This window comes from Hylobates moloch, unplaced genomic scaffold (assembly GCF_009828535.3).
Source record: "Hylobates moloch isolate HMO894 unplaced genomic scaffold, HMol_V3 SCAFFOLD_8, whole genome shotgun sequence".
NCBI classification, from domain to species: Eukaryota; Metazoa; Chordata; class Mammalia; order Primates; family Hylobatidae; genus Hylobates; species Hylobates moloch.
In genome coordinates, this window is record NW_026652283.1 from 90,655,545 (window position 1) to 90,761,747 (window position 106,203).

The 106,203-nt window shown below is 51.0% G+C and overlaps 1 protein-coding gene across 1 annotated transcript; it reads left to right on the plus strand.

The window, feature by feature from the left end:
* The first annotated feature begins 5,482 nt into the window (after positions 1-5,482).
* On the plus strand, positions 5,483-105,859 carry SCN5A (sodium voltage-gated channel alpha subunit 5). The gene is made up of 28 exons (XM_058442855.1): positions 5,483-5,638; positions 21,819-22,143; positions 24,703-24,821; positions 32,670-32,759; positions 34,168-34,296; positions 41,318-41,409; positions 45,161-45,391; positions 46,932-46,995; positions 48,323-48,464; positions 48,987-49,184; positions 50,189-50,368; positions 51,014-51,385; positions 56,039-56,171; positions 57,117-57,355; positions 67,496-67,669; positions 69,019-69,369; positions 73,699-74,139; positions 75,569-75,730; positions 78,296-78,416; positions 79,611-79,765; positions 88,495-88,668; positions 92,529-92,651; positions 94,592-94,873; positions 97,736-97,789; positions 98,443-98,584; positions 99,264-99,364; positions 100,426-100,696; positions 103,414-105,859. Exons 2-28 carry the CDS (start codon positions 21,871-21,873, stop codon positions 104,649-104,651), a joined length of 6,051 nt encoding a protein of 2,016 aa, XP_058298838.1. The 5' UTR covers positions 5,483-5,638; positions 21,819-21,870; the 3' UTR covers positions 104,652-105,859.
* The last annotated feature ends 344 nt before the right edge of the window (positions 105,860-106,203 follow it).

The following is a 106,203-nucleotide window of genomic DNA, read 5'->3' on the forward strand; positions in this document are numbered from 1 at the left end:
GCCAACAGTGAAATAATTGTAAAAGGACAAAATGTACGGAAGAGGGGCCAACAGCGGATATGATGACAACTTCCTGGAAGTTTGAGCCATAACTGCCAGAGCAGAGTGTGCCTGCAGAGGGAAAGCTGGCAAAAGAAAGCAAGGGGTAGCCACTCTCTTCAAAACCCTGGAAAGTTCTCAGGACTCCAGGCATTGGGTACCTTCAAAAATGGGGAGGAAGAGAGAGGTTAAAAACACCAGAGCTAGTAAACAGTTTGTATTCGGAGCAACTGAGCTACCAGGCCCCTCCTCACCCAACACAATCTGACTGTGGATGGCAGAGAATCCTGTCTTGTTTGTTTAAACAAAGAGTGAAAGAGAAGGCCAGGCGCGGTGGCTCACGCCTGTAGTCCCAGCACTTTGGGAGCCTGAGGCAGGTGGATCACGAGGTCGGGAATTAGAGACCAGCCTGGCCAACATGGTAAAACCCTGTCTTTACTAAAAATCCAAAAATTAGCTGGGCACGGTGGCACATGCCCGTAATCCCAGCTACTCAGGAGGCTGAGGCAGGAGAATTGCTTGAACCCGGGAGGCAGAGGTTGCAGTGAGCGGAGATCGCGCCACTGCACTCCAGCCTGGGTGACAGTGCAAGACTCCATCTTAAAAAAAAAAAAAAAAAAGGCGTGAAAGAGAAGTACAAAGGTATTAGTTCTATGGTTCACTGCCATCAAGGCCAATGTTTCTGCAACTCTCCCAGCCTTACCTTCAAGGCTGAGAGAGATTTTGTCAGCTCCAAGCATCATGTCCTCATTCAAGGCAGGGAGAATCAAGAAGAGGAAGACAGTAGAGCCAGCAGCTCTTGTCCTCTTTTACCAGGAAACAAATGCTCTCTCAGAAACTGCCCTTCCCTAGCAGAAGTTTGCTTCTGATCCTTGGCCCTCATCAAGTTACGCGGCCGCCACTGGGTATAGGAAAAACTGGAAAGGCAAATACTGTTTGCCTCTTACAGCCTTCATGGAAGAGGCAGGCAAGGAGAAAGAGGGGTGGGGATGAATGTGGAGCAGGCAGAGTTTCTTGACAAGTGGGCAGTATAGATGGTAATGTCAGTGCCCAGTATCAGAGATGTTTTCTCTTGGGCTGGTCAGTGTCTCAATGTGAAATTCCCCAGCCCCCTGCCTAGTGGGAAGTGCACATAAGAGTCAGAGTTCCAGTGCCCAGCAGAAGGAGGAAACCAGGGTTCTCACTAGACCTCCTTACTTTCAGTAAGGCTCCTCAAGCCTGCCTCCACTGTGACAGATGCCCTCCATCTAGAGCTCAGAGATAGCCATCTGCATGAGGCAGGACCAGCCTCTGGTGGGGAGGGCTGGGCAAGGCATTTCTGGGTCTGCTGGCCTTTGTGTGGCCTTTCCCCCAGGCCTCCTGTTCTCAGCCCCAACCTGCACCTCCACCATCTAAGATGCCTCCTGGTCCTGACTGTTTATGGATCTGAGACCCCACTTGCTTCTTTGTCCACCTCCACCCCTGGAATTAGCAGAGTGAAGAAAACAGGAACACAAGACAGTTACTACTCTTCCATCCACTTACCTTCTTCAATCTCTCACCTCAAGGGGAATGGATTAATAAACTGCTGTGGATGCAGAACACAGAACATTCTGCAGTTATCAGAAGCAAAGAACCAGCTGCCTACACCACAACACAGATACAGCTCAAAAGCAGGGTGTTGAGGGAGAAACATAAGGAAAAGAAGGAAATCTAGAACAATACCCATTTATATAAATGAAAAGCACATACACACCGACAGCCATTAATCATAAAAAATGTGCTCAATTTCATTAGTCATCAGGGAAATGCCAATTAAAACCAGAATATGAAACCTCTGCACACCCACTGAAGGAGATAAAATGAAAATGACAAAAGTATTAAGTGTTAAAGGATGCATACATTCACTGCTGGTGGAGTGAATACTGGTGGAACCACTGTGGAAAACTGTCTGGCAACATCTGCTAAAAGTGAACACACACTATCCTATGACTCAGCAATTCCACTCCCAGATATGTACCTGGCAGAAATGGGTACATATGTTCATCAAAATTTATGTACTAGAATGTTCATAGGTGTGCTACTCATGAACCCCAAACTAGAAACTACCCAGACACCCATCAGCAGTAGAATGGGTAAAGTCTGGTATATGCACACAATAGGATGCTGTACAGCAACAAGAATGAATGAACTACAACAACAAGCAGCAACATGTGACTCTCATGAGCGTAAATCTGATCAAAAGAAGCCCGACACAAAAGAGCTCCTATTATACAATTCCACTTTAAATAAATATCAAAACCAGGTAAAACTAGCAAGGGGAATTCTATGTGACTGTAGTAGTTAACTCTGGGTGGGTGTAGCGGTGGTGACAGAAAGAGGGCACAAAGAGGTCTTCGGTGGTACTGATAACATTTGGCTTCTGTGTTGTGCTGCTCACACGGATGTGTTCAACAACAGAAAACCCTTTCAAGTGAACACTTAGGATTTGTGCATTTTTCCATTATGTAGTTTCAATAGAAGTAAAACATAAAAAGAAAAGCTTTGGGCTGGTAGAAGAGAAAATGCATATGCACAAACAACAATACTACCTGTTTTACAAGGATGTGCACATAAAGACCTACTTTAGCACTTAGAGAGGTGCCTGTGTGGAGAAGGAGATGGCAGTGGAGTGATGATGGGGAAAGAAATAAAACAAAAACACAAGAGAGGAGTAATGATATGGTTAACCCAGCTTTGAACCTGAGGCAAAGTAAAGGCAAACCTTGGGCGAAACTGAGGGGCGAATAAAGGAAATACTAGTTTTTAAAAACATTTATCTCTGACAGCCAACAACATGTTCCTCTTATTGCTTTAATTAAATAGGGCTGCCCAGGTGTGGTGGCTCACGCCTGTAATCCCAGCACTTTGGGAGGCCGAGGTGGGTGAATCACGAGGTCAGGAGTTCGAGACCAGCCTGGCCAACATGGTGAAACCCTGTCTCTACTAAAAATACAAAAAATTAGCTGGGCATGGTGACGAGCGCCTGCAATCCCAGAGACTCAGGAGGTCGAGGCAGGAGAATTGCTTGAACTGGGGAGGCAGAGGTTACAGTGAGCCGAGATCACGTCACTGCACTTCAGCCCTGGAGACAATGCAAGACTCCGTCTCAAACAAAACAAAACAAAACAAAAAATTTAAATAGGGCCTGGCAAGGAGAAGGGAGTAGCCAAGATCTTGGCAAGGGCTCTTTGTAGGAAGTGCCTGTCTCCAGACACTTGTTGCCTTTCTCTGCACTCTGAGGCCTCTCTTGGACCACAAGGTGTGCTTTTATGGATGAACTTCTACAGGGTCAGAGCTCTGGTTCCCCATCCCCTGGGCTTCTGTCCCCCTGTTTAAATTCAGGGTGCATGTAGACTTACCAGGCTCAGCCCACCTTTCCTGCTGGCAACATCCAGTTGCCCGATACTAAACAGGAGAGTGAAAACCCCACTTCTGCTACATATGGAAGGAAGGGAGGCAGGTATCCACCCCTACCTCCAGCAGCTTGTATCCTAGCCTTGTCTCCTGCTTGACCCAATGTCAGTTTGCAAGTAGAAGCTTCACTCTGAGGCCGAGAAGCCCGTGATGGAAGTTCTTAGGGGAAGTAGGACCTTCCTGCTACTGTACTCTCCTGCCTGGTAGGTGTGACTCTGGGAAGGCGGTACCGCACGGGGGCTGAAACGTTGACACTGCCTGCACTTCCCCTTCTGGCCGATAGTGGGAGCTGCTAGCCAACGTGAGGCTCGTCAGGCGCTAAAGGCTGGCAGCCGACCTGTGTGTGGTCCATCCGTCTGTACCCCAGACACCCCACTCAACTCGGGGCCGGAGAGGTCCATGTCCTGAACTTTCCTGCAGACTGACTTTCTTACTGATCCCCTCCTGCAAGCAGAGCAGCCCCTCCGTATGTACCTAAGGCGTCCAACGAAGCCCCACACCCAGGTCGCAAACGGACGCTGTCCCCCACCCCCCTCTTTGCCCTACCACCGCTCCAAGATCCCCATCATGGAGGAGCAGGTCCCAGCCTCTGGGCTCCCAAACCCAGCACCGCTGTGCCCTCTGAGACCCTGGCACCCATTTGGCTCTCTAAGAGTGGTTCTTGCTTCTGGGAGCCCTGAAAATGTGGCAGAAAAGTGTACCATCCCTTCCAATGACTGTACTTTTCTCGTGGGCAAAAGCTGATGGCCTGTTTTTTTTTTTTTTTGGTCGTTGTTTTTGTTTTGTTTTTCTGTTTTTATTTTTGTTTTTTAGAAGCAGCAAGATTTATTGTGAAGAGGGAAAGAACAAAGCTTCCACAGCGTGGAAGGGGACCCAAGCAGGTTGCCCTGATGGCCTGTTTTGTTTGAACAAGAAGTGTGTCCCCATAGGCCCTGGGCATGGGCATGGGAGCAACTGTTTGTCAGCGTATGTCTCCGTGTGTGTGTGCCTGTGACCATGTCTCTGAGTGAGAAACAGTGGGTGTGTAGGTATGTGACTCCAGGCTCTGCGTATGTCAAGGTGAAGGTTGTATGTGGCTCAAAAGGGTGGAGGTATATATATAAAGAGGTATATATATGTATATATATGTATGTGTGTGTGTGTGTGCGCGCACGTGTGGGTGTCTCTGTGTTGGTTGCCTGCTTGCTTCTGGGTCTGGGTGTGTGTTTGGTTCTGTCAGCATGTGCGTCAGTGTGTTCAGGTAGATGTGTACCATTGTGCAGATTTCTGTGGCATCACTAAGTGTGTCTCCAGGAAAGTGTGGTTCGAGTGAGTGTGTGTGTGTCTCTGTGTCAGTGTGTCAGTGGATGTGTGTCTAAGTCATGTGGGTGTCTAAGTTTGTCAGAGTGTCTTCCTCAGTGTCAGTGTGTGTCAATGATGTGTCTGTCTGCGTCTGTGTCTGTGTGGGTGTGTGGAGGTGTGTATCTGTCTCAGGGTGCATGTGTGTGTCTGTGTCAGTGCAGGTATGCCTATGGAAGCATGTGTCTGTCTCGGCATGAGTGTCAGTGTATGCCCGTGTCCACTTGGGTGGGTGGGTGTCTGGTAGCCTTCCCAAGTCAGCAAGGTTGCGTGTGTGTGTATATACTCCGGCGTGTGCTGGTGTGTATGCCAGTGTTTGTTAATGTGTGCCTGTCCGCGTCTGCGTGGGTGGCCATCTGTGGCGAAGCGTCCCCGGGTTGCCGTGTGTGTACCCCTGCCTGTGTCTGTCTGTCCGCGGCCGCGTGGGCGGCTGTCTGTGGCTGTGAGCCCCCGGGTCAGTGTGGGAGTGTGCGCCCCGGCGGGCGCCGGTGTGTCCCCCTCCGAGCGGGCGGAGCGCCACGTGCGGAGCCGCGGGCGCGTCGCTCTGGGGCGGAGCCAGCCCGGGGCCCCAAGCCCCAGGCCTAGCCCAGGCGGGGCCCGCCCCGACCCCGCCCCCGACCCCGCCCCCAGCCCGAGCCCGCGCCGCCTGCCCAGCCCGGGAGCCCGAACGGAGCCGCGGAGCCGAGACGGCGGCGGCGCCCGTAGGATGCAGGGATCGCTCCCCCGGGGCCGCTGAGCCTGCTCTCAGTGCCCCGAGCCCCGCGCCGAGCCGAGTCCGCGCCGAGCAGCAGCCGCCCACCCCGGGGCCGGGCCGGGGGACCAGCAGGTGAGCGAGCGCCCCCGCGCCCGGCAGCCCTGGCCCGGCCAGAGCCCCCTCCGCCTGCCGCCGCCCAACTTTCCTCCTCGAGGGCCGAAGCCTCCAGCCCCTGCGTGCTCCTCCCCTGCCCCGAGTCCGCCCAGCCGCTCCCTCCCCGATCAGTGCCCCAGAGAGCCGGAGGGGGAGAAGGGGCGCAGATCCGCCCGGCTGGAGGGTATCCCCGGGGGAGACGTCTGTAATCACCGTGCGCCCCCCTTCCCTTCCCTTTCCTTCCGGGTTTCCCGGTGCGCTGTCGAGGGCCGGGGGAGGGGGAGCTGCGGCCCCAGCTTCCCGGCCATCCCTGGCGCAGGCTCGGGGAGGGTCTGGGATTGGGACCCGGATACCGGAGGCCGCAGACCCCAAGGTCAGAGCGGCGACTAGGCGCGCAGTGAATGTGGTTCCAGAGAGCGGGGGTTGCGGGGGCTGACTGAGCAAGGCTGGACATGGGGGAGGAAGCCACGCACCCCCTTTCTCTGGGCCTAGGGGGAACCGTCCTCTGGGGCTGTCCTCTCTGTGGGACGAGATCTCTGCGCGTTTAGACCATGTAGAGATCTCGGTGCCCTTTGACGCCCTAAAGGGGCCGCATCTCCTCTATCTGATCTCTGTGCTTCTCGAAGGGGTGGAGATCTCTGTGCGCTGAGATTGGAGAGAGTTCTCTGCCCTCCTCTCTCTGAGCCAGACAGATCCATGCACGCTGATGGGAGGTGGCTCTCGACCTCTGTGTTATTTGATCGTCTTTGGTGGTGCTCTGGAAGAAAGTGGAGGTGCCAAGCTTTGTCCGAGAGGCCAAGGGCTGGTGGGGGCCAGATGTGTGGGGACTGTTAGTGGTGGTGATGAGGATGGGGGGAAATGATGTTGGGGACAAGTCCCTGGCTGTAGGCCTGCCTTGCAAACACCTGTTGGAGAGCAGCGCACAGCCAGATCAGGACGCCGTGGCTAAGATAGTGCAAGACTCACTCTTGTGCTCCTCAGTGCCTTCAGCCCAGCCCCGGGCCATGGGATCTATCTCGTCTTAAGGTCCTGGGTCTATGTTCCATTCCCAGGCATCTGCTCACCTCCTGCTGAGACCCCAGGTGTGTCTCCCAGTAAGCCTAGGCAGTATCATCCAGACAGGCAAACCAAATGACCCCCACCATGCCATGGCATCCCAAGCCCTCTCCCAGGTTCCCACCATCCTTCAGGATCTAGTGGGACCCTGAGCAGCAGAGGTCCCAGCTACTGGGGGCCCAGGCCCTTGCCGCTGCCCTCAACTCCATCTCTTTGACCTCATCTCCACTCAGTTAGAATTGGGCAGGTGCATACGAATCGGTGGTAATGAGTGAGAGGTGGAATGAGGGTGGTCAGGCTGCTGTCGCAGGAGCATGGAGAGGATGAGATCAGGTGACAGCCAGGGTGTGGAACACAGATTCTATGTTACAGTGTCCAGCTCTGTGCTGAAAAGAGCCTCATTAAACTTTTAATCATGTCATCACCACCATATTGTACAAGCGGGGAAACTGAGGCCCAGAGGAGCTCAAGGACTTATTCAATGTCATCTAGAGAATCAGTGGATTGGGGGCACCACTCAGTGTGAAGACACCTTGAGATCTACTTTCTGTGGGGCAAATAAGCCTAGAACTGAGCCAGGAGGATCTGAGCAGAAGGGGAACCAGCCCTGGGGTGCCGAGAGCCAGCATTCAGCCCAACGTGGCATGGGCAGCTGCTGTGCTCCAAGGTGCTCGGCCCCCTCTCTGTGTGTTGATCAAAGCTCCTCTGGAAAAATTCTAGGATTGACTTACTCAGCATGAAGATTGGGCTTGGAGGACTGGTGGGAAGCACCAGAGACAGCTGGGGATGGGGGAACAGCGGAGGCTGGTGCCCAGGCAATCCAAAGAGAAGGGAGTCCTGAGGGCAGCCAGGGACAGTGGCAAATTGCAGTTTGTGTTCTGTTCAGAGGAGGCTGGCTTATGCTCACTCTTGGGAAGGTTATTGGAAGGGTGTGCAGTGATAGAAGTGTGTCCCCAGAGCCCACTCACAGGAGAGGTGGTTACCTTTGGCCGGAATAGTCAAGAATCTTATTCTAACAAAAATAACCTTCCACACTGGGTTTTGACGGGTGAATAGGAGTTTTCCAGGCAAGGACAGTCCACTCTAGCTGTCAGGACCAGTATGTACAAAAGCACAGAAAAGTGAAACAGCACAATTATTAGTTGAGTGATTCATTGGGTCCCATGGTGTGAGGAAGAGAAGAGCGGAGTTAAAGCCAAGGTCACAGTCACGGGGGCCCTTGTGAGCTCTGCTCAGGAATTGGGAATTTATCCTCAGTAATGTTACTAAAAATAGCTAACATTCACTGAGTGTTTTCTGCAGGCCAGGCATGGCACTAAGCGCTTTATACGGTTAATCTCACTGAATCCTTGCATCAACCCTAGAGGTAGGGACCATCATAATGGCCATTTTGCAGATGGTGAAACTGGTGGTCTAGAAAAGTTAAATAGTTGCACACCATCACATTTTCTAACTAGCAGAACTTGGGTTTGAGCCCAAGTGTCAATATCTGCTGTGTACTATACCACCTCCCCAGCTCAGACCACAGGTGCCATCCAAAGTCTTTCCATTGAAGGAGAGGTGACTGGCAGCTTACCACAGGTAATAGAACTTATGGTGTCCCATCTTCCTTCTCTGTCAAGTGACATGCTGCTCTCCCATTCCCCACCTCCAATGTCTCACTAAGTGAGGTGTGCTGCCCCCTGGCGCACCATGAGAAGAAGAATGGGCAAGTTAAATTTGGGTTGGCAAGCTTGATGAAGAGCAAAGGAAAAGTGACAGATGTTTCATGGTTCTGATTTGAACCTGTTGTACTTCCAGGGACAGATGCTGACATCCAGAAGGTAGTTGGAGGGAAGGGCCCAGGAAGGAAGTATGTTCAGGATGGAGTTCTGGGCTGGAAATGGAAACTTGGAGTCTTCAGCAGAGGTTGGTCATTGGAGATGCGGCACTGAGTTAGATTGCCCAGCGAGAGTGCAGACCTGAGGTTCTCAATCCTGGTGACATTAGCATCACTTGGAAAGCTTTAAGTAAAAATACTTATGCTCAGGCTCCAGCCCTAGACATGCTAATTCATTTGACCCTGGGATGGGGCCTGGGCATCAGGAGTTTTGAAAGCACCCAGGTGATTCTAACGTAGTGTAGAGGGTAAGAAGGAAGGGGATTGAGTCAGGAGCCCAGAAACACTCCAACCATCAAAGCAGAAGTCTGCAGAGAAGGCTGAGAAGGAGCAGCCAGAGAGGTAGGAGGAAAGCCAGGAGTAGGAGGCACTGCAGAAGGCAAGGAGAGTGCCCCGCTCAGGGGGGAGGGTAAGTGCCCTGTTTCTTTCTGCTGAGAGACTTAAGGTACATTCTCAGAAGTTCATGGATAGATAGAAAAAGAATGAATAATTTAAAAAGAAGTGTCCATTAGATCGAGCCATGGTGAGGGTGCTGGTGACCTTGGTAGGAGAAACTCCACTCAGCGCCCGCAGAATGTAGTGCCCAGCACAGACAGGTTCTTGTTGAATGAATGAATGAGTGACTTGGTGGGAATGGAAGCCAGTTTGGAGTGGGTTGAGAAGCGAGCTGGAGGTGAGGACGTGGAGACAGTATGTGTAGACAGCTCTTTCAAAGAGTTTGATGGTTGAAGAGGGAGGAGAGAGATAGAAGGGAGCTGGCGAGGGGTGGGGTCAGGGAGGGCTGTCGGGAGAGCCTGGAGTGGACACTGTGGGCATGCGTGTCCGTGCAGCACATCGCCGTGCAGGAGTCTGGGGGAAAGCCTTTCCCTCAGTGAGGGCTGCAGGTCTGTGAGTTAAGATCGTACCAGTGAAGTGTGTAGTGGTTACTATTTGTTCAGGGGGCAGTCGGGAAGGCCTGGGTAGAGGGAATAACTCTTTCTGTGAATCTCTGGGAGGGAGATTTTGATGGCAGGAAATGTGATTCCTGCTGAGGGTGGCAGGCAGAAAGGGAAGAAAGCCCTTGCTCTGCAGAGAGAAGGGTGTTCCAGAAAGCCATATTTAGGGACAAGATGAAGTTGTCTAGGGCAGGTATCCAGGGTGATAGGATTGGGAGAAGGGAGCTGGAGTAAAAGCCCTGTGGCTAAATACATGAAGAAGGCAGAGAGAGGAAAAAGCAGGGCCAGTGGGTAGCCTGTGGACAGAGGCTGGGCCCCGTGGGGAGCAGACCCACTACAGGGCTGGCCAGGGCTGCAGGGGAAGCCTGGGACGGGAGAGCCCCACAGCCTGCTGCCAGCCTAGGCTGCCCTGATGCAAGGGTCTGAGGCAGAGTTCATGCCTTTGGGCCATGGAAGGTTCTAGAAGGTGTACAAGCTATAACAATTGTTCTTATGAAGTTTACGTAAAAGTAGGGAGATACCGTTAAACCAATCCATACAGAAGATAATTTGAGATAGGGGCTAGTGCTATGAAGGAAATACAACAGGACAATGTGATGGAGAGACATGGGGGTGACTCTAGACTGGCTGGGCAGGGAAAGCCCCTTGAAGGAGGAGACTGAACTGAGACCTGAATAACATGAAAGAACCAAGCCCGAGGAGATCTAGGGAAAGAATGTTACAGAGGGAACTGCAAGTGCAAAGGCCCTGAGGCAGGGGCAAACTCTGTGGGTTGGAGCAGAGGGAATGGAGTGGGGATGGAGAGGTTCTGTGCCTCTGTTTCTGACCCACCCCTTCAGACTGCCCATTCGGCTATGCACAGCTTACACCACTCGCCTCAGGCTGGCAGCGGTTCCTGGGGATGAGACTATTTTTAGACACAACTCTCCTCTCCGTGGGCCTAGAACATACCGTGTCTTTTTAAGATGATCAATATGGAATGACGCTATTTATAGAGACCCCACGTCAATTCTCGGAGCCTGGGACCCCCAGTGTGGGGAAAGTCCCAGGACCAGGCTTTGTGGAGGTAGGCACCACCCCTGGCACAACACTGGGGCCATCTGACATCAATTCTTTAACACTTATCTTACCTTCTCCACCCCGCCTGCCGTCACTTGTCTTTCCTGAAGAGCCACAGCCATGGGCTGGGGAGCTTGGTACCCACAGCCTCCCCCTGCAACTTCGTTTCCCCAAGGGGTACCTGGTGTGCCCCAAGCCCAACATAAAATTTAGTTGTGATTTGCGAAGCCAGAGTCTGATAGAACAGTTTCTCAACCTCTCTTGTCCATTCCTCACTCTCGTTTACTATTCTGGAGGGGCAGAAAAGGACAGTGAAAATTCTTAGGACCTCCTAGGTTCCCCTCAGAGGGCCAGGGAGAGATCCGCCCAGGACAGGAAGAATGCAAGGTTGAACTTAGGGGCTGAGCTTCCCTGGTGGGAGGTCAGTGTGGCCCAGAGCAGCCAGGGGAGACTGCCTGGAAGAGGTGGGACTGGTACCCCTCCACAGAGGATGCACAGAATTTGGAGAGGTGAGTGCTCAGATCATGTGGCTGGGCCTGTGGTTGGGAGAGAATGTCTATGCGCTGAGGCTTCAGTTCTTTCTCTCCTCTTTAGTTTCTTCTTCTGTTTAAATCTCCTAGGGAGGCAGTGGAAAGTCATGTCCCCACAGAGGTATTAGCAGAGTGGAGGGATGGCGCTGCTCTCACAGCATCTGTGTGCACCCAGGAGGGTCCCTTGTCCACTCAGAAACCCCTGTCATCATCACCAAGGGCTTTCCCTGGCCTCCTAACAGCCCTGGGTGGCCGAGGCTGGTGCTGGCTGCCCCATAGGCTCCAGGTCACACGGGGAAGTGGGCAGAGCTCAGACAGGACTTCACCCTTGCCCTTGCCCAGGGAGCCCCCGTGGTTTCTGGGAATGGATTTTGAACAGGAGAGAGGCTTCTCCTGGCACCAGGAGCATGGTAAATGCCGTTCTGGTGGGTATTGATTCCTCGAAGGCCTGTGCGAGGCAAGAGGCCGCTTTCAAAGAGATGGCAGAGCAGAGAGAGGTAATCTGGCTTCAGGCACCACATCGGTTCTCAGGGTACTCAAGCTACATTAGCCATCCCCCTACACTCAGGCTAGGCTGGGAGGTACCCCAAATGGTCTAAGATGGGGGAAAAAATCAGACCATGGGTGGGACCAGCCCAGCCCAATCAGTGCACCCTGCCTGGCCATCAAAGCCCCAGTCTCACTGACCTGCGCCAAGTGCAGGAAAGTGGCCCAGACAAGCCCCTCAGAGCCAAGGTGCCCGCCCTTGACTGCGCAGCTCTGCTGCCTCTGGGCATGCTCCTAGGAAGAACCCCAGCCCCGCATTCATTCTGTACTGAGCCCAGGGCTCCACTCAAGGGACACCAGCTGATGTGGGGTACAAGGAGGCTAAGGGCCAGAGGCCACCCACCCCAGCCTCTGTTCGTCATGTTCTGCTCATAGACGTGGTCGGAAGAAGACACGGGAGCTCAGTCGGCCATTTGCAGCGACAGCCTCACCACCGTGCTGGGTCAGATGCAGCACAGACTGCCAGTTAAATAAAGCGACAGCTAGTTGCCAACAAAACTGGAAACCCAAGGAAAGCCCCCACTTGTTTGCTGAGCCGAGGTGCCTATTAGATGTCTAATTGCTGAGCTTCTGTTTCAGGAAATCTGAGGGAAGGAGAGAAAAAAAACTCCCTAAGGATCCCTTGGGGCCTGTGGTCCCCAGAGATAGCTAGACTTCAGGTCCCTTCCAGTCCTCGCCTTTTATGATCAAATTAAGGACGTGTCCCCAGATGGGTGACTTGTATTCACAGTGCATTACACAGGGAGCTTAGATCACACTCGCCAACAAATAAAAGGTAAAAATCTCAAACGTCGTGTTGAGCAAAAACAGCCTGACACAAAAGAGCCCATAAGGTAGAATTCCATATGCATGAAGTTCTAGAATAGGCGAAACCAACCTAGGTGATAGAAATCAGAGCAGTTGACTGAAAGGAATAGTGGGACTTTCTGGGGTGAGGGGATGTTTACTGTCTTATTGGAGTGGCATTTGCACAGGTGTATGCATTTATCAAAACTCATCCAACTGTATACCTAAAGCATTTTCTTGTGTTTAAAGAATACCTCAGTATGAAAGAATATTAAGAAAAAAAGGTTGCACATTTGGCTATAATACATCATGGACACTTTTGTGGCATAAATTTAGGCTGGTTGATCGGCTTATTTCCCTCTGGACACTAAGAGACCCTAGAGGTGGGCCTCCCAGGTTTCCATCTCTCTTGGTGCACACAGTAGGTGCCCCATAAATGCCTCAGTTGCCATGGCATCAGTGCACAGTTCCTCTGTGAAGCTTTTTCTCAGCTCAAGTATTGAGAAAAATGAGTTGGAAGGAATTGAGCTAGAAAGAGACTTAGAATGCTGATTGCTGTCTCGGGCACCTGTGTGCCATGAGGGTGTTTCCTGGGCCACATGTGGGCACCTTTCTGGCCTGATTATGTGTACCATGTGGGTTTACACAGAGATGGTCTGGGGCCTGGGGTGGAATGCCCCTGGGTGACCGAGCTGGCTCTCCAACTCTGGGTCTCTGTGGTTTCAGGGTATTAGACCATCCAGGTCCCTGCCCTGGAGACCCATGGCCAGGGGCAGTGCTGCCTTGGCTGACAGCAAAGTGCCACTCAGCATATTCTAGATCCCCTGTGGATGGACCTGGGCATGTGTAAAGGGGCTAACAAGACTTGGGCCTGGGGGAGGGGGGGGTGCCCTGTACCATGTGGAGGGGGTACCTGAACGACCTGAGCCTTTTGCAGTTCCCCTGGCCTGGCACCCAGACACTGATGAACAGTCGATGGGTTGAATAAGCTGCTGCCAAGCCCCCAGCCCCCATCCTTACTGTGGGCAAGGGCTCTGAAGAAAAAAGCAGGGCCACCCGCCTTTCAGGGAAGAGAGTGGCTACCCCCAGGCCAGTTTGTCCTTGGGAGGTGGGCGAAATTCAGGGATCAGGCCAAAGAGCCCACTCTTCCTCAGCTCCCACCTCTGGAGGGGGACCTGGTCTCAGGGACCCCCATTTCATTTCATCCCTGCCTGGGGAATCACTTCAGCAGAGCAGCAGAGCTAAAGCGGGTGGGGTTTTCCTGTCAGCTGAATTAGCCTCGGCTTCAGCCTGGGTGTTGGAATAAATGAGATGCAAATGCATGTAAATGAGGGCATTCCCCAGCTTCAGGGTGGGTGTGTTCTCCTCCACCTCCGAGAGGGATGGGGATGATTCTGCAGGACTTAGCAAGATCGCTGGAGGTGGAGATTAAGAGTAGAGAAGGACAGGCTCCTCAGACTCTCCCATCTCCCCCAGAACTGGGCTCCAGACTGGACAGGGTTAATGCCTATGCAGCCTCAAAGGAGCGGAGCCTGTGGGGAGCTGGTTAGCTGAGGCCCCGTGCAAGGACGGACCAATGTGCCTTTGATCTGGGAGCAAGGACCTGAAAGCACAGGCCACCAGCACCAGCTGGCACCCCCACTGAGCCTTTGTCCAAGCTGTTAGCCCGGGAGAGCCGAGACTGTGCAGACAATTGCCTGGGCGGGAGGGATGGTCTGAAACTTACTGTCGATCCCTCCCACTTACATCCCCCACCATCCCAACCTGTGGCTTAAGCCTCCACAACCACCCACAGCCACTGCCAGAAACCAGGATGGCCACTTTCTGGTCTGTGGGGGACAATGCTCTTTCAATCCTTCCCTGCGGCCCCAGCCCCCAGCCCCACCCCTAAAGCAGATAGAAGTCTTCCCCGCCCCCTGCCCCCGCCCGAGACAGAGTGTCGCTCTGTCACCCAAGCTGGAGTGCAGTGCAGTGGTGCAATCTCCGCTCACTGCAACCTCCGCCTCCCGAGTTCAAGCAATTCTCCTGCCTCAGCCTCCTGGTAGCTGGGATTACAGGTGCCCGCCACCACGCCCAGCTAGTTTTTTGTATTTTTAGTAGAGATGGGGTTTCACCATGTTGGCCAGGCTGGTCTCGAACTCCTGACCTCAGGTGATCCACCTGCCCCGGCCTCCCAAAGTGCTGGGATTACAGGCATGAGCCACTGCTCCCGGCCTCAGGTAGAATTTTTTAAGGGCTTAGGGCCTGGTGGCTGGAACTTGATGTCAGTGCCATCCAACAGAAATATAATATGAGTCACAAACGCAAGTCACATATGCAATTTTAAATTTTCTAGCAGCCATATTTTTTAAACTAAAAAAAGTGAAATTAACTTGAACACATTTTATTTAATCCAGTATAATACTATCAAATATTATATTTAACTTGTAATCAGTATTAAAAGTTATTAACGAAATAGTCAACCTTCCTTATTGTACTAAGCCTGCAAAATGAATGTGACTTTACAATAGCACAACTCAGTCCACAGTAGCCACATTCCAAGCACTTGGTCGCCACATGCGGTGAATGAGTGACCACTCTGTTGTTGGACAGTGCTTGAGCTGGAGAGAAAAACTGCTGGGGAATCGGTTCTGCCAGGAAAACTGCTGACTCTTCGGGCATGGGCAGAAATAGGCTAGGTCTCCCTGGGGGCATCTGGGCTGCATAGAGGGAGAACCAGGCTCAGATGAGGCTGACAGGGCTGACTCTTAGCCTTGAAGTGGGGGTCACAGACACAGTCCAGACAGATGGGCCATAGGCAAGCCATGAGCCTTTATCCCACTCTTTGCACGTAGAGGTAGGAGGCAATGTGGTGCAATGGGTAGGCTCACAGGCCTGGCTTCAGACAGACTGGGGCTCACTTCATCTCTCCTAGAGTCAGATTTCCCGTCTGTAAAGCGAGGCTAATAAGCCCCGTCTTCCTAGGATTGTTGCAAGGATGAAGTAAGGTGATCCACGAACAGCACTAAGTGCAGCGCAGGGCACAGCGTGAGCATGTGATGCTGCTGGGGTGGCCCTTGGTCCAGTGCCTGGGGTTGGAAAAACTGAGGTCTAGAAAAGGGACTAAGTCACAGTGTGAGTGTGTATCCAGGCAATAGGAAGGTTAATCTCACATTCCCTCATTCTTTCATTCCTTCATTCACCAGTCCCTGCTTTGGGAGACCAGGACAAAAATCCAGGGGAGAGGCAGGCGTGCAAGTAAACTAGTCCATCCTGTGCTGAAGTAAGGATGGGAATTCAAGTGTGCCAGGAATACAGAGAGGAGGGAAAGAGCCAGCCCAGGCAAAGAGGGTTGGTGTGGGCAACAAGGAGGCCTTCTGAGCTTGATCTCTCATAAGAATAATAATAACAATAACCACAAGAGCAACTAAATTCATTTGGCACTTTCTGTGTGCCAAGCATGTACAAATATCAATACATTTATGTTTCACAGCAGCCCTGTGAAATAGATATTATTATTAACCCCATTTTACGAATGGGAAAACTGAGGTAGAGAAACATCAATCAATTAATCTGCCCAAAGACACAAGACAAATGCGTGGCCAGGGCCCAGATTCACTCAGGTGAGCTGGCTTCCAAGCACAGCCCTAACCACTTCCTTATCCCTAGGAACAGGAAATCTTCAAGAGCGCGAGGTGGGAGGCCAGAGGGGGAGGCAGAGGTGGATGCAAGGCCTGGTTCTCTGGCTCAGGGCATTTCCTCATTGCCAATGTCAGCAAGTCTGGGTGAATTTCCTTGCCAGCCACCACAGACTCTCTTTACTGATGACTCTTCCTCATCCCCTCATTATCTGTTGTTGATTTGGGATCCATCACTTTGGGAAGAAAAGTATTCTGTGTAGTCATTTTTAGGACCATGTACACAATGGGTGCTGATTAAATGTTCACTGAATCATTCAATTAATAAAATGAGTCTGTGAGGTGTTGATGGGTTGACATGTTCTCAAGGAAAAAATGCAGTTGCCTTACAAGCAGGGCTAGAAGTTCTGATGGGCGACTCCAGGCAAGGAAGCCTGGAGTGAGCGAGGTTCCTAGGTGTCATCTCCACATTTGGGGGCCTGTGGATGACTGGGGTGAAGTTACAGCTTGTCAAGCTACATCTAGTCCCATTCTCCTGTCCGTGGTGTTGCCAGGCCAGGAGCACCCAGACTCGTCTTTGGAGGGAGTCCCGTCAGCCAGGGTAGAGAGCAGGGGCCCTGTGCTCATCTGTGGAGTATGATCAGAGTGTGATCAGGGAGTCCTGACCTCCACCTGTGGGGAGTGAGCTCCTGTTTTGAGGGCACCCACACTCTTTTCCTGAGCCTCTTCTTTAGCACTGAGGGGCAGGCAGAAGGGGAGTGCCCTGTGGCCGGGCAAAGCTGCACTGTGTTCTGAGGTTGGTGAGACTGCAAACCCTAGGTGCTGGGTGCTCCAGCCCGAGGTCACCCCAACTGCAGGGAAGGAGAGAGGAGCACAGAGTGGAGGAAGCCCACAGAGATTTTCTAGGAAGCCTGGGAACCACTTCCACACAATGCTTTGCATAAATTTACATGGCAAAGCATATTCTTTGCATGCGGTGTTCCAGAGGCTCCGATTCCAAGGAGACCAAAATGCCAGACGTGACTCAGGAGGTTGAAGTGTGCCTTCCTTCGCGATCAGGGAGGGGAGTGAGTAGGGAGGGGCTACAAGGAGAGGGGAGGCTCCCCAGGGTGACCTGATTTGTCCAGGACTAGGGGGTATCCCAAGGTGCAAAAATTTTACTGCCAAAATGAGGAAAGTCCCATGTAAACCGGGACGGAGGAGTTCCCCCCACATCCATCTCCCACCTCAGACAGTGCCTACAGTTGCACTCTACCTGCCTGGCTATTGTGTCCTGTCATAGCAGTGTCACCATTGCTGATTGAGCACCAGCTGTGTGCCTTTACGTTCAAAAAACCCTCCTTCAGGAAAGCCAGTTGAGAAAACAGTGCAGGGGGATCTAGTTTCTGGTGTCAACAGTTAGTATTCTCCTTGTGCAACATGTCTACCTTGATGTGAATACACATACTACGGGGCCTGTCAGTAACCAGCAGAGGCCAGGAAGGGGCCAGAGCTGGGTGACGGGGCACAGAGGAAGGAGTCAGTGTGGGTGGGTGGGCAGTCAGAAGAGGTGTCCTGAAGGAGGTAGAGTGGGGAGGAGAGCAGGAGGTGACTCTGGCATCACTCAGGGAACACAGAATGTTGGAGAATGTCTAAATCTAGGAGCAGGGGGCTGCATGTGTGGGATAGAAGGAAAGAGGGAGGCACTGCCATCTTCCAAGCAGGGGCAAGGAGGCCTGTCCCAGGGCAGTGATGTTGGGTGAGGGTTGGGAACTTATGGCCAGTGCCAGAAGAAAGGGTGTCAGGAGGAGCCAGTCTGGAGAGGAAGATTCACAGTCTGCTCCCATCATGAGCTCTCAGGAGCCTTCCGGATGCAGGGAGGGATGCATCCAGTTCCAGAAGCTGATGAACCTGGGGCAGGATGGAGTTGGGGGTGGGGCTCTAGAGTGAAGCCCAAAGGACAGGGAAGCCTGGCCCCAGAAGAGTGCATAGCCGGATGGAGTGGTCCCAGCCTGATAAGCTGCGGTAGGGCTGGTGCAGATGGCCAAGCTGATGCAGATGGAGCAGCTGTCCTGGGGGGGGGTGGAGAATCATGAGGTGCTGGCAGCTAGGGGATGAGCGACTGTGGTCTTACAGTCAAGCCAGGTCCAGCCTCCCCAAACTCTGGGGCTATGTGAGACCAAGACCAGGGGCCCCTGCTTACCTATTTTCCCCTACAACCTTCCACAGCCAGGGGATGGGTTCTGAAATCTGCAGACCTGACATCCTAGGCCTGAGGGGTGTGGCTGAACCTGAGCCCAGAGCATCCTCAGACCACCCCTGAGCCCTCCTCACCCTGGCAGCACCGGAAACCCTGCAGCCGGGACTCAGCCAGGCTTGGCCACAGCAGGGCGTGGGCCCTGAGCTGCTAAAGGAAGGGCAGGGCCAGAGCCAGGTGCAGGTGGTGGGAGAACAAGGGAGAAAGCGGATCCCACCCGCCCACCAGGAGCCGCCTGGGGGCCCCAGAGACAAAGGACACTCTTGGTAGGTTTACTTTGGAACATGAGGCTGCCTAGCTGCTGCAGCAGAGAGCTTCATCTGGAATCTGGTTTCAGCAGCTCCCCTGGGCAGACTATACCCCACCCAGGCCAGGGCCCTGAGCGAAGGGATGCTCTACTGGAGGCCAGCTGGGATAGGATCCTTCTTAGGACCTAGGGCTTCTTCACCAGGCCTTGGATGGAGCAGATTGGAGAGGGTATGGGAGTACTTGGACATAGGACATCTGCCTCTCTGGTCTTTGTCCATCCCACAGGGCCACTGCAAGACTCAAAATGGAATTTCTCAGGTCCAAGGTTGGGGCAGACTGGGGTCCCAGTCCACACCCAGAAATGACACAAAGTCCAGGTAAGTCAGAGCCAGAGGCCAGGGGAGTGGCTGAAACCACTCACAGTAAGAGCATTATAGAATCCCAGAAAGGACTTGGAGGCTCGCCTCATCCTTCTTTACAGATGAGGAGCTGAGGTGCAAAGGAGGGGACCCCAGGGTCAGCACCTGAGCAAGGACCAAGCCAGGGTTTTAACCTTTCTCTACCAGTTGAGCGAAGCCCATCTCAGAAGCACATATTTTGAGACAAAATAAAACACATAGGATTAAAAAGGAAACCAGCTATATTGAAATACAGCTATCGGAACACAAAAACCAATTTTTGATAGAGTAGTATATGTCTTTATTCATGTTTTAAATATTAAGATCTAGCAGCAAATCTAAGTGCTATAATTTTAAAGTCGTGATGAGTATTAATGTTATTTGAGAGGCCAGCAGCAACTGTAACACGACAGGGAAATATCTGCAGTTTCTTTTGGTCACAATTTCTGCTTTGTTGCCTACATTCACAATTGAAGGAACTGCTAAATTTGAATTAGAGGTTAATGAGAAGGAGATGCGATTTCTCCCCTAAATCTCTCCACCACCCCTTCACGGAGTCTGTTAAGAAGGGCCCCTGAACTATTCATACATAGACAGGCAAAACTAATCTATGCCATTAGCAGCGAGGAGAGTGGTTCCCTGGGCAAAGGAGGGTTAAATACTCCTTGTGACTGGAGGGCAGCCTAAGTCTGAGAGACTGGGAGCATTTTATCTCTCTGTCTGGGTGCTCGTTACCAGATGTGTTCCGTTTGTGGAAATTCTTCCATCTGTACACTTATGTGCATGTAACTGTATGAATCCTTTATTTAATACAAATTAAAAACACACCTTTACTAGAACAGACGTATGTGCAGGTGTAAGCTTGCACCCGCACACGCACACTCTGTCTCTCTCTCACACACACAAACCCTTGCCAGTGTGTACCAGTGAGCCTCTGCAGATCCATGGGCGTGCATGTGTCCCCACAACCCTTGCAGGCATATGGACACAGATGGATACAGTGAGACAGAGAACACTATTTTTAGGAAGTAAGTCCAAGCAAAAGAGGTGGCTTCCCAATTTATGGAACTGATTGCTCACAGTGGAGAGGGTTGCCCTGTAAGAAGCTGCTGTCATCCAGACTGTTTTATTTTTTTAATTTTTAAAATAAAAAGACAAATGAGTCTTATTGTTTCTGTAAAAATAATGCAAGCTCATTTTAAAGAATTCAAGCAATGAAGACAAGTATAAAGAAAATAGTTTAAAATTACCCAAATTTCCAAGAGCTAAGAAAAAGAAGTCCTCACTCACATGCATTGATGAGTGTTGCAGATGTCTGTCTGTTCACTCAAAGATGGAAGGGAGACAGAGAAATGCTTTTGTAGAGTGGAAACCTACTCCCTCACCTGCTATTTTTAACAAAGATGTTCCTTTAACTTTACTTGAATGAAACAAGAAAAAGACACAGAGTGGCTCTTAACGTGCGGGTCCTGGGACCTCTGTCCTGCCTCCCTTCACAAATTTCAATCCACGCTTCCCCAGGGACGAGAGGTGCCCTTCTGAGTCCTGAATGTGTTGTGTTTGCTCACTATTTACCTGTGTTTTGGCCAGGTGCCTGCTTCACAGCAATCCAGGGTTCAGGGCTGCGGCCCCAAAGTCCAGGCCGTTTGCCGGCCATGTGCAGGGGTTGGTACGGCAGCAGCTCGTTGGGGTCATCAGTGACATGTTTTGCAGAAGTAAGATCAAGGCAAAGCTGACCCTCGTGAGGGAAAAGGATTCTGTTCTGGCAGAGATGTCCAACAGGTGTCCACCGTGCCCTCTTGAACGGGTGCCCACCATTCCCTGGTTTGATGTGGTCATTAGCGATGCAGCCTCCCGGCTTGGTGTCACAGTCAGGAGCTGCTCCGACCACATCCTGTTTTGGTGGGGCAGTTGGGACTGCATTCTTCTGCCTCGGTGTCATAGGCAGAGTGTGTTCACATCAGGTTCTGGACTGTTTGAGGCCACCAGGGGCCACATTCTCCCGGTTTGGCGTCACATGCCTGTGCTGGCTGGATGTCCTCGCTGATGAGTGGTGGCCGTTTTCCGGTTCTGCTGTCACTTGGGATCAGCATTCATTTGTTCACATTTGGGAGGAGGGGAGCAAGGAGCAGTGTGAGGAGCCAGAGATACTCCATCAGCTCTTCCCATTTTTCTTTTTGCAGTATGATTCAATTTATTGCTAGAATTTTATTTGGTTATTACAAAATCTGTAAGCATGTATGTATTTTTAAAGGGGATGGGGGAGATGGAAGGCAGAGTTATCTTCGGGTTACCTAAAGTGCCAGGCTAATTTTAACCTTTCCAAGGAAGGGAAATAGCTCAGATGGGCAAGGGAGGCATTGCCCATTTTTTGAGCCGCATTGTTTCAGAAGGTTTCTGCACCCTGGGGATTTCCTTGGGAGCCTCTCTGCAGGGGCTCCACCACAGCTGTGTACACTAGGGTGCCGACATCTGGATGACAGCTCCAAGCTGAGAAATGTCTCAAGTGATGACAGTTAAGAAACCAAAAGATGCAAGTGTTTCCTGTTGTGTGGAATGGGGCAAAAAGAAGGTGCTTGGATGACACAGTCACCCTTGCCTGCTTGAATTCAGACATGCTTGTTAGGAGGGGAAAGGGGAGGTGACCCTGCTGCCTGTCTACATGCGTGTCCCGTAGCCTGGGGGGCTTTGGGTTTACCCAGGCCAGTGTTGCCCGGGTGTGCCTGTGGAGTTGTTGGCATTCTGGGGTCTGGAGCCTCTCTGCAAATGGTGTCCCTCCCTCCACCAGCACAGGCACCCCCAGGAGGTCTGCCCACCCTGCCCTCTGTCCCTGGGCATAGCATCAGGCCCATTGTCTGTGTCTTCCAGCTTCCCCACAGGCAACGTGAGGAAAGCCTGTGCCCAGAAGCAGGATGAGAAGATGGCAAACTTCCTATTACCTCGGGGCACCAGCAGCTTCCGCAGGTTCACACGGGAGTCCCTGGCAGCCATCGAGAAGCGCATGGCGGAGAAGCAAGCCCGCGGCTCAACCACCTTGCAGGAGAGCCGAGAGGGGCTGCCCGAGGAAGAGGCTCCCCGGCCCCAGCTGGACCTGCAGGCCTCCAAAAAGCTGCCAGATCTCTATGGCAATCCACCCCGAGAGCTCATCGGAGAGCCCCTGGAGGACCTGGACCCCTTCTATAGCACCCAAAAGGTGACTACCACCCACCTCCAGCCCTGCCTACCCTTCTGTGCAACTCCCTTGTCAATGGAGCAGAGGGGGAAGAGGGCCTGGCCTCCATATGGGGCTCTGTTTAGGGTGGCTCATCAGGCTTTGGGGGAATGAGTCACTGGTGATCGATATTCCAATCACCTTGATTTTGGAATTCTGGAATAAAAACAGGAATTATGCAGCCTGAGATGCTGGTTTGGTGTAATGAAGAAGAGAGGGTAGCCTCAGGGAAAACACGCCTCCTATGACTACCTTCTTTGGGAATTACGTGTGGTTAGATTTTCACCCCTGAAGGACTCCTCCCCGTTGTGTGATGTGTGTGTGAATTGGAGTCAAGCCCTGAGTTCTGGCCTCCGTTTGGGCCCTGCCTGAGTTTGGGCCACAGAGCATAGCATGTGGTCCTTTCTCCTTAATGGGGACAGCACATAGTCCCCACACCCACGAACTATGCATGGCTATGCTGGCTAGCTCAGGCCACGGCCACAGCAGCAGTTCCCTGAGCTTTGAGGGCTGGCAATGGGACCAAGAAGGCCAGTGGAAAGTCTGAGAGGGATGGAGAGGGCAGTGATCACTGGGGGATTTTGGGGGGAGGGTGGCGCGTGATGTTCTGCCATTGTCCCTTCTGATCATAGGGAAGGGAAGTGGCTTTTGTCCACTAGGGCAAGGAGACTCAGGCTTCCTCCTAGCATGGCTCCGACCCAAGAGGTAACTGCCCCTGTCAGAGTCCCCTGTCCTGGCCTCCCTCCTCCGGATCTCAGGCCCATTTGTGCCCCATCCCTGCACCCCACTACACACAGAGCTCTCGCAGGGGCTTGGTCTCCAAGCTACCCACACTTCTGGGCCTTACTTCCACGGGAAGGTGGATTGAATTTGGGGGAGGTCTTTTTCCCAGAAGGCTGAATATGAGGAAGACAGTGGCCAGGCACAGTACTGCAGTCAGCACCAGGCTGAGGAAGCTCATAGGGGTCAGACAGGGCTGGTGTGGCCAATGCAAGAATGTGACTACAAGGGTGTGTGACTGTGGTTTAAGACCAAGAGCCTGGGGATGAGCCTGGGGCGTGTCTTTGGGTGTGCATGCAGGAATTGGATGTGTGAGTGATTGTGCATATGAAGTAAAAGCCTACCCAGTCCACCTAAACAGGTGGGGGAGGAGGCCTTGAACTTGGTCCTACTCCCAAGCCCCCAGCTGAACTTTCCCTTGGTTCAAGTGACTCCAGTGGAGTCCAGGCCATGTTGGGGCCACAGCTGGAGACAGAATGAGGCTGGAAGGTGGGCTTAGTCAAGGTGGGCCGGCCTAGGTCATGGTTGCTCAGAGATGGAAGTAGGAATTGGGGTTGGGGTTAAGGCCACAGCTGGTAGTGAGTCAAGCTTATGGGGAGAGGATGAGTGGCGATTAGGCTGAAGTTAGCTGGGACAGGCAGGCTCCACGGCAGGTGGACCCGACTGAGGTTGAGGTCAAGACTGGACTGGGCTTTTGGGGGTTGGTGGCAGCTGAGCCTGTGAGAGGTCAGGGACACCATCTCTTCTGTCCTTGGGTCTGGGAATGCTTGAACAGCAGCTCCAGGGATGATTCCGGCCTCTCACTTTCCGTTTCCACTTGTTGATCCCTGGCCACGCTGCCTGCAGCCCCACAAGGCAATAGAGGCACCACAACAGAACTTTTGGTCCTAATCTATCCGGTCAGCTTGTCTCCCCAGACCAGATTGGGTAGAACCTTGTCCCACCAGCTCATTCAGCAGACCAGTGGACTCACTGCCTCGCCCATGGGTGGAGGTGAGGGAGGTCTCAGGGGAATGTCAGGTTGTGACACCGGGGCAGGTGGGGAGGCACTGCTGTCCTCATGGGCTGCTTGGGCACCTGATGTGCATGTGTCTCGGCATTCAGCTCTCGTTGTCTGCCCCTGTGCCCCATTGTGCTGTGTAGAAAGGATCTTCCAGAAGCTCAGGGAGGGGTTGCATTGCACCGTTGGTGATCCTCTGGAGGGAGGCTGTGGGCTGTGTCCTGTGGGATGGGGCTGACATTTGTCCTGGACTCCGGGAGACAGGGTCCCAAGAAAAGCTCTCTCGGGATACTGCTTCTGCATTTTCATTTTCCCTTCTCTCTCGTAAGTCCTCCCTGCTTACCCAGCTTCCTTATCGCACCCTCCCTCCCAGTGGGCCTGGCAGGGACCCCATGCCGGGTGAGGAGGGGTCAGCTAAGGGAGAAGGGGAGGGAGGAGGCATTCCCAGGTCTGCTGAGCCTCTGCTGTGACAACAGCTGGAAAAGGACTGTAAAAGCTCCCTTCTTTTTGTGACTATAATTTTGAAACAATCTCAGCCAACCTGACATTCCCCTGAGACCTCCCTCACCTCCACCCATGGGCAAGGCAGTGAGTCCACTGACCTGCCAAATGTGCTGGCAGCCTCCCTTCCCCCTCTCCTCCCTCAGCCCCTCTCCTCCTCTTCCCACCCCACCCCTCAGCCACAGTCCAAGGGCTCTGATCCAAAAGCTGCCCCCAAAAGCCTTTCTACACAAGGGCCTAATGCTACTGTCTGTCCCCAGACTTTCATCGTACTGAATAAAGGCAAGACCATCTTCCGGTTCAGTGCCACCAACGCCTTGTATGTCCTCAGTCCCTTCCACCCCATCCGGAGAGCGGCTGTGAAGATTCTGGTTCACTCATATCCTTTGCAGTTAGTACCTGCTGAGTACCCCCTGGGGGCCCACACTGGGGATGTGCACAGGGTGCTGCCCCCACCCCACCTCCATTCTAGTTTAGGAGTGAGAGTGGTGCTGATTCCCTGCTGGTCCTAAGAAAAACGCATGGTCATGACCTGCAAGCTGGTTGGAAATGAAGAACCTCTGACCCTCCTCCAGACCTGCTAAGTCAGCATCTGCATTTTCATTTGATCCCCAGGGGATTCTTGGGCACATGAAAGTTTGAGAAACTCTCTTCTGATTCTTCAGGAGAACATTCTAGAAGCTAAGCTACTGAGGCTCCTAGAAGAAATGACATCTGTCAGGCTCTGATATTGGCTCCAAATGTCCCTTCCCACCACACCCCCTTGGTCCGTCCTCCTCCCCACCCACTTGCAGGGACCTTCAAGCAGGTCACCAGAACTCAGCCGAGGAAAAACCATTTCCCAATAAAGAAGCCTCCAGTTTATTCACATGTGGGCATCTTTTGAGGGAGGCAGCACTTGCTTTTTGATTAGGCGTTGACAAAATGTTTGCAGTTTCAGAGTATCTCAAAGAACTCTGGTTAGCATTAAATTATATAAACCACAGCTGAAAAAAGCTCCAGCCTGCAGAGGAGAGCCATTGGAGTGATGCAGCGTAATGAGGGATTTATCGGGCTTGGGCCTGAGAGGGGCATCATTTGGGCAGCACACAGCATGGGGCGCCAGCACCTAATCACTCTGTTCTCTGGACTTCAGAGAAGGGGCCCCATAGATGGAGCCTTCCGGGAGGGTGGTGCCAGCTGCAGAGTCAGAGGCATGAGTACTTCACTGCGAGGGCCTGGGAGACCTCCCCTTGGCCAGTGGCAACCAGGGTGAGTGCACACATGCAGGTGGCTCTGCTGTTCATCTAAGCGATGCTGCTAGGCTCAGCAGTGCGACTGATTGTGGGTCTAGTGGGCTGGCCCCACAGAGCTCCCCAAGGTCCCCTTCAGCCCCTTCTCTGAATGGACTTTTTTGAGGCCAAGACAAAGACTTCACTCAATAACCTCTGGCCAAGGCAGGAGGCATCAGGATTACAGATACCGAGTGAGGGACTAAGTAACCAGGACTGAGGCTGGCAGGTCAGGAGCTTTTCCTGTCAGGGCAGGGATGGGGGATGCTCCTCCTATGGCTCCACTTTCTTCCCACCTGTGCCCAGTGCCTGATCCTGACCCCAGGGGTTAACTGGAGGGCCATGCACAGCAAGTGATGTCTGCATGCAGATGTGCAGTAAAATGCATGCTTCCAACCACGTGTCTGCTCTCCTCCAGCCTACCCCTGCCTTTCTGGTGGGGTTCATGAGACACCCCACATGCAAACCATGGATGTGGCATGAGCAAGGTGGGAGGCAGACAGTGTGGAGAGGAACCATATGTAGCGAGCAGACTGCTATTCACAGCTGCATCTTATTTTGTGGGGCAAGTGTGGGTCTAGATTTCATCTTGAGCCATCCTGAGTTCCCTGTAGGTGTCAGGGTCTTTGCTAGGCATGCTGGGGTATCCAGCCGAATAAGACCCCATCTGGGCCCCTTGGGAATTTTATAGTCCCCTAAAAGTGATAAGGCAGCTTCGCAAATAGTTATCCTTTCTGCCAGAGTGTGGTCACAGCCTGGTAAGAAGAACAGAGCAGCAGGAGGAGGAAAAGCCAGCTTTTCTTGCTCTGAGCCCGTCTCCGGCCTCACTCCGGGGGTGTGGCCTCTCTAACAGCATCCTCCAGCTCTCACCTGGGGCTTCTCCTCCAGGTATCTAACCAACCCAGCACTGTTTGGCAGCCACAGAAGCCCTCAGGGATGTAGCAGAAGCTTCAGAGCTCCTGCAAGGTGCTGAGCTGGGTCGTGGGGCAAATGAAAGGTAAGGGAGGCAGGTGGGCAAGGGAGGCAGTGGGGGGCCCTCGAGTGCCCAGCCTGGCCAGAGTGTCCATTGAGCAATGGCTCTGAGGCTGTGAGGTGCTGCTTCCACCTGGAAAAACTGGCCCTGAGGGCTCGAGCCAGCCTCCATCCCCCGGGACAGCTGCCTCAGGGAAGTGTCGAGCATTAGTGAGGACCTGTACTGGGTTCCCAGTGGCTGCCTTGACACTGCAGCTGCCTGGGGGTGGGAGCACATTGCTGGACCTCGACAGCGCCACTTAGTGGGCTCAGTGGGCACTGGGGGGAAGAAGAGACGTAGATTTATGGGGTTTGGGAGCAGCCCCTCTGCAACACTCACTGTTGAGCCTTGACATTGAGTGTGGTGTGTGGACCAGTAGCATCAGCTTTACCAGGATGTTGTAGGAGTGGCCGAATCTTGGGCCTTACCCCAGAACCTGTGTTTTAGCAAGGTCCCGTGTGCATGCCACCCTAGGGCAGTTGCTTCCAAATGCTAGTCTGAGGGCCACCTCAGTCTCACCTAGGAAGTTTGTAAAAATGCAAATTCTTAGCTCTTTCCAGACCAGAATCACCAGTGTGAGGCCTAGAAATCTATAAGTGCTCCATGAATTTTTTTTAACTTGAGGTATACTACTTCACATACCATAAAATTTATCTTTTTTTCTTTCTTTTTTTTTTTTTTTTTTGAGACGGAGTCTCTCTCTGCCGCCCAGGCTGGAGTGCAGTGGCGCGATCTCGGCTCGCTGCAACCTCTGCCTCCTGGGTTCAAGCGATTCCCTGCCTCAGCCTCCCGAGTAGCTGGGATTACAGGCGCCTGCCACCATGCCCGGCTAATTTTTGTATTTTTAGTAAAGATGGGGTTTCACCATCTTCGCCATGCTGGTCATGAACTCCTGACCTCATGATCTACCCGCCTCGGCCTCCCAAAGTGCTGGGATTACAGGCAGGAGCCACCGCACCCAGCCAAAATTTACCATTTTTAAGTGCACAGTTCAGTGGATTTTAGTATATTCATAAGGTTATGCAACCATCACCACTATCTATTTCCAGAACATTTGCATCACCCCAAAAGAAATCCTGTGCCCGTTATCAGTCACTATGCATTGCTAAAGAACATCAGATCTCATGTTTTGAAGGGTGAACTTTTGCTCTGCTTAAATTTTTATACTCATTGAAACATCTAAGTTCCACATGTGCAAAATTCTGTGCTACACCCTTTGGGAATGGTAAGTGGGGCAAAGACAAACTTAAAAGTGGGCAGGAATGCAGCCTGGTTAGAAAACCTGCTCACTCGTGACAATCCAGGAGCTCACAGACCGTAGCAGGTGCGCGGTGATTCCACTTGGCCTTGTTCTTGGCTCCATGCTTGCAGTATATCTCTGGGAAGTTACCAAAAAGTAAATATGGGCATGTGGAATGATTTTTTTATATGTATTTTTTGTTATAATCCTGCAGAATGTGTTCCTGCCGGGATTAAATAAAAGAAAGCAACTGAACTCCATATCCTATCGCAGTCACATTCAGAGAGGCCTCACACACACACACACTGAGAATCATTTTGCCTTCGTGGTTGTACAGGATCTGTGCATAAAATCCTCCCACGTTCCTCTACCAGATTCAAATGGGCAATCAAACCACATGTCTGTGGTGTATGTGTGTGTGCATGTTGATTTAATAGCACAAACACATGGAAATACCCCTCCACAGTTAATTACCTTTTCTTTGGGAGTTTTGTTTTTTTTTAAACTCCCTGGGATCTGAAGACTTAGGCAGCCCAAGTGTCAGGCATTCCCCACAACTCAGGCACTCCTTGCTGGCATTTTAATCACAAGGCTAGGAGTGGGTGTTTAGGGACAATGACATGACAAGATTGAAGGTGTTCAGCTGAGCATAGACCTGGAGAGCTGGCCTTTGCCTCAGCCCACACAAGGGACCAGCTCAATCATCAGCCTGAAATTATGAGGCAGTGCAAACAGGTGTGCCCTGGCCAGGAGTTCAGTTGACTCATTTCTTTGGTGTTGGCTACGTGCTGGGTGCCATGGGGGACCTGGGTATGCTTTAGACAGAGTCATATGGACTGGGGGCTCAGTCTAGGAAGGAAGAGATCTCATACATGCAGAAGAAGGATTGACAATTGTGCAAGCACTGTCCTCAAGGCCATGGGAACCAGGCAAGGATTTTGAGCAGTGAAGTGGCAGAGAGACAAGAGCTTGCTACATGTCACCCTAAGCCATTGCTGTGTCTGGAAAAGATAAAACCCAGATAAATAGCTCCTGTCATTGCCCACCATGGGACCCAGGCCCTGACTGGTGGGATTCAGAGGGCTGTGTGCCCTGGCTCTTCCCTGAGTCTGGGTATTCAAGTCTCACTCATGTCTGTCTGGGTCCAGCCAAGTCGTGTAGTACAAGGCAGCCTGTTCACACTACTGCTCCCTGCAGTGGGGCCTGTTCCCCACTCTAAGGAGAGCTATGAGTGGTCCCCCTAGAGGTGGAAGGGACTTGGCTCCACCGAGAGGAGTCCACCGCCCAGCCTTCAGCCCACGCTGCTTCACCATGACCAGCTGGGCTGACTGGTTGCTGGAGCAACCCCGGCCAGCCTTGGTGCTTATCTAAATGCCTCTTCCAGGAAGCCTTCCTGCCCAGCCCAGCCAGAGGCATGTTTGGTTTTTCATAACATCCCATGTCAGAGCGTTTTGGGGACATGGCTCCATTGCCTCCCTAGCTCCCACTCAGGGCCAGACACACATGCTCAAGTGGGATTTCCTCTTACAAATGACAAATAATTTCCTCCCTCCTGTACGGTAGTCTCCCCACATTCGACGGTGCTCTTTACCTCATTTGGTTTTCACACCGCCCCATGGGTGGCAGAGGCCAGGCGTGGAATAGCTTACCTGCTTGGCATGTGAGAGCCAGAAGCAGCATGACTCATGCAGACCCTCCAGTCTGGAGGCAGGAGAGTGGACCGGGTGGCCTTGAATGTCATCTTGCAGAGGTGGTGCAGCATGGGGCCTCAGAGTGGGGCCCAGATCAGGAGAACCAGGGTGCAGGCTGGCTCAGCCATTGATCAGCTTGGTGCCGGGAGTACTTTCCCAGGAATGCTGTAACAAATTACCATCAATGCAGTGGCTTAAAGCAACGCAGATTATCACCTTACCGCTTTGGAGGTCAGAGGTCCAAAATGGTTCTTGCTGGACTAAACTCGGTGTCAGCAGGGCTGCACTCCTTTTGGAGGCTCTAGGGGAGAATGTGTTTCCGAGGCGTTTCCAGCTTCTGCAGGCTGCACTGGATTCTTAGTCTGTGGTCCCCTTTCATCATCAAGCCAGGAATGGCCAGTTGAATTTCATGTCACAACACTCTGCCTCTCCCTCTTTTGCTTAAAAGGACCCCTGTGATTACACTGAGTCTACCTGGATAATCTAGAATGATCTCCCCACCTCAAGATCCTTAATTTAGGGCCAGGAGCAGTGGCTGATACTTGTAATCTCAGCACTTTGGGTGGCCGAGGTGGGAGGATTGCTTGAGCCCAGGAGTTCAAGACCAGCCTAAGCAACATGGTAAGACGTTGTGTCTACAAAAAAAAATTAAAAATTAGCTGGCTATGGTAGTGTGCATCTGTAGTCCTAGTTACTCAGGAGGCTGAGATGGGAGGATCTCTTGAGCCAAAGAGTTCAAGACTGCGGTAAGCTATGGTAATACCATTGCACTCCAGCCTCAGTGACAGAGCTAGACCCTGTCTCGTGGAGGCCAGGGGAGATCCTTAATTTAATCACATCTGCAGGGTCTCATTTTGTCATACAAATTAGTATATTCACAGTTTCCGGGGATTCCTCCATGGCCACCTTCGGGGTGCTGGAGGGATTATTCTGCCTACCGCAGTGACCTTCAACTTAACCTCTTTGTGCCTCAGTCTTCTTATCACCTAAAATGGAAACAAAGTCTGCATCACATATGGTTGTTGGGAAAACTGAATTCGCTGATGGACACGGAGAGCAAATTCTGGTACCTAGGAAGGGCTCAATAAATATTCACTCTTAGCATCATTGCTTGCATATTTTAGGAGTCACCTGGGCTCCTCAGTAGATGCTTAGCAGTAGATCCGTGGGGATGAATAAAGACTGGTTGGGGGGCTCGTTAACCATCCACCTAGTGAGGAAAGCCTTGGCACATACCCCGCGTGTGGGCAGTGTGTGTGTGTGTGTGTGTGTGTGTGTGTGTGTGTGTGTAAGGGAGAAGGGGTACTGATATTGACATGATTATCTGATCCTGCCTTGAAAGCTGGAGAGGGATATAAGCCTGGCCCTGGAGACCCTCACACAGGCAGAGGGCTGGGCAGATACCAAACTGACGGAGGGACCCCAGGGCCTGAAGTGATGCCTTCTGGTCAGGGAGAAATCAAGGCTTCCTGGAGCCGTGGCATCAGAGCCGAGCAGTCCTGTTGGCTCAGTCCTTGTTTGAATAAGGGAGATTCCCAAAGCCTAATTCCCTCTCGTCCCAGATGAGAAACTAGATAATTATAAACTGGAGGCTGTTTTGAGAAGATGCTGATTTCCTGATTGCCTGACTCCCTAGAAGAGGACTGGTGGCACGGAGGGCATCTACCTGGTTAGATTCCTGAGAGGCATCCCCACTGTCCCCAGCTGGGGCAGTCGGCACCGCAGCCAGGCCTGGTCTGTGCTCTGACTGCTCTGGCCTCCCAGTCAGGCAAGATGGAGCTATGCTAGGGAGGAAAGAGGCAGCCCCTGGAGCTCAATTACCGCAGCTCCTGGGCGGCCTGTGGGAATCACCAGTTTGGCAGCTGTGCATACGGGGCTGAGGCCGGGCATGGTGTTGAGCGCTTGGGGGCAGCCATAGGGAGTGGAAGGCCCAGCCTCTCCTCTGGGGCTGGGTAGGGATTTGTGAGAGAAGCACAGTGTCCCTGCTCTAGGCCAGGCCCCCAGGGGTGCCCCAGCCTACAGGAGGCCCAGAGTCTGCCCCCTTGTTCCTCTGCAGGCCTTGCAGAGGTGGAGGAGGGCGGTCGGAGCTTTGTCTAGCCTGAAGCAGCAGCTAGGAATTGTAGCCAGAGTCGGGCTCAGAGAAGTCCTGGGCAGTTCAGTTCAAGGCCAAGAGCCCATAAGTAGACCTGAAGCACAGCTCTGGCATTTGAAGCGCTGCCTTGTGATGGGAGACAGATGGACATTGCCGTTCAGTGAGCCGCCAGGGCTAAAAGAGGGGTGCCTGAAGCCCGCAGGGCACTGAGGCAGCACCGTGTTACCAGAAAGGCAGGACAGGCTGCTGGGGAGTTGGGTGGGGTCCTGCTGAGGGGCTCCTGCAGGGTGAGAAGGAGATTCTCAGGTGGAGCAGAGGGCTAGCTTGAAGACTAGGTGCACAGGCAGGAAGCAGCCGGAGGAGTGGTCCCCTGCCTCCCCAGGGGTAGCAGGCCCTGGCCAGGTGTGCAGTTGTTTGGCAGCAGAGCATTCTGCAGAGAACTTCTAGATAAAGCCTGGCCTGGGCTGCTCCCCTAAAAGTCGGGGAGGGAACTCAGAGCCCTGCCACTCTGGCCTTGCCCTCCCCTGAGGAGCAATTTATAAATGCCCATTTCTCTCCCATGTGACTGAGGACAGGGCCCCTCGCCTGACTGCGGTTAAAAGCCTTTGAGGTCTGGGGCCCACCTCTCCTGCCGTCCCTCCACACGAGACCCTACCAGCAGTGTGGTTTCAGGTCTCTGGTGCCTATTAAGTGTCATGGAGCAGGGCAGGGGGCCAGCTGCAAGTGCCGGGGAAGGGACAGAGACCAGCCTGGGTGGAGGGGGGTTGGCATGGACTGGTCACAGCCCCAATGTGTCTCCTTGGAGACCCTGCTTATTTTCTGGTAGCACTGGCCTGGCAGTGATGACCCCTAGGGGCAGGACCCCCCAGCGGTGGTGGCGTGGCCAGCCCGCGCTGCTCAGCTTTCCTTGACCCCACGCACGCTCTTCAGCATGCTCATCATGTGTACCATCCTCACCAACTGCGTGTTCATGGCCCAGCACGACCCTCCACCCTGGACCAAGTATGTCGAGTGAGTATCTTCAGGGCCTTTTCTCCACGTGGCCCCCTCCCTTCCTTTCCATTCCATGCCATAGCTCCTGAAGCCGCCCCAGAAGGGGGCTGTGTCCAAGCCCAGGAACTTACCCACGGCGGTGGGGCGGCCCTTGGCTCAGCTTCTACCCTCTTTTGCCTTTCCCAGTCCTGCCAACTTCTGGCATTAATTTGAGTTGTGCCTTCTGGGGAGGAAGCTCTCCAGATTGGCAAAGTAAGACGTTTCTCCCTGTCCCGCCTAAACAGGAATGATGACATTGGAGAAAGCTCTGAAATAATAATAATTTATTGAGCATTTTGTACACACCAGGCACTGTCATAAGAACAATAAGTATCATCTCTTTTAACCCGCATGGCCACCCAGTAGCGTGGGTGCAGCCACCTTCCCCATTCCACAGATGAGACTAAGAATTAGAGAAATAGCTGGCCTGATGTCATGCAGCTAGGAGGTGGGCAGCTAGGAGGTGCCCCAGGGCTATCCTCACTTCAGTAACACTCTGCTGCCTTTTTTTCCCAAGTCCTGCCTCCTATAACCATTTGCACAGTTCCAGAAACTGCTTCTGGTCTTTTCTTCCCAAACAAAAGTACCTTACCTGGAGGTTCTAAGCAGACTTGATAGGCCCTTACTGCATTTGGCTGCAGCTCTCAGGAGACCAGCAGAATGTTGGGGCAGCCTCTCTTCCCAAAGCGGTCTGCCTAGTTGTTCTCCATGTTCACACAGAACCTAGCAGTGCTCTCAGCTGGTACGTGCAGCTGCTCTGAATCCTGGGATGCGGTCCTCTCCCGCTCCAGCCCTGGGGGCCCCAGTCCCAGCATCCAGGCATTTTGGATTCCTCAGGCTCCCCTAGGCAGAGAGAACAGCACCCCGACTCCCATCAGCCCCATGCATTATAACATCAACACCCCTTCAAGCCCAGGGTGGACAGCTGGACCCACTTACCCTGTAAGCAGTTGAGGATTGGCTGGGCCCATTGCTACCTGCTGAGGACCCACAAACAGGGGTGAGGGTCCATGTATACTGTCCTATAGCACAGACCCTGTGGCCACTGTATGCCTGTTGCACACACAGCCCCCCCCAGGGCTGGGGTGAGGAGATTGGGAGGAGGTCTTCCACCAAGACAACTGAGAGGGAATACACAGAGTTCAGATGGACACATGGCAGTTACACGGTAATATGGAATAAACAGATTGGCTGATGGATTCGTTAGCCAGATGTTTAGAGCAAAGTTCCATCCCCAACTCCAGCTCTGCCATGGGGGCATTGCAGAGAGCCCCATTTGATGGCCCCTGTTGAAGGGAGCTGTGTGGGGCTCACACTATGTAGGGAACCTGGAGAACCTGGCCTGCTCAGGCCTCCCTGAGAAACCCCACTGGCCTCTCCTGCCCAGGTACACCTTCACCGCCATTTACACCTTTGAGTCTCTGGTCAAGATTCTGGCTCGAGGCTTCTGCCTGCATGCGTTCACGTTCCTTCGGGACCCATGGAACTGGCTGGACTTCAGTGTGATAATCATGGCGTAAGTATCTCGTTTGCTATGCTGTGCTATGCCTTGCAGGCCAACTGGGGCGGGGTGTGCACCACCCCAGGCCCCAGACCACCCCTCTCTTTCTGGCTTCCTCCCTGCAGTCCACATGCAGGTCTGCACACAGGCTGGAGGAAGGTAGGGTGGAGGCCCTGAGCTCACCCTGGTGGGGAGAGACAGCTCAGGCAGGCCTTGGTGGTCAGGCCTACTGGCTCACCTGGGGCTCCACGGCAGCCCTGGGTTCCAGGGACGTCATTAAGGTTCTGGTCTAGTATCCTCTGCCCTTTCCACCAAGAGAAACCAATATTTCAGTCCCTGGCCCACTGCAAATGGTGACCTGGATTCCAACATGATTAAGGATGAAATTGCAGCCAAGAGAAGGAGCCTGGAGAGGTGACTAAGCATCCCCAGGAACTCACACCAGGCGCACCAGCACATCAGCTTGCTCCATCCAGAGACTCAATGTTTGGCACATTTAAAGCACCCGGCCACTGACACAATACAGTGGATCCTCACACCAGCCAGAGAAGTAGGCTATATGGGGATGGCTTAGCCCATTTTATGGATGAGAACCCTGATGCCAAGGACACACAGGGAGGCTGCCAGAAAGTGAACATGACCCCAGGCCTGCTGCAGCCCAGGCTGAGGCCCCGCCTCTTTGCCTATAGGAGAAACCCTTGCTGAGGGGTCAGTGTTGAGGGTGCACCCCACCCTGGAAGTATCAGGGAACAGATGCTGGGTTCTGATGGGACATCTGCAGAAGTCATGATCAGAGGCTCAACCATCAAAGGCGTTTTGAAGGCTGAGTGCGGTGGCTCACGCCTGTAATTCCAACACTTTGGGAGGCCGAGGTGAGCAGATTGCTTGAGCTCAAGAGTTCAAGACTAGCCTGGGCAACATAGCGAGACCCCATTTATGAAAAACACAAGAATTAGCTGGGCGTGGTGGCACACACCTGCAGTCTCAGCTACTTGGGAGGATCACTTGAACCCCTGAAGTCAAGGCTGCAGTGAGCTATGATCACATCACTGCACTCCAGCCTGGGCAACAGAGCAAGACTGCCTCAAAAAAAAGAAAAAAGAAAAAGGCCTTTCTGAAGCAGAGGACCTAGTGTGTGCAGGGCCGAGCACTGCATCTCAGCAAGGGGCAGAGCTGGTGAGGCTCATACCCCCTGCCCTTGCAAACCCTCAGTTTCCCGACATGTGAAAGAATAGTGTTGGGTGCTGTGGTAACAGAAGCTCAATTCAGCTCTCACTTTCTAGGATGCTTGGAATCCCTGAATCTACCTATTGAAGACAGGCTTTAACCCCAGACATGAGCGGCCCTGAGCTCAGCCATGCTGTCACGGAGAGAGGACAAAGAGGGAAACTATACCCTGGTGAATGGGGCGCTTTCAAACTAGACGGAGAACCTGGTAGTGGGAAAATGCATCAGAATCTCTGTTTCTAGGTACACTATTTGTAAGCCAACTCTAGCCCTCCATTCTACAAGTGGGAAAACAGGCTCCGAGAGACAATACCATGTACTTGCCCCAAACCCAGTATGGATTTAGGCCTGGGTGGAGTTGAGCGAGCAAGGAAAGAGTGGTGGGAGATGAGTTGCAGAGTAGTGGGATGGAGGACAGATCGTGGTAAAAGCCAGGTGTGATGGGAGTCACCGGGGTGTAAGAACAGGCAGAGCTGTGACCCGCTTTACATTCTGTAGAGACTCCCCTGGCTATGGTGTGGACCACAGACTGGAGAAGGTAGAGACAGACGGAGTAGTTAGGAGGCTATATCTTGGCAGCCAGGAGAGAGAAGATAGTGACTGGAACCAAGGACCAAGTGGAGAAGGGGAGCACCTGGTCAGATTCTGGATATACTTTGCAGGTAGGGCTGACGGGAGGCCCCCAAGGTGGTTTTTGGTTTGAGCAGCTGCTGGGTGGATGGTGTTCCCATTGGTTGAAATGGAAAATTGGAGAGAGCGACACTGGCTGAAGTAGGAAGAAAATCAAAAGTCCAGCTTGGGATGTATAACATTGGAAAGCACCCAGGGTGAGATATTGAGTAGGCAACTGGATATTCCAGTCTAGGGTTCAAGAAAGAGGTCCAAGGTGGAAGTATAAGTTTAGAAGCCATGGGGATACAGATGGTATTTAAAGCCAGGAGACCAGATGAGATCACCTAGGCATGAGTGTAGCCTATAGCCTGAATGTACTGTGGGACGCCCCAACATCTCATCTGGAGGCCAAGAGAGAAGGCTGGAGGGCAGAGGCAAATCAGGAGAGAGTAGTGTCCGGGAAGGAATGTGATTCCACTGGAAACCCGCCACCGGGAGGTTGGGGAAGGTGATGACTAACAATGGACTATTGGATTTGACAGAGGGAAGGTCACTGGTGCCCTTGACAAGAGAGGTTTCAGTGGAGGAAAAGGACATGCACCTGGTTAAGGAGGGTTCAAGAGAGAGTGGGAGGAGAGGAGGTGTGGCAAGTAGAGACATCTGTTTTGTGGGGCTTGCTATAAAATGGGACTGAAAATGGTGTGGTGGTCAGTGCGGAATGTGGGTCAATCAAGGGAGGGCTTTTAAAGAAGGGGGGTATCTTTGCAGGCTGGTGGAAATGATCCAGTAGAGAGAGAATGCTAGATGATGTAGATGAGCAAGGGGATTGCAGGAGCAAAGCCCTCGAGCTGGCCCAAGAGGGTGGGAATCCAGTGCCAAGGGGGAGCATCGACCTGAAGAGTGGGGAAGGCAGAATTTCAGGTGGAGATGGAGGTAGATTGATAGAGTTGATGATGAAAGGAAAGGAATTTCTCTTCTGATTGCTTCTATTTTCTCAGTGAAATAAGAAGCTTGATCATAAGCTGAGAACAGAGTGGGGAGGCACTTCTGAGGTTTCAGAGAGAGGGAGAACTTTTCATGTCAGAGCCGAGGAGGTTGCACTGACTTGGGAATGGAGTAGGGTTGCCAGGCTGGGCCCTGGGGTGCCCTGTGGGTGGGAAGCAGTAATCCACGGTGTCCTGAGGCTGGGTGTCACAGGAAGGAAGGTGGCTTCGGGCAGGAGAGGATACGCCGTCTGCCTGAGCCTTTCCTAGCTCCCCAACCTGGAGCCTGGGCAAGACAGTATCACCACAGAGGCAGCCCCAGATCCCAGGAAAAGTCATTGCCCTGGGCCAAGCTTTGGCTCAGGCTGTGTCTCTGGGAGATGCTCTGAGCGACCTCAGACCCTTAACAAGTCCTCCTGCCCTGTCTCCTGGGAGAATCCTGGTTTCATTCCCAAACCGCTTCTTTCACTGGGAGTCACAAAGCGGGTGTGCCTTCCTCACCAAAACCTGCTTGCCTTCGCTGTGTGCCAGGGCCAGGGCTGACAAGGCAGAACTCGGCCTCAGAAGCTCAGACACTCTCCACGTTTCCAAGCATCTCACAGAAATGGCAAATCCACTTCCCGTAGGGCTGTGTGACCTATTAGCACATCAGCTGTGGGCCCTTGGCTGGCCTGGCCTGGCAGCTTTGATTGACGGGAATTCTGGCTTTGAAGTGCATTCTCTTAGAGATGCAATGGTTCAGTAACAAGGGACTCTAGGATGATCTAAGGAGACTTGAGTGAAGGGAAACATTTCATTCAGTGAAATCCTCCATCTGACCTCCATTACACAGATGGAGAAAGTGAGGCTCACAGAGAACCTAGCACTTGCCCAAAATTATAGACTGAATCAGAAGGAATGCTGAGACTAAAACCAAGTCTCCCAACTCCTAACCATGGGATGGATGGGAGAGGCACCCCGAGTCTGATGTTTCTGCTGGGGTGATCCTCCACCCCACTGATTGAGAGGCTGTGGGAGGGTCTGGGGCAGGGTGCTGGGAAGCCTGCCAGGCTCAGCTTGCAGCCCTCCAGCCAGAGCTCTTCCTGTGGCCCCACTCACAGAAGGGCATTACCTGCTAGTTAGCATAGCCTCCCACCTTCTGGGGTTGTTATGGAAACCAAACCTGGAGGGGAAGGGAGGGAGGGCAGAGAGAAGGGTGGAAATTCCTGCAGTCACTAACAGCGTGGGCTTCACCATCTCAAGATAAGGGCGGGGCAGGAAGAAGGCTTCCCTGTGCTGGGGCTGGTGATGGGATAGGATTCTCACCCACCACCCTTTGCTCTTTCTGCCCCTGTCTGCTGTCCAGCTGTCTGCCCCTGGCCAGCAGCTTAGCCATCACTGAAGGAGCAGACTGGCTTGGAGGAGGATTTTGCCAGCCTGAGAGGGGCAAAGCTCTGTCCCCTCATGCGACCCCACACTTGCCACCTCTGCAACTGGCCCTGTGTCATACCAAGCATTCCTCCTGTCCTGCCACACTCAGAGGACCCAAAAGAGGCCTCGGTGGGGACCTGGGTAGAATAAAAGAGACAGTAGCCCACCATGTCACCAACATGGTCCCAGACATTCCACACCCTTACCCTGTAAGTCCTCTTTTAAGACTTCCTCTAACTCATGATTGCTCTCCCAGACAGACACACGGCCACCAGCTGCACTCCTATTTCCAGCCACTCAGCTGGCTTTGCAAGCTTGCCAGGAGCACAGATATGGTCCTCCCTTATTCTGTCACTAAGCTGTCCTTGTCACCTTGGGACACCAGCTGCCTAGAAGGCAGACAATGAATGGAGGCCAAGCACTGTCTGTGCTGGGGACACTGTGCTGGGGGCAGGTTCCACCCTGGGACAGGCAAAGACAGGCAGAATCTAAGCTAGAGATAGGCAGAGTTTTCAATGGAGACACCAGGGGACAGACTGGGTCTGTAAGGGACAGGAGGGAAGCAAGGACGGTTGAAGCAAGGACGGTTGGTTCCCTCTCTGACCTGCACAGTATTCCACTCACTCCCTGTAACTAGAAGAGACAGACTTGAAACCAGTATCCTAGGCAAGGGGAGCTGCTGTCCCCAGCCAAACCCGGTAGAACAGCAGCTGGAAAAGGGGCCCAGAGCCTCCAGCAGGCCAAAGCCATGGTTTCCATGGGATGGCAATGTCAGCAATATCCCAGGCTCAGCCAGAAAGTCCTATGGCAGCACCATGTCTGGAGAGAGACCGAGAGAAGAACGTGGGACAGAGCCCTGAGGGTCTGAGCCGTCGTGGAGACTGGAATAGCTCTCAGAAGTTGAGAGGGACCTTGGATCAAATTAACAGGTGTGTATGGGCCAGAACAAGCATGGTGACCTCTGCTCCCCAGCAGATGATGGGACTGTATCTGACTGCCACACTGGAGAAAGATGTACATGCTGAAGTGAATACAGGAGACGGAATGGAAACCACACCACAGAAAGGGTCTGGTGTTGCCAGAGGAAAGCAAGCTCTGGCAGTGTGTCTGCTGATTGTCCCGTCTGTGTAGGGCTTTGTGAGTAAGGAGAGATCAGCATGGTGCATAGGGCCATGTGAAGATGGAGGGGCTCCTCCAGTGGACATAGAGAAAGCTGGTGTCAGCCCAGTGTCAATTAGAGCTGGACCTGTGGACCCCAGGGCATTAAGTCCCTTGACTCAGCTGGCCAAGTTCTTTCCTGTAGATATTCAAAGCCTGAAGGGGAATTGGGAAGCTGGGAGCAGACTGGAAGGGCCTGGAGGTCCAGACCACCCAGCAGAGTGAGTCTGGCAACAGTGCCAGCCCACCCTTGCACTCACCCAGAGCCACAGGACTGACGTCCTGTGTCTGACATCTCTCAGATACCTGCGTCAGATGCACTTGGTTAAACATCAGACATCCCGAGTCCAATGTCCTTTGTTAAACACCAGACACCTTCGGTTAAATGTCACACACCCTGGATGCAAAGCCTTTGATTAAATGTCACAAGTCACTTGCCACCATCCCGATGGCCTTGGTCACACACTGTCCGTGGTCCTCGTGGTCATGTGGCCCATATACTGCATGTCCTCATGCTCTGCTTGGTCCCTGCTCCCCGGAGACCACCTTCTTACTCCTGTGCCTGTGGAGGCTACGGATGGGCAACTGTCCAAGTTCCAGGAGAGGGCCCACAGCCACTCGCCCTGCTGATCCTCACTCGGACCCAAGCAGGACAGACCCCAGGAAGGGCATCTCGCGTCTGGAGGCCACTGCTCCAGTGGAGATCCAGGGCCATCCCTGGAAGATACCAAGGGTCTGGGGGTGGGACCGGTAGACTTGGGGAGGCGCTCCACTGCCTTGGGGCCCCTCATCCTGCCCTTTTCTCTTCTTGGGTTGTTCCTTGCCTGTGAGTAGTTGAAGAACAGATATTCAGGCAACTTCTCTTCCCACCTTCCAGTGCCTCTGTCTCGGAAACTCTTGTTTTTCTCAATGAGTATTCAGGCCACCTCTACCTCGTGACTTCAAGGACTTCTGAGCCAGGCACAAGCTGATCAACAGACCACAGAAGATGTGAACCAAAACTAGGACCAGAAACGCACTTGCTTCCTGTATCACCTGACCTGAGCCTCCTGGAAAATAGGCTTCCCTCTTCACTCTGATGTGTCCCCAGCCCCACACCCCACATGTGGCTTCATGTCATGGGTCCCAGTGATATGCAGAGAGTGGCAGAGTGGTTGCCTCCTGGCACCAGTTATCCTTGGCACTGTCACCAAGAGAGCCACCGGGAAGCTTGCCATGTGGACCTCCTTACGGCACTCAGGCTGAAGTCCTGTGTTAGGAGGGTTGAAATCCAGAAGAAAACCTGAGGGAGGCCCTGGGCTATCCACAGCACTGCCCCCACCCCCGTGGGAGGGGGCCAAGGGAGAGGGCTGGTCGGGAGGGCAGGCGGAGGTTCTGCTTTGTAATTCCCAATAACTGTGGTTTGATTCTGCAGGTATGTATCAGAAAATATAAAACTAGGCAATTTGTCGGCTCTTCGAACTTTCAGAGTCCTGAGAGCTCTAAAAACTATTTCAGTTATCCCAGGTAAGATGCCCAGGTTTGCCTCTCAGATCTCAGCTACAAGTGACTCTCTCTCTGTCTTCCCCACCCCCTTTCCTCCTCTGACTGTGTGTCTCCTATTGGCGTGTTGTCATTGTCTCGTGTGTGAATTTCCCTTGTTACAGATACACAACTGAATTTGTGGACCTGGGCAATGTCTCAGCCTTACGCACCTTCCGAGTCCTCCGGGCCCTGAAAACTATATCAGTCATTTCAGGTGAAAATCAGGTTAAACGCCAAGGCTGGAGGGATACGCCTGGGCCTTTCCAGCCACGTGGGAGCCAAGGCAACCCTCCAGAAGGCCCTTCGAATGTGCCTGTCACCAGAATACCTTTCCCAGGGCTCAGGTGCCAGGGGCTATTGGCAGTGGACATGCCTGTCCCCCTGGAGCCTCAGAATGGGCTTCAGGCTGCCCACCCCAGCAAAGCCCACTCTCATAGACACGAGGGGGCAGAGAGCACCCCACGGTGGGGCCTACATTGAACCTAAATTTTTCCCAAGATAGTGGACTGCTTTTCCAAACCACACTCAGCTATTTGAATAGCTAAACGTTGTACATGAATTGCTTCAGCCTGAAATGGCAGCTTCTGATGAGGAAACCAAAAGAAGTGTGTTTGCGGGAACACCCACACACACCCGGAATGAAAGAGGAAAACTCCAGCACGGTCTTTCATGACCGAGTGCCTCGGCCCACCTTGTGCCCCATCTGGTGATAGAAGTAGGGCCAGAGCCCCAGCCCCGTTTTGTGAAACAAAGCGTAATCTGTGGACAGGCATCATCGGGCCTTGGTGTCTAACAGCCCTCGCTGCATGGTGCGGTAGAGGTTTAGCAAACCACGCATGGTAGCCTCAGGAAGAAATTCTCCTTGACAGATGTTGGCAATTGCACCTGGGAAATCTCCTAGGCCCAGATAACCTCTCTAGAAACCATTCTATCCATCCATCCAGGAAAACTCTGAAAAGACTTGTGATTTCTGAGCCTGGTTGTGCGATGAGCCAGTGCTGAAGCTGAGTTCCACCCAGGAGACATTCCTATCCTAAGTTTGTATTCCCTCTCCCCAGACTCAAAGCTCCTCCTGTTTGGAGGAATTTGCTCTGGAGGGGCAGTGCCCAGAGGTTCCTTCCAGAAGTCTTTTCCGAAAGCAGCCACACTTAGAACTGGGTAAGGCACCTCTTTTAAAAAGACAGCTCAGCCGGGCACGGTGGCTCGCATCTGTAATCCCAGCACTTTGGGAGGCCGAGGCAGGTGGATCACTTGAGGTCAGGAGTTCAAGACCAGCCTGGCCAACATGGTGAAACCCCATCTCTACTAAAAATGTAAAAATTAGTTGGGCGTGGTGGTGCACGCATGTAATCCCAGCTATTTGGGAGGCTGAGGCAGGAGAATCGCTTCAGCCCGGGAGGTTGAGGTTGCAGTGAGCTGAGATCACGCTGCACTCCAGCGTGGGCAACCGAGTGAGACTCTGTCTCAAAATAAAAAAAAATAAGATGGCTGGAGATAGGTTGCATGCCATCATTCTAGGGAGGTGTGAGAGTTGACGGGAGGATCGGTTGAACCAGATGGCTACATCCACTCCTGATGTGGAACCTGGTGGCTCCCAGGCCTATGGCCTGCATTGAGCTATTGTCGCCCCCAAGGAGTCAGAAGCCCTGCTCTAAGCTCCAATAAGGAATCTGGACTCCCCCTGGTAGGGCTAGTTATCTTGCCAGAGCAGCCCCCAGTTATGCTATGTTCACACTGAGCTTTCTGGCATCTAAACCCACTATAGTGTGTTCATAAGGGCCGCATCTCCCCCAGAGCTCCCACAAGTGGCCCAGACCCCTGCCAAGGGCCAGTAGCAAGGAGGCAGTCTGCTCTCACTCAGTCACATGGAGCCAACTGCATTGAGACAGACATCATGGGCCTTGGCACACATAGACTCCGAAACCACATAATCTGTCCTCTAGGGCCCTGGGGACAGCCTCACAGGCACGCACCCCACCAAAGTAGACAAACACACTAACCACAGGACTTAAGGCATATTCCTGGTGTGTTTTATAAGAAAGATTTACAAAGGGAAATATTTCTCGGTCCTGGGGAAAAGGAGGAAGCCTACCAAACTCAGCCTAGCTCCATGGGACCTCTTCACAGCTGCCAGCAACCTAGTGAGCCAGCAGGCTCTGAAAGCGGCTAACAGAAAAACGCCATGGTCGGCATTATGGAAGGCCCTCGGGAGGAGGTTCCTCTGAGCTGAGTCTGAAATAGCCCTCGCTCTCTAGACTCAGTCGTTTTTCCATAAAATGAGAGTGAAATCAGAATTGGTGGTTTCCAAGGGCTCTTCCACCCAGCCAGGAGGATTTTCCAGTTGATCTCCTGGGGCCAATCCCTTCCTGGGTCTTTTCAGAGAGAATCCTGCAGTTTCATTGCAACCATTCTTGCCAGAAGTGAAATCTATCATCAGTATGAGAAATGTTCAAAGGGGTGAGTTACCCTCGGCCACTATCTCCACAGACCAGGTCAGGGGGTGCTCTGCTGGCCTTGAATGGGATACTTCAGGCCAAAGAGACTTTAGCCTAACAATTGAGGCAGAGACCAGTTTGGGTGTTCGAGCTGCTGTCCATCAGTCTTCACTTTGTTCCCCTTGAGACATGCAGGTCTCCAGCCCAGTAAACCCACCAAAGGGTACAGGCAGCTCTGTTACACATGAGGAGCTCTGGACCATGAAGAGCTTGTGAATCTCACCACCACCACTACTCTGGGCCCAGACCTGTGAGGTCCACCCACTGCCCAGGCAGTTGCCAACATTTGCCAGGACGATTTCCACAAGGAAGGCTGAGTGCCTCTGAGCCCTGGGCGGGCAGCAATGTCAGTGGCACCATGGGGAGGTCATCCTCTCCCCATCTTGTGTTTGCTCACCATAGCCTCCCTGCCTGTGGGTCACAGGCCCAGCAGCAGCAGGCACAGAAGCCACAGGTGCTCGTAACACATTAACCGGCTGGACAGTGGATGGATGGAGCTTAATCTGAGATCTGGCCGCTTGGGACAGGGACATGAGGGGCAGGGCCCTGCTGCTGGCAGAGGAGCCTCCTCATTCCCCATGCTCTGCTTGCACTTGTCCTGGGACAGTTGCTAAGGGCCAGACTGGAGTCTGTACATGCTTTTCTGTCATTCCGCTGTGTGGTGCTGGCTTCTGCAGGGAGCTAGGCTGTGCAACTAACAGAACACAGCCTCTCAGCTATGGGGAATGGGATGGATGGGGGTGTGAGGAGGTCCTAGAGGGACAGGGCAAGTGAGAAGATGCAATGCAGGTTCCTGAACCTTCCCTAAAGGTGGGTCTGAGCCAGCGCAGGCCCTTTAGACATCACCCACCAGGACCCTGCCAGACCCTCACCCACAGCCCCCAGCAAACACCCGACCACAGCCCCCATCCCCTACCCGACCAGACCTTGGGCCCCTAGTTTCCTCCAAACAATCCACACTCCCTGTACATCAAATAGAGCCGGCCCCAGCAGTGGGGCAGGGGGACCCCCAGCAGGAATGGCTCTATTTCTCCCCATCTCAAGATCAAGGCTGAGGCCCCTCCATTGCCTCCATCTCCTTTTCCATGGACTACATTAAAAGGGGTAGGCCTGGCATACCTTCAGAGCAGCCAATGGAGGTCATGGTCTGAGTATGTGTTTTCTCAAGAAAATAGCACTTTCCACACCCATGCCATATATTTGGCTGATGGAGAGCAAAGAGGAGCAGTCTCCCTCTGAAACTACAAAGCCAGCCTAGACTCCTGCCCAGGGATATCAGGACAGAATCTCAGCTGCTGAGGAAAATGGGGCTTGGGTCTCAAAGCCTAGGAGAAGCCTCCCTTATTCTGTCCCCACCTCTGGTTGCCTACTCTGGCCCCACCCCAGCTCAACTCAGGCCCAGCCCCCCACCAGTGGAGCACAGAGCTCAGTGTCCCTGGGTGACCCCGTGCTTGTTCTTGCCTTCCCCAGGGCTGAAGACCATCGTGGGGGCCCTGATCCAGTCTGTGAAGAAGCTGGCTGATGTGATGGTCCTCACGGTCTTCTGCCTCAGCGTCTTTGCCCTCATCGGCCTGCAGCTCTTCATGGGCAACCTAAGGCACAAGTGCGTGCGCAACTTCACGGCACTCAATGGCACCAATGGCTCTGTGGAGGCCGACGGCTTGGTCTGGGAATCCCTGGACCTTTACCTCAGTGATCCAGGTGCGAACTCGCTCTGCAGCTGGGGAAGGCTTTGCGAGACCAGCAGAGCGGGGTCACCTCCCACACAGGTGTCACCAGAGGGCAGGCCTCCAGGGCTGTTCAAGCCCTGCCTGATCCCCCAGAGACCCAGACAGAGGACAGACGGGGAGCAGACTTAGGGCCTGCCTTGTGACTTCCCAGGCTAGATGGGGAGGCAATGCTTGAGGAGTGGGAAGTACGGAGTTAGATGGAGGGCCAGTTAGGGGAACAGCAGCTGCAGCATTTGGAGATGGGACTGACCCTAGGGTGTTGCAATGGCAAGGTGACCAGCCTGCCCACAGAGTGTCAGCTTAGGAAAGGGGTGGACACGGAGCCAGAGTAGTTGATGAAGCTTCAGGGTGAAGCCCCACCTAGCTGGCATGGAGATTTCCCAGTTGACATCAGTGTTCCTTGCCAGGATGCTCATTCCATATACGTGCACCCCAGAACCCTGCAAGAGGGTTGGAACAAGCCCAGTGATTGTGCCAAGTTGTGTGAGCCCCTCCGTTGTTTCACTGCCCCGTGGCTCACACTTCCATTCTCCAGGCTGATGGCCAGCACCACTCTTGATTAGAGCCATTGGTCTGTTTCAGAGGTACATGCCGCTGCAAGGCCAGATTCCAGGCCACAGGACCCTGGGCCAGAATGACTCTGAGGGCCATTCTGAAGTTAGGGCCTCTTACATACACCAGCAGTCCACTTTGGAAAACGAAACATAGACACTCAATGAGTAGTTCAGCAGTGGCCTCATAACAGCGCTTCTAAAACTTCCATGTGCACCCAAGTCACCCAGAAGCCTCTGGAAAACAGACTTCTGGGCCCCACCCCTAGAGTTTCCGAGTCAGTAGGTCTGGGTGGCAGTCGGGAAGTTGCTTTTCTAAGCAGTTTCCACTTGATGCTGATGATGCTGGTTCAAGGACCATGCTTTGACAACTGTCGCCTAAGACAAAGCCAGGTAATGGTGAGTGTTGGGGACTGATGACTGCCACAGAGAGGAGAGGACAAGACGGGTGGTCCTGTCTGGTGCAGCCCCATCCGGACAGACCACAGCATTAGCATGGTGACTATGGCAGGCATCACTTCCACCATTTTATGTGATGGAAGTGAGTACAGAGCTGGGCAGTAGCCGGCCAAGGCCCCACAGTGACTCGGCAGCCAAGCTGTAACTCTGCCTAGACCCTTGCCTCCTGGCCTTGGTGGGCCCCCTGAGTGGTTTTGGGTAGGGTGCAGAAGCTTCCTGTGGAGACAGCTGAGGCCCTGCCCAGGGCTACCCGGGTCTTCTGAGAGCATGGGGGCACTGGCAGCAGGATGTCTGCAGAGGAGCAGGAGGAAGGCCAGAGACGCAGCCAGAGTTGCCCAAAGCCTGGCCAGGCAGTGGGAAGGGGCAGGGAAGGGGCAGAGAGGAAGGAAGACCACTAGTGACACTAGTGATAGTGAGGTCTCCACCTCCCCAGAGCCCTGGATGCAAGGCAGAAACTTTTGGGCCAGAGTGCCCCTCAACAGCATGATGTTTCTCTTACAGAAAATTACCTGCTCAAGAATGGCACCTCCGACGTGTTACTGTGTGGGAACAGTTCTGACGCTGGGTATGTGGCACCCACCACCCCGGGTCTCCTTGTCCTGCCAGGGGAGTCTCCTGGAGTTTTCTCAACTGACTGTATTTTCTATTTATGCCCTGACCCCAGGGACAGCGAGGCCTTCTTTTGTCTCCCATCCCTGCCAGGACCCTTCCCCAGCTTCCCCACCTTGCCCCCAGCACAGAGGAGACAGCTGCTGGAGAAAGGTCAGGGACACAGCTGCAGGGAGAGCTAACGGAGCCGTGAAGGTGGGCTTGGACTGAGGGATAGCTTAGGGTGCCTTCTACAGCCCCCCAACCAGCCCACCCCCAGCTCTATTCCCTTCCAGGAGCTCCCCAGAACTGCTCCCTCCAGCTCCAGTCTTCCCTCCCTCACTGCTGATCTGTCCCTTGGAGTGAATGTGGTTTCCCCAGCAGCCTGGACTTTCCTTGAGATGCCCAGTAGCCACGTGCAGCTTCTAGGGCCCTGCGCACACCAGGGTCTGGATCAGTGTGACAGTGCCATGGAGTGTTAGAGAAGGGGGTCACAGAGGGCCACCTCAAAGGAGAAGTACCAAGTTTGTTGCCTCCTTCCCATCACCAAAGAGATTGTCTGGAGGGTCTTGGGGCATTAGCAAGACACAGAGGTCCCTGGATACATCTATCCACTTGCTAAGTCCCTCAAGTGTGTGTGTGTGTGTGTGTGTCTCACACACATACATGCACAAATGACTCCAGACCAGCATTTCCTCTTTGGAGCGAGGCTATCACCTCCAGCTCTGTGAACGGTGGATCTGCCTCACTGAACCAGTGGCTGTGTGCACAGTTGTGCAAATGGGCTCCTGACATGGCCAAGCCCCAGCCCATCCCCTCCAGAATCATTTCTCTACCCCATGGCCCTGCCTTTGCCCTGGGCTCATCCTGTTCAGCTCAGCCGAGGCTCACTGCTCTCCCCAACCCTGCTCTCTCCCATGCCCATACTGTACTCAACTTCTCCTGGGGTAGACGGGCAGAAGAAGAGACATGAGCCAGGCTTGAGTGCTTCCTCTCTGTGAGGAGAGGCAACTTGATAGTAACTGGGGATGGTGTGTCGTATGGGCAGAAGGGAGCTTGATTTAGCCCTAGCAGAGTACACACAGGTAGAGTAAAGAGGAAGATAGTGTCCCAGTGGGAGGCACAGCACGAACAAAGTCACAGAGGCAGGATCCAGCAGCGTGGCACTAGGTTTGTGAAGCTCAGCTTCACCGAGCAGTGGGGCATAAACTGGGTTGCCCAGGGAGACAAGTCCGGCCCAGCAAGGGTCTCAAGGGCAGCAGACCCCTGACAGCATGGAACAAAGTCTCTGTGTGTGGCTGCAGGACATGTCCCGAGGGCTACCGGTGCCTAAAGGCAGGCGAGAACCCTGACCACGGCTACACCAGCTTCGATTCCTTTGCCTGGGCCTTTCTTGCACTCTTCCGCCTGATGACGCAGGACTGCTGGGAGCGCCTCTATCAGCAGGTGCGTGTGTGCCCACAGAGGGATAGCAAGTGTGGGCTCAGGGTCCAGGCTACACAAGTGACTAGCCAGAAGTGGCCCCAGCAGCCTCCCCACTGGTGAGAGCTTTGGAGGGGACAGGGCACAAGGACCCTTGCTTCTGAGGGAGAAGGGATCAGCAAGCAAAGAAACTTTCTTTTTGCTGGTGATGAAGTACCAGTCCCTTTGTATAGGATGCTCTCTGCCCTGTGAATGGGACACTCTTTCTCCCTGTAGGATGGAATATTCTCCCTCTGTGGGCACAGCATGCCCTGAGTTGGGTGGGACATTTTGCCTCCCTCCTTGGGTGGGACACAGTCCCGCTGTGTGCAGGTCATTTTCCTCTGCAGGTCAGCATATGTCCCTCTCTATAGGTGGGACATCTCTACCCTCCTCCCTAGGCTATGGCTATTTGAACCCCTGGCACAACTAGACTAGATGACTTGGAAATGCCATAACCCAGAAAGGGCCCCAGTGAGGGTGACCTCTGCCCCCTTGCTCCCCCAGACCCTCAGGTCCGCAGGGAAGATCTACATGATCTTCTTCATGCTTGTCATCTTCCTGGGGTCCTTCTACCTGGTGAACCTGATCCTGGCCGTGGTCGCCATGGCCTATGAGGAGCAAAACCAAGCCACCATCGCTGAGACCCAGGAGAAGGAAAAGCGCTTCCAGGAGGCCATGGAAATGCTCAAGAAAGAACACGAGGTGGGTGAGCAGTGCCACCAAGGAGCCTCTAAGCCCTCACCTGACTGTAGGTGCCTATAGGTGGGGTATATGCCGGTTAAAGCTGGTGCCTGTGGGCATGGTGCATGCTGCGTAAAGCTGGTGCCTGTGGGCATGGTGCAGTGCCTGCTGGGTAAAGGTATTTTCTGTGAATGTGGTATCTGCTGAGTAAAAATTTGGAACCTGCTGGGTTAAGACGTGCCTGTTAGTGAGGAGCCTACTAAGTAAAAGTGACATCTGCTGGGTAAGGTGGGTCCTATGAGTGTGGCTTGTGCTGAGTAAACTTGTTCCCTATGGTCATCATGTCTTCCAGGTGAAGGTGGCGCCAGGTGGGTAAAAATGGTGCCTGCTGGGTGGTAGCTCCTGGGTAAAGATGGTCCCTGTGAGCATAGTGCATGCTGGATAAGAGATCCACGTGTACATGCACATAGTTTATTCTGGTCAAGCGATGCCTTCTGGTGGGGTAGTGAAGAAGGTCCAATGTCAGAGAACAGAGCTGTCTCAGAAAATAAGCACTGACAACGCTGCCCTAGCCATCCCCGGTCCCCCACATGGTGGAGCCTGGAGGCTGGCTATAGAGTGAGCTATTAGAAGCCAGGCTGTGGGCATCCACCTGTTCTTCTGACTACCCCATGCCACATCTTCCAGTACACTTTTGGCCAGCTAAACCTTCTAGAAGAGCCTCTGCCCTCTGGTTCTGCCACTTCTCTGTTCATCTGCACCCACCTCCCACCTGTTCCACACACTCCCGTCTTCCAAGGCTGCCCACTTTAGCCACTCCTACCTTCCTTCCTGGATCTTGATCTTTCCCAAAACATTCTGGGTCTGTCTGACTTTATCTCCATCATGTCCTCATTTTGGGGTAGGTGTGCAAGTCCACTTACTAATAGGGAAAACCAAGTCACTGAGAGTTGCCTGGCCTGCCTGAGCCTGAGGCTGCACAAAGTCTCAATGATGGAAATATCCCTTCCTCCACTCTTTTCCAGGCCCTCACCATCAGGGGTGTGGATACCATGTCCCATAGCTCCCTGGAGATGTCCCCTTTGGCCCCAGTAAACAGCCATGAGAGAAGAAGCAAGAGGAGAAAACGGATGTCTTCAGGAACTGAGGAGTATGGGGAAGACAGGCTCCCCAAGTCTGACTCAGAAGATGGTCCCAGAGCAATGGTAATCCCAGCTGTGGTTCTAACTTTTCCAGGGTGGGTCTGGCATGAAAAGCCCATCATGCTAGGCCCCTGTATAGTCACAGCCCCCATGGTTGCTCCTCTCTGCCCTTCCTGTTTCCCATGGCCTTCCTTAGAGTAGGGGAGCTCTGGGCAGAGGGACAGGGTAGTTTTGGGTGTTGTGATATCCCCAACCTGAGGCCAGTATCCCAGCACTGGAGCCGGGGCTGGGGGATGAGGCCCCATGGTATGGGTTGGTAGGAGTTCAAGGACATGCCCATAAGAGTGAGGGGCCATTCTGAGTGCCCCAGGTCCTCCTCAGGCCAGGCCTGTCTGCAACACCAGGAGCCTTCCTGCCTCCTTCTCCCTTGCCCAGCCTGAGCTGTAACTCCAAGCCCAGTTAAGTTTCAGGCTCCCAGCTCCAGAGACATAGATTTGAGGGGAGTAGACATCCCAGAGGATACAGGATTATCTCTAACCCCACATCCCCTCTTCCAAACACCCCCGGCCCAACCCACTCAGTTCCTGTGTGGCCAAAAAAGCCCTCAATGCTCTGAGAAGTTTAGCTGAGGCCAATGGCACAAAAGACAGGCTGGGAGCACATGAAGAGCACGTGTCATGGTCGTGTCCCCTCTCCTCGTGCCCTTAGAATCATCTCAGCCTCACCCACAGCCTCAGCAGGACTTCTATGAAGCCACGTTCCAGCCGTGGGAGCATTTTCACCTTTCGCCGGCGAGACCTGGGTTCCGAAGCAGATTTTGCGGATGATGAAAACAGCACAGCGGGGGAGAGCGAGAGCCACCGCACATCACTGCTGGTGCCCTGGCCCCTGCGCCGGACCAGTGCCCAGGGGCAGCCCAGTCCCGGAACCTCGGCTCCCGGCCACGCCCTCAATGGCAAAAAGAACAGCACTGTGGACTGCAATGGGGTGGTCTCATTACTGGGGGCAGGCAACCCAGAGGCCACATCCCCAGGAAGCCACCTCCTCCGCCCTGTGATGCTAGAGCACCCGCCAGACACGGTGAGCCAGCCCCGAGATGCAGGCACCAGGGCAGGTCTGGTCTCCCAGAACTGATCACCAGTGCCAAGTCCAAAAATACACGCCAAATATTTGTTGAGCACCTACTGTGTGCTGGGCTCTAGGTGCATAAACTTACAAAAAAAACTCTGCCCTCATACAGCATCCATGCTAAAGGGGACAGACAGACAACAGTCAAAAGAAAGCTGGGTGCGATGGCTCATGCCTGTAATCCCAGCACTTTGGGAGGCCGAGGTGGGGAGATCACCTGAGGTCAGGAGTTCAAGTCCAGCCTGGCTAACATGGTGAAACCCCATCTCTACTAAAAATACAAAAATTAGCCGGGCATGGAGGCGTGTGCCTGTAATCCCAGCTACTTGGGAGGCTGAGACAGGAGAATCACTTGAACTCAGGAGGCGGAGGTTGCAGTGAGCTGAGATCACGCCATTGCATTTCAGCCTGGGCAACAGAGTGAGACTCCATCTCAAAAAAAAAAAAAAAAAAAAGAAAAAAGAAAGAAAAAATGTCTATATTGTGTGTAATGGTGATAAAGAGGGATGATAGTTAAATATGTCACAACTAGTAAAGCCGTCATTACCGTCATCTGGGGAAGCCTGTTCCAGGCACAAGGAACAGCAAATGTGAAGGCCCTGAGGCAGAAGTCTGCCTAGCCTGTTGGAGGAGTTGCCATGAGGTCAGTGTGAGCGACAGGGAGAGAAGTTGCAGTGACTGTTACAAAGGTGATAGGAAGGGACTGGCCAGATTGTGAAAGGCCAATCAGAGCTTTGGTCACTTAGTCCTATGACAGACTGATGGCTGCCCAATCAGCCATCAGGTGTTCTTGCTGACCCCGGGCCCCCAACACAGTGACCAGAGCAGCCCACCCAGGAAAAAGCTGAACATCTGGCTCAGCCCCCAAGGCCTGCAGGGCGCACTTGGAGAGGAAGGTAGAACGGATGGGAGGCTTGACCAGGAAGGTGGAGGATGGCCTGAAGATGCAGGGCTCCCAGCCACATGGCTTATTTTGTGCCACTCAGACTCTTGCTCAGTCTGTGGGACTTGGTACAGGTTAATTAATCTCTTTGTGCCTCAATTTCCTCATCTGTAAAGTGAGAATTATATGCCAGCAAGTTGTGGTGACGATTGAAAGAGTGCAACTAGGTCCAGTGTTGAGACCCATACTTGCCTGGTGTTAGAGCCATTGGTATTACCTGTTATTGGTATTAGTGAGCAGGAAGGAGTGAGGTTCCTGGGGTACACTGCAGAATGCCCAGGGCCCCACACTCCTCTGGAGCACAGGGTGAAGGGAGGAAACTGGGCACCCCTGGGGGCAGACCACAGCTTTAGGTAGAGCTGGGGAGGCCCTGGCCCATCTGAAGGGTGGGGTGTCTAGTTTCCAGGAACATTAAACCAGGCAGGTTCAGCCCTGGAGCCTCAGCCTCATGGAATCGGGTCAGCAGCTGGGAGCGCTAATAGAATTTCCTAATCTCATTAAGGAGAAAATCATCTCATTGTACTGCACATGTCGGGAGGAATCCAAGTTCAAGCACTTCATTACCAGGAATTCTGACTTCACCCATTCTCACTTCTGTGGGGCCCATTTGTAACCTTAAAGGGATTAGCAGGCCAAGACAGGGTCATTTGCAAAGTTAAAGGAATTAGCGAACCAAGATGGAGACATTTGAAGAGTCAAAGAGATTAGCAGGCTGCAGGCCCCTGGGAATGCCTTCTGTGCTTCCACTGGGTCCCCAGTGAGACATTTCTGTCCAGTTCTAGTCTGAAAACAAAGCACAGGGTTGGGCACACTGTGGGTGCCTAATCAACAAGGATGGGGAGGAAGGGCCAGCCCAGCAGACAGCTCACGTTCAGTTTATCCAGGTTGGGAGGTAGGGGCTGAAGACTTACTTTGCCCCCTGCTTGTATGAGACTGCCTGGTTCCAAAAGTCCAGATGGAGGTGGGAGAAGCACACTGAATATCCATTCCTTTTCTCCCCCTACATGTTAAATCTTCATCCTCATTTCCTGTGGCCACCTAGCAAGTTAGGAACAGAGCTGGAACTCTAACCCAAGCCTTCTGATTGATTCCCAAGAATTTATCCATTCAAATAATATTTATCTAGTGCCAGCCTGCCATGTGGTGTGCCAGGCAGTGTTGAGACTCCAGGGTTATAGCAGCGAACAAAGAAGGCAAGATCACTGTCTCTTGGAGTTTATGCCGTAGTTAGGAAGACAGTAAACTGATCAATATTTTCAGGTAGCAATAAGTCATGTGATAGAAAGCTGCTAAGGGGAGGGATGAGGATGAGGGCTATTAGAATACTCAGGAAAGGCCTTCCCAAGAAGGTAACATTAAAATTGACAGGCAAATGATTTTAGGGAGCCAGCCCTAAAGATGCAGAGGAATAGCCTTCAGGCAGAGGGAATAGCAAGTGCAAAGCCCCTGAGGAGGAGACATCCAAGGGATGAGAGGGACTAACAGGGCCAGGTGTGGTGAAACATTAAAAAGAGTTTCATGAGTTAGGATTTGGACTGTGCAGGGCCTTCTGGACCATAGATAAGTTTGGATATACTGTGTGAGTAAGATGGGGAGGAGTAGGGTGGGAGGAGTTGTTGAACAGAGGAGTGACATTATCTGATTTACTTTTTAAAGGAATCCCTTTCTACTATGCAGAGAATACAGGGATGAGAAGAAGAAAAGAAGCCAGTTAGGAGGCTGTTGCAGTGGTTTTGGGAAAGAGATGATGACCGCCTGGACTAGGATGGTGTATTAGTCAGCTATTGTAATAATAATGCTGTGTAACAAACTACCCCAGAAGTCAATCTCCAGCAACAAGCCTTTATTCTCATGCTCACTTATCTGCAGGTTGACTACAACGTGGCCCATGTAGGTTAGGCTTAGCTGGGAAGCCCTGCTCCAGACTGCATGCTGGCTGGGCTGGGCTCCATGCTGTGGGTTAGGCTCAGGGCTGCTCTACGTCTTTGTTCTGAGGCTCAGGCTGAAAGGGCGACAGCTACCTGGGGAAGCTCTTTTCATGGAGAATTCCTGGAGCACAAGAGCAAGATAAACAGCATTAGCCCAGTTGAGGTTTCTGTTCACAGCATGTCCACTAACATTCTGTTGTCCAAAGCAAGTCATTCATGCCCAGGGCAGGGAAGTTTAATTCACCCTCGGTGGGAGGGGAAAGAGAGTGCATATGTGCCAAGTGATAACCAAACTATCATAGATGGCAAAGAAGGAGGGGAGAAGTTGGGAAAATGTAAAACTTGCTTGTGAGTTAAGCTGGCCAAATTCATGGTTGCGTTGGACCTAGAGTAGTACCGTTGCACCAGCCACCTCAGCCCTCTCAGGTGCCTCCACTTGAATACTTCCATGACTGGGAGCTCACTACCTCCCTAGGCAACATTTCAGAGCAGTCCTGCCAATGGCCGGGATGTCCTTAACTTGAGCCCAGATCTATTTGGTAACCACCCTATGCCCTGCTTCTTCTACCCTGGGTAATCTAGGCCCATCTTCCCTCTGCCCTACGAAGATTACAGAGTCTTGCTATTGCATGCTGAACAGCTCAGCACCTGGGCCGTGGTCATGCAGGGCCCTGCTGAAGTGAAGGTTTTATTGGCCCTCCTTGGTTCTGCGGGAGGCTCTGGGTAAGCCTAGAGAATGCCTGCCTGCCACCTCCCTTCACCAGGGCTGTTTCCAGGCCTGGGTTTTTTACTGATAAAAATGGTACATGCATGGTGAAAACAAACCCCACAGTGCAGAAGTACATGAAGTGAAAAGGGAACTTCTCCCTCTCTTTCCCCTCCCCCACAATCCCATTCCCCAGATATGTCCACTTTAATTATTTGGTATGCATTTTCCAGATCTCTTTCTTGTTTTTTCATCAAACTGTTTGTCTTGGAGATGTCCCCATGGGAGCATACAAAGAACTGCATCGTTCTCTTTGTTGTCTATCAGAGCCCAGAGTTGGATTGTGTCTATAATTGATTTGAATATGGTTGCTATTGATTGGTTGTTTTGTTCTTATGGTATTAGGAACACTGCTGCAATGAACATCATTTATGTGTATTTTTGATGCACATGTGTAATTATTTATGAAGTTAGATTACTAGACGAGGACTTGAGGGCCAATTTAACATTTTCTTGGTAAATCCAGCCTAAATGCCTCCACAAAAGACACAGCCCCCACCAGCCATGTGTAAGCATTGTACTTTATCCTTCTATTAGCATTATCTTAGAGCATGTGAGATTTTTTCTTTTCAGTTTCTTTATGCTCTTGACGCCAGGAAGCTTGTGGTCAATTAAGACTCCCAGATCATTTTTGCATGTACTAATGTGTATGGCAGCATCAGGCTCAGGGAGGACCTGTGATATGTGTAGCTTCCTGACCACACTCAGGAATCACTGCTGATGAGAGGCAGTGAAGAAGAAAGGAGAATGAAGGAGACAGTGATTGGGAGGAGGGGTGGAGGGAGTTCTTAACTGGGAGGGAGTTGGGAACAGAGAAGCCCAGCATCCGGTGTCCCATCAAGACCTTCATCCTATCCCTGTGGCATCCCCAGCCTGAGTCTGGACTGGCCACCCCAGGTCCAGCAGGACTAGAGCTGGGGGCAGGACCCTTTTCCCCCGGCTGACGCAAATCTCCTGATTGCACTCAGACCACGCCATCGGAGGAGCCAGGCGGGCCCCAGATGGTGACCTCCCAGGCTCCGTGTGTAGACGGCTTCCAGGAGCCAGGAGCACGGCAGCGGGCCCTCAGCGCGGTCAGTGTCCTCACCAGTGCACTGGAAGGTCAGCAGCCCCAGGTCATTTAAGCACCCCCCACTTCTGCTGTAGGCACCCTCACCTTTATCCCAGCCTGACCCAGGCATCCCCCATTTGTCTTGGCCTGCTTTGGATATCCCCACACTGTCCCAGCCTTCTCTGTTCTGTGTAGCCTTGCCTGTCCTTCTGTGTCTTTTCATGTTTCAGCTTGTTCTCTCCTGGGTATCACCATGCCTGTGTTTCTCCCAAACACCCCCACATCTGGCCTGTCCCAGATGCTTGTCAGTCTCATTCCATCGTCTCCCAACCATAACCATGTCTGTCTAGGACCATCCTGTCCTGAGCACACCCATGCCTGTTCTAGCTATTCCCATATCTACTTCAGACTATTCCAGGCATCCCACATCTTTCCCAGCCATTCCTGCCCTAGGCAACTCCACGTCCCTTCCAGTCTGAATTGGGCACCCCCCATCCTGATCTTATTCCCTCCTATCTCGGATGTATTCTCATCTTTTCCAGCCTGTCTTTGGCATCCCCTCTCCCATTTGTCCTGACACATCCCAGATGTCCACATCTGTCTCTGCCCATTCTGTCCCAGGTGTCGTGTCCGAACTTGCATGTCCCCATTACTGTCTCATCATTTTCAGCCTGTCCTCCCCTGAGTGTCCCCAGGTCTATGTGGGACTATTGTCTTAAGCAGTTGTACGTTTGTCCTGATAATCTCTCCTGCCCCCATTTTCCCCGCCTCCATCTTTGTTTCCTGTCCCTATGGCCCTCTTCTCTCATATTTCCAGACTAAGGAGCCAGGACACAAGCCACCCATTCCCTCGGCCTTCCCTGCTCCCACTGTCCCGCTGTCACCTAGCAGCCCTGTCATCTCCCAGAGCAAGTCATAAATCTTTCCTGGAAGGTATTCCAGATACATATGACTCAGTCAACAGAATCAAACTAACTCATTGGCTGTCCCCTCAGAGTTAGAGGAGTCTCGCCGCAAGTGTCCACCATGCTGGAACCGCCTCGCCCAGCGCTACCTGGTCTGGGAGTGCTGCCCACTGTGGACGTCCATCAAGCAGGGAGTGAAGTTGGTGGTCATGGACCCGTTTGCTGACCTCACCATCACTATGTGCATCGTGCTCAACACACTCTTCATGGCACTGGAGCACTACAACATGACAAGTGAATTCGAGGAGATGCTGCAGGTCGGAAACCTGGTAAGGGCTGCCTGCAGCTGGCTCTCAAATGGGCATCGTGGCAGGAGGGGACCTCGGGCAGGTGGCACAGCCTTCATGGGTAAGGAAGAAGGGATCCTGCACACAGAAGGATCTTTTGCGGGTGGGAATCATCATAGAGGACGTCTTGGAGGAAGGAGGGAATCAAAGGGTCGGCTTCTAAGGAGCTGAAAAATGTAGATTTGGAGAGGGAGGGTGGAGTGAAAAGAAGTGTATGCAGATGCCCAGAGTCTAGAAAACAAAAGTGAGCTGGGGGTAAACCTGAAATGTGTGGAGACTTGAGATTTTGTAATTTGTAGGTGGAGGAGAGTGCGTGCAGAAGGAGGTAGTTCTCTTATGGATGGAGCTTGCATCACTGTTGTTGGATGGGGGAAATCGTGGATGGGTGGTTGGATAGAAGGAGGGAAGTATGGAGGGATGGATGGATGGATGGATGGATGGATGGATGGATGGATGGATAGCTGGGTGTAGTAAGTAAATCAGGCAGAGCCAGATTTGAATTCTGACTCAGCTCTTACTAACTAGCTGATCTCAAGCTATTTACTCAGTAATTGGCCCAATAAATATTTGTTGAATTCAATAAATGTGAAATTAGTATGACAATATCAACCTCATAGGAAGGTAATGAGGACTGAATAAGATAATGTGTATAATATGCTTGGCTCATAGATTGATAAACAGTAAGCACTCAAAACAAATGATAGCTGTGCTATTGTTGTTGTTGTTAGACTGCTCCTGGAAGTCAGAATGTCTGGGTTCTAATTCTGATTTTTTTTTCTTGATACCAAATCAAGTTCTTCCTCTTTATTATACAGATAGGGAAACCGAGGCCCAGAGACAGGAGGGATGACATGGCAGGGGCAGAGTTGGGCATCTCTCAACTCCCAGGACAGGGCCATATTGGATCAGTCCAGGTAAACAGAGTCAGCCCGTCTTTAGAGGATCCCAGGGCTGAGTTGCCATGAGCCCACTGGCCTCAAAAAGGAGCTTCTGAGATCGTCATCGAGGTTGGTGTGGGGGTGGTAGGGGGACTTCTGGCCCCATTTGATCTAAGCTTGCTCTTACTGCAGACCCAGCCTGTCTCAGGCCTAGCTGTTCAAGTGACCCCCATAGGCAGGTAGGTCTCTCACACTGTGGGGTATGAGGATTTTCTTTTCTTCTTACTTTCCAAACCCAAGACTCTAGGTAGTTCTCTGCGGGGCCTATTCAGATTTTTTCACCAATTTGAGTCCACTTGCTGTAATTTTACTTTTCTTTCCTTCTATGTGCAAACAGAAGGCAAAGCTACATCTCAGCGGGTAGAAGTCTCATGGCACTGTTGGAAATGTTGGGTGGTCTTCAGATGGTAGTTATGCAGGGTTTCAGTTGAGTGTATTTTTATCAGGTTGTGACCATTGGGTTGGACTGAGCAGCAAGTTAGGTGTGATGAAGAGCACTGGTGGCTTCACTGGGTCAGCAAGTTGTGGCTGAACTGCATTGTATTAAACTTGTCGTTAAAATATTGATAACAGGCAATATAGTTGTGTTATAGCTATATTTTGTTCTGTTTGAATAGCTTTATTACTAATATGTAAGATTTTGATTTTATTGCATTTAATATATTCTAGGTAGTTTAAATATTAAGTGTTAAGAAACAAAACCATAAAAATAAGCATGAGTAAATAATCAGCATGGGAAAAGCCTTTCTAAGCATGTCTCTGAAGACAAATTCCATAAAAGAGAAGACTGATAGATTTAACTAACTTTTTAGCCCATCACACAAATAAAGGTAAAAGGCAAATGAAACTTCTGTTTCCAGCAACATTATGGACAAGAAAATCGGAAAAGTCTCCTATTAATAAACAATTTGAAATACAGGAAGCATCCTTTGAATTACATAGCTAAGTGCATGAGAAAGTACAGTGGTTCCTCTTATCCATAATTTTGCTTTCCATGGTTTCAGTTACCCATGGTCACCCATGATGTGAAAATATTAAATAGAAAATTCCAGAAATAAACAATTCACTAGTTTTAAATGGCACGCCGTTTTGAGTATTATGATGAAATCTCACACTGTCCTGCTCTATTCTGCTCGGGGACATGAATTGTCCCTTTGTTCAGCATATCCATGCTCTATATGCAACCTACCCATTAGTCACTTACTAGCTATCTCTGTTATCAGATAGATTGTTGTGGTATCACAGTGTTTGTGTTCAAGTAACCCTTATTTTACTTAATCATTATTCCCCAAAGCAGAAGAGTAATGATGCTGGCAATACAGATGTGCCAAAGAGAAGCCAAATATATGACAAAGAGAAGTTGTTAATCTCTTATTGTGCCCAATTTATAAATCAAACTTTATCAGAGGTATGTAGATTTAGGAAAAGGCATAGTATATATAGGGTTCAGTAATATCCATGGTTTCACGTACTCACTAGCAGCCTTGTGGGAATGTATTCCCCATAGATAAGAGGGGGCTACTTTAAGAGAAACCCCAAGTGCCAAAAACAAAAAGAAGCTTAAAAACCATAGCAGTAAACATGTGAAATGGCTCTGTAGTTGCCCTGGGTGGGGTGGGGAGGTGTTGATTTGCCTAATCTGGAGGCTTGTATTTTAATGAGCATGTAGAGACAAGACATTCAACCTTGGGACAGTGTGAGTAGGGGTCGAAACTGAGTAGCCCCATAAGAATATGACCATACATTTAGAAAAATGGTGAAGCAGAAAAAACCTACACACAGGCCCTGGGAAATGATAAAGAATCCCTGTCTTAGCCAGGGCTGGAAAGGAAAAAAGTAACCCCTGAAAGGCTTATGACTATGGATTTGGCCTTATACAGATTTGGGGTTCAAATTTACACCTGAGTAGTCCTGGAACCTACATCTAAAAAATTAACATAGAAAGTGATCCTAGAATGATGTCTTGGGGCCCCTAAAAGGGAACAAAACTTCTCTGGAAGGACACACCTTGAGCCCAGGTCAAGCTGGATTTCCCAAATTATAAAACACAGAAGGAAATATTCTACCATGAGGAAGAGTCAGCAGACATACACACGCGCAGACACAATCAGGCTATCCCCTTAAAAATGTCACACAGTAGAACTGCTTGATAGAGATGATTAAAATGTTCATAATTGGCCAGGCGCAGTATCTCACACCTGTAATTCCAGCACTTTGGGAGGCTGAGGCAGGCAGATTGCTTGAACTCAGGAATTCGAGATCAGCCGGGACAACATGGCAAGACCCTGTCTCTATTAAAAATACACAAAAATAGCCAGGTATGGTAGTACGTACCTGTGGTCCTAGCTACTTGGGAGGCTGAGGTGGGAGGATCACTTGGATCCCCAGCAGGACCGAGATTGCAGTGAGCCGAGATCATATCACTGCACTCCAGCCCAGGTGACAGGACCAGACTCTGCTCAAAAAAAAAAAAAAAAAAAAAAAAGTTCATAATAACTAAAGACATAAAATAAGGGATTAAAAACATAAGAAAATAATACAACTTTGAAAAAGAACCAAATAAAATCTCCAGAAATGAAAAATATAGACATTGAGATTAAAATTTCAATGTACACATCAAATAGCATATTAATACAGTTGGGAAGATAATTAAATGATTGTAAATTTAGATCTAATAAAGTTGCCCAGAACGTAATATAGAGAGATGAAGAGAAGACATAGAAGAAAGAAGGAAGAAAAACATATCTGACATTATTTTCCAGATTATGTTGCTGTCTATTTAGATCATTTTAGGAAATCTACAGAGGCTGTTAGAACTAATACGAGAGTTCAACAATATTAGTGGGTACAGCCTCAGTATTCCAAATAGTGTTCCTAGTCACCATCAACAATCAATTGGAGAAAATAAAATTTTAAAGTTATCACTTATGATCACAATAAAAACTATGAGAAATTTAGCTATAAATAGAACAAAAGATATGCAAATTTCATATGAAAAAATTATGAAACTGCCAAGAAACATAAAAGAAGACATAAAAGTGGAGAGATGTACCATTTTCATGAATGAAAGTATGAATATTGTAGAGATACAAATTCTTCCCAAATTAACCTATAAGTTCAATGTAATTCCATCAAAATCTCAATACTTTTTTTTAATGGAACTTGACAAGATAATCCTAAGACTCATATGGAAAAGTAAAGCAGATCAAGATAAATTAAGGACTAAGGTAGAGAATTTACCATAGTATGTTAAGATATCTTATAAAGCTAAAAATATTATAGTATTGGTGCAGGGATGGAAAAACAGATTGTGCTACAGAATTGAGACCACAGAAATAGAACAATCCATATTTGGTGACTTGATAAATAACAGAGATGGCATTATAAATCAGTAGGAAAAGGCTGGATGTGGTGGCTCATGCCTGTAATCTCAGCACTTTGGGAGGCTAGCCAAGGTGGGCAGATCACCTGAGGTCAGGAATTCGAGACCAGCCTGGCTGACATGGTGAAAGCCTGTCTCTACTAAAAATACAAAAATTAGCTGGATTTGGTGGCATGCACCTGTAGTCCCGGCTACTCAGGAGGCTGAAGCAGGAGAATCGCTTGAACTTGGGAGGTGGGGGTTGCAGTGAACCGAGATCGTGCCACTATACTCCAGACTGGGTGATACAGTGAGACCCTGTCTCAAAAAATAAAATAAAATAATCAGTAGGAAAAGGATTGGACTGTTTAATAAATGATGCTGGGAGGATGGTTATCTGCGTGGAAGAAAATCAATTTAGATCCCTACCTCACATCATATTCATAAATTAGATGCAGGGGAATTGGACTTAACACCTAAATGTGATAAAGCAAAACTTTAAAGTTTTTAGAATAAAAACATGCAAAAAAGCTTTAAGATCTTGGGGTTGGGAAGGCCTTCAACCATCCAAAAAGCTTATATCATGAAAGAAAATATTGCTAAATTATAAATTGTTAAAATTTATAATCTCTGTACAACAAGGGATGTTACAAACTAAGTGAACTCACTACCACAAACTGGAAATTGATATTATGATTAGTATTTAACCAGAAATACATGGAATCCAGGCAATATTGAAGATTTACACATCAATAGGAAAAGAGGGATAGTGATAAAATGATAAAAACACAACCACAACAACGGACAAAGGAAATGAGAAGCAAATCACAAGAGGTAATTCAGATGGTTATAAACAAATGAAGAGAAACAGAGGAATGGAAATTAAAGCAACATTGAAATACTATTTTTTACCCTAACAGAATAAAAAATAGACTTCCGTGTGCTGACAGGGTTGTGGAACAGTGGGAACTCACAGCTTGTAAGAGTGTGGATTTGGTACAACCATTTTGGGGAGCAATTGAACAATATCTGGTAAATCACAGATATAAACTGTGTACCCTACAACTCAACAATTCCAGATATATATATATATATATATTCCTAAGAAAGTCTCACACATCTGTACAAGGAAACATGTATAAGAAAGTTCTTTACAGTACTTTTAGTCATAGGGGAAATTGGAATCAACATAAATGTCCATTAATTTTATAAGGTGGATAAATAAATTGTGGTGTACTCATACAATGAAATACTGTACATGATTAGAATGAATACATATAAATGTGTCAATAAATCTCAAACATGATGTTAAGAATAAAAGGAACAAAGAATAAAAAACATGATGTTAAGAATAAAAGAGAATATATACAGCATAGCCTATTTACATAAAGTTAAAAGAATACAAAAATACTATGTGTTGTTGTTATATACATTAAAAATGTAAAAATGTGTAGAAATGATAAACATCAAATTTGGGATAGTGATTACCTTGGAATGAATATAGTACTATAGGTGGCTCCTGGTTTATCTGTGATGGCACATGATGGGTAAGAATTCATAGTAGAAGCCATCATTTGAATTACTGGTTTAACTCCTTTGTATCTCAGTTTCCCTATCTGTAAAATGGGGATAATAAACATTACATATCACTTAGGGTTATTGTGAGGGTTAAATGATTTAATATATGTAAAACACTAGAACAGTGCCTGGCATACATCAAATGCTATTTAAGTATTTGCTATTTTTTTTTTTTTTTGGTAAGGAAAAAGAAAAGAAGATTTGAAACAAATATGGCATAATGTTAATATTCATTGGAGTCTGGTGGTGGGTGCACAGGTAATCATTTTATTATCCTATACTTAAAGTGTATATCCTGAAATATTTTAAAATGTAAACAAATACAATAAAGGTAAATGACAAATCAGGAAAATTGTGACAATACAAATAGTACTAATAGACAAAAGGGTAATATCCTTAATATATAAAGTATGTTTATAAACCATATAAAAAAGCAAACACCTTAATAGAACAATTAAGAGCAAAGGATATGAACAGGAAATTTCACCAAATAAGAAGTACAAAATAAAAAGAAATGTCCAATAAAACAAGAGCGTCCTGTTGGATGAGAAAAGGTCATGGGAATGGAATACCCAGTATTAGCATAGTTAAAGGGAAGCAGTTACTCACATGCAGCTCGTGGAATTGGTTAAAACCTTTCTCCGAGGATCATTTAGCACTATGCGTCAGAATCTAAAAACGTTCATTGACTACACAATTTCATCTCCAGAAATCTTTCCTAAGAAAAGAATTAGACAAATTGTTTTAAAACAAGCACGTAAAAGGATATTTATTGTGGCAATGTTTTTAATAGGGAAAAAGGAATGACTATCACAGGGAAATGGCTAAACCAGTTATAGCACATCTGTACAGTGGAATGTGCCACAAATGTAAAAAAAAAAAAAAAGAAAAAGAAAATGATACTGTAGATTGTGTTTAATTGGCATGGAAGGATGTTCACAAGGTATTATGTTTTAAATACGGGTTTACAGTGCATGGAGTATGGTCCCATTAAAGTCATATGCCAAGGTCAAAGAGAATTTGGGGTTCCCCATAAGTTCCCCCAATTCCTGGAAAGCGGCCATTTGCACTCATTGCTCAGTGAACCTCCTGCCAGGAGTTAGGGGAAGTGGGTCACCATGCTCAGAGCCTCTATCTGCCAGATCTTAGTGAGCCTATAAAACATGCAGAGTTGTTTATATCTGAAGGCAGCCCCTGCCTGGGTCTGGAGCTCTTGGCCACTCTTAGCAATCATAATAAATGCTGCTGACAGTAACAATAATCGCCCTCTCATATGGAGTATCCACTTTACAGCCATTAGCTGTAACTCCTAGAAACCTCCTATGGAGTTATTATTATCCCCATTTTATATATGAGGACACTCAAGGCTCAAAGAGATGAAGAAACTGGCCCAAGATCACACAGAGGCAGCCCCTGCTCTGGAACCCGGGCCTGGCCACCATTCTCTGCATATCTTAAACCATCAAGCTTTGATCACATGGCCTTAGAAAGCCTGGTATGAGCCTGTGGAAGGAAGAGGTCTGTTACCAAAATGTATGAACTTCTCAAGCTTAGCTGCACATTAGAATCACCTGGGAAGTTTTTTTTTTTTTTTTTTAATCCCCATACCTGGGCTCCACTCCAGTCTAATGTAACTAGAAACTCTTGGATGCGACCCAGGCATCCATATTTTTAAAGCTCCCTAGGTGATTACAGAGTGCACCAAGTTTGAGAGCTCATGGTCAAAAACAGCACTTGAACTTCGAATCCCAGGAATCTGGTCAAAATGTAGATTCTAATTCAGCAGGTCTGGGGCCTTGCAAGATTCTGCATTTTCAAAGAGCTTCCAGGTGATGCCGTTGATCCTTGAAAATTCTTTTATCATTTCCCCGAAGGGCATTTCCCAAGAGCCTCTCCTGTCTCTTTTTTCCTGAGTCCTAGCTCCACCTGGTAACTGCCATCTCACCACCAAAACAGCTGGGAGCCTGCACAAAGTGAGGTGCAGGGCCTTTCCTGAGCTCCATTCTCTAGAAATGAGTGTCGGCACTCATGGGTGTCAGACCCACCCTGGTGCACCCCGGCAGTGCTGGGGAAGACCAAAAGTGGGGGTCCAAGGGAGGCGCTACCCGGGCCCCAGCTGTAGGAGCTCTCAGCAAAGTGGTGCAGGCTGTGCTGCTGAGTGAGGGCTCTAAGCACAGCTGTGTGTGTCTGAGGCTGGGTAGGGAAGGCTCCTGGAAGTCAAGCAGAGCAGCACGGAAGAGGCAGGACATGGCGCACGGAAGGCCAAAGGCTCAAACGTTTGTACATCTATTCAACAGATACTAGAGGACCACCTAGGGGCTGGGCACCATTCCAGGTACAGTAGGGAAAGGTCCCTGCCATCACACAACTTATCTTCTAAACAGAAGAGGCTCGATAAACAAATAGCTGTTAGATGGTGGTGTGAAGCAGAGGAAAACGAAGCAAGGATGGGGGATAAGGAATGTGGTGGGAGGGAGGCACATTTAAAGTTACCAGGACGCCCATGGATCAGGTGGCTCTGAAGGGAATGAGTTATGCGACTGGGGAAAGGCATGACCCAGGGAAAGGGAGCAGCAAGTGCAAAGGCGCCGAGGAGGAAACAGCAAGGAACAGGCGTGGCTGGAACAGGAGAGCAACAGGCAATGGGGCTGGGGGTTGGAAAAGTCACGAAAGCAGGTTTGGGTGCTGGGGAGAGAAGCAGGTCTCAAGGCTGTCTCTCTATGTGTGAGGAATGCAAACTGAGGCTGGAGGATTTCAGGGTCCCTCCCTTTCCCAAGACCCGGCTGATGGAGGAGCAGTTCCCTCTGGGCACAAGCACTAAAGGGACCCCTGAAGTCAGGAGGGCTGGGCTGGTGGGTGGTGCCCTGTGTGGCAGTGCTGAGGAGTCCACCCACCTGCCCTCCCGGTGCCTCTCTCTGAGCCAACAGCATCCCACTGCCCTCCAGACCACCTCCACAGGGCCTCTTCTGAGCTGATGGTGACAGGATGGCACTGGGGTGACCAGCAAATGCCTCTCCTTCTAGCACAGAGCCCCGTCAGGGCGGGTGCCCAGACCAGAGTGACCTCCCCACCTGATTGCCAACCCCAGTGAGGTGACTCAGACATGCCCGTCTTTGACCCCCACCTCCTCATAACTGCTGCAGGTCTGACACTGTTCTCAGGGGTACTCTGGCCCTCTGGCTTTAGCCCTCCCCTCCAAAAGACCCTGAGTGCCTCCTCACTGCCCTCAGGACAGCCCCCCAACTCCTCAGCATGGTCAAGAGGCCTTGCATACAGGACCCTGACTTCCTGCCATCCACACCATCACAGAACATTCTCTCCTCTGGGAACCAGGCTCCCATCAATTGGCACACTGCAGGGCAGCTGGCACGGCTCTCTGGTCCACTGCACCATGGGATCCTTGACCACAGGGTTCTGCCAGCCAAGGCTGGGCAACTCAGGACTCGTAAGTCAATGAACCAGGCAGAGCTCAGCCTCTGCCCACTCAGGAATGTTTCCAGAAGAGAAAGGAAGTTTCCCTAAGTTCTGAAGAGCAGCACTAGGTTCCTCTCCTCATTCTCAAACTTAATAGCTACATGACCCCAGACAAGTTACTTAACCTCTCAGTGCCTCAGTTTCCTTACCTATAAAGTGCAGGCAATGATACTTCCTCATGGGGTTGTTGGATGAATCAAAAGAAACAACATGTGCAAAGTGTTGTGACCAGCACTTGGCACGTAGCCCTCGGGAAGCAGTGGCTGCTGATTATCACAGTGGGCAGAGTCCAGCAGGCAGATGAGGAGGAAGGGGCTCCTGAGGAGCTGGAACAGCAAGGACAGAGGCCCTGGGTGAGGGGAGCCATGAGCATCGTGTTGATGCGTGGATTTGGCATGTGACGGGTGAAAGCCTTTCCTGTGGACACACGGATCAGAAGTCTAGTGCTAGGTCATGTCACTGTCCATCGCAGGTGCCCCCTAGAGCTGTGAGTCTCTGTGGAGCCTGCGAAGGGCCCAGGCCATTCCCGAGGGCCAAGCTGGTGTGCCTGGTATGCTTGGTGAGCAGCTGCAAGGGCTGGGAGAGCAGGCTGGAGAAGAGAGCTGTCCCCAAGGGGCTGGGCCATGGCGAAGCAAACCCCTACTGGGAGCCTGGGCCCAATCAGAGCTGGCAGCTCTGGAGGGAGCCCCTACCACAGCAAGAGTCAGGAGGCAGGTGCCCCTGCTGGCCAGGGGTGCTTTCCATCTCAAACAATTCCTGCTCCCTCCTCAGGTCTTCACAGGGATTTTCACAGCAGAGATGACCTTCAAGATCATTGCCCTCGACCCCTACTACTACTTCCAACAGGGCTGGAACATCTTCGACAGCATCATCGTCATCCTTAGCCTCATGGAGCTGGGCCTGTCCCGCATGAGCAACTTGTCGGTGCTGCGCTCCTTCCGCCTGGTACCTGGCTGGACCCACCGCATGGGGGATGGTCGTGGGGGTGGAGGGCTCGGCACAACCCAATCTGAGGTCATCACTTGGTCATCCCTACTTTGATCTGTCATGCCTTCACCCAACAGCCATTTGCTAGGTACCCCTGGATGCCTGGCCCAGTGCTGGTGATGTGGGGGGTACAGAGGCAGGCAAGGCAGGAGACATTCCTCCAGAGGAGCAATTGTGGTGGCCATCCTGATGATTTGCAAAGCCCTTTGTGGTCCACAGTGACCCCTTTAGCCCTCACAGGATCCAGAAGTGGGGCTGGTATTACTACATTTCCATTTCACACATGAGGAGACACAGAGAGATGAGATGAATTTCCCACAGCCACATGGCAGATAACAGAGGGAGCTGGGCTGCTAACTGCTCATCCGAGGTTCTGCCTGCTGGTTTCTGAATCAGCATCTTTAAAATATTAATGCACACACAAATCACCTGGGGATCCCATTAAAATGTAGATGCTGATTCAGTCGGTCTGAGATGATGTCAAAGCTGCTGGTCTGTGGACCACACCTGGAGGTTGAAATGCTTGAGAGGTCCAGACATGGGGCAGGAGGTATAGTCAGGGAAGGCTTCCTGGAGGAGGTCCTGAGCACCGTGGGTTGTTGCACATACAGTGGATGGGAGTGGAGCGGGGGGAGTGTGTAGGAAGGCAGGATGGCGGGGGCAGGAGGGAAAGCCAAGGCTGTGGGTTCTAATCCTGACTCAACTGCTATGAACCAAGGGACTTAGACAAGTTACTCCACCTGTGAGGGTTGGCAGTTTCTTCTGTCAAATGAGGTAATACCGGTGCCAACCTCGTGGTTATTGGGAGTTCTGATTGAGTTCATCCATTCTAAGCCCAAGGCCTGGCACGTAGACATTCAGTGTTAAGCACCTTCCCCCCTTTCTCTGTGATGACTGAGAGGCAGAGGTGACGAGTCAGAGATGGTTTGAGCTGTCCCAAAGGATACCTGATGAGGACAGGTGTGAAAGAGCAAGGACACTCCCTGTTGGGAGAATCTAGTGGGCAGTTCCTGGAAGTGAGGCCAAGGCAGAGAGGAGGCTGGTGTGGGGACAAAGAGAAGGGCTGAGTTGGGGAGGTGAGGCTGGAGCTGTTGACCTGACTCCCAGAGCAGTGCCCAGTGAAGCTGCCCTCAGGCTGTGGAGAGAAACAGTAGTGGGTGCTTTGGGAGAAATGGGGGGAAAATGGGTGTCAGTGCCCTCCAAGGGCTCCCTGGGCTTTCAGGCAGGAGCTAGAGAGAGTGAGGGTGCCCATGTGCAGCAGGAGCCAGAGCCTCTCACAAGGTCCCCTCCTCTTCCTCCTTCCCCAGCTGCGGGTCTTCAAGCTGGCCAAATCGTGGCCCACCCTGAACACACTCATCAAGATCATCGGGAACTCAGTGGGGGCACTGGGGAACCTGACGCTGGTGCTAGCCATCATCGTGTTCATCTTTGCTGTGGTGGGCATGCAGCTCTTTGGCAAGAATTACTCGGAGCTGAGGGACAGCGACTCAGGCCTGCTGCCTCGCTGGCACATGATGGACTTCTTCCATGCCTTCCTCATCATCTTCCGCATCCTCTGTGGAGAGTGGATCGAGACCATGTGGGACTGCATGGAGGTGTCTGGGCAGTCATTATGCCTGCTGGTCTTCTTGCTTGTTATGGTCATTGGCAACCTTGTGGTAAGTTGGCCAAGGGCCTCACACACACACACGCACACACACACACACACACACACACCATCCACTCATCTACCCAGCTACCCACCCATCCAATTATCCATTTACCTACCCTTCTATCAGTCCATCTACCCATCCATCCATCCATCTATTCATTTACCCACATTTCCATCTAACTACTCACTCATTTATTTCATCCACCCCCCCATGCACTCACTTACATCCATCTATGTACTTATCAACAAACCATGTATTCGACGTATGCATTTATTCTTGCACCTATATGCTCATACAGCCATCTATCTATTGATCATCACTTATCAATCACCCACCCACCAATCAACGCACCCATCCATCTGTTCACCACTCCAGCAATCGGAAGGATCAGTAGATCCTTCCCCAGTTACCAAGCCACCCATCCATTTATCCACTCATTCACCTTGTCATTCATCCAACTCCCTTTTACTCATTCACTCATCCATTCATTAATCTGCTTATCAGTCACCTATTCATCAACCTCTATTCACACACTTACGCATCCATATGCCCATTCATCTATGCACCCACCCATTCACTTACACAACCATCCATCCCTCCCTTCATCCGTCACCCATCTGTCCACTCACCCAACCATTCACTCCTCTACTCATTCACCCACCTCCCATCTATCAACTCACCATTCACTCATTCACCAATTCCATCTATCTACTCATCTATCTATCCAGTTGTCTACTTACTCATTGACCTATCCATCCATTCACTCACTCTTCACCGCATTTTTTTTTTTTTTTTTTTTTGAGACTGAGTTTCACTCTTGTCACCCAGGCTGGAGTGCAATGGCGCCATCTCGACCCACTGCAACCTCTGCCTCACAGGTTCAAGTGGTTCTTCTGCCTCAGCCTCCCGAGTAGCTGGGATCACAGGTGTGCACCACGCCTGACTAATTTTTTGTATTTTTAGTAGAGACGGGGTTTCACCATGTTGGCTGGTCTGGTCTCAAACTCCTGACCTCAGGTGATCTGCCCACCTTGGCCTCCCAAAGTGCTGGGATTACAGGTGTGAGCCACTGTGCCTGGCCTCTTCACTGCATTTTGCTCATTCATTCATTTACCCACTTACTTACCTATTTATTCATTATTTCCTCATTTTGTTTTCATTCATTATCTGTTCATCTACCCATTATTTTACTGTCATACACTATCAATGAATTATCACATGGTATTTCAATTTATCTTAAACACTTTCTAAGCCCTTGTTGCATGGAAAACATTGTGCCACATGCTGTTGGGCATACAGAGGCAAATGAGGTCTAGCGCCAGCCCTGACATCACTCACCAGCTTAAGAGATTATTGGGGAGGTGGAGAGTTCAAACAGGCCTGAAATAACTCTCAGACTAGTCAGAGTGATCAGAACCATTAAGGAGGAGACCATGGTACTGTTCCCATTCAGCTAGGAAAATCAAGGAAATCTTCCTGGAAGAGATTTTGGAGCTGACCTGATAAACAGGCAATGCTGAAGAGGGAAGGAGCAGGATGAGCAAAGCACAGGTGCAGACAGGTGGTTGTCCAGGTAAGGTGGGGCCCATAGGAGCTTTATATGTCACCCTGAGTAGCATGGTAGGAGTCTCTGCTGTCCCATCATGAGGGGCCCACACCTTTGCTCCTGTGGGTACCTGTCTGTCCTTGGGCAGGTGCATCTTGTCTTGTGTCTTTACAATGTGGGGAATTCTGGAAGTGAGAAAAGCCAAAATTTAAATACCAGAGAAGGTGCCTTAGGAAGAGGCAAAGTTGGGGTCAGTCAGTGGTTCAGGCAGCAATCCGTGTCCACTGTGGACATGAAGCCACCTTCCTGGGTACACAGTTGGCCCACACATGCTCAAGAAGCCTGCCTGCATTGTCTGGCTCCCACCTGTAGCTGTATGTCCCTGCTGTCATGGGCAGTGCAGTCACATCAGCTCACAGAGAGGTTTTACATTCACTTTTTCAGGCTGCTGTGGGGCAAGTACTATGGGCCATAGATTCCAGAGCCTTTCCCCAAACCTGTCTGCTCTCTTCTCCTATGTGCCTTATCCAGGCCAGGACAGGACAGGCCAATTTGGCAGCAGTCTGCCACCAGCCCATGAGCCCAAAGGCCAGAGGAGTGCAGAGCCCAGAGAGAGAGGAGCCAGGGCATCAGTGCACAGTGCCACTAGAACCCTGCTCCTTGGCTGGCCCCCAACTCCCCCTTATGTCCCCCCAAACTAGCTATCCCTTGGGGTGGAGGGTTGCTCAGCCCATCCCAACCCCAGGGCCTGCCAGACTGTCTGTTCTGGGGAGAATGAGAATTGTCAAGCACTCAGCCCAGGTCCAGGCTGAGCCACCCCTCACACACAGAGCCCTGCGATTTCCCAGCAGATCTGCCTGGGGATGAGAAATTAGAGGCTGCTGGAGGAGGGAGCTAATGCCAGCCCACGCAGCCCCCTCCCCGGCCGCCTAAGGAACTGGGCCGCTGCCGGGCGTGGGAGGAAGCAAGATTGCCATTGAAATGGGAAGTGATGATCAGGCAGGGCTGGGAGCAGCAGCAGCATGATTGATGGGGAAAGCACTGGAAGAAGCTGAACTTCTGAAGCCAGCGACAGGGAGGACCCTAGACTCCTGTGTGGGCGGGCATGGCTGCCCAGGTACCCACACCCCCTGCCCTACTCCCAGCCTAGACCCAGGACTCCTGGAGGTTGGGGGATGCAGGGCCTGGTGTGAGTGAGGCTGTGGGGGAAGGATCCAGTGGACAAAGGCCAGGGGCCAGGCCAGAGGTCGGTGTAGATAGCAGCTCAGAATGGTATCACATGCCCTACCCCCTAGTGATGACAAAGAAAGCTGCCAAGTGTCAAAAGTGATCATCTCTCTGTAGAGATAGTATGGGAGAGCCCACCTCTTCACCTTCTGTACTGTCCACATGAATATGTATTACTTTTAAGCCAAAGGCATGTTTCTGAGGCCACTTTTATCAGAATTCTCATTCCCACCTTGCTGATAGGTATGGGGTCCCTGGTAGAGGTGTGTTTTAGAGGCTCTTGAGAAACCGGAACAGAGTCTCAGAGTGGATTTCCAAAAAGAACTGTGCACCCACCCTCACACACCACCCTGCCGTAGAGGCGCTGGGAGGGAGGAGACACCAAGCCCATGGCAGCCTGGTGGCCTGGCGGCCTGGTGAGCCATGGGCCGGTCTGACCCATGCATGTGGGAATCAGCCCACAGCCATCTTAACTGACCCTCCAAGAGACTGGGAAATGGACACAAGCCCAGCCGCTTGTCACACAGCAAAGGCCTTCTTTTTAAACAAAAGCTAAAGCTTCACACTTGTAGGAGGACTTAACGACAAGCAATTCTCCAGAACCATCCAAAGGCAGAGGGTTATGCAAACCCCCTTAAGAAGTCTCAAGTCCCTAAGCCCTGATGATAGACCTCAATAAAATACTGCGCCCTGTGGAACCTCCGACACTGCACCCTCCCCTGGCTCCCTGCAGCATAGCAAGGCCTTGACCTTCACACAGCACCCTTCCTAGCACCCCTCGCAGCCTAGACACGGTCAGCTCTCCATGGCCTGACCCCCTGGTTAGTCCAAGTGCCTGAGGGCTGCCTGTGCCTTCCTGACCTCTTTTCCAGCTATTGCACCTTTCTCTGCCCAGTCCCAGCGTCCCTCCCCTGGAAAGTGTGGCAGACTTGGGCCTCAGGTAGTATGTGCCCTACAGCAGCAGCCCCAGGCCTCTGAGCACCAAGCTGGCTTCAGTGGGGAACTCAGAGGCAGGTCACTGCTCCTCCTCTTTCCAACAAAGTCCCAAAAGCTCTGTGTAGCTTCTCGGTGGGATTCTGTCTCGTCCCTGGACTCACACTTCCCAGGAAGGAGACCTGTGCCCATCCTGACCCCACTGCCCCTCACTACTCCTAGGGCAGCAGGAAGAGGTAAAGGGAGAAGAAGCCTTGTATGTAGAAGCCACTGGTGCCAAGACAGAGCTCAATGTGTGTGACTTTGGGCTAGCCCCTCGCTTTGACACTGAATGCACGCATAGTTCTCCCACTGAACCTGAGCCAGGACACGACATCCTCAATTCAGACTGCGTCTGGGCCCTTGGAAAGAGGGATTCGAATTTGTGTTTTCTTTTATAGCCAAACCTTCCATATTCAATAAAATGAGGGGTTAGGATGAGGGCTCAGGGCCCTGGATTTGAGCCTCGGAGCTGTTTGTCACAGGTAGTCTTAAAGGTCTCTGGGCCTCAGTTTCCCCATCATAGAACTGGGACTGGATGGCTTGGCATGGCACAGTGCCTTGGTGAGCCTGACCCATTATCTCGACAGGTCCTGAATCTCTTCCTGGCCTTGCTGCTCAGCTCCTTCAGTGCAGACAACCTCACAGCCCCTGATGAGGACAGAGAGATGAACAACCTCCAGCTGGCCCTGGCCCGCATCCAGAGGGGCCTGCGCTTTGTCAAGCGGACCACCTGGGATTTCTGCTGTGGTCTCCTGCGGCAGCGGCCTCAGAAGCCCGCAGCCCTTGCCGCCCAGGGCCAGCTGCCCAGCTGCATTGCCACCCCCTACTCCCCGCCACCCCCAGAGACGGAGAAGGCGCCTCCCACCCGCAAGGAAACACGGTTTGAGGAAGGCGAGCAACCGGGCCAGGGCACCCCCAGGGATCCAGAGCCCGTGTGTGTACCCATCGCTGTGGCCGAGTCAGACACAGATGACCAAGAAGAGGATGAGGAGAACAGCCTGGGCACGGAGGAGGAGTCCAGCAAGCAGGTGGGCCATCACCCCTGCATGTATGAGGCACCTACACATACAGGGCCCAGAGCTCTGCTGTCCGGGCCACCCAGCCTCACTCAAAGCGGCTTCCCCTGCCAGACTACCTTGGCAGTGGGTAGGGGTAGAAGGCAGGCCCTCCCCCCAATAGCCAGCCTCTCAGAGGGGTGCTGAGACCAACCCTCAACCCTCTCTTCCTAACTCAGTCCAGAAGCTGACCTGGGGAGGGGCTGCTATCCACCACTCATGCCCTGGCTGGGCATGGGGAATTCATTGTACAGACAGGGAAACTGAGGCATGGCAAGAGAGACTTGCTGGGTGTTCCTCATGAGTTTAGAACAGAGCCTCTAGCCCCCAGTTCCCACACTGACCATTGTCCCCCCTCCAGGACTGGCAAGGTAGAGTGTCTTGGCAAAAGAGAAGTATGGTTTTCTGACCTCCAGACTGCCCCTTCCCCTCCTCCCACATCCAGGGCTCATTCTGAGATTTAAAAATAAGCATCCCTAAGACTGAGGTGCCAGGGACAGCACTATCTTATCTCCCAACCTGTTATTTTTAACACTTGGGACCAGAGTCTGCACAAAGCAGGCAGGGCCCGCCCCTCCCCTCCCCTCCCCTCCCCTCCCCTCCGTTTTCCCCTGGCCTGAGCCAGGCTCAGATGGCTTCTCCTCGGGGCTTTAGGTCAAGCCCCCAGGAGTGTTCTCCCTGTTGAGTCAGGCCCATCTTGGCTGCTTCCTCTGGGCCTGCACTGGGTGGGCCTGGCTGTGGAGAGCAGCCGCTCCCCATGTGTGGAACTTGATCTAAGGCTCTGGGCTTGGTTTCACATCCTCCTGCCTCCCTGTGATCCCAGAGGCCACCCTTTCAAGTCAGGTTGCGGGGCAGTGGCAATGTCTGCTCAGGGAGAGGAAGTGTTGGTGTTGCCAGGACCACAGTTTCCAATGATCTCCAACACAGGAGGGGAATTCCAGCTGTCTCTCCTTTCCCTTCTCTGTTCCTTCTCTTGAGCCCATCGACTCTGGCTCCCTGGTGTGTGTGTGTGTGTGTGTGTGTGTGTGTGTACAAGCTGGGAGTGCCACGGGGATTCATGAAGGAAGTCAGTGTGACCTTCCTAAGTACAGTGGCCAGCATTTGTGAGCTGGACATCGTGGCCCAGCTGCACCCTTCCAGGGAGTCTGGGGAGGGGGAGTTATGCCAGGCTGGCCAGGGGCTTCCTCTGTCTCTAGGCCCTTTGCCTGGATCTACCAGAAGCCTCCCACCTGCCTGCTCAGGCCCCCTGAGGGAGGGGTCTTCAGTGAGATGGAGGCCCCATGAAGACAGCCGGAGGCAGTGCCCCAGATGCATGGGCAGAGTCTGAAACCCCCAGGGTCAGGGCCCTGGAGACCCTCTGGCTGGGTGTGTGGACTCAGCTCATAGGCTGGGGTCTTTTCAGCAGGAATCCCAGCCTGTGTCCGGTGGCCCAGAGGCCCCTCCGGATTCCAGGACCTGGAGCCAGGTGTCAGCGACTGCCTCCTCCGAGGCCGAGGCCAGTGCATCTCAGGCCGACTGGCAGCAGCAGCGGAAAGCGGAACCCCAGGCCCCAGGGTGCGGTGAGGTAATGCACGCCTTTGTCCCTGAAGCCAGCTGGGCGCCGCTGCTTGGGTCAGAGCCAGGCTGTGAGAGGTGCACGCCTGCATTTGCTGTTGGGAGCCACAGCCACTGTCATAGGCAGCGTGGAAGGCCAGTCTGCAGAGGGGAGGGTGGGCATCCCTGTCGTGACAGGGGAGAGATGGTACAGGGCCCAGGGCCAACGGGACATTTTGGAAATTCTGATCCCAAACTCTGATGCAGGACTAACCCACTACCTCCACATGTTCACCCTCTCCACATACTCCATCCCTGTGTTTTGGTCCTGTTTGGCAAATGTTTGTCCTGTGAATCTTCCCATCCAAAGAAGACTTCAGGAGGCTGGGCATGGTGGCTCATGCTTGTAATTTTAATACTTTGGGAGGCCGAGGCAGGTGGATCACTTGAGGTCAGGAGTTCGAGATCAGCCTGGCCACCATGGTGAACAGGTTACCCGCCTGATTCTGTAAGCACTGGAGTTCGCAACCCCTGAGCAAAAGGCCTGTGGCATTGCTGACTAAGCTGCCCAGCCTCACTCACATCTAGCCCACGGAAGGTGGAGGGCACGTGTTCAGAGTGCGTGGTGGCCACTGTCCTGCAGCCTGACCTCACTCCATCCAGCACTTGTGCCTTTTCCTCTTTTGTGAGGTGGGCCCTTGTGAGCTTTGCAAGCATGGTCAGTTTTTGGAGTACTACTGGAGTCATCTTCCTGACTGTGCAGATCACGGTTCTCCCCCTGATGGTCTCAGCTGTGAAGGCACGTGGGGACAGGAAGACACAGGAGAGAGGCAGAATGCCATGTGAGAGAAGCGGCTCTCTCACACGGATGTTAACCTTTGAATTAATTTTATAAGTCTTCCTTTCTTCAAATCAGTTCATGGGGGAGCCCATATAAGGGAGACACAGGCTGGGGTTTTCCCAGGAAAGGGACTCCCTCGTCTCACCTGCAGTAGGACCTGAGAACGTGTCCTCTCACATGAAAGCCCCATGGCCTTCAGACAGCTCCAGTGTTTCTAAAGACAAAATAAGCATGCTGCTCTCCTCTGGCCTGCCCCTTTCATCATCCAACTCCTTTCGTCCCCCAACTGAGCTGGGAAGAGAGGGGAAGGAACCCTCGAAGCCACAGGGGACCACGAAAGACTGAGCCTCACCTCTCTGGGCAAGGATCCACCTTCTCCGAGCAGTAGGCTCTGTTTTCCCTCCAGAATGCACCCCTTTCCCATCACAGATCTCAAAAATGGAAAAGAAGCCCCTGAGACATCAGCAGATTGATTCATCAAAGGAAAAGAAAAGAAAGAAGGCAGCCGTAGGAGCATAGCCATGCCCAAGAATTCAGACAAGCCCCTCTCTAAATGGAGCCTAAGCCTGAGATGATGTGAGGTGGGGGCAGCCGAGATGGGGGCTTTGGACCTGACCTGACGCAAACGATGGATTTTCTTCCTTCACTGACACTCCTCCCCTGACGTACCCATCTTTACGTCCCGTTCCCTAGAAGCAGAGGGATTCCTGTGCAAATGACTTGTTGAGCGGTGTTCTCAGGAGAAACCCATGAGAAAGAGAAACAGGATGAAGCAAAGAAGGAAGCTACGGAAAGGCTTTCCAGCTGCAGTCAGCCTCATCCTGTCCCAAGTAGAGCTCTGGGGCATGAATTGCACCACAGCATTGTCCCAACTCAAGGCTAGGGGCTGGCCTTCTGTATTCGTGTATCAGTGGCTGCTGGGCATCAGCCACCCCTCGGGACGGCAGTCCCCCAGCTGAAGATGATTTTCTGGAGGAGGGCCAGCTAAGCAGCTAGCATTCACAGTGGCTGGGAATGGGTGCACTGGTCTTAGGCAGTGGAATTGGGCAGGGTACCCACAGTGGCCCCTGTAACACCCCTTTACACCCACACCCACAAGTGACACAGACACTCACAAGAGCACACCTGCATGCACATGCCTCTCTGTAGCCTCCCTATAATCAAGTTATTGAGGTCAGGGCAGCAGACTTGCAAGGACAGGAAGTGGAGGGCTCCATCACCTTCTCAGTCTCTGGGCTCTGTCCAGCACACCAGAACCCACGGGAACTGCGCAAAATGTGTGGGTGGGGTTGCTGGCCTGTTCTCTGCGGTCTGACCTTGCTGCCTGTGTGTTGCCCGGGATCCTGGTTCTGACTCTGTTCTGGATGTGACGTGCCTGTTTCCACTGTGTGTGCCACACCACCATGATGCGTCCATGTCCCACTGTGTGTCCATGTTGCTACCCCATGTCTATTTTGCTCCCAGCTAGATGCAGTCCCCATCCCCAGTGGCTTCCCAGAGCCCTTTCACAGCCCCCACACCCCAGCCTTAGACTCTAGCAGACCAGAATCACAGACCCGGGAGCCCCAAGGTCCAGCCTTGGCCCAGCCCTGACTGGCAAAAGGTGGCTCTGTGCAGGTCCCAGGGTGCATCATGAAGATGCTGCCTCCCTTCAGGGAGCCCCAAGCTCCTGCAGACTCTGGGCTCGAGGCCAAAGGCTGCTACTCAGCCCACACTCACACCCTTTCCCACCCTGTCCCACACCCCTGTCCATAGACCCCAGAGGACAGTTGCTCTGAGGGCAGCACAGCAGACATGACCAACACCGCTGAGCTCCTGGAGCAGATCCCCGACCTCGGCCAGGATGTCAAGGAACCAGAGGACTGCTTCACCGAAGGTAATGGCCCGGGCAGCCCTCTGCCCTAGCCTCAGTTCCACCCAGAGGGGACAGGAGGACCAGCAGCTCCTTGGAGCCCAGGGCCACGTGGCACCAACACCCTGCCTTAGATATCTGCCCACCTCCTCCATTCCTCTGAGGCCCTGGGGGGTTCCTCCATCTGCCTGACGTGTCTGCCCGTGGAGTGCTGGGCTGGACAGCTGCACCAAGAACTGGAGACACTGTGTTTGTGGTGTGTTAGCACCACTGTATGCCCAACAGCAGTAGGGTCTGGGTCTAATTCGCTCCTGTACCACCAGGCCCTGGCACGGTGCCTGACACATAGTAGGCCCTCTGTAAATCCTTGAGGCAGGGATGACACGTGGCCATGTTGATTGGCATCTATAGCTTTTATGGATTGGTGGTCTATATGGAGGATAGCTGGGGATAAAATGAGAACTTGGCCGGGCGCGGTGGCTCACGCCTGTAATTCCCACTTTGTGAGGCCAAGGCGGGTGGATCACCAGAGGTCAGGAGTTCAAAACAAGCCTGGCCAACGTGGTGAAACCCCATCTCTACTAAAAACACAAAAAATTAGTTGGGCGCGCTGGCGGGCACCTGTAATCCCAGCTACTCAGGAGGCTGAGGCGGGAGAATCTCTTGAACCCCGGAGGCGGAGGTTGCAGTGAGCCAAGATTGCACCATTGCACTCCAGACTGGGCAAGAAGAGTGAAACATCTCAAAAAAAGAAAAACAAAATGAGAGCTTGCCCTCCATGTGACACATCCATGGGGGCTCTCATTGAGGGATCTGCCCTTCCCAAGGCTCAGAAACTACAAACATGGAGAAGACCCAGGGAATGCCCAGGAGTTCCTACCATTTCCCCAGGGGGACAGTTTCCCAGATGAGCAGCGGACAAGCTGGAACCTATCCCAGCCCAGCCTTGTCCCTGCCCAGACCCGCCAGGCTGTTCACCCACTCGCTGGGTGCTCAGTCCATCCATCCTCCTCACAGAGTGCCTGAAGAGCGTGCGGCCCCCACGGGCGGTGCCCACGGCCCTCGCTCACACGGCCCTGCTCACCATATTGCCCTGTTCGCCACCCACATCATCATAGCTCTTTCTCTCAGTCATCTCTTCAACCATCCAACCTTCTGCCCTTAGACGTGGGCATTCACAGGCCCTGAGCTGGGCCTGACCCTCACTGTCTCCCACAGGCTGTGTCCGGCGCTGTCCCTGCTGTGCGGTGGACACCACGCAGGCCCCAGGGAAGGTCTGGTGGCGGTTGCGCAAGACCTGCTACCACATCGTGGAGCACAGCTGGTTCGAGACATTCATCATCTTCATGATCCTACTCAGCAGTGGAGCGCTGGTACCCTCCTGGGGATGCAGGGTTGTGGCAGGGACGGCTGGAGGAGGAGGGGAGGGCAGGGAAAGGAGGTCTCCAGCTGGAAAGTCAGGTCAGAAACTGGGGCAGAGCCTCTGCTGAAAATGTGCTCCCCAGACCCCCAGAGCAGAGAACAGCTCACAAACTCTCAACACCCGCGGCACGTATGGAGGGAGAGCAGGAAGGGCTCGCGGAGGGCATGTGTCCAGGCCTTCATCTTTGTTCCACAAAAGGGAAATGATTTGCCCCAGATCACCAGCCTCCTACACCAGAGCTCTGGTGACACACCCACCTGCACACAGCATCAGTGTTCTGTCAGGCTGTCACAGTGCAGTTAACCATGCTGGCTTATAGTACAGTGCTGGCTCCACTGAGTCCATGTCTTCAGGCTGGAGGCTGCGCCCTGTAGTTCACACATGATGATGCTTAATCCCTATGACAACTCTTTGTAGAAACATTAAGTAACTTGCTCAAGGTCCCACCACTCAGGAACCACAGATCTGGCATTTGAACCCAAGCAGTCAGATTCCAGAGTCCTTTGCCTTGACTTGTTTGTTCAATCAGTCTTCTAAGCCCTCCTTGTATCTAGCTCTGTGTATTCAGCCATGTGGGAGCTACAGGAGGAGGCCCCAGCCCTGGCCTCAGGAACACCCAATCAGGGTGATGGGAGGCCAGAGGGGGTGGAGCAATCAGGGTAGTCTCCCTGGAGGAAGCAGATAGAGCTGGACTGTGGAGAACAGAGAGGTGTTGAAGCCAGGAGGAGCAGTGAGGCCCTCCAGGGTTGCCCCATCTGGCTCCCAGGCATGCTGCTCTAATCTTTCCAAGCACTTCTAGGAAGAGATGGAACAGCCCTGGAGGGGGTTCTGGAAGGTGCTGGTGAAGCAGGGAGAGGGGTGATTAAGAAGGCAGAAGATGGATGGGCACAGTGGCTCACACCTGTAATCCCAGCACTTTGGGAGGCCGAGGCAGGCGGATCACCTGAGGTCAGGAGTTCGAGACCAGCCTGGCCAACATGGCAAAACCCCATCTCTACTAAAAATACAACAGCTGAGTGTGGTGGCACTCACCTGTAATCCAAGCTACTTGGGAGGTTGAGGCATGAGAATCACTTGAACTCGGGAGGCAGAGGTTGCAGTGAGCCGAGGTCACGCCACTGTACTCCAGCCTGGGGGATACAGTGAGACTCCATCTAAAAAAAAAAAAAAAAAGACATGGAAACTTTACTGGACCAGGGGAAGTAAGAGCCCTGTGGAAACTCTGCTGGACCAGGGAAAGTAAGAGCCTGTATTGCTGGGGAGGTGAGAACCCCATAGATGAGCAACTAACAGAGAATGCTTTAGACTGCAGAGTGAGAGAAAGGGCACTTTGATCCAAGGCTATGTGCCTCCATTCCATGCTGCCTCCTCCTGTGGGGTTAGACCATGGGGAGGCACTGTGGCTGTCACTTCGAAACCTCTAGGCCTCCCACCCTACCCGATGCTGCCTCACCCCTGTTCCAGAATGGGCCTGGAGCCATAACTTGCAGCCCGCCTGCTGTTTTACCATTGGCAGCTAGAGCCAAATCTCTGTAGGCTTCAGAGAAAGATGGTTTGACAATATGTTAACGAGTTTTGTTTTTAAACAGCCGCAAACAAGGGCAGCCAGAGCCATTTCGTCTGGGCTGTGGAGGGAAAGCTCAGCTTGGCATAAGTGAGGAGGAGTTTTGGCAAGCATCTGGTGAATCTAATCAGGGTAGACAGCCAAGCTCTGTTGTTAAAAAACCACGTCAATGATATATTGAGAAAAAGAGAAATCTGAGTGTGTTATTTAAAGTTGTAAACTTGTTTAACAGAAAGCAAACTATATCCTTTCCAAATTGCTGAGGGAAAATTTTTTTTTTAAAAAAAGAAAAAACAGAGGTCTCACAGCAAAAGGTAGAAGAAAAAAGAAGCAACAAGAAAACAGAAAATCAGAAAACAAAATAATATAACAGAGGCAAGATCAAACACGTGTTTTAATAATAAATGTAACTGGATAAAATTCATCTTTTAAAAGGAAAGGACTCAGGATAGATTTAAAAAAAAACCCCTTCAGCCACGTGCTTTCAAATGACAAACCTAAAACAATGCGACTCAGAAATATTAAAAGCCACCAGGCATGGTGGCTCATGCCTGTAATTTCAGCACTTTGGGAGGCTAAGGCAGGAGGGTGGCTTGAGCCCAGGAGTTCAAGACCAGCCTAAGCAACATAGTAAGACCCCACCTCTACAAAAAGATTTTTAAAAATTAGCTGGGCGTGGTGGCATATGCCTGTGGTCCCAGCTACTCAGGAGGCTGAGGGGAGAGGATCACTTGAGCCTGAGAGGTCAAGGCTGCAGTGAGTCCTGTTCACACCAATGCCTTCCAACCTGAGTGACCGAGCAAGACCTTGTCTAAAATATATATATAATATACATATATATATGTATATATACACACACAAATATATATATAAAATATATGTGTATATATTATATATTATATATGTGTATATATATTATATATGTGTATATATTATATATTATACATATAGTGAACTAATAAAGTAGATCAGGCAAATGCAAATAATGACAACAAATTCAGGGTGCTTTTTGTTTGTTGAATTCAAAGTTAAAAGCTTGAGACGAGACAAAGAGGGTCCAACCTATAATAAAAATATAACTATTGGCTGGGTGCAGTGGCTCATGCCTATAATCCTAACACTTTGGGAGGCTGAGACAGGAGGACCGCTTGAGGCCAGGAATTCAAGACCAGCCTAGGCAACATAGTGAGACCCCCGTCTCTACAAAAAAGAAAAATTAGCCAAACATGATGGCATATGTCTGTAGTCCCAGTTTCTCAGGAGGCTGAGGTGGGAGGATTGGTTGAGCCCAGGAGGTGAAAGCTGCAGTGAGCCATGAACATGCCACTGCATTCCAGCCTGGGTGACAGAGCAAAACCCTATCTCAAAAAAAGAAAAAAAAATGTGTGTGTGTATAAAATACATATATATTCATACACATAAATATATAAAATCTATAAAAGAATATAGATGTATACAAAATATATAAATATAGATTATACGAAGTATGTAAATATATATGTACAAATATATAAATATAAAAAATATATTTGTATATTAAATATATAAATATCCATATAAATATATTCATATATGAATATATCTTTATAAAATATATATTTATATAATTATATATACATACATTTATATAATTATATACAATTATATAAACCTATATATAAGTATATATTATAACATATAATTATATACACCTATATAAGTGCATATTTATATATTATTATATGTATAAATATTATGTATACATTTGCTTGGGATTGCATAGCACTTCAATATATAAAACCAAAACCACTGGAGAAAAAAACAGGAAAAAGTGACAACAGTGCACTAGTACTGGGAAACTTTGCTATATTTCTATTAGTTCTTGACATTCAAGTGGAAAGAATAAGACAATGAGAGATCTAAATACAGATATATATATAAAATAAATTTGACCTAACATAATAATAAAGACAATCGCTAACTCTTAAATAGCACTAGCTATATTCCAGATACTGTTTTAAGCATTTTATAAGCATTAATTCATTTAATTCTCACAATAACCCTATGAGATAGGTATTAGTATTAATCCTATTTTACAGATATGGAAAGTGCTAGAAATGGAAAAAATAGGAGGATAAAAACAAACACCTGGCCGGGCGCGGTGGCTTAGGCTTGGAATCCCAGCACTTTGGGGGGCCGAGACGGGCGGATCACGAGGTCAGGAGATCTAGACCATCCTTGCTAACACGGTGAAACCCCATCTCTACTAAAAATACAAAGAATTAGCTGGGCGTGGTGGCGGGCGCCTGTAGTCCCAGCTACTCCGGAGGCTGAGGCAGGAGAATGGCGTGAACCGGCGAGGCGGAGCTTGCAGTGAGCCGAGATTCACGCCACTGCACTCCAGCCTGGGCGACAGCGAGACTCCGTCTCAAAAACAAAAACAAAAACAAAAAAAAACACCTAAAATGTAAAAGTCATTCTTAAGTAAACCTTGGATCAAACAGAAAATAGTTTGGTGGTAGTTTAGGGGGGTTCAATTGATTAATTAACTAATTAACAAAAGAAGGCCACTCATGCACCAAAGGTGATGATAGTGTGCTATAAATCAAAGATTGTGATTCCATTAATTCTGTCCACGTGAGATCTGGAAAAATAAGAAAAGTGTAGAGGTAGAGAAAAAGCTGTGACTGGTAGAAAAAAACTAGAAAATAACAGTATTGAGAATACTGCATGTGGAATACAGCCAAAGCTGTAATAAAAGGAAAATTCATTACTTAAATACTCTCATTATTAAATAGAAAGAACATAAATTATTTAACTCAAGAAATTAAAAATATAACAAAATAATCTTAAAGAAACCTAGGCAAGTAATTAATAAGATTAAAACCTTTTTTTCTTTGCCCCATATGATCTGCAGTAATAAAAACATAATGAATTAGAAAATAAATAGTAAAATTGACACAAAATTCCAAAGCTGATTCCTTGAAAATTTAAAGCAACCAAATTGATAACCACTAGGTAATCTAATTTCTCACATCTCCAAAAACAGATTCTTTCACATTCTCAAGGAAGAAAATAATTCCAATGCTATTTAAAGTACTCTAGTGCATGAAAAAAAACAGAAAGTCTAGAAATTGTTTTTTGTGTGTGTTTGTGTGTTTGTTTGTTCGTTTTTGAGACAGAGTTTTGCTCTTGTTGTTGCCCAGGCTGGACTGCAGTCCGGGTTCAAGGATTCTCCTGCCTCAGCCTCCTGAGTAGCTGGGATTACAGGCATGTGCCACCATGCCTGGCTAATTTTGTATTTTTAGTAGAGATGGGGTTTCTCCATGTTTGTCAGGCTGGTCTCGAACTCCCGACCTCAGGTGATCTGCCTGCCTCGGCCTCCCAAAGTGCTGGGATTACAGATGTGAGCCACCGCACCTGGCCCATAAATTGTTTTTTTAAAAGCTAAAATAATGCTGATTTTTAAAACCTCAAGTATACCAAAAGGAAAACCTTGGCCAGTTTTTATGCTTCATACTCCATACTTCTGAATAGTGATGTACAAATCTTAAACAAAATACATGCAGATAGGATCTAGAAATATACTTAAAAGATTGAGTACGTCATATGACAAATGTGTCATATCCTAAAATGTGAAAATAGTACCATATTAGTAAAACTATTTATATTAATAGGACAAAGATAAAAAACCATATAATTATTTCAATGAATGCCTGATTTTCAAAACTCTGGTAAGAACAGAAATAAAATATATTTTCTTCTACTGAATCCAAACGACAAAAAAAAAGAAATAAAATGTTTTTCTTAATCTAGTAAAAAACTGACTCTCAAATTAACTTATATCATCATTAGTAGTAAAACCACTTGAAACGTTTTCATTAAAGTGAAGAATAAGAAAAGGATGATTTACCTTTTTAGCTATTGCTCATTATTTAATAATAGTCTTGAATTACTAGCCAGTGTAATTAAGAAAATTGAACACATGATACAAAAGTTGGGAAATAAAATAATTGAAGTTAATCCAGTCAAGTATAAAAGCAAGAGTTAAAAATGATAGAAATATATCATTATTTATAGATAATATGATTGCCTAGAAAAGAATTTAAACCTATTTTAAAAACATTATATGGCCAGTTATGAAATAAATATGCAAAGAATTGTTGCTATTGTTGTTGTTTTATCCTAAGAGAAACCATTTAGTCACAAGTAACATCTTTCAAATATTTCTTACATGCCAAGCACTGCAAGCATAAAATAACTGGGAATAAATATAATAATGAATGTGTAAGAGATGCATGAAGAAAACTGTAAAACTTTGCCAAGCAGTATAAAACAGAACAAATAGATAAACATACCTTCATCTTGGGTAGGAAGACTTCATATTAGTTCCTAAAGTAATTAATAGATTCAATGCAATAACAAGCTTTCAACATTTCTGAGGAAATATGACAAAACATTGGTAAAGTTTAAATAAAGTTTAAAATTATTTAAATGTCCAGGGAAATTCATGTGATACTAATTCAGGAATAGACAGAGAACAGTAGAACCACATAAACAGATCTGAAGTAGATTTAAGTAAATAAAGAAATGTACTATATGATAAAGTTGACTTTTAATCAGTGGATTTTAAGTGGATTATTTAATAAAGTGTTGGGGCATTTGACGAGCCACATCCTGAAAAAAAGTATTAAAATGGATATTTACTCCTTACCAAACTATATGTAATTTTTAAAATTGTAATGTAAAACAATGAAACCACAAAAATTGTTTTAAGAAGGTCATTTTTCCTAGCCTCGGAATAGATAAGGGCTTTCTTAATGCAACACCAAAAATTTTACTAAATGAAAATTATAATAAATGATACAATCATATAAAATGATACAATAATTGAAAATGAAGTACATAGAACTTCAGTACGGTAAACAAAAGCAAGTGAGATTTAAAGGCAGGGTGGTGTCACAAATCAGGTTGGTGCTACCAAACAAAGAGTTAATGTCCCCAAATAAACCAGACACTCAAGTACAAAAATAGGCAAAGGATATGAACAGGTAATTCCCAAAAGGAACACGGCAAATATCCAAAGAAAAGATGTCAGCATCGCTCCTAATAACATAAATGAAAATGTAACAAAATACAAGTTTCTTTCATTAGGCTGGGAAAAGTGAAAAAGGAGAAATGACAGCAATGTCAGTGGGGTGATGGAGAAGAGCCCCCTTCCTGCCCCAGAGATGGAGTGTCAATTGGTGTTGCCTTCGGAGGGGTCCATTCCCAGGCTGTACCAAAAGCACACCTTTGGCCTGGCAACCCCATTTATCCTCAACAATCCCCTGTCCACTGCAACTTTATTTCTACTAGGGATAAACTGTAAAGAACCGAAATGTGCATTATTAATAAGGTTATTGGCTAAATAAATAGCAGCATATGCAAATAATGAAATATCATGCAGCCTTTTAAAATAGTGATATATATTATTGCATGTATTCATATTATTGAGTGGATAACTGTTCACAACATATTGTCTAATGGAGAAAGTAATTTCAAGGCAAATATTTAGTGTGTCTCATAAAACTGTGGTGATTGTGTGTATGTGCACACACATACGCACTGTCAAAAATAATACTCACCTAAATGTTAGCAGTGGTTACTTTGGTGTCATTAAATTAGAGATGCCTTTTACTTTCTTTTTTATAATTTCCATATTATTTAATTTTTATAAGATGCACCCATTTTTATACTCAGAAAAAAATACAATACACCTAGTTTTTTTTTATCTTGAACAACTCCCAAAATCCATTTTGGGACCTGAATTATCCTGTTGTGCCATCTACAGTGCCTCAGTGAGCCATATGTATGCCTCAGCAGTGCCAACAGCACTGGTCTCTTGGGTCACTGTCGCTCACAGAGGCCCTGAAGTCGGACAGGAAGGCCCAGGAGTGGCAGGTGGAGGCAGCTCCCCCAGAGCCCTAGTGACGTGTTCAGTTGCCTAGACAGGAGCCTCATGGCACACTCTGGACAGAGAGAGAAACAGGAACAAATCAGTAGGCTGGAGGTAGAAGCCATCTGAGAGCCACTGGAGTTTCTCTGTTAGCTCAGGAATTTGAGTTGAGGCAGAAATGAGGAGGTGGAGAAAGACTTACAACTCCTAGGATTTTGGAAACTTTGACTCCTAGAGCCTGAGAATTGCAGGAGATTTGACTTTATCTACACCTGTGTGGTTCCTAAACATCAAATCTACAAACGACTTTTAATATAGTTTCTTTAAAATTCAGCTTTACATCAACTCTCATTGGTTTTTGCTTATTTAAATAAATGTTGTGTAAAGTGAAACTTAATCATCATTATTAATTGGAAACCAATATTTTTCCCATGAAAAGTAAGTAACCGTATAAACAAAGCTAAAGCAAAATGGAGTGAAAACGAAAATATTTTATGTTGTTGTTTCCAGCAGGAAGCTGTGAGCTGAGCCTGCATACCCTCTCTCCTTGTTAAAATGGCAAGTTTTAGAAAGGCCTAGCCCAAAACTCAGACTTGATCTTCATTGCGAAGGGAGAAGGGGTCACACCATCCACTCTGCCTTATCATCCGTCTACCACATAAGGCCATCTCATGGCCTGCCAGTGGCACAGGCCCCGCTTGGAGGGCATTCTCATCTAGTCCAACACTGCCAGGGAGGAACCCCATCCACAGCATTCCTCACCCCTTCCCCACTCTCCCAGGCAGCAGGAGGTGTCAGAAACGGTGCCTAGGCCAGGCGCAGTGGCTCATGCCTGTAATCTCAACACTTTGGGAGGCTGAGGTGGGCAGATCACGAGGTCAGGAGCTCAAAACCAGCCTGACCAACATGGTGAAACCCCATCCCTACTAAAAATACAAAAAATTAGCCGGTTATGGTGGCTGGCATCTGTAATCCCAGCTACTCAGGAGGCTGAAGCAGGAGAATCACTTGAACCGGGAGGCGGAGGTTGCAGTGAGCCAAGATTGCACCACTGCACCAGCCTGGGGGCAACAGAGCAAGACTCCGTCTCAAAAAAAAAAAAAAAAAAGAAAAGAAAAGAAAAGAAACAGTGCCTGGTGCAGGGTGGAATCGGCAGTGGTCCAGGCTTCATGTCTGCCTTGTCCGGCCTTGTCTGCAGGCCTTCGAGGACATCTACCTGGAGGAGCGGAAGACCATCAAGGTTGTGCTTGAGTATGCCGACAAGATGTTCACCTATGTCTTCGTGCTAGAGATGCTGCTCAAGTGGGTGGCCTACGGCTTCAAGAAGTACTTCACCAATGCCTGGTGCTGGCTCGACTTCCTCATCGTGGATGTGAGTGTGGGCACCCGAAGGGAACAGGAAGGGGAAACCCATTGCCGGTGCGGGAGAAGGGGCTGAGGCAGAGGGCCCAGTGGGAGCCAGCAGGCTGAAGGGGAGGCATGCAGCAGTGCTGTGGGGCAGGCAGAGAGGAAGGAGGACGTGAGTCTGAGAGACCCAGGCCTTGTCCTCAGGTTCCCAGGCTCAGAGGAAGAGAAGAAATAGGAGACAGGGTCCTGCCTCTAGAGCCCGCAGTTTGGAGCCACAGCAGGTGGAGACCTAGGCCCCTGCTTCTAGGGGAGATCGTTCAAGAGTAGTCAAGGTAGGGGCGTGAGCCAGGGCAGGGGCTGGGGACTCAGGGTCCAGAAAGGGAAGTGAGCAGACAAGCTTGTGCTCTAGCACACACCACAGCAGACTGTAAGTGTCCATCAGGCCCACTAGACAGATGGCCAGTTCAGAGCCACCATGCACACACGAGGAGGACAGTTCAGAGCCTCCATGCACACATGCCAGGGGTAGAAGGCTGCTGAAAGGATGCTGGGCAGGCAGGGGAGAGCCTCCAGCTCAGGGAGAAGGTACTGGCTGGGGAGGATGAGAGAGGGGTGGAGTCACCCCAGAGGAGGAGGAAGCCATGAACACCGGCTCAGGGGCTCTGGGTTGCTGCCCTAGAAGATCGGGTAGCTGTGAGGGCTGCCTGCCCAGGCTGTGTCCAAGGAGGGCCTGGGGCAGGAGGTCAGCGTGGCTTCTGAACACCCAGTTGGCAGATGGAGTGTGAAGCCCCTGCCCCACAGCTACCCAGGCCCCAAGACACTGCTGGGTGCCAGGCAGCATGAATGCAGGGTCTGAGAGGGGGCCTGACATCAGTCAAGAGGGAGAGTAGCCAAGCAGAGAGAAACGGGTCAGTGCAGGGCAGGCCTGGGTTTGCACTCACTGAGGACAAAGGAAGTGAAGGCAAAGGGTGCAGATGGAGGGACCTCTCTGGGGGATCAAACAAAACAGAGTGGGGGTCAGTATCTGCAGACTGAAAAGGGCTTTCCAGAAGGCGCCGGGTTTGCTGATGGCTTCTGGCCTTGACATCGGGCTCTGCAAACCAGCAGGAGCTATCCTTCCTGTGGTTACAGAACAGGCTCAGGCCTGTGCAGTCTCCATACCCCACTCAGAGGCTCAGCCCCCAGTAAGCCTGGCCAGAGTCCAGGTTGAGGCTACCAAGGCTGGGTGGGAGGTCAAACTGTGGGTGGCCATGGTGGCAGAGCGCCTTGGGCTAGAGGGGATGCACAGAGACACAGATCCAGGTCCTTGGACCTGTAGTCCAGGCCTCTTTCCCAGGTGGCCAAGAGGATGCTAATGTTGGGGTGAGGGGGTGCTGGGGTGGAAGGGGGGCAAGGAGAGCTCTAGACACACTGGACTGCCCGGCCCAGCCCTCAGAGCCTCCCTGAGATGAAGGAGAGGCCCCTGAGGTCTCCCCGGTGAGGGACTGTGGGAGGGCCTGGGATCCTGGCAGCTAAGCCCTGAGGCTCCCTGACATGCTGTTCCTGCAGCATCTTGGGCAGTTGGGCCTGCTGAGGGTCTCCTGCAAGGCAGGCCAGCAGGACTCTGCACAGACTTCTGGGGAAGCACCCACCAGCCACTGGCCACCTTGGGGAGCCAGAGCCAAGGCAGGGGAAAGGGAACCGGCAGTGCTTCCCTGCTCAGGCCCAAGAGAGAAGGAGCCTGTGGAGAAGGCAACCAAGGCTCACAGCAGGGAGGGGCCTTGCCCAAGGCTAAGCAGAAGGAAGTGGGTGTGGAATCCAGCTTTCTTGACACCGGCCACGCTGCTGTGCCCCTACCCCATCTGCGTGCTTCATGGGAAAGTTTGTCTCAGGCCTCAGAGTCTAGGGAAGGATGTTTCCAAGATGAATTCTGCATTATTTTTCAATAAATGCTATTGGGTCTCTACTGTGTGCAAGCACTGTTATGGTGCTGGAGATCTTAGGGAACAAAATAAAAACTCTTCCCCACAGGGAGGAAGGTGGCTACAAACAATCAGCATAATCAATAAGCCACTTTTACATTATGTGAAAAAGTGGTATCTACCATGGAGCAAAGAGAACTTGGGAAGGGTGGGGTTGAGGGGAAGGTGCAGGTTACCACTTTTAAATAGGATGATCAGAGTAGGCCCACTTTGGTGACATTTGAGCGGGTTTGAAGTTGGGGTTAGCCAGGCCAATGTCTGGCAGACATTCCAGGCAGAGGTTGGAAGAGCAGTGCAAGGACCGTGTGTCGGGAGCACGCCTGGCATACTGGGGGAAATGCAGGGAGGCTAGAGCCACTGAGCAGAAGGAAGTGCAGGAGATGAAGCCAGATTGCAGGGGATGCAGCCAGATTGCTGCCTTTGAAAAAATATGGGCTTTTAGAATGAAATGGGGGTAGGGGGGCGGAATTGGAAGGCTCTGAACAGAAGAGTGCCGTGAACTGACTGATTTTCTTTAGGGGTCACTCGGTCATGGAGGCAGGGGTAGAGAGGAATGAGTAGAAGCAGGGAGAAGAGTTAGGAGGCTCAGGCCATGATCCAGGGAGAGACAATGGTGGCCAGGCCAGGACGGTGGCAGTAGAAGTGGTGAGAAATATTTGGACTTCAGACGTATTTTGAAGGCAGAGCCAACAGGAAATCCTGATGGGTTAGACACAGGGTGTCAGAGACAGAGAGGAGGCAGGGAGGACGCCAAGGATTGTGGCCTGCACAGCTGGAGGGATGGAGTTGCCGTCACCTGAGACGAGAGGCCATCGCCGAGGCAGACGGGGCAAGCTTTGGAAAGAACAGAGACCGCAAGACAGCCTGTTAGGAACTGGGCAGGCAGACCAGCTGGACCTGGCACTCTGGAGGTCCTGCCCTCAAGGAGAGGTCCCTGAGAGATGCCCCCCGACTCTCCAGGATTGGGGGCCAATAGCCCAGCATCCTTGAGGGGTGAGTGGGGGCAACACAGAAATCAGTCTGGCGTGTCTTCCTTCCCCTGGCCTCTTTGCTCAGCTCCCTCCCCTGGTGCTGCCAAGACTGGGAGGAGGCTGTGGGAGTCAGGCCTCTGCCCCAAGCCTCTCCGAACCCCAGGCTGGCCTGAGCACCAGGATGGTGTTAATGGTGACTGCAGGGGAGGTCAGGCAGGAGGCCATTTTTGGCCTGTGATCACAGGCCAGTGGTGAAGTAAGAAGGGAGTGCATGCCCACAGAGCTTTAGAAGGATAAAATCCACAGAGTGGAAGTGCCCTGGGAGGGGTGGGGCAGAGGGAACAGAGAGCTGAGGCTCCTGGTGCCACCGAGTCCCCACCTTTGCTTTCCTTCTTTGAAGACGTTGAAATGCTGCACAGTCTGGCCTTGGGGAAATGCCCCACGATTGTCTATTTGCTCCTACTTAACCCAGGACCGCCTCTCCTTCCCCAAAAAAGGCTTCTTTGGGGAAGGAGACAGGTCCAAGAATTGGAATTGAAGGAAAGAATGTGGAGACCAAAAGCCCAGGCTTTGTGTCCCTGCTCTGCCACACCAACAGAGTGGCTTTGGAATTCAGTTTTCCCATCTGTAGAATAGAGGTGATGCATTGCAACATCGCAGGGTTAGTAGGGTTATTACAGAGCATGTATGTGAAGTACACATAGCAGCCTCTCAGTAAAGGCCCAGAAGCCAGGACACTCTTGGGTTCGCCCCAGCTTGGGCCCCGGGAAGTCTGGCCCAGTGCAGAGCTGGCCTGTGATGACAGTCCACTGCAGGACTAATAAAGAGTGGACACGGGAGGCCTGTGGCTCTCTCGCACCCAGCACCATCTTAGGGGGCCAGGAGCCCTACTGTCTGTCCCCAACAGTGGGGAGCTGTTCCCATCCTCCCCATTTCTACTTTGCCTCCCCCAGGTCTCTCTGGTCAGCCTGGTGGCCAACACCCTGGGCTTTGCCGAGATGGGCCCCATCAAGTCACTGCGGACACTGCGTGCACTCCGCCCCCTGAGAGCTCTGTCACGATTTGAGGGCATGAGGGTAAGAGAGGCAGCTGCCTTCCCACCAGGGAGTGGGAGGCGGTCCCACGGAGGGACCCCCAGCCTCAGCTTGCTGACCCACAGGCCCAGCCCACTGCCATCCCGGGCCCCTCCCTGTGCTTCTGATGTCCTATGGCCGTGGAGACTGTGGCCAAGGCTGACTTGGTAGAAGCATGGCCCAGTACCTCCAGGAGAGGCACAGCTGGGCATGGAGGCACCCTGAAGGTAGGCAGCTGTGGGAACCCACCTCCAGGGCTCACCCTCCAGCCCTGTGAGCTCCCGTGAGGGCTGGGACAGCACCGGACAAAGGAGAGGAAGCAAGACTTGCTGGGCACAGGGGTCTCAGCTACACCCCAGGCCACTGGCACCAGGGCCCCTGTGCTTCTGCTATCCTGCAGGGCTGCATCTGTGTGTGCCCACTCTGTGTGCCCCTCTGCATGCCCTGCCTCCTGGCAGACACAGGCTGCCAGCCCTCTGTCTGTGATGGGCAGTGGGGCTGTGGTCGGGAGGGTGAGGGAAGAGGCATAGAGCAAGCTGCATTCCCAGCATCAGACAGAGGCTGTAGAGGAAATGACCACGTGCTTAGTGATCTCCTGTGTACCATTTTCCTAGTGCAGATCCCTATGCATTTTTCAAGTCACCACATTTTACCAAAGAATGAGAGCAGATAAGGCAGATTTGAAAGCACACCAAGAAAAACATCAGCCAAGATATATAGCAAGAAAACAAATACACATGTGTGTGTTTGTGTGTACTTGTGTGAGGTGTTTTTTTAACAAAACACACCAGTTCTGTGTGGCTTCAGAAGACATGTTTGTTTGTCTCTCACTGACCCAGCAGGCACCATCACACAGCTCAGCCTACCAGTTGGTTGATGGCTTTGAACCTTGCCCACACCCCCAATCCTTGGAGACACACATAGCTTATTCCTGGTGGGAAACCATCCACAAGATAATATTCAGAGTTAAATGTCTCTTTGGGAGCAAGGACATTTGATTCCAGAGGGATGCAATGAGACACTAGGTGCCAGGAATGCCTCTGCGGTGGCCATTGGCCACAGAGCCAGCCAAGGGCAAACTCCCAGGGCTTCCCCACCTCACTCTACACCCAGATGTTTGGTGTCCTAAGAGCTGGGTTTTCCACCGTGTTCCAGGGTTCAGCGTGCCTGCTGAGGAACAGCATCCCCCAACCTGGCATCTGGCCCACACCACACAGTCCACACCAGCTTCACCTCCAGTCTGTGTGGCACATGTGTTCCTGGTGCATGGACAGCTGGGGACTTGATCTGAGTGGGGTGGAGGGCCCCAAATGCCTCTATTAGGGAATCTTCTACAGGGTGTTGTGAGTTTAGATGCAGAGCATGAGGCTGTGGCTCCATGGGATCTGAGAGCCCCTCACTGGGGAGCGGGTATCATGGGGAGTACCCATGCCACCTGCTCTCTGGCTCTGCTCTTATGGGAGCACTGGAGAACTGCCACAACACCCTCTAGACACTGCACTGAGGTCCCATCCATCCCAATAGCAACAACCTAAAATAAACCAGAATTTAGCTCCAAAAATGTAAGGACTCGTGGGATTGTTAGGAAACCCAGTCTTGGGGACATGTTTTGAGAGGTCCTTTCCCATCAAGTTGCTGGTATCCTCAACCAGCACACACCTTGGTGAAAATCAGATTTTAAAGATCACAGATTCAGGGCAGTGCCAAGACGGGAAAGCAGATGTTCTGAAGCCACAGCAGACTCTGGGGTGCACTCCGCTCACTCCCCACCAGGCCTTCTGGCCATGGAGCTGGCCTCTCCCATGAGTGTGGGATCTGCACACCCACCTGCACAGCCCCCTGCAGCCAGGGAGTTCATTCTTTCATGGGGTGGCAGGGGGTCTTGAAAAGGGCATGTGCTCTGGGCACCCGCAGGAACTGAGCCACTTCTCTGTCCACTTGAGGTGGTGGTCAATGCCCTGGTGGGCGCCATCCCATCCATCATGAACGTCCTCCTCGTCTGCCTCATCTTCTGGCTCATCTTCAGCATCATGGGCGTGAACCTCTTCGCGGGGAAGTTTGGGAGGTGCATCAACCAGACAGAGGGAGACTTGCCTTTGAACTACACCATTGTGAACAACAAGAGCCAGTGTGAGTCCTTGAACATGACCGGAGAATTGTACTGGACCAAGGTGAAAGTCAACTTTGACAACGTGGGGGCCGGGTACCTGGCCCTTCTGCAGGTGGTAAGTCCTGGAGAGAAGGGACTTCTTCCTCCCAATGGCTGTTGAGCAGCATGGCCATCATCCATGATGTGGGCAGGAGGGGGGCAGTGGGGCCATGCTGGATCTTCACAGGAGGATCACAGTGCCCAAAGGAGGCTCAGGACTCTCCAGGGATTTGGCTTCTTGGGAAATCCCCAGACTTTTAGTTCTAGAACTGATACCACATTCTCCAAATTGCAGAGTATGGGGATGGTCTGTGGTGCTGTAGAACCGACTCCCAGCCAGTAGTCAAGTTGATCTCTTCAGGTTATCAGTAAGGCAGTATGATGGCACAGATTAAAAAATGAAAGACCATAGACTACTCAGGAACTGAACTATTAGCAAAGTTGTGACTGTGGCCACCCTCTGTTATAAAAGATAGTGTTAGCTCTTGTGTTGTTTAAAAGAACATATTTCTGGCCAGACGCAGTGGCTCACACCTGTAATCCCAGCACTTTGGGAGGCCGAGACGGGCGGATCACGAGTTCAGGAGATCGAGACCATCCTGGCTAACACGGTGAAAACCTGTCTCTACTAAAAATACAAAAAAAAATTAGCCGGGCCTGGTGGTGGGCGCCTGTAGTCCCAGCTACTCAGGAGGCTGAGGCGGGAGAATGGCGTGAACCCAGGAGGCGGAGCTTGCAGTGAGCTGAGATCTCACCACTGCACTCCAGCCTGGGTGACAAAGCCAGACTCCATCAAAAAAAAAAAAAAAAAAAAAAAATTTCCATCTTTGATGTGCAATGTTTAAGCACACACAATCCTTCTAGGGTTTCCACTGATTTTGTGAATATGGTGGCTTCAGAGATTATAACACATTCTATAAAATTAACCTACCATTAGCCTTGACCAATGCAACAGAACCACAATGCATAAAGCTGCAACTTGCTTGTCTTGCTGTTCCAATCTTAAGCCCAGACACCTGTCTGTGGTCCCCAAAGCAGAGGAAAACTCAGCAGACTCTCACCTGGAAACTTTATACATCCACTCACACCTCCACCCATCCCTTAAGTCCCAGTGATAGTCCCACAGACTCCCCTGCACTGCCTAGTGGAGAACGGTAGATTAGCACCAAACCCAAGGAGCTGTCTGTTCCTGCAACTGTCCCTCAGAATGTCAGAACTTTGGAAGAAAAGACCTCCTTTTGTAGACTAAGAACTGCTCACCTTTCCAGACAAAGCCACTCGGTGTTTGGGAAGAATTCAGTCATAAATATCTCATACCCTTGGGTGGTCCCCAGCAGTTTCCAAAGTATTTCTGGGCCTATCTTTATAGGCAAGGGCCTCTCGGTACAGGGAGCTGGAGTAGCTTGCCTACTATGAGCAGCCTCAGCTTCCCCTTCTGCCCTACCTGCCTCATAAGAATTCTTAGACACAGGAAGTTTGTGTATCTGAGCTTGTGCTTAGAAAGGAAGCTTGGAGGCCAGGCATGGTAGCTCATACTTGTAATCCCAGCACTTTGGGAGCCTGGGGTAGGTGGATCATTTGAGGTCAGGAGTTTGAGACCAGCCTGGCCAACGTGGTGAAACCCCATCTCTACTAAAAATATAAAAATTAGCTGGTCGTGGTGGTGCGCGCCTGTAATCCCAGCTACTCAGGAGGCTGAGGCAGGAGAATCACTTGAACCTGGCAGGCAGAGGTTGCAGTGAGCTGAGATCACACCATTGCACTCCAGCCTGGGCAACAGAGAGAGACTCTGTCTCAAAAAAAAAAAAAAAAAAAAAAAAAGAGGCTCAGGGCAGGACTGGATTTGGCCAAAAACACAAATGAGACTTCACTGGGGAGTCAGTCTCACACCAAGCGTGTCTCTTGGGCTCTTTCTGCATAGCAGCCCAGACTAGGGCAGACAATGCCACCAGCACTAGGGCCCTCTCTGGTTCAGCCTCCCTCTTTACTCCCTTGGTGTAGTATGCTGGAGCCAGCTTGTGCCAGCTCACAAAAGCTCATTGTTACATTATCAGAAATTTTGCAAGCTGTTTATTAAATACAGCCATTATAAAAAATTGAATTCTATAAACTTATAAAATTAACTAAATGATATTAAAACAAAGGTAATAAATACTCAAGATTCATCATTACATTTTAGTATTATCATCTATGCTCTTGAGGCTTTTTACATCTATTATGTCTGTACAGTGGGAGTACCATAATGCTAAGTAAGCTCTTATGCATCTCTTCTCAACTCCATTGAGTAACTTCACATTGGTAACCTGAAATCGACCATGGTGAGAATATTTACACAAGAGAAATTGGCAAACCAACAATCAGGGTTTTTTTCTTTTCTTCTGGGACGTCAGCTGTTAACCATTTACCAACACAACATTGACAAAAGAACCCCCTTAAGTACAAGGGAAGGTTGAGATTCTTCGGGAACTTCCCTTGAAAGTCCATGGAGCAGAAGCCACATGGTTCTCTGAGATGTAGGACAAAGGGGACCAAGTCAGCCCTGGAGTTCTAGAACACACAGTCTAAGTTCCACCTCTGTCTCCCTGACAGAATCACTGTCAGGATTCTGTGATGTGTTAGAAATGGAAATGAGGGTGGATCTGAAGGGAAGACCTCCTGCAAGCCCCCTCAGACTCTTGGCCTCAATCAAGAAGCTTATTCCTTGCTGCATGGCCTTCTTGGGGCATCTGCTCAGCTGCTTCCCCTCCCCACCCCTAGTGCTAAACAAGGTCTTTCTCTGACCACCCAGGCATTTAGATGCTGCTGAAGGGGTGAGGGGGGGTGGCTTGCTTTTCATAAGAAGCTTGCTTCTGGCTTCATCTGTCCAGACCAGAGCCCTAAGTAGCTCAAGCGAGGTGCAGAATTAAATGATTGTCTTAATCTTGTCTTTTCCTCCCAGGCAACATTTAAAGGCTGGATGGACATTATGTATGCAGCTGTGGACTCCAGGGGGGTAGGTTGCCACAGTGGCTTCTTCCACCAAGTCAGGCACCTGAGGCTCCTGGTTGCTTGGCCACCAGGGAATCAGTGTCTGCATCTGAAAGCCCAGCCCACAAGGGCAAGATCTCGTGTCACTCTGGAGTTCAGCCTCTCTGGAATGCCCAAGCCTGGCTCTGGGGCAAGGTTGCTTGGTCTCCTAAGAAGTCCCAGAATTCTCAAATGTTTTTCAAATTAAACTCACTGTAGTTTACTGACTTTTACCCCAGGAGGATGGGGTGGAAGCAACAGAGACGCAAATCAAGCTTCTTCTTTGTCCAGCACCCCACCCGGTCACACTGACAGCTCAGTGAAGACTGAGAGAGGTCCCCATGTACTCCAGCTTCCCATTGGCCCAGGGCCGGAGCCAGGCACTGATACTCTGCCAGCCCTGAGCTCAGCATGTCTGCTGTCCTCACCTGCCACCATCCACTCCTCTCACCTCTATCCCTACCCACCTCTGGCTCACAGACTCACATAACTGGGCTAGTGACCTTCCTCTAGATACACCCTCTCTCCCACAGAATGGACACTCCTAGCCAGCCCTCTGCCTCTGCCCCCCACCCCTCCCCATGTGACCCCCCGAGACCCCAGCCTGTCTGATCTCCCTGTGTAATTTCTCCCTCGCAGTATGAAGAGCAGCCTCAGTGGGAATACAACCTCTACATGTACATCTATTTTGTCATTTTCATCATCTTCGGGTCTTTCTTCACCCTGAACCTCTTTATCGGTGTCATCATTGACAACTTCAACCAACAGAAGAAAAAGATACGTAGAGCACCAGCTCCCCACTGGGCTGGGCAGGGTGGGGCCGGGTGCCAGGGGATTGAGGGGCCATTCAGGCTCCAGGTCCCATCTCACCTTCCCTGTTGGGGATGGTCCTCTTCTTCCTCCTGCTAGAATGAGGTGGGGAGAAGGGTGTGTCCAGGGATGTAACACACCTAGGCCTGTAAGAACGTAAGAAGGGGCTTTGGTGGGAGGCCCCATGCCTGCCCTAATCCACTTGAGAGATGAGACTCCTGGGAGAAGCTGGGGTGAGAGCTGCAACTGTTCACCTGGTCCATGATCAGAGGTCATGGGTAAGGCCTGTGCAGAGGCCCTGGGTCTTCCCAGAGCTTCGTCAGAGAGGCTATGACTGGGTTGTAGGCAAACCAAGTGAAAAGAGAGAACCTGAAGGCTGGTTGAGCTGGGAGGGAAAAGGTGGAGGGTGGATACTGGATTTGCAGGTCATAAAGCCAGAGAGATCTCAAGGTGAAAGGGGACAGGGTTCCTGGATAAATAGATTTGAGGAAGAATCTGTGGCGCAGAATAGGGACATATTTTGTCCAGGAGAGGAAGCCAGGAGGTGGTCGATCCTGGCATCCTCATCAAGAAGGCAAGATCCTGGTGCCCTCCATGCTGGGGCCTCTGAGAACCCCAGAATGAGGTTGGTGCCTTCTCTCTGCACTTAGGGGGCCAGGACATCTTCATGACAGAGGAGCAGAAGAAGTACTACAATGCCATGAAGAAGCTGGGCTCCAAGAAGCCCCAGAAGCCCATCCCGCGGCCCCTGGTGAGCCAGGCTCCTGGTTTTGTGGGAGTGGGGAGGATCTTCTGGGGTCCCTGGGAAGCTTTCGTGCCACACAGCCAGCCATCAGGGCTGCTTCACAGTCTTTCAGCCCAGCCTGAGGGGCGCTATCAGATGTCTGATCATGAAGAGAGGTCCCAGCCTCATACAGATAGGGAGGAAGGTATGATAAGGATGTAGCATCCCAGGACACTCCCCATCCACAGGAACCCTCTGTATCTGAGCGAATCTCCTCCTTCCCCTCAAGGATGCAGGCATTCCCCAGGAAAAGCAGTGCAGCCTTCACAGCCCCACCCCACCCCACTCAGAGCCTCATCCTTGGACCCCCAGAACAGTCAGGGAGCCGGATTCCTGAGTCACCTGGTGGGGAGAGCCAAGAGCTCTGGAGAGCGGGGTCCTCTCCAAGACTGACTCCCTTGGCCCAATCAAGCCATTATCCAAAAAATTGCGTGTGTGTGTGTGTGTGTGTGTGTGTGTGTGTGTGTGTGTGTGTGTGTTATTTATAATCTTTTCCAAGTGGGAGAACAGAAGAAATATATATATAATCTTATTTCTTCCCCCAAATAATCTGGGCTGATTTACAATTAAAGACACATACAAATATGGTTAGTAGAATAAATAAAATTCCATAAAAAAGTGGAGCAAATATATTAATCTAAGCACTGACATAATTACTAAGGTTGAAGTTTAAATTTGCCCTTGAGCCTTCAGACTGTGGGAACTAAAAGGGAAGCACAATGAACAGTGTGTTAAGGATGCTCAGGGCAGGAACAATCTCTCCATGAAGATCCATCATGGAAGGCCTCATGGAAGATGGAACTCTGGGGATGGGCCTTGAAGCCCAGGAAGCATTTCAGCAGGATAGCCAGTGGCTTTAGCCTCCAGGACTTTTTCCTCTGCACTATCTGTGGCAGTGTGGCAGGGGCTTTGGGCTCACTAGAGGGTAGAGTGGGAGGGTGGGTGGTCTGGGATGAGAGGCAGCAACAGGCATTTGCCAGCCTCCCCAAGGGCCCTGCTGAGCACTTTCCATTTGCCTCTCCTTTCAGAACAAGTACCAGGGCTTCATATTCGACATTGTGACCAAGCAGGCCTTTGACGTCACCATCATGTTTCTGATCTGCTTGAATATGGTGACCATGATGGTGGAGACAGATGACCAAAGTCCCGAGAAAATCAACATCTTGGCCAAGATCAACCTGCTCTTTGTGGCCATCTTCACAGGCGAGTGTATTGTCAAGCTGGCTGCCCTGCGCCACTATTACTTCACCAACAGCTGGAATATCTTCGACTTCGTGGTTGTCATCCTCTCCATTGTGGGTGGGTATACAAGTCAGCTGGACAGAGAAGCCCTCCCCAGCCAGGCCTCTCCTCTAGCCCCTGGGTCTCTGCTGAATGCCACGTACAACCCTAGCTTCTTTCATTATTTTTTCAGTGCATTTCTCACCCCCCTTCTCCCCTCACACATACACGCACACACACCTCTCCAGAGAGAACTTATCTGGAAGGGCCCACTTGGGCCAAGGAGACCAACCTGGCAGAGGACCCAGCAACTCGCTCCTGGCCCTGCCCTCCAGAGGACCTGGGAACACAGTTCTCTAACTGCTTAGAGAGCTTCAAGGATGAGTCTGGGAATGGGAGTGGGTGCTGTGGAGGCTAATTCTGCCTGCACTTAGGTTGAAGGAGAAGGAAGCTCACTCAGGATGAGGTGGGTCCCCAGGGATGGGGGATAGGTGGCCCTCCAGAGTAGAAATTATCCCTGAAGATGGAAAATTCTGGAGCTAACTGCCAAGGTGTATGCCAGACTCCTTCAGACATCACCTGCCTCATGCAATTCACCCAGTCAATTCAGCACCAAAGGAGGGAGATTGTACAGCTAGGGAAAGCAGAGACCCAATTCTGACCCATGTCTGTTTGACCTCGGAGCCCAGATCTTTTTTTTATATAACAACTTTACTGAGACACAATTCATATACCATAAAATTCACGGTTAACTTTAAAGTCACTTTAAAGTATACAATTCAGTGTTTTTTAGTATATGCACAGTGCTTTGCAACCATCACCACTATCTAATTTTAGAATATATTCCTTTCCCCAAAGGAAACTCTACCCATTTAATAGTCAATCCCCATTCATTTCCCCTCTCCCTCACCCCTGAAAACCACTTATCTAAAATTTTGAGGGACCACCAAACTGTTTTTCAATATGGCTGCACCTTTTTACATTCTCGCTGTCAATGTATGAGGATTCCAATTATTTCGCCCTTACCAACACTTGTTATTGCCTGCATTCTTTTTATAGGAGCCCTCCTAGTGGGTATGAAGTGATATCTCACTGAGGTTTTGGTCTGCAAAAGCAAATGACTGATGACTAACGATGCAGGACATCTTTCCATGTGCGTGTTGGTCATTTATATATCTTCCTTGGAGAAATCTCTATTCAGATCCTTAGCTCATTTTTTAATTTGGTTATTTTTCTTTTTATTGTTGAGTTGTAAGAGTTCTTTACATATTCTGGATCATAGTCTCTTATCAGATATATGACTTACAAATATTTTCTCCTAGTCTGTGCGTTTTTTCATTTTCTAGTGGTGTCTATTAAAGCACAAAAGTTTTACATGTTAATGAAGTTCCGGTTTACTTATATTTTTTCTTTTGTCACTTGTGCTCAGAGCCCAAACTCTAACTCTAACCCCATGGGGCTCTGCCTTGCGGTGACTGTTACTTTCATCTTTCTGCCATATACAACCTCTGCCTCTGGTAAATGTAAAAGATAATGCAGGGGCTAAGGCAGGCACTGCTGTGGCTATGGTGACAGGCAGATGGAAGCACAAAGTAGGGTCAGGAATCTCTGGGGGGTCTCAAGCAGGATGAGGGTGAGAGCATGCCTTATGGGACTGGAGAGGAGCTTCAGAAAATGCAGGATGTCAGCAGCAGGAATGCAACCATTGAGGGACGGTCTCAGAGGCCTTGGAAGGTTCAGCATGTACTTTGGGATCATCTCCTGGCCCACTGTTTGGGCGGTACCAGAGAGGAGGAGTGGTTAAGAGATCAACTTGGAGCCCGAATGTCTCAGTCAAATCCCAGCTTCTCACTCACTAGGTGGCAACTTGGGTAAGTTACCTCACCTCTGTTTCCTCTTCTAGAAGATGAGGATGATGGCATCTGCTCACTTCCTGGGACAATGGGAAGGACTAAATGAAATGATGGCTATAAAGTGCTCAGCCCATTGCCCCAGTGATCGTAAACACTGGACCCATGTCAGTCAGTGACATTATTATATAAGGAGTCTGGAAAGGGAACTTGGGCCATATAAGACAAGTTTATTTCACTCTTTATTCCATGATTTATATCCATGCCCCTTAAAACTCCAAACCCAGGTAGTCACAGGAGACCCAGGGGTAGCGACGCCCTCAAAGGAGGCAGAGTTAGGAGAGTGATAAGAACCATCACAGAGAAGCTGAGAGAAGACACTGGCCATGGCGTGGCATCAGGGAGCACTGATTTCTGTGCCAGTGTTTCATGCCCTTCGATGGGCACACAAATCATCTGGGCTTCTTAAGATGCAATGGGCTGGGGTGGAGCTGAGATTCTGCATTTCTAATAAGCACCCAGGAGATCCCAAGGCTGCTGGTCCTCAAACCACTTTGAATAGCAAGGAGGTAAAAGACCTGAGTTCTGATCCAAGCTGGGTGGGCAGGATGCTAAGCAGATCCCCTCTGGCCTGAGAACCCAAGATGTAGAAGACGGGCCTAGGACAGCTCTATTGTGCAGGTACACACTGAAGATTAAGGAATGAGGGGGCTGAGAAGGAACCCTGAAAAGGACCCATTTTTCTGGGTCACAGATGCAGACATGGAGACTCAGACAGACAGGAGCAGGCAGAGTCCTAGCATGCCCAGTGGATGCAATCCTGGAAGGGCCGCCTCTCCTTGGCTCCTTGCCATACAGAGACCCCCACCCCCACCCCCTGCACAGGGATGCTGGCTGGAAGACAGAGGTGCCACCAGTAGCCACAGTCTCTGTTGTTTCCCACAGGCACTGTGCTCTCGGACATCATCCAGAAGTACTTCTTCTCCCCGACGCTCTTCCGAGTCATCCGCCTGGCCCGAATCGGCCGCATCCTCAGACTGATCCGAGGGGCCAAGGGGATCCGCACGCTGCTCTTTGCCCTCATGATGTCCCTGCCTGCCCTCTTCAACATCGGGTTGCTGCTCTTCCTCGTCATGTTCATCTACTCCATCTTTGGCATGGCCAACTTCGCTTATGTCAAGTGGGAGGCTGGCATTGACGACATGTTCAACTTCCAGACCTTCGCCAACAGCATGCTGTGCCTCTTCCAGATCACCACGTCGGCCGGCTGGGATGGCCTCCTCAGCCCCATCCTCAACACTGGGCCACCCTACTGTGACCCCACTCTGCCCAACAGCAATGGCTCTCGGGGGGACTGTGGGAGCCCAGCTGTGGGCATCCTCTTCTTCACCACCTATATCATCATCTCCTTCCTCATCGTGGTCAACATGTACATTGCCATCATCCTGGAGAACTTCAGCGTGGCCACAGAGGAGAGCACCGAGCCCCTGAGTGAGGATGACTTTGACATGTTCTATGAGATCTGGGAGAAGTTTGACCCAGAGGCCACTCAGTTTATTGAGTATTCGGTCCTGTCTGACTTTGCCGATGCCCTGTCTGAGCCACTCCGTATCGCCAAGCCCAACCAGATAAGCCTCATCAACATGGACCTGCCCATGGTGAGTGGGGACCGCATCCATTGCATGGACATCCTCTTTGCCTTCACCAAAAGGGTCCTGGGGGAGTCTGGGGAGATGGACGCCCTGAAGATCCAGATGGAGGAGAAGTTCATGGCAGCCAACCCATCCAAGATCTCCTACGAGCCCATCACCACCACACTCCGGCGCAAGCACGAAGAGGTGTCAGCCACGGTTATCCAGAGGGCCTTCCGCAGGCACCTGCTGCAACGCTCTTTGAAGCATGCCTCCTTCCTCTTCCGTCAGCAGGCAGGCAGCGGCCTCTCTGAAGAGGATGCCCCTGAGCGAGAGGGCCTCATCGCCTACATGATGAGTGAGAACTTCTCTCGACCCCTTGGCCCACCCTCCAGCTCCTCCATCTCCTCCACTTCCTTCCCACCCTCCTATGACAGTGTCACTAGAGCCACCAGCGATAACCTCCAGGTGCGAGGGTCTGACTACAGCCACAGCGAAGATCTCGCCGACTTCCCCCCGTCTCCAGACAGGGACCGTGAGTCCATCGTGTGAGCCTTGGCCTGGCTGGCCAGGACACACTGAAAAGCAGCCTTTTTCACCGTGGCAAACCTAAATGCAGTCAGTCACAAACCAGCCTGGGGCCTTCCTGGCTTTGGGAGTAAGAAATGGGCCTTGGCCCTGTGGATCAACCAGGCAGAGTTCCGTGGCACCGCGTGGACAGCTGGAGCAGTTGGCTTGTGCTTGGAGGCCTCAGACAGACCTGCGACCTGGTCTGGTCAGGCAATGCCCTGGGGCTCTAGAAAGCAACTTCATCCCAGCTGCTGAGGCGAAATATAAAACTGAGACTGTATATGTTGTGAATGGGCTTTCATAAATTTATTATATTTGATATTTTTTTACTTGAGCAAAGAACTAAGGATTTTTCCATGGACATGGGCAGCAATTCACGCTGTCTCTTCTTAACCCTAAACGAGTGTCTATGGAGCAGCCGGAACTCTGTTCTCAAAGCAGAAGTGGAATCCAGTGTGGCTCCCACAGGTCTTCACTGCCCAGGGGTCGAATGGGGTCCCCCTCCCACTTGACCTGAGATGCTGGGAGGGCTGAACCCCCCACTCACACAAGCACACACACATAGTCCTCACACACGGAGGCCAGACACAGGCCATGGGACCCAGGCTCCCAGCCTAAGGGAGACAGGCCTTTCCCTGCCAGCCCCCCAAGGATGGGGTTCTTGTCCACGGGGCTCACTCTGGCCTTCTATTGTCTCCAAGGTCCCATTTTCCCCGTTGTGTTTTCACGCAGGTCATATTATCAGTCCTACAAAAATAAAAGGCTTCCAGAGGAGAGTGGCCTGGGTCCCAGGGCTGGCCCTAGTCACTGATGATAGTTGCCTTTTCTTCCCCTCCTGTAAGAGTACTAACCTTAAAACCAAAGGACACAAGGGTGCCAGCCCCACTCATGGCCTGGCATACAGCTTGTCCTTGCTCCTGGAACCTGGCAGGCCCTGCCCAGCCGGCCAAGGGAAGAGAAGGCTGAGCCATGTGGGTTTGGGGCTAAGAAGTTCACCAGCCCTGAGCCATGGCGGCCCCTCAGCCTGCCTGAAGAGAGGAAACTGGCCATCTCCCAGGGCTCTCTGGACCATACGCGGAGGAGTTTTCTGTGTGGTCCCCAGCTCCTCTCCAGACACAGAGACATGGGAGTGGGGAGAGGAGCTTGGCCCTGCGCCCTGTGCAGGGAAAGGGATGGTCAGGCCCAGTTCTCATGCCCTTAGAGGGGAATGAACCATGGCTCCTTTGAGAGAGGGGGCACTGTGGTCAGGCCCAGCCTCTGGCTCAGCCCGGGATCCTGATGGCACCCACACACAGGACCTCTTTGGGGCAAGATCCAGGTGGTCCCGTAGGTCTTGTGAAAAGGCTTTTTCAGGGAAAAATATTTTACTAGTCCAATCACCCCCAGGACCTCTTCAGCTGCTGACAATCCTATTTAGCATATGCAAATCTTTTAACATAGAGAACTGTCACCCTGAGGTAACAGGGTCAACTGGCAGAGCCTGAGCAGACAGGGGCTTGGCTGCCCCAGTCCAGCTCTCCCACAGAGCCCCACT

What these genes read in the sequence shown, in the direction of transcription:
- SCN5A (XM_058442855.1), top strand. Translation starts at nt 21,871, where the DNA reads ATGGCAAACTTCCTATTACCTCGGGGCACCAGCAGCTTCCGCAGGTTC. An exon ending in GGGAACAGTTCTGACGCTGG is followed by an intron (nt 46,996 to 48,322) that starts GTATGTGGCACC and finishes GTGTGGCTGCAG; the next exon opens with GACATGTCCCGAGGGCTACC. An exon ending in GGGAGCGCCTCTATCAGCAG is followed by an intron (nt 48,465 to 48,986) that starts GTGCGTGTGTGC and finishes TTGCTCCCCCAG; the next exon opens with ACCCTCAGGTCCGCAGGGAA.